Source organism: Pleurodeles waltl, chromosome 3_1 (assembly GCF_031143425.1).
Source record: "Pleurodeles waltl isolate 20211129_DDA chromosome 3_1, aPleWal1.hap1.20221129, whole genome shotgun sequence".
Lineage (NCBI taxonomy): Eukaryota > Metazoa > Chordata > Amphibia > Caudata > Salamandridae > Pleurodeles > Pleurodeles waltl.
In genome coordinates, this window is record NC_090440.1 from 295,943,368 (window position 1) to 296,087,546 (window position 144,179).

The window sequence follows — 144,179 nt, forward strand, 5'->3', positions numbered from 1 at the left end:
CTTCAATCAGATATTGAAGAAGGACTTAGAGTCATTGGAACTGCCTTTCAGTTCAACTCTAGTGCAGTACATTGATGATTTGTTGATTGCGTCGAGAACAAAAGACGACTGCAGGTATGACACAATTGCCTTACTGAACCATTTGGGAAAAAATGGACATAAAGTGTCCCCAAAGAAGCTTCAGTACTGTCAAAAAGAGGTGAAGTACTTAGGGCACTTGATTGAGAAAGGGTCCAGGAGAATATCAAAACAAAGGGTGACAGCCATACGGCAGATGAATCCACCGACAATAAAGAGAGATGTCAGAATGGTTTTGGGAATGGTGGACTACTGTCGCCAGTGGATCCCCAACTTCTCTATTATCTCCAAGCCATTGATAAAACTGACAGGCAAGGAAGTTAAGGATGACCCGAGCACCATAATTTTGTCCGAAGAAGATCTTGAGGCATTCATGGAATTGAGAGAGTGCATGTGCAGGGTGCCAGCTTTGGGGATGCCTGATTACACGAAGCCTTTTCTACTGTTTTGTCATGAACGTGATGCTTGTTCTTTGTCTGTCTTAACACAGGTCCATGGAGGTGCAAACTGCCCAGTAGCATATTTTTCAGCTACTTTGGACCCAGCCTTACCGGGTTGTTTGCGCGCAGTTGCAGCAGTTGGTCAGAGCCTCACACAGTGTGAAGGAAGAGTGATGAGACATCCTTTGACAGTAATGGTTCCACATTCAGTTGAAATTCTGTTGACGTGAACTGAGACTCAGCACATGACAAATGCTAGGCTAACGAGATATGAGACCATTATATTGGGGTCTCCAAATGTCTCTCTCAAGAGGTGTACAATATTGAACCCGGCAACTCTACTTCCTATTGAAAATGCTGGGATTAGTAATACAGAGGAAGTGGAGCATGATTGTCTTGAGGTAACTGAATTATGCACCAAACCCAGACCTGACATCAAGGATACACAGTTAGACGAAAATGATTGCATTATGTTTGTTGATGGATCATGTTTGAAAGACTCAGTCGGAATACTGAGGGCTGGCTATGCCGTGTGTACAATCACCGGCATCCTAGAAGTTTCCTTGCTCGAAAGAGTGTACTCTGCACAAGTGGCTGAATTGATTGCCCTTACTAAGGCATGCCACACAGCTGTAAACCTGAAAGTCACTATCTATACTGACAGCAGATACAGATTTGGAATTGCACATGATTTTGGCCAATTATGGTCACAGAGGGGTTTCATGACCTCTTCTGGATCACCATTGAAAAATGGCGAACAAATTAAGGATTTGTTGGATGCGATTCAGTTCCCTCTTGAAATTGCCATGGTGAAATGCAATGCTCATTTCATGTCACAAGACTTTGTGTCAATGGAAAACGGCTATGCAGATCAAGTTGCAAGGTTTTGTGCATTGAACTGTATATTGTTCAAGGAAAAGTGGGAACTATTACCTGAAACTGAAAATGAAACATGCCTGAACTTTGCATTAAGAGTGGTTGATACATTAGATGAGCTAAAATCACTGCAGTGCCGTGCTAGCAGAGAGGAAAAACGTTCCTGGCAGAGAATGCAATGTGTACAGAGGGCTGACGACTTGTGGGTTTCAGAGGAGGGGAAGTTGTTTTTGCCAAACAGTCTTTTGTCACAGTTTGTAAGGCTTTACCATGGTCAGGCTCACCTTGGAAGAGATGCAATGATCAGATTGTTCAAAATTGATTGGTTCAATCCAAAATTCAGACAAGCTGCAGAAGTTACCTGTCACAGGTGCATCCTCTGTCAACAGATGAATGCAGGGAAAGGGACCGTGGTGAATATGAGCCACGTTGGGAGAGCTGGTGGTCCATTTAGCAGGATGCAGATGGACTTCATTGAAACGCCTGTGTGTGGAGGACTGATGTTTGTATTGGTGATTGTGTGTGTTTTCAGTCATTAGATTGAAGCATACCCAACACGTAGAAATGACAGTATCACTGTTGCAAAATTGTTGCTTAGGGAATTAATACCACGGTTTGGATTTCCGGTCTCTTTAGAATCAGATAGGGGAAGACACTTCGACAATGAGGTGATTAAGCTCTTGTGTGCTGCTTTGGACATTGAGCAGAAGCTGCATTGTAGCTACTGTCCTGAAGCATCAGGATTAGTGGAACAGATGAATGGTACCTTGAAGTCGAGATTGGCAAAAATGTGTGCAGCTACCAATATGAAGTGGCCAGATGCATTGCCCTTAGTGCTGATGTCAATGAGAAACACTCCTGATAAGAAGACAGGACTATCTCCCCATGAGATATTGATGGGCAGAGCTATGAGGTTGCCCGCAGTACCTGCAAATGCTCTTGTGAATATCACAGATGATATTGTGTTGGACTACTGCAAGGGTCTGGCTGATGTGGTCCGCTCTTTTTCCCACCAGGTGGAGGCTAACACATTGCCACCAATCAGTGATCCAGGTCACACCCTGAGGAAGTCGTGTTTGGAGCCACGTTGGAAGGGGCTATATCAAGTAATACTGACAACAACCACTGCTGTGAAATGTGCAGGCGTTCCAAACTGGATACATGCCCGTCATACAAAGAAGGTAACATGTCCGACTGATAAAGAATTTGACGTTTCCGACTCAGTAATTCCAGGGAAGGAAGTCTCAGGGCCGGAGAATATTCAAAGGGGAACTGAGACTGAAGGAGAGCCCACTGAGGACGGCTTAGTCCCTCAAACAATAAACGAGTTCGAGAGAGGTGACAATGAGCCTATCTCAGTAGAGGCAGCAGGAGAACTATGTCAAGTAGAGGTTCTCCCAGAAGTAGACAGATTCGGGTTAGAACTTGAGCCCGTTACAGACCCTGAAGACGAGGGGGAAAGAGCAGAGGGAGGCCAGAACACATCAACTCCTCCTGAGCCACTTGCAGGTCCGTCATAGCACAAGAGGAGGGTGCTATTTAGCGTGCTGAAAAACCAAGCAGGAAGAAAACGCATAAAGGTGAGAACTGGCCAATGAAACAAGCTGCGAGAGAAAATTTTGTTCCAGGTGAAACGATAGAGGAAGAAATTGATACAACCAGAAGGGAGGATCTTAGTGAAGGGGAATTACAAAGCGAATGCAGACTGAAAATAAAAAGTGTCACGAACAGAAGGTACACAGGTCCTGAATGGGCATATGCAACGACATCTGAATGGCAACAAGAATTCTTAGCGTTCTGTTTTGATCGGGAGGTACCAGGCCAATATTACAGCACCTGAAATCAATCAGAGAAAGAGACTATGTTAAAATTGAAATTGAAAGCTGAAAAGCTGAGAAAAGAGACTGAAAAAGTTCTGGATGTGACATTGATAACCTGAAATTGACACTGAAAACCGATTATGACAAGCTGCTAACCTGATTTGACAAGAGGGTCCTGGGGTGAGTGGAATGCTGTAAATACTCGCAGAAAGAGAGAGAGACATTGAAAAAAAAAAGGAGCTTTAAAATCGTCCTCAAGTTGATGGTTTGTCTTATATCTTCTGTTATCTGATTCTTTACAGATCATGGCTTACACTAGAGGCAGTAGCAAGAAGTGTAAAGTGTGTGGTTGTTTGAGTATTATATAAGGTATTGTGTGCGCAATAATAATTATAGGTGTGATTGTGGGAATGCCTTGGTCAGAAAAAAAGGAGAGTAACAATACTTCAAAACCTGAGACTGGTAAACTAACACCGTGGGAAAAGTTTGAGCAGGATACAAAACACTTGCATGAGGGAACTAATTCAAAAGGGGAACTTTCCACTAATGTTTTCTATCGCTTGCTGAATGAGTATGTTGATACAATGGATGCAAGAAACTGTTACGTGTGCACCAAGATTCCTTCATCAGTACAAGAAGGGGTCACTTATCATAGTTTGCCTCTAACCTACGGGATAAGCTGTAGTTTGCTACTAACAATATTCTATGACCAGGAACATGTGCAATATTTTTATTCAAATCTAGACGTAGTGTTTTCTTTTGTGCCTGTGATTGAGATTCTGAACAAGTTAGCTAAAGAGCATAGCATAAAATTAGTTAGAGGTTTCTTTGAGCCGACACTGACCTTTGGCACAGCTTAAGCGCATCGCAATAATTTGACCTGTCTACTAACACCTGTGGAGAAAAGCTTCTTAGACCACACTGATGATAGACGCAAAGCACTGAAAGAAAGGCTAGAAAAGGGGTTAGAAAAATGCACATATGCAAATGATTATGCTTACACAGCAATAAAAATGCAGGGCAAATTAGCTATAGATGCATTACATGTAGGAAGGCTTTGTATATATAGGCCGAAATCTGATCATGACACTATATTTGTGGGAGCGAGTGAATGCAGGCATGTGTTTTTGTTTCAGAGTAAGTGGACATTCGTGTTAAATGGACAGGATCCAGCGATCCCTGGGATCTATTTTATATGTGGGCTTAATACTTATTATCGTCTCCTAAGGGATGGTATGGGACATGTTATCTGGGAATAGTTTTCCCAAAGATTTACCAGATTGATGACTTAAAACAAATACCTAAAATGTCTGAATTACAACATGCTAGACAAAAGAGAGAGACAGCAGCTGCTGTCGTTGGTGACATATTTGGAGCCATAATTCCTTCAGTAGGGGTTATCTTAAACTCCACAAAGATTCAAAAGTTGTCTACTATTGTGGATAACATGCTGACAAATTTCACAGGGGCTATACTCCTGATGGACACTGAACTTGCTGCGGAAAGAGCTATGACTCTTCAAAATCGGCTTGCTTTAGACATTCTTTTAGCAAAGAGCGGCGGGATCTGTAAGATACTTAACGAGCGTCATTGTTGCTCGTTCATTCCTGATAATAGTAAAAAGATTAGAGGTATGCTTACTAATCTAACTAGAGATAGTGCAGATTTGAAGGAGCAGAAGGAACCTGGAGTTTGGGAGAAAGTTGGAAAGGGAATTGCCAGAGTAGGGAGTTGTTTTAGCAATATTTGGAATGAGGTACTTGCAAAAATATTAGGGGGTCTATTAATTGTCCTGATTTGTTTATTGGGTTTATGGGGAGCATGCAAAATCAATGAAAGAATCAAAAGAAATTTGACAAAACAAAGCAAAAGAAATGAAGAGAATGAAAGAGGGAAAATGTTTAATGAAATTTGGGAAAGTTCACACAAAGGACAAGATGTTGAAATTCGCATTATGCGCAAAGTGAAAAATTGAAAGTGAAAGGTTGAAAGGGAAAGGTTTGTGTGATGACTAGGGTCATCAGAGGAGGTACTGAGAGAGCATAGCTTATATAATCAATATTAATATGGAAATGTTTATGAACTAATGTAAATGATGTTGCATAGAAACTGTATTATTCTGTGTTTTGCTGAAACGTGCACTTGAGATGTGACCGCGGGGAGTGGCCGCCAATGTATACGGGGACTAATAAAACTGACTAATAATGGTGAAATGTTTATTAAAATTTTGATTTTACATTAATGTTGAAAGGCTAAATGTATTAGATTCTTGCTAATAAAGCAGTAGGCCTTAGTTAGCATGAGTCCAGGCCTAGCTGCCTGACTCTCATATTAAATGTATTTTTCTATTGTGCAGTGTGCTGACTTGCTAAAGGACATGAACTCTTCTTTTTTCAAAAGCTAGAAGCTGAATGTAACTGTAGTAGATCCGTTCTCATGAAATTCACCCTGCCTATAGTAACTTTTTTTTCAGCTAAATGCAACAGTGTAGATTAACAAGGTCGCCTAAACCTGTACGGATAATGGAGCCACTGACCGAAGATGTTCAAATGACCCCAAGACGATGAAATCATACAGGACATACCACCCACTAAAGACGTCCATCATGAGCACCAATAAAATACGTGGGGAATGTTGAGGGGTGACAAATTTGATGACTTAATGTGATTTTAATTGGTTATAGATAGGGGGGGGTGCAACTCATTGACCAATTAGATTTTAGGGGAATGTGCAAAGAAAAAGGGATAAAACCCCTTGACACACGGAAATGAGGTAGTTAGTTAGGGAGATGCTGATGTGATTTGATATGATCCAGAGACTTTGTCACTTTGCCTAGTGACTTTGCTGATTTTACTTAGAACCTTCCTTGTCCTTAGTCTACCCCTTTACACCTTACCTCCTTTGAGGGAAGTGCTTCTTTACCAAGAGCTGAATTACTGATGGCGATTCAACTGATGTCCTGAAGACGAAGACAGAACCTGAGTGCTGACCCAAACTTGGAGGGTAACTATATGACAATGAAATTGTAATTGTCTGTTTGCTTTCCTTTCTAGGTACCAACTGCTTTTCTTTTGACAGGAGCCATAGTTAGATGTTTTCCAAATTGTTGTTAAGAAATTGTTTTGCATGAAGCCCAACATGTCAATGCTAATTAGAGGTTAAGTGAGGGGTTCACTAAAACTGACGTAAACGGACAAATGACTGAATCTATGCTTTGTTGAACAATGCGTTGATATACCCTGCTAATGATAGTTTATGTTCACGCTGTGCTATCTTCTAATGTTTGTGATTCTTGCCTTGATTAAATCTTATCAGAGTTGGCATATTGTGACTATGTTATTATGTTATTATGTTTCTTGGTTTTGAGATTAATAAATTTGCTAGTAATATTGTAACCAATAGGGAGTAAATATCACTAAATTCATACTAAACTGGTGTGGCTATTCATGACTGCAAGTTCATGGTGATGTCTTGAGTTTGATTAATGTCTATGACAAAAGTTAAATACATTATTGCAATAAACATTGATGACATTATTGACGTGTTAATTAACATTTTGATTAGCTATCGCGTCCTAAGGTGTCTCTCAACAGGGTCAAAAGATTCATTGGCCTAAAACGAGTCCCAATATGTAATAATTTGTCATAAAGGGATGCGTTAGCACCTCCATACCTGCTAACCTTGAGCACAGGCATTATTCACACCATCATTTCTCGAGGATGCACAGTCATGATGTGGCCAGTCGGAGTTCGACTGCCACACTAACTTTCTAATGAAATTACCTTGTATTGCGTGCTACTACCTAGACCCTTGGGGGCGCACCACAGGAGATACTGTTAGAGTCAGAGCTGAATGGTGGCAGAGCCACAGCTTGATTTGTGTTGGACAGTAATCACTATTTCCAGGTGAGAGAAATGCCTCTTACCTTGCTTCCTCATGTCTTGAGAGATCAATGGTATAAACTACTGCAGAAAGATCCAGCAACACCCCATCATTGGCTATCCTTCTGAGATCATTGAGAGGCGAGACATAAATGTGGCTTTTGGTACTCTGTTTTTTGATTTTGTGTTTTAAATTAACCTAACAAGAAGATGTACCGGAATTTGCTAGGATCCTCTGACTCAGCTACTATGTGGCAATCAGATGCATTTAGGTGGTCATTACAACCCTGGCGGTCGGTGTTAAAGCAGCGGTAAGACCGCCAACAGGCCGGCGGTAAAAAATGTGCAATTACGACCGTGGCGGAAACCGCCAACAAAGACAGCCACTTTAACACTCCGACCGCCACGGCGGTACAAACAAACAGCGCGGCAGTCACCACCAACAGACAGGCGGGAGACAATGTACCGCCCACACTATTATGACAGGCCAATCCGCCACCTTTTCTGGGGCGGATTCACCGCGGATAAAAACACAGCAAAAACAGGAATCCTGAAGGGAAAATGCTCACCTCTACACACCCCACGAGGAACGAGGACGCCATGGACCCGGAACTCCAAATTCTCCCTGCAATAGTCTTCCTGCTCCTCTACCAGGAGCACGAACGCCGGCGGCGAAGACCACGGTGAGTACTGCACCTACGACACAAGGGAGGGGGGAGGGAAAAAACAGTGACACGCACACGCAACACCCCCACCACAGGCACCACTGGTCCCAGAGATGTTGTGACTGAGATGCTAGTTCAGGACCTATGAGACGGACGGGGTAGGGGAGGTGTGGGAAAGAGGTCAAGGTTGGACAGGAAAGGTTTTTTGGACACACTGGGACGGGTAGCTGGAGGGGGTTTGGCAGTGGTCCAATTTTTTTACCGCCGGTCTGTTGGCGGTCTTACCACCGCTTTAACACCGACCGCCAGGGTTGTAATGACCACCTTAATCTCTATTTGCAAGTCACCTGCTACTTGTGTGCTTAGGATAATATTACATTTTGAATTAGTAGTAATAACACTAGTCTGTACTTTCTTACGTTACCTGCTGCCAGGTAACATGTATGCTTTGCCACAAAATACAACTAATTACCAGTCTATTTTGCAGAGCTTGTTTTATTTCACTTGATTGCCATAATAGGCTTGGTGGTACCTTTATATATGTTCACTGTTTTCTGTAACAATATCTATGTAGTTAACTAGAAATCATAATTTTCAGTGCCTGTTTGAAAGGTGTTAGTGGCATTCTAATATTTCACAAACCTGTTGGCACAATAAATGCATGCTCAGTCATCAGATACATAGAAGTTGATGCCTGCAATAAGTCTAACCACTGACAATCACTTAGGGTAGCATTCCAAACCTTCTTTTGCCACCTTGTCACCTCATATTAAACCCAGCCATTGACTAATCAGTCCAGGTCCTGCCTCAAAAGGAATTCTCCAGCCCAAATACCAACCCAGGAGGTCACTACAGTGGAATACAAGGTACCTAACAATTGTTTCCGTATGATTGGACCTCTTCAACCGGATGTAGTTTGGTTTGAGTATTTCACTTAGTGGAATGCATCCGGCTTAATGTTGTGCTGTCACTTCTTATGATGTCACCACAGGTCATATGATGTCACTTCCGCTTCCCCTAATATTTTGGTAAATCAAAATCCATGGAAGTGAGTGAATAGAGGCTGTCTGTTTCCTGTCTGCCTGATGAACCTCTAGTTAAGGAAAGAACCAGGGGCTTAATCAGTGCTAGTTGACCAGTGTTTTCTTCAAAAGGATGGGGAAACATAAGCAAGGGTAGACAGTATGCATGCATTTAGGTGGCACAGGAAAATCATGGGTCTGAGACAGATCAATGAAGGGGTGGATCTGCAGGTGACTGTGGAAGAAGAGCTTTAAACTGGTCGATATCTGGTTAAACTGGCCTTCATCCCCTATCTTGAGATAAAACAGAAAAGATAAGGAATTCTGTGCAAGCTTTTACTTTCATTTTGAAGGAAACTTTGAAGTGACCTATCCAAGAAAAATTGATTTGTTCATAATATGTGATTTTTATTGGTAGAGAGAAGGAGGTGTCCTGCCTATGGGTTGATTGGGTATTGACCTCAACAGTGCAAAATCAAAAAAAAAAAAAAAAATGATGAAACAAGCATCCTGAGACTGGTTTCAGGGTATCACACTTCATCAGCCAGGCTAGTTTAAATCCAATGGCGCAGCGAGCAAGGGACCCACGTCTGGGCATACCCTAGCCACTTTGGCCGCACTAAGCACCATCACTGTGCTCACTGTGCCACTTGATTCAAGCTAGCCCGGCTGATGAAGGGCGATACTCTGAAACCGGTCCCAGGATGCTTGTTTCTGGTTCAGGGAGGATCTGGCCTGGCAGTTCGGGCTGGAATGTTCACATGAAGAACAGGGGCAAGACTGATTTGCATATGGCTGGGTCCAAACTGGGGTGGCATGGTGAGCAAAGAACAATGGATTAAACCCAGATCTGTGACTGGGGTGAGTTTTTGCATTGTTCTGCACGCTGTCGATCATCCTTTTGTGTTGCTAAGATTGACCTCAAGAGTGCCAAGAGGGGCTGCACAAACAGTTAAAATTGATACAACACCAAGGTGGTCATTACAACCCTGGCGGCCTGTGTTAAAGCGGCGGTAAGACCGCCAACAGGCCGGCGGTAAAAAAAATTGAATTACAACCGTGGCGGAAACCACCAACATAGACAGCCACTTTAACACTCCGACTGCCACGGCGGTACAAACAAACAGCGCGGCGGTCACCGCCAACAGACAGGTGGGAGACAATGTACCACCCACAGTATCACAACCTACCAATCCGCCACCTTTTCCGGGGCGGATTCACCGCGAACAAAAACACGGCGGAAACAGGACTTTGAAGGGAAAACTCTCACCTCTACACACCCCACGAGGAACCAGGACACCATGGAACCAGTGCTTCACATTTTCCCAGCTTTCATCTTCTTGCTCCTCTACCAGGAGGACGAACGCCGGCGGCGAAGACCACGGTGAGTACTGCACCTACGACACGGGGGAGGGAAAAAGCAGGGACACACTCATGCAACACGCAACACCCACACCCCCACCCTCACCTACGACAACACACACACTAATACATATTGATACATCACAGTTACACCCTCCAACCCCCCCAGAAGAATGCAAAGACAAAAGGAAATGAGTGTAACCATTGTAATCTATTATAATCCAGTACGCAAAAATATTTATACACTATTACCAAATATATACACCAAGAATAGAAGTCCGGGTATTGCTCCATTTAAGTCCGTGGAACACTGGGCCCACACTGCATGGGCGAGGCCCACACAAGGTACCCGACCATGACGGAGAGAACACTGCAGGGACATCAGATAGAAATAAAACAGGCACCTCAGGGAGAAGGGAAAGGGGGGGGCACCTCAGCCGGATGAGTGCACAACGCCAAATCCACGAGGGGGCTCCATGCCCACTGTTCAATCCTGGGGAGTGCAAAGCCACAGTCTCTCAAGTCTCTACAGTGGATGGGTTGCCCACTGTTCAATCCTGGGGAGTGCAAAGCCACAGTCTCTCAAGTCTTTATAGTGGGTGGGTTGCCCACTGTTCAATCCTGGGGAGTGCAAAGCCACATTCTCTCAAGTGGATAACAGTCTCCACTGGTTCTGGAGGGGGCTTTGTGCCCAGAGTGCTTTATCCTGCCAAGAACAGAGGTAGTGGATGCCTGTCTCCACTGGTTCTGGAGGAGGCTTTGTTCCCAGAGTACTTCATCCTGCCAAGGACTGATGTAGTGGATGTAAATCTCCACTGGTTCTGGAGGGGGCTTTGTGCCCAGAGTGCTTCATACTGCCAAGGACTGAGGTAGTGGATGCCTGTCTCCACTAGTTCTGGAGGGGGCTTTGTGCCCAGAGTGCTTCATCCTGCTTGTGGCGGACTCAGTAGCGTCAGTGCTCTTGGCGCTCATGGGCCAGCGGTGCTTGTGGCGGCGGTTTCCATTGCAGCGGTGCTTGTGGCAGTGGTGTCCTTGGCAGCAGTGCTTGTGGCGGCGGTGGTGTCCATTGCAGCGGTGCTTGTGGCGGCTGTGTCCATTGCAGCGGTGCTTGTGTTGGCGGTGTCCATTGCAGCGGTGCTTGTGGGGGCGGTGTCCATTGCAGTGGTGCTTGTGGCGGCGGAGTCGTTGGCACCGACTCAGCTGCTGGCGGACCTGTCTGGGCATGCGGGGCTGGTGCTGGCAGTCCTGTCTGGGCCAGCGACTCAGCTGCTGGCGGTCCTGTCTGGGCCTGCGGGGCTGGTGCTAACGGTCCTGTTATGGCCAGCGGGGCTGCTGCTGGCGGTCGCCTCCTGGGCAGCAGGGCTGCTGGCAGTCGCATCCTGGGCAGCGGGCTGATGGCGGTCTTCTCCACCATGCCGATCTTCCCAGACTTGCTGGGTTTCTTGTGCCCCTTCACCACCTTGAAAGGTGTCGCAACTGACTCCACACTCCCACCTGTACCCCTGGGAGCAGCTTTGATGGCTGGTGTCTTCCCCCTCTCCCGCCGGGCACTGGCCAACTTTTGATGCTTGACAGGTGAGGGACTGTCCGTGCTGTGGCACCTTGCCACACTGCCTGCCCTGCTGCCTTGTGCACTCCAGAATCCGCTGACTACTGGCACCACTGATCCCACCGATGTCGTGGCTGAGGTGCTAGGTTGAGACCTGGAGAGTTGGGCTCTAGGAGACTGAAGGGGTGGGGGAGGTGAGGGAAAGAGGTCAAGGGTGGACAGGAAAAGTTTCTTGGGAACACCGGGACGGGTAGCTGGAGGGGGTTTGGGAGTGGAGGAAGAGGTCGTGGTTGTAGGAGGTGCACGTTTGGTGACTTTAGGTGAAGGTGCATGCGCTGGAGGCTGTCGTGAGGTGGATGGCTGTTGGGCGGGTGTGTGCCTGCGTTTGTGTACCTTGGGAGGTGGCGTCACAGACCCACTGGGATGTGTGAATGGTAGTGGGGGTGGTGACTGCACATGAGCGGGGTGTGGTGGTGTGTGTGCTGGTGATGGAAGTAGTGGCTGTAGATGTAGTGCATGCAGGTGTGAGTGTAGACATCACTGGGAGGGAGGAGGGAGACGAGGAGGAGGGGGACACAGTGGAGGCAGTGGATGTTGGTGTGCCTGCACATGTGTGATGCTTGCGTGAATGCCTGTGGGATGTGTGGTGCTTATGTTTGCCTGAGCTTCCTTTGTGTGTTGGGGTGTGTGCATGCTGGTCTGATGGTGTGCTTGGGGTAGGCTGAGGTACAGGGGTGTGGGTCTTGGTAGAGGAAGTTGGAGGGGGGAGGCTAGAAACAGGGACAATGGCTGCCATCAGTGCTGAGGCCAGAGTATGAAAAGCTTGCTGAAGGACTGCCTGACCAGAATGAATGCCCTCCAGGAATGCATTTGTCTGTTGCAACTGCCTCTCTACATCCTGGATGGCATTCAAAATGGTAGACTACCCAACGGTGGGGGACCTGAGGAGGTCACTGGCCTCCTTACTGAGGGCAGCAGGGGTGACTGGTGCAGGGCCGGAGGTGCCTGGGGCAAAGGTGATGCCCACCCTCCTGGGTGAGCGGGCACGGGCAAAGGCTGAGGGGCTGCTGGGAGGGCGGTGCAGGAAAGGGGGGTGGCGGCTCTACCTGTAGATGGAGGGGCACAGATGGGCCCGCCACCACAAGGGAGCTCCCATCAGAGGACGAGTCTGTGTCGCTGGTGTGACCTCCTGTCCCCGACGTGGAGCTCCCCTCGCCCTCCGTCCCACTGGTGAATTCAGACTCCGTAGTGTCGCCCTCCAGGGCAATGTGGGATGCCGCTTCCCCGTGCTCCGGTGCCACTGCTCCTCCGCCTGATGATGCTAATGCACACAAGAACAGGGAGACCACAAAAAGAGGGGGGGAGACAGAAGAAAGACATGTTGAGTGCATGCATTACAGCTACCATTGGCGGACACGACAGACACAGAAGCCCCCTGCACTATGCCGCGCTCTTGGGCTCCACTGTTCAATTCCTGGGAAATGGCCTACAAGGCTATGGACGACATCTGCACACATAGATGACATAGAGACATGACTAGGTGTACTTGGCACTCTACAGAGGTGGGTTGGGGTGCCACATGGCCTGCCTTACGGAGGGGCATTGCCTACGGAACTCGCCCTGGCCTAGGGAAACCCACAGCCCACCTCCCCCACCCAGACCCCTCCACTGCGCGCACAGTCAGCAGAATGAGAGTGTACTCACCCCCTTGTGGCTGCTGTGATGCCCTTAAGCACCCATCCAACTCCGGGTAGGCCACCGCCAGGATCCGGAACATCAGGGGGGTCATGGTGCGATGGGCACCCCTCCTATGTTGGGAGGCCATCCCCAGCTGAGCCTCCGCCGTGTTCTTGCTCCAGCGGCGAATGTCCTCCCATCTTTTAGGGCAGTGGGTGCTACGTCTGTGGTAGACCCCCAGGGTCCGGACATCCTTGGCGATGGCAACCCAAATATCTTTTTTCTGGTGGGCGCTGACCTACATAAAATGTACAGGGGAAAAAGAGAAGTTATTATCAACTGCACCGTCACAGTCATTGGCCCGCATCCCTACCCTTGCCATGTGGCACATTCACTCACCGTCGTTTCATGCATGCCTCATTCTCCACCTCTAAGACACTCCACACAGGGATAGCCCATACAGCATGCTCCCAGTGTACTTACCTGTTTGTCTGGAGGACCATAGAGTAGCGTGTACTGGGGGAGGACCCCATCCACAAGTTTCTCCAACTCCTCCGATGTGAAGGCAGGGGCCCTTTCCCCAGACGCACGAGCCATTGTCTCTTCCAGACTGAGGTCACAGCAGCACTTGCAGTGTAGGTCCTCTCCTGTCGAAGATCAGGTATCGAGTGATTGAACAGATAGAAAATGATCAGGTATCGAGTGATTGAACAGATAGAAAATGCTGGTCACGTCCGCGTCGGTACGTGCCGTCACCGCCGGTGTCGTCATTGGCTCCTGGGACCCATAGGGTCCAATGTTAACCAATGCAGAATTGCGCCGCAGTCTTCGACAGCCTACAACAACGGTGTACAACGCCAGCGCAGTTACCTCATATCCCATTGTCCCACTTTACAGGTCAGGCAGCCGCCATTCCTGGGGCCCACATGGCTCTATTTTTAACTGCGTCACACACTCATCCATGCTTATTTCAGATTATGAATCGTGTTCTGTGTAAGCTGTGTATACGTACCAAGTGGGTCATTTCAAACAACAGTGGCCATAGCATCAGGGATGTCCCAGCCTATATTTTCCAACGTATTGTCCATAGTGTTGTCTGCCCTGCTGAAACACATGCGGAGCTACATCGTTTTCCCTTAGGTGGAGGATTTGCCTACAGTGAAAGGTGACTTCTATGCCCTGGGACATATCCCCAACATCATAGGTGCCATTGATGGGACACATGTGGCCTTGGTCCCCCCCGCAGGAGTGAACAGGTGTACAGAAACCAGTAGAGTTATCATTCGATGAATGTGCAGATGGTGTGTTTGGCAGACAAGTACATCTCCCATGTGAATGCCAAATTCCCTGGCTCAGTGCATGACGCTTACATCCTGTGGAATAGCAGCATCCCTTATGTGATAGGGCAACTCCAGAGGCACTGGGTGTGGCTATTAGGTGAGGACATGGAACCAAATCAGTGGGAATAGTTGTCTGGGGATATCCCTACAGGTTAATGTTGTCTAACAGTTGTCCCTCGCCATTTACAGGTGACTCTGGTTACCCCAACCTGTCATGGCTACTGACCCCAGTGAGGAATCCCAGGACAAGGGCAGAGGAAGGCTGCAATGAGGCCCATGGGTGAACTAGGAGGATTATAGAGCGGACCTTCGGCCTCCTGAAGGCCAGGTTCAGGTGCCTCCATATGACAGGTGGTTCCCTATTCTACTCACCAAAGAAGGTGTGCCAGGTCATCGTGGCCTGCTGTATGCTTCACAACTTAGCTTTGCGATGACAGGTGCCTTTTCTGCAGGAGGATGGTCCAGCTGGAGGTGTTGTGGAAGCTGTGGAGCCTGTGGACAGTGAAGACGAGGAAGCAGAAGAAGAGGACATAGACAACAGGAACTTTGTTATCCTGCAATACTTCCAGTGAGACACAGGTAAGAAGACAAACCTGCCTACTACATGTAATGTAACACTACTACCTCTCTACTGTCTGTCCTTTTCACCCAGTGTATGGTCACTGAGTTGTCACTTTCCCTTACGATTTCACAGATGTGGGTCCCACTGTGTAACATCTGCTTTGTTTCCTCATGGACTAGAGCTGTTTGACATAGGTATGTTGACATTACAATTGTAAGAGCATTTTTTCACTGTAATTGCTAATGCACTATTTCGAAATCACAGACAGACTCCAGATTGTTTTGTGCCTTAAGGGTGTTTATTTAAGTGCTCAATATTGGAGGGTGCTGTATAATGGGGAGGGGTGTTGGTGGAGGAATGTCCATGGCAGAGTCCAGTCTATCAGTCTCACAGGTGCATTGTCCAAAGGGGCATAGGAAGTGGAGCTGGGGCAGTTTGAGGATGGACAGAGTGACAAGGTGGGACAAAAGGAGGACATTCAGAGTGGTCTCATTTCTTGGTTGGGGTATTGGCATCATTCTCTGTCTTTGTCCTGGATCTTAGGGACCGTTTGCAGGGTGGTTCTCCCTCTGCAGGGGGTGGGGTGATGGTGTGGTGGTCCTGTGGCGGTGCCTCCTTTCCACTAGCGCCGGAGGAGGTGGTGGGCAGTTCATCGCTCAGGCTAGTGTCAGGGGCCCCTTGTTGTGCCACAGTGTCCCTCCTGGTGTTGAGGAGTTCCTTCAGCACCCCTATGATGGTGCCCAGGATGGATCTGAGTTCCTCCCTGAAGCCCAAATACCGTTCCTCCTGCAGCCGCTGGGTCTCATGAAACTTGGCCAGTACCGTTGCCATCGTCTCCTGGGAATGATAGTACTCTCCCATGATGTTGGAGAGGGCCCCGTGGAGAGTGGGTTCCCTGGGCCTGTCCTCCCCCTGTCGCACAGCAGCCCTCCCAGTTCCCCTATTTCCCTGGGCCTCTGCACCCTGAACGGTGTGCCCACTGCCACTTCCCCCAGGTACCTGTCGTTGTTGGGTTGGTGGGTTAGCCTGGGTTCCCTGTATTGGTGGACACACTGCTGATTGATGTGTCCTGGGGACAGAGGTATGGGCCCGCTGGGTGGGTGCTGTGCTGGTGTTTCCAGAGGGGGGAAGCTCTGTGGTGGCTTGTGCCAGTGTGAGGGGAACCGACTGTCCCGAGGTCCCAGATGGGCCAGGCTGGTCGTCTAGATCCAGTTGGACAGAGCTGCTGTCATCACTGTGGGCCTCTTCTGTGGGTGGAGTGGACATGTCTGGACCTTACTGTGCGGTGACGTTGGGTTGGGGTCCTGCAGGGGTGTAAAAGCACGATTATTGCATCTGTGTGTACCATGGTGTGCAATGGGTGGGTGACCGTGTACCCCAGTGCTTGCCTTCCTGTGTGGGACCTTGTAAGATGATGGTTTAGGGGGGTGTATGGGTATGTGCAGTGGCCATGCATTGGTGATGGGTGTCCATGCTTTTGTGTTGCATGCAGGGCTTGGTGTTGGGATGTGTGGTTTGTGATAGTGGGACATGTGTGAGGAGTTGGAGTGATGGGGTGAGGGCGAGGGTGGGGGTATGTGATGGCATGCAGGTAGGGTGGGGGTTGTAATAGTTAAGGTCTGACTTACCAGAGTCCATTCCTCCAGCTACTCCTTCGAGGCCCTCAGGATGCAGAATCACCAAGACTTGCTCCTCCCATGTTGTTAGTTGTGGGGGAGGAGGTGGGGTCCGCCGCCAATCCTCTGTACCGCAAATTGGTGTCTGGATATCACGGAATGTGCCTTCACCCGTAGGTCGTTCCACCTCTTCCTGATGTCATCCCTATTTCTTGGGTGCTGTCCCACTGCGTTGACCCTGTCCACTATTCTTCGCCATAGCTCCATCTTCCTAGATATGGAGGTGTGCTGCACCTGTGATCCGAATAGCTGTGGCTCTACCCGGATGATTTCCTCCACCATGACACTGAGCTCCTCCTCAGAGAACCTGGGGTGTCTTTGCCATACCATAGGGTGGTGTGGGTGATGTGTGGGGTGGGTGTTTTATGATATGTGGGGTGATATTCAGTGGTGTGTTGTGTGGGATGCGTAGATGTTATGTGGGTGATGGTGTTGTGTGCCTGTGGATGCCTGGTTATAGATTGTGGTGTCTCTCTCTGGCCTTCTATCGCAAATCTGGTCGTAAGGGTTTGTGGGTGATGTGGGTGTGTGTTTTGTATTGTATTGGGTGTGTGGGAGTGGTGTGTGTATGTGTATCAGGTGTGTGTATTTTGAATTGTCCAATGTGGATGTGTTTTGTAAATGTGTGTGTATTTTGAGCGTGGCGGTGTGTACCGCCAATGGAATACCGCTGTTAAAAGACCGCTGCGTGGATTCGTGGGTCGTGATAGCGTGGGCGTATTTCTGTTGGCGTGACGGTGTCGGTTTTGTTATTGCCAGTTTATCACTGACCTTTGGTGTGGCGGACTTGTGTGGATGTCTGAATTTTGGCGGATTCCGAGCTGTGGGTCATAATAGCTGTGGCGGACTTCCGCGGCCGTAGCGGTGTTTTGGCGGTTTTCTGCACGGCGGTAAGCGGCTTTTACTGCCAATGTTGTAATGAGGGCCCAAGATCCTACTCACGATGACGGTCGGACCACCGCAGACAGGGTGGTCTGACTGCCCTAATATGACCGCAGCAGATGGGCCACGGTCCGACCGCCGGAACCACTAGATTGCCGCTTGTCGACAGCTTGGCATTCTCGGTGGTCGCAATCTGCCAGGGCAGCACTGCCCTGGGAATTAAAAGTCCCCTTTCCGCCAGCCTTCGCCTGGCAGTCTCACCACCATGCAAAGGCTGGTGGAAAGGGTGCATCGAGGACTTGGCATGGGCAGTGCAGGGGCCCCCATGGAAGCCCTGTCGTGCATTTCACTGCCTGAATTAACGACAGGGAAATGAGCAAAGAGTGCTGTCGCATCTGACGTACCACAACATTGCGGCTGGCTCGATTACGAGCCGGCGTCAAAGTTTTGGTGGGTTTTCCGCTGGCCTAGTGGAAAACTCCTAATAGGGCGGCCAGCATACCTCCAGCACTCGGGGTATGCTGGCTGCAGTAGCTTCAGTGGTCCTGAAAAAAGATCGCCAAAGCCGTAATGAGGGCTTGAGTCTGTAAGCCCTCTGGCTGTGCACAGAGATTGCAGTCCTGGCGGTCACTGCATACATAGGTAAAGGGGTGTGTGGTACATTGCTGGGATGATATGAGATTATCTTTAGAATAGTGGAGTAGTATGTGCCTTACAATGCCTTATTTTTCTTAAGATTAGAGCAATGTAAGTTAATGTAGCATTTTTGACATCGAGCAAATTATATGTTAATTCTCTTGCATTGTGGAAAGTGACAGTGCATGTTAGTTGTAGCAATTGTGGCCACTAGCAGTGTATGTTAAAGGCATTGTGCAAATTCAGCAGTATGTTTTTCAGTTTTCAGATATTATGTTGCATTAATACTGGTATGAGTTATGGTTTCACTTTGCCTTGGGCTAATATGCACTCAAAGTTATGGCAAGGTCTGCATTATACTTTGCAATGGCATCACAGCAAATATTTGCTGCCAGTAGGTTAATACTTGAGGATAGAAACAATGTGTAGGCATTCAATATTTGGTAATATGTTCTGTTGCAATATAAAGGTACTGTTCTGAGGCCACAGTAGGGTTGTCATGGATAAGAACATTTGGGTGGTGGTCAAGCTATAATATTAGCAGCTTACAATTTAAATTAGCATAGCGAATAGAGACGGCTATCATGTGTACCCATCAAAATCAATAGTTTGTTTTCAAACTCAAACCACCTGTGAAATGACCTTTAAAGAACATTATATTAGTGGCAATGAATTCAACTATTGGGACAAATTTAGATAATATCTAGTTTTTAGCAGCAGCCTCTGCTGCAAATCTGAACGGGAGGGGTGGGGGGTGGGTGGGGGGGCAGCAGTCCCTCGGACACCAGCACAGGTCCCAATGCAATCCTGGTTCTGTCATGATTGGTCTGAGCAGCTTGGTCTGCTGGTCAGACACTGCATGGAAGTCTGTGCAGTTTCTCCAACCCAGGCACCACCTACACACTCACACGCACACACGCCAACATACATGCCTACATACACACACACACAGGCAGACACGCACACTCACATTCAAACATTCATGCACACATCCATACTGACATACCCACAGACATACACGCACTCATTCCCATACACACATCACTCCCGCAAGCATACACGCACTCACACACCCCCTTCACATACACACACCCACACCCCCATGCACGCACACAACACCTAACACACCCCCACACCCCTCCCCTCACGGACGATTGACTTACCTGGTCCGACGATCCTCCAGGAGGGGACGGGAGCCATGGGGGCAGCTCCGCTGACACCACACCGCCAACAGAACACCGCCACGGCGAAACACAGGACGTGATTCGCTTGGCGGTGTTCTGTTGGCGTGGTGGTGGAGGTGGAGCAACCTCCACTTCCCCACCTCCCGCCAGTATGGCTGTTGGTGGCTCTCTGTCCGAAAAAGGACAGAGAGCTGCCAACGGTCATAATAGGCCGAGCGGAAAACCGCCACCACTGGCGGTCTTCCGCATGGCGGTCCCTTGGCGGTCTTTCAAAAAGACCGCCGAGGTCAAAATGACCCCCAAGGTTTGGAAGTGAAGGTTCATGTTTTAATACTGAGTTTTTAGATAATTGAACCTTGAGACTTAAGAATTTGTACAAATCAAGGTTATCTAATTTGAATCATACTGGTAGGTATGGAACAGTGAGTGGAACAGTACCATCAAATAAGTGTTTAACCAGATTGATTCCTTTCTCTGATCTTTAGAGACATATTAGCAAATGTCCATGAATTTTGATTTTAGGGTTAAAGAATATTGAAGATAGATTGGAGTTGTGGATCTTTATTTTAGAGTGGCAGTCTATTCTTAGGATAGCTTTTTGGTATTATTCATTATCTATTTAGAGTGGGGTAGATTGAAGTTGTCCATTATTAGATATGCATAAATGGGTCTGCCACCACATAACAATTTTTATACATTCATCCAGACTGGAAGGTAGTCCAGGCTGTTAAGAAATAATTAGCACCTTCTTTGAATAAATAAGCAATGTGGTACAAGGGACTTGTAAAGAAGGCCCTAGCAGGCTTATTTACAAGGAGTTTGTACTAAAACACCTTCATATTTACAAAGTGATGCACACGTGTGCAACTTGTTCCCCCGCTGCAACTGAACACTTGTACCAGAACAGGAAACATACCTACTCCATCAATGTTCAGGCTATCGTTGACCAAAGTGGGTTGATCCTAAATGGGGTAGCAAAATACCCGGGCAGTGTACATGATGCCTATATCTTCTGGAAGTCCATCATTAACTGGAGATTCCAGGGTAGACAATAGGGAAATGGCCTGCTTGTAGGTAAGCAAACAGGAAGAACCTGACTGACAAAATAACACATAGATATGGGGACAAAATACACAGCTCACTTTGTGCCTCCACTTATAGGGACTGCAGGATTAGGTCTCTGGTACATTACATATATGTATTCTCCAGTACACATTTCTAATGCTAAACATCCTGACACACAGGTGAAGACATCTCAAACCAGTTTTGCTCATGTTGCATGATGTAAAGGCACACAGCCATGCATGGCTGTTAGCAAATCTGCCCAACATCTCTGTGCGCAATGGAGGTGTACCATGTACATTGGGAGGTTGGCACATGCAACATACGTGGACCATCAGACGTGTCAGGGCTCACACATCAGGAACTAGGTGCCACATATATGAGGTCCTAGTTGGACATTGTGCCACCTGAGCAACGTTTATTTGATGCTCCAATGGCACAGTGTGTCTCTCTATATTTACCTTGTGTGGCTTCTAATGGTCTTGTAAATATGGACTCCTTTCACTGATAACGCTGCATGAAAGGGGCTTTACATGGGTGTTGCTTGGGGTGTACCCTTGCAACACCCATGAACGTTAAAGAAATCAGAGGCATTCCCAGATCTAAAAGGGTGGGAATGCATCAGATTCATACGCCACCTCAGGGGTGGTGTGAGAGAGGTCCATCGGGGAGAAATATCTTCATGTCTCCCCATTTTATACTTTTCCTATGTTATGCTGCATCATGCAGGGCACATAAAAAGAGGGAAACACCTCTTGTGATTGCTTTATATGCAGGAAGGTGTCCTGCACAAAATCAATCATCCCCACAATGCAAGAACCCTAACATCATGGTGCAAGGCTGCTAGTTAGCAATTTGTATGCCAGCGCATAGGGAAAGGACAAAAAGGTGCTGTCTCTTGTAGATATGGCACATTTCTTCCCTTTTCCGGTGGTGCACAGCAGTGCAACATGGCATTTAATGCGCCACTCTGTGCCATGGGCCCTATAGATGAGGCTCTAGGTGCAAGATGACAAGCCACAACCCTTGGGCAGGTGAGATATCACTGTACAAATGTATAAAGGTATGTAAAATAACTCCCATTGCACATGTGTAGTGTGTAATGCAATACACAGACATCGCTCATCATGCTTCTGAGACAGCAGCATTGGCTGGAAACTGCTCCTGCATACACAAATTCCATCCTGAAAGCATAGAAGAACACCTAGAACCCCTGATAAATGTGTGAATTTACACTTGATAGGCAACTTCTGTGTATGTTCAGTTGTATGGACACCGAAATTAAAGGAAGCATCACATATTGTGCATCAATTCCCTTTCTCAGAGATGTTGTATAGTGTAGTAAGTTGTGTTGCTGGACTGTGGATTACCACTCACAAATCTGAAGGATACATGTGTTGATTGCACAGATTTGGCACAATGCTGTCACACATGTACACAATGTCCCCACCGGACAAGAAACCATGTATTGGGAAATGTCAGTTAACACATCATGTCAGATGGCACAGAAGATGAATTTTGAATAAAGAGCTGACCGGTATCACCACATCTGCCAAGTGCAAATGGCATTGAAGAGGATGGGGAAGACTTATGACGGGAAAAGAGCATTGGGGTCCTGGAGTGCCTTTCCTTAAGAGGCTCTAGCCATGGAACCAGCCACCCCCACCCACCATGGAAAGGGCACGTCTCGGGCCACAGACAGGTGTGGTTCTGCAGGGGCAGGTCCATCCACCTCCACCGCCACCACAACTGCCCCATCCACACCACAGGCTCCACTACAAGTAATTTGGGATGAATTTAAGAGGGACATTAGGACTGAAATTGCAGACATGGAGCTATGCCTGACAAATCTGGAGCACAAGTATAACCAGGTGCTCATCATGCTCTGGGAAATCAAGGCCACTTGATTAAGAAAGAAATGAGGAGCAGGATGGCCTAAACAAACACTTACCTCCCTTCCCCTTGTATATTGTTTTTTATAGTTGAGGTTTTAGACAGTTAGTTTTAGGTAAGTTAGTGTAGTGTTGGGTAGTTTTAGTCTGTAGCAGTTTTTAGAAGGGGTGGGCACTTTATTTGGGGTTTCCTATTATTGTGGGGTGATGTTCTAGGTCTGTGTACTTAAAAAAAAATACAAACAAATATATCTTTGTTTAGGCCTAGATGTTCAGTTAGTTTATATATAGTTGTAGTTACTGTTGTCCTTGTCTACAGATGTGTTTTAAGAGGGGTGGGCGGTGGGTGTATAGCATGTGGCATTAAATGTATAGTATACGTTAGGTCAGTTGTAGTTATAATGTATTTTAAGGTAGTATATGATAGATAAGGACAGTTAGGTTAGGTAGTTTATGTAGTTTTTAGTGTAAGGTAAATAGTATTATGAAAAGAATACTCTTTCATACTTTAAGGGCTCCATCATGATTTACTGTCTATGATTTAGCATGTCTGCACAGATTATGTTTGATACATGCATTTGGCTTTGCAAAGAGTATTTGGAAACGTGGGACAAGGTGTATTCCTTATAGGCAAGTGCATGTCAGGTTGGCAATGGGATCCCACCAACTATCTACAAAGATCATTTAGCAATGTAAGTGACAATCTGACTGTGAATGGATACACATCTCATAACAGGCATTCATGTGTATTTGCTCTGTGTTGGTAAGTCATGGAGCATGCATTTATGGAATGTTGTTGTCATTGCACTCACCCTAATTCATGGATTTGTCACACACTCACTTATGCCTGCCCCTTACAGACTTAAACTAGCATCATTTGGTTGTCACATCAATGTGAGATTTGTTCTACTGTCCTTGTGGTGTGAGCTACATCAGCTGTCACATTGACTATATGATACATGTTACATTACATGCTGAGGAGCCTCAAAAATAGTTTTTTCATTAAAGTACATAATATATTCATAATGTAAGCTCACTCAGTCTGTGTGGTTTTGTCTCAGACTGCAACCCACATATATCCCTTTGGTAAACAGTCAGTGTATTAGTTTCACACAATGCAACATGTTCATATTGTTCCTGCTTCAGACACACATAAAACAACAAGGTTGTAGTAAGTAATTTTTTTTACATGTGTTAACTGATGTGCAGTACTGATGTGCATTCCATGCGACAACAACCACAATGGAAGAATTTAACCACTGAATATCCAGACAGACTCCATGGGGGTGAACATGTCATGGGACATGTGTAGGAGAGGAGTGTTCTAGTGAGGAGGAGGACCATATTGGCACTAGGTATGTTTGGCCACAATGAGAATCCACGTATGTAAGAGGTCAACAGTAGGAGAGTCGAATTGAGGACTGTGCCAGGTGTTTTGACACTGGCTTGATCTTTAGCACAGAGCAAAGGAGAAAGGGGTCATGTGCCACAGAGAAAAGCTACCAGGCAGTTTTCCTGGTGAAAGATATTCCTCCCACATCTTCATCCTTTGATGTATGTGGTGCCTCCCATGACAGGGGTGTTGTAGGTACTAAAGTAGAGGGAGGCACACACACATCACGGACAGAAGATGTAGATGCCATGTCCATGGGAGTTCTCATCTGTGGGAACACATGAGGCAGCATAGCATCAAAAAGTGCATACAGGGTTTGAAACACTGCAGCAACATCACAGTGAAGGGCACCAAAGGTGGCAATAAGGGAGTACTGCTTCCGCTTCATGGACTCCAAGACATTTTGTATTGCCCCCAGTCTGTTGGCAACCTCCCTGGTGGCACTTAGGTCAGGCATTTGCTTGTGCCTCAGCCCGGTGACACCAGCGATGTGAGCCAGGGACTGCTGGAGGCCAAGAAGCAGAGAGTAGGTACCTCATATGGAAGACTAATTCTCCTTATTTGGATTGAGGCCCCACAGGAATGCTTCTAGGGTACCCGCCACAGTCTCCAGCCCTACTTACACCATATCTACCTGATCCCGCTGGACTCCTAAAGAAGTTTGTTGGAATGCCAGTGCAGGGTCCTGGGAGTCCAGTGCTTTGGTTTAGATGGCAAGTGGTGCATGATGACCATTAAGTGGATCATCCAGAGGCCCTGCAAAGCTGTCTAGACTCTCTGCAACCAAAGATGGTGTCTGTATGGCACCCAGGATTTGATGGAAGGTATCCAGATTAAGGCTTTTCAGCTGGTCATCCGTATCATCGGAGGAGTCCAGGACAGGCAGCTGGCCAGTAGGCATGGTGTTATCCTCTACAATGAAATTGAGGTAAGTTAATGTTGAGCTCTGCTAAATGTTGACATGAGTGATCAGGTTTACAATCAAGGTTTCCAAAGGAGCACTTTGAAGGCCTAATTTCCAAGGTCCTAGCAGCACACTGCGGAACTGGTGTGTCATTGTATTTGATGCTTGTAGGAGGCGGGCATGTCTTATAGTAGGTACCAATGGTACTTACACCTTGTGCCAGGTCCAGTTATCCCTTATTTGTATGGTAGCTATAGCAGAGCAGCCAACGCTGAACTAGGAGAAATGCAAAGCTTATGCAATACCACTTATATCATATAGGCACTTTATCATAAGAAAGACACTACTCAGTGTTACTAAAAATAAAGGTACTTTATTTTAGTGACATTGTGCCAAAAATATCTCAGAGGATATGCTCCCTTAGGAGTTAAGTAAAAATACACAAAATATACACAACAAACCAAATCAGGTAAGTAAAACAGTCAGCAAGTAGTTCAAACACTGTAGAATACAATAGGATGCAAAAGGCCTAGGGGCACCACAAACCATATACTAAGAAAGTGGAAAGCGAACCACAAATGGAACCCGAGGCTAGTGTAGTGTGTAGAGGATTGCTGGGAGTGTAAGAAAACACTAAGGGTGTCCAAGATACCCCACCCCAGGGGCCTGGAAAGTAGGAGTAAAGTACTACTATTTCCCCAGAAACACACTAAAGTCATGATAAGGGATTTTGCAAAGAGCACAACAGACTGCAAAGCACTGAAGATGGATTCCTGGACCTGAGGACCTGCAAAGGAAGGGGACCAAGTCCAAGAGTTGCTAAAGTGTCCATGGGGGCAGGAGCCCACTAAACCCCAGATGAAGGTGCAAAATGGGTGCCTAGGGTTGGAAGAAGCTAAAGATTCTGCAACAACGAAAGGAGGTAGGAAGTTCTTCTTCATGCAGAAGATGTCCAACCGTGCTGGAGGATGCAGAAGTGTTTCCTTGGCAAAAAACCACAAACAAGCCTTGTTAGCTGAAGGAGGCGCAGTTAGAGAAAAAGGGTGCTGCCCGGGCCCAGGAAGGACCAGGATGTTGCCACTTGGGAGAGGAGACAGAGGGGGCCTTCAGCAATGTAGAGAGCCCACGCACAAGCAGGAAGCACCCGCAGAAGTATTTGAACATGGGTTCAAGAAGTCATCTCAACACTGCAAAAGGAGGTCCCACAACAATGGAGATCAACTCAGGGAGCTGAGCATCGCAGGACAGAGTGCTTTGGACCTAGGGTCGGCTGTGCATGCAGGATTTGGAAATGTGCACAGAAGCCCTTGTAGCTGCAGTTCTCATGGTGCACAGGATTATTGTCTGGAGAGGGGAGGCAAGGATTTACCTCCTCCAAATTTGGACAGTTGGACCACTGGACAGTCTGGGTCACTTGAGTCCTCTGTGTTCCAGGGGCCACGCTCGTTAGGATGAGAGGGGTCCCAGTGTACCAGTGAAGCTGAAGTTTGGTGCCTGCTGAAGCAGGTGGAAGATTCCATCGACCCACAGGAGATTTCTCCATGGCATCCAGTGCAGGGTGAAGGCAACAGCCCTCAGAGCATGCACCACCAGGAAACAGTCAGGAAAGCCGGCAGGATTAGGCGCTACAATGTCGCTGGTAGTCTTCTGACTACTTTGTTGCAGTTTTGCCGGCGACCTGGAGCAGCCAGCATTCGATCCTTGACAGAAGTTGAAGAGAGAAGTGCAGAGGAACCCTGGTGAATTCCTGCAAGTCGTTATCTGAGGAAAAGCCCCCTGGAGAGACCCTAAATAGCCCTCAGAGGGGGATCAGCCACCTAGTCAGGTAAGCACCTATCAGAAGGGGTCCCTTACATGATCGCAGAGGTCTGGGACACACTGAAGGAGCTCTGGCCACCTGGAGTGGTGATGGACAGGGGAGTGGTCACCCCCCTTTGCTTTGTCCAGTTTCGCGCCAGAGCAGGGACTGGGGGTTCCCTAAACCGGTGTAGACTGGCTTATGCAAGGAGGACACCATCTGTACCCTTCAAAGCATTTCCAGAGGCTGGGAGAGACTACCCCTCCCAGCACTTTAACACCTATTTCCAAAGGGAGAGGGTGTAACACCCTCTCTGAGAGGAAATTCTTTGTTCTGCCTTCCTGGGACTGGGCTGCCAGACCCCAGGAGGTCAGAACCCTGTCTGTGGAGTCCCGGGAATGCATGGAATTGGCTCCCCAATACCATATTTGGCATGGGGGACAAATACATGATACATGGCCATGTTCGGAGTTACCATTGTGACACTACATATATGTATTGACCTATATGTAGTGCACACGTGTAATGGTGTCCCCGCACTCACAAAGTCCAGGGAAATGGCCCTGAACTATGTGGGGTCACCTCTGCTAGTGCAAGGGTGCCCTCACACTTTGTAACTTTGCACCTAACCTTCAACAAGTGAGGTTAGACATATAGGTGACTTATAAGTTACTTAAGTGCAGTGAAAATGGCTGTGAAATAATGTTTGCGTTATTTCACTCAGGCTGCAGTGGCAGTCCTCTGTAAAGGTTTGTCTGAGCTCCCTATGGGTGGCAAAAGAAATGCTGTAGCCCATAGGGATCTCCTAGAACCCCAATACCCTGGGTACCTTGGTACCATATACTAGGGAATTTTATGGGTGTTCCAGTATGTCAATTGAAATTGGTAAAAGTGGTCACTAGCCTATAGTGACAAACTTAAAGGCAGAGAGAGCATAAACACTGAGGTTCTGATTAGCAGAGCCTCAGTGACACAGTTAGTCACTACACAGGTATACACATTCAGGCCACAAACTATGAACACTGTGTCCTGGCTAGCAGGATCCCAGTGAGATAGGCAAAAACAAACTGACATAATTTAAAAATGGGGGTAACATGCCAGGCAAGATGATACTTTCCTACAATGCTCCAGTGGCACAGTGTTCAGGTCCCTAATTAACAAGACCACACCACGCTAATTTGTGTAGCTTGCCATGGCCCTGTAATTGTGTACCCATTTCACTCATTATACTGCATACAAGGTGAGTTCCATGGGTTTTACTGTGGGTGGTCCCCGGCAACACCCATGGAATCCAAAGGAATGTGACACTTTCCCAGATTTAGATATCTGGAAATGCATCAGATTCCTACACAACTTCAGGAGTGGCACTGAAGTGCAACTGTGCAGCAGACATAGAAAGTGGAATATGACATTCATAATTGTTCAAGTTCAAGAAAGTGTCCCTTTCAACCTGTAAGCACTCATCCCTGCAACACAGGCACCCCTGCACTGTGGTGCAAGGGTGCCTCTGTTGGTGCTAGGAAGCAGAGAGTACACCATCATGGAGGAAAGTACAGGTATGGGTTCCATTTTAGTAAATACAATGCATTCCTGCACTTTCAAAACGATGCAGCATAGCACAGCAAGTTGGCTTGCAGCACTACATTGCATCATTTTCTCTTACATGGGTCCCTGAGTTGGACAGTGATGTGTCATACACCTGTTGGACATGGGTAATGATGCACAATTCCCAAGGTTTACATTCCAAATGCATTGTCCTCACAAGCACTGTGTGCTTGCTCTGAGAGGATGGGCTCTGTCCTACTGTGTAGTTTGCTCACTTACATTCCCCGATAACATCCTGATGTGAGTTGTTTATCTTCAGAGAGTCATACGTCATATGCCACAGGCCCACGCCATTGTATGTGTTTAGGTCTCCTCAGATTACACACTTTTTACACCTGGTACACAGGTGTCACACAGTAATCCTACACAACTCATACATTCATTCTCATATGCCTATGACAAGTCAGTCATGCATGTCCATATTCAGTGGTACTACATGTTCTTTTGTTATAGACAGCAATTGTTCGGGCCTCACCCCACATTGTAGTAGTGGTGTGATTGGTGGCAAGTCCCTACATATGGATCCCACATCAGTAGTCCCAACCACTTCAGCCTCAGTTGTTCCAGGGATCCCAAGATTTTTGGTGATTAGGTGTTCCTTGGCATTGCTTTGTCCATTCCCTGTTTGACATCCTCCAAATTCCACATGTGGCATCATGAGATATTGCTGCATCACTCCTTCCTGGCATGTGCCACATGTCCCCCTATACCCAGTCAACATGACATGAAGGTTGTGGTCCCTCAATGGGTTTTTCTCTGGCATCCCTTCCCAGGTGTGCCACAAGCGCTGCCCAGTCAGACCCAGTGGTGCATATTTATATGTGTAGATAAAATGCAGTACACATGTCCATTTTAGCCTCCCCAGTATGCACAAACTCCCCAAATATAGTTTTGCCATGAGGAGTCAGCACTTACCATGCACAGCAGTAGCGGTGCCCCACCATGCCCACACATAATCATTAGTTTGTACACACATGGTCCAGTGTTGAACATTTTTCACATCACCCACCCTCTAATTGCTAATTTGTGATGAGTTCCTGTGGTCTCCTTCATGTCAGCTGACACCCGTATGTACTCCCCTGCCTGCCATGTCATCTGGGTGAAATTCTTTTTCATGCAGGATACAAAATACATGTATCTTGCCATATCCATATGTGTGTTTGCTTCACCTCTCCCACATCTGACCCCTCTCAGATGAGTTGTTTGACCTGTGACACAACCATTCCAGTCAGAGGATTTACATCCTAGATTCATGTGCATAGTTCCAAATGAGACTGAGTAGCTACATGGTGCAAGCATGCCTGCATTATAGCTGGGCAGCAGCTTGTGCGCCAACGCTGAGGAAAGTACAAGGATGCCTTGAATTTCAATGCATACAATTCAAGTCCACACTGTCTACATGACACAGCGCAGCACAGCAAGCACATCATTTCTTTATACATGAGGCACAAAGGGCCTCATTTACCTTGCAGGTGGTGCAGGGCAAAAATGTGCTGTATCTAAAAGACAAGCCACATTTCTTTCCTCTCCACCTGCACCGGTGCACAAATTACTGCCTAGTGCCAATGCAGGCACCCTTGCACCATGCTGCAGGATGTCTGCATTGTGGGGGTGATTGTTTTTGTGCAGGAAGGGATACCTTCCTGCTCAAAAACAATCACAAGTGGTAAGAAGGGGAAAAAATTAAGATATTTCTCCCCAGTGCAGCATTCTTGTGCTACCCCTAGGGTGGTTTAGGAATGTGACTCATTCCCAGACTTGTAAATCTGGGAATACATCAGATTCCTTTGGGTTCAATGGGTGTTTCTTGGGAACACCCCAAGCAACACCCATGGAATGGCCCTCCCACACAATGTTATGCATGAAAGGTGTCCATATTTACAAGGCCATGAAAAGCAATGCAGGTGTCTTTACATGGTCTTGTAAATATGGGCTAGCACAATGTGCCACAGAGCATCAATAACAATTGACACTCTGGTGGTGCAGGATGCCACTAGAGCCTTGTAAATGAGGCACAAAGTGAGGTAAACATGGAATGATGCTGCACATCATACAATGAAGAAAGTGAGATGATGCTTCTGGCCTGGGGTGTGCTAATTGTGTAAGGTCAGTGTGTATTGCATCCTTTGGCGCTGCGGCAGCCTTGCATCATTTTTTTAAAATAAACCATTAAGGTTTTTAAGTGGAAATCTTGGCTTTTATCTTGACAAAGGAATTTGTTGAAGATATTGTCCATTCTAGCTAAGAAATTGTCTGATAAAATCGTGGGGAAGATACTGCTTAGATAAATTATTAAAGGTGTAGTGATTATTTTGAGGGTTTCAACTCTACTCCATCATGAAAGGAATTTGGGTGACCACTCATCCAGAAGTTTGGAGATCTTCTTAAGAATAGGCTCTTTGTTATTTTTCAATGCAGAGATGAGATCACTAGCGGACTCTATTCATGAGTATTTAATACATCCTGTTTGCCAGGCAAGGCCTGATATTAAGTGTACAGCCTGAAACTTCTGCATATTCTTGGATCTAAGTCATTATGGCAACAATGGAAGTGGGGGCATCTTCGTTGTGATTGATACATCATCTGCATATGCAGCTATATCTATCTTGGTGTTACCAAATGATATTACAGATATCCCTGCATTTACTCGAAAATGGTATAGAAATGGTTCTAATGTTAGAAGGAAGAGGGAAGGTGCAAGGGGATAGCCTTTTCTATATTCCTTGCTTCAAGGACAATACGTTAGATATACTCCCTCTAGCTTAAACTCTTGCTACTGGGTTGTGATAGACTACCATTATCATACGTATTGAAGATTTGCATAAGTCCCAAGCAACAACTTTAAATAGAGCCAATCCACTTAATCAAATGATTTTCCATGTTGAGTGTAATAGCTACTGTGGGGGTATTTGATAATTTAGGTTTCTCAATAATGTGGTAATCTTGTAGTGTCACTGGACAGTCTGTTTTTCGAGAATTTAATTTATGAGGGATGGATACGTTTGGAAATGTTCTTTTTGAAGTCTGGAGGAGATTAACATGGCATACATTTTGCATTTAGAAGTGAGACAGGTCCAATAATTTTTTGGGAGTGTTATGTCTTTCCCTTCTTTAGGAATTACAGTTATGTTGGCCTCCCCAGGGGTGCTGTAATTTTCCCATTGTGGGCAAAGTGTGTGTAAAGTTTTTAAAGAGGAAAGATGAGACCGGTGGAGAAGGATTACAAAAAATGTGCTGTACAACCATACAGGCAAGGACCTTTGCCTGTTTTACATTTTTTGATAGCACAGGCTATTTCATCTTTGTTATCAGACCATTAATCAATGTCATCTTCTCCTCTGTTAGCTTTGGTAAGTTAGCTTTGTCCAGATATGTCATATTTCTTGTGATCTTTTTTGGTGTTATTTGTGTATAAATCCTGGTAAAAGCCTTTGAAATATCAGCGATTTTATCCGGGTTAGTGTGAAAGAAACTGCTGGTGTCTTTAATTTCGTTTATGTTTACATTTGTAATTTGTGTTTTTGGTATGCTATTAGGGTTTTGCCCACTTTGTTTGCTTTGCATGGTCTAATGCTTTTTTGTCTGTTGATCTATATGCCTGTTCTAGTGTTTAAAGTTTTATTATATTCATATTTTTTCCTGACAATTTCATTAGATATGAGCTTGTCTTTTGAGATAAGATGTTGTTTCTCTAATTCATGTATTTGTTTTTCTACTTCTAGAAGCTTACTGTTCATAGTAGATCTGATTTTGATGATCAATACTCTTAGAGTGGCTTTGTGTGCTGGCTTTGAGTGCCTCCCATCTTGTGAGGTCAGATGAGTGATTGGCTTTATTTTCTTTAAGGAAGTTCTTTAGGGATTTTTCAATAATTTGCACATTGTGTTGGTTCTTGAGTATTTGGTCATTAACTCTCCAACATGTATGTTTCGTGTCTTGTTAAGTATCTGTGATAGTCAATGTTATGCATGAGTGGTAGGAAATCATGCTTGGTTCGATTGTTGTTTGGTCAACCTTTCTAATGGAGTGCCCAGATGTTAGTAAATAACCTATTCAGGAGTATGAGTTGTATGGGGCTGATTAGAAATTGTAGTCCCGCCCAGGATTTTGTGTTCTCCAAATGCCGATTAGGATGTGTCTAGAACAGAGGTTCATAAGGGCTTTATGATTTTGGTTAGGATGTTATGTGCAGTGTGAGTTCCTATCTAGCACGGGGTCCATAGGGAGATTCAACTCACCTGCAAATAAAATTGTGCCATATAATTGTGGAATATGTTTAAGGTGTGTCAAGAGATTATTCCAGAAGGCTGGATCTGCAGCCGTGGGTGTGTAGACATTGACCACAAAGGAAACATTGTTGTTTTTGCTCAGTTTTGAGATATTCCACCTCCCTTGATTATGTGAAAGGTAGAAGACCAAGGCAATATTTGATTTCTTGGATATCAGTGTTAGGAACCATTTTTCTTCCCAGCTGTGAGGGAGCATGCTACATCACTGAAGTGATTGTTTCTGAATGTTGACAAGTGAGAAGAGTCAACCTTGGTTTCTTGGAGAAGAATAATATCCCCTTTAAGTTTTTATAAGTAGTCAATGATTTTCTTTTTTTTTTAAGAGGGTGATTGATCCCTTTAACGTTTAATGATATTATTTTAACGTTCTGTTTAGAGTTTGCCAGAAGTGTGAGTCTAGGATTTCATAGATTCTTTGTGGGACATGATGGTTTAGGTAGAGCGTTAGTCTTTTGTTTGAAAGTAAAAGGGAGACAGGTGAAAGGTTTGAGTTACATAACAGTTTGTGGCAGTAAGAGGTTGTAGTGCAGTGGGTATGAGTGAAGGACCACATTGTGTAGATCGCTCTGCAAGGGTGAACAACTATTTGAGCACTAATATTGTTACTGTGATGTGGAATGCTCACTCACAGAAGATAAAAATTCTTATTGGAAATGTAGATGTAAAATATAAATAGCTGAAGAGGAAAATAATAGCAATGAAACAGAAGTAAATAAAACACAAATCTTAAACAAACCCATCTCCTCAACAATCTCACGCCCATGCCTTAAGGTAAACAGCAAGAATGGTGAGAGGAGAAATGCTATTAATCATTGATAGAAAAATAGAAAGTAAATACTGCTATTCTAAAACATTTTTTCTGAGCTCACATGAACCACTTGAAATTCAGAATAAAGTGAGTGGTAGTGTGAAGTTGTGATTCTAATAAGTAAACATATTGCAAAATTAACGTTTACATGCCTGGTGTGGAAAAAACATATAGCCAGATTTCTTAGTACTACAAAAGTGAATACGTAACAGACAAATTGATATAGAATAACCTGGATACCTTAATAAGTGACATTATATAATATAAGGCATTTGTTTAGCCATTACAGTACAATCATTATGAGCATAAATTAACATATTATATAATGCAGCCAGTAATCGGTATATGGAATTAGCATTTTTAGGCTGTAGTTTAGAAATAGTAACAACCAGAAAGAAGTTGTCAGAACAGAGTACTTGCAATATGAGTCCTATATTTATTGACATGTTTGTACTGCATTTGCGCAAAAGCAGTGCAAACCTACCGCCATATTCATATTTTGATGCTAGACCCATCTAGCTTCAAAATATCTGAGTTTGCATCATTTTTTTGGGAGTGCTAACCCACCTTGCATCATATTGTGACAATTATATGCAAGTGCCATATTTACCCCAATGCAAAAACAACGCACAGAAAGAAAGTGGACCCCAAAAATTACATAAAGGCCATTTTGAGTTGAATGTTAATTCCTGGTCAGACCAGGCGTTAAAAAGAAGCCTACACACAACCACTTAAGGAAAGCACACAGAAGGAGCATTGGCAACCTCCTAGACAACATGGGACAGTTTGGCACACACTGCAGATGTTAACAACGACAACAGATCCCTCCATCACCACCGCAGCAACCCCAAACACCACCACAGCAGCCACAAAGACGGCACAGAAGGCAGGAGAGGACAGTTTAACAGCATACAAACATCCTTGGGCTCAGAGAACAAGATGTTATCAGGAATTACTGTCTGAAACAGGAGTCAATAGTATGCCTGCTGCACCACATTGTGCCAGACATCACTGCAAGGGTGGCAACTCCAACAAACATATCACCCATGACCAAACTCCTTACTGTCCTCCATATGCTGGTGTCAGGATCTTTTCAGACAACGGGTGCTCAAGTGGCAGGTATCTTCTAGCCATCCTTCTCATTCATCCTCCCAAAGGTTCTGGACATAATCATGCCCCTCACACCCCACCACATCTGCTTCCCCAACACTTGGAAACTGCAGCAGCAGACCAAGCAAGGTTTCTATCTAATTGCTGGGTTCCCGCATGTGCTGGGTGCAATTGTCTGCACCCATTGTTGTAAATCAGTAGCGATTAGACTAAGCATTAGCAGAAGACATCTTGTATTTAGCAACTATTGTGAACATTTCGCGGAATCCATTTTGTATTCATGGCAGCCATTTTCTCTGCCACATGCTGCCATGTGCTCGCCATGTGCTCTGTCCTACCTTTCTGTTAACTACTCTTGAAAATCTGTCTAGTGACAAGTTATATTTAGCATCTCCCACTTTCGCACATGCCCAATAAGATCTGCAGCTGTTAGTAATCAGTAACAGACAGTAATGTGTCAACTAGTCCTGGAAAACTGTTAGCCCCTCCTACCTGTCGACTGTGCATTTCCATATGACCTTATGTGTATATAAGTCTTGCTTCTATAATTGTACCACCTTCTTTTAGCCCCTGCGTGGGTATAAAAGGACCATGCTCACTTAGTTCAGTGTGCTACTTCAAACATTACCGAAGGGTTCTGTTTGAACTGTAGTACCACCTCATGAGGTTTAATAAACTTTGGGGGTCATTTTGAGCCTGGCGGTACTGGACCGCCAGGGCTAAAACGACAGAAGCACCGCCAACAGGCTGGTGGTGCTTCCAGGCGTATTACGACAGCAGCGGAAGCGCCGCGGTCGCACGGTCAGGGCCGGCGGTATTCCGCCACTTTTGCCCCGGCGGTGATAATCCACCTGGGCAGCGCTGCTTGCAGCGCTGCCCAAGGAATTACGAGTCCCCTGGGGGCCCCTGCACTGCCCATGCCACTGGCATGGGCAGTGCAGGGGTCGCCTGACAGGGCCCCATGCAGCTTTTCACTGTCTGCTATGCAGACAGTGAAAAGCGCGATGGGTGCAACTGCACCCGTCGCATGGCTGCAACACCGCCGGCTCCTATGTTGCGGCTGTGATCCCCGCTGGGCCGGCAGGTGGAAACCAGCGAGGATCTCCAAATGGCCGCGGCAGGGGTGCGGCTGCATTGGCGGCCGCATGGCGGTCAGATCTTGGCGGGCAGCTGATGCCGCCCACAAAGGTCTTAATGACCCCCTTTGTGTTTTATTTCAGTTTCTGTGCCAACTTCTTCCTATATGGTCTGAGGACTTTGTGCAGAGAAGGGCGAACCCTTTGCACTAGTAGGCCTTGCTGAGGCTTTCTTCGACAAATTGGCCCCCGAACAGGGACTCATCGGCGACTCGGACGCCCAACGGATTGGTCGCGACGAAGGATTGGGATCTCGCTGCGGACGATCAATGCCTGAGGAGACCCGAGTCTTGGCAACCACAGCGTTTTTCCCTTCTTTCTGATTTGACCATCCAGGTGGCGCCGGTCCTCGACTGAGATCCTTTTTGTTCATTTGTCATGCAGTGACCATTTGGTCGATTTTAGAACTTGCCAGTTGGAACCTGGACGCCCTGTGATTGGTAAGAGCCGTTTTACGGCACTTGCTGTGGGTTTTGATGCCTTTGTTTGGTAATGAAGTTTAGCACAACTTATTGTGGCTCTCGTGTTTTGGGTGACTAGTCAATTTGTGTCCTTTGAATTGATATATAAATTGCAATTTATATAGGCAGGTAATGAGGAGAATTTTCTCCAATTTAATTTTGATTTGAACGGCACCTTAAGTGCTACTTTGATTATAATATTGCATATTCTGCACAATTTTTGGCATGCCTGTTTTTAGCGCACTTCGTAGGATGTGTTGCTTTTGTAATGGTACCAATTTTAGACTGGAAGAATCGCAACCTGCACCCCCAGAGGGGACGCCCAATAGAGATATGTATGTTAAAAATGGTCTTTCGTCTATAATGTACAGCACATTATGGAATAAAAACACTCGTGCGGATCCTGAGTTACGTTGGCCTATGCATGGGTCATTTGATTTGCGAAAGATTGAGTATGTGGAACAATGTATGTGCAAGCGAAGGTCTAGGCAAGATATGTTTGACTGTGTACGAATGTGGGAGAAAGAAGTGCATGGACGAGTGAAGCATGAGCAAGCCTTGCTTGAGAAAGAGCAGCGGAAGAATGTATATGTGAAAGCATTGGAAATGAGAAAGAAAGAAATAAATTACTTAAAGGAGGTAGAAGAGAAAGAACGTAAATTACAGGTAATTGGCCAATACACTGTTAGGCAACCTCACTATCCTATCCTTAATAAACCACACAATGATTTTTTGTTACTAGATCGCCCTCCACCTCCGTATGTCGTTCCTTCTGCCCCTCATGTGTAAGCTGAGGTCTCCGGTTCGGAGCAACAGAAGATACGAGACAGTTGCTCTATGTTGCCTGCTGACCGTGCGTCTGAGCTTAGATCTATTGCTCGTAAAACTTTGAGACAACATGAAAGGGTGGACGGAAAAGGAACAGCTATATTTTACTGAGGCATTTGGCACAGAAGTTATTGAACTATTTCGGAAATATTCTGATGAGGTAGAGCCCGATGATGTAGCAGCTGATCATAAGCAAATGCGTGATCGTCTTTTTGTTTTCTCCCAGGTGGCGTTTGGTGAAAGTATGTGTTGTGGCAGTCCATTTGCAAGAGGAGAAAAGGGCCGTGGACGTAGATGCACGGACATCTCAGACCGGCGGGGTGCAAGCTTCCATCTTCGGAACAGATAAGACTATGATAGTTCAAGCGAAACCAATGCGGGAGGCCGCACCTTTGTATGTTCCTCCTAAAGGATTGGGTACAAGTGATGATAAAACTTCTGTTGATGCTAAGGGTTATTTTATTTATAATTGGGTGTTTACAGCTTGGAATAGGGCAGATGTAATGGCACTTAAAACAGCATTACTTGACGCGCGGAAAAATCCAACCGCCTTTTACTAGGAAGTTGAGGGAGCAATTAGTTCTTATACTATGACTTTGGCTGACATTGATTTATTTTTCAGATTGATATTACCACCAGATATGTGGAGAACTGTTCGTAAAGTTGATGATCGTGTAGTTTTTGGGGCGTCATGGAAAGAATTAGAACAGATGAACGAGGATAGGGAACCTGCGAAAAAGCTGTATCAGTAGATTCTAGATCTTCCCGCAGCCATATTAGTTAAGTTAAAAATGATTATTCCCCCTAAAAAGATAGATTGCACTGTTTTAGCGTCTTGTAAGCAAAAGGCATATGAATCAGTCTCTGATTTCTTTACACGCTTTGAAGAAGCATTTCATGATTTTAGCGGCCAGTTATTGTCAGATGATACGGGCAGACGTTTGTTTGTCGATAAATATGTTGCAAATCTGTTACCAGGAATACCTAGTCGTCTAAAAGCTAGTGAAAGTTCATGGACTACCTCTACTCTGGTTTCTCTTTTGACTAATGCTCAGTATTATGAACGTCAGGAATCAGAAGCAAAAGGTAGTAAGGATAAAAAGATTAAAGAATTAAAGATGAAGGTTTTGTTGGCTCAAGCTTATGGTCCGCCTTTTAGTGGTAGTGATAGAGGTGGACGTGGATCTTACGGTTCTTCTTACAGTCAATCGAATTTGTCTGTTGATCAATGTGCGTATTGTAAGAAATTTGGGCATTGGGCTGCCGATTGTCCAGCACTACGTGTTCAGCAGTGTTCACGTGGTCGGGGACAAATGAGAAATCGCTCAGGATATTCAGGGCCTAGAAGAAGCACGAATGATCATGCTAGGGTTGATGCTAATGTATGAGGGCAGGATGGGTTTAACACTTTTGATAGATGGAACCAATACCAGATGTCTAACTATGTGCAGCCTGATTTCCAAGATTCTGCTCATGCATAGGATTACCTAGGATGGGGTAAGGAATCAGTTGAAGTTCCAGTAGATCAGAGGGGTCCCTATGTTACAGCACATGTTTTGGGTTCTATTGATCAGTTTCTGGTTGATACAGGAGCTACTCATAGCGCCTGGTCTAAACAATTGATTCCAAAGGCTCCCCTGTCTGGCTTAACCATTACATCGATAGGTTTCGATGGTACACCTTCCCCTAGCCCATTGTCACAACCACTTGCATTCCATGTTGATGAATTTACTGCTCCATGTCCATTTTTGCTTTCTCCAAATACACCAGACAATATTGCGGGTCTTGATATGCTCAAGTATTTCAGGGCTACAATACGATGCTCTCCTGAAGGGGTGCGTGTTATTTTGAATGATAATCATCCTGTGATGGAAAGAGTTTGTCTTGTTAAAGAGGATATTGCATTAGCTTCACTCCCTAGTACTTTGTGGGCTACTTCAGATACTGATGTGGGACAAATGATTATTCCACTGGTACATATTAGTGTCAAGGAGGGAGCTGTATTGCCACGTTTACCTTAATACAAAATTTCACAGGAGGGTGAAGAAGCACTCACATGAATTGTGCATGATCTTAGTGCAGTTGGAGTTGTTGAGGAAGTTCCGTATAATGCTTGTAGCAGCCCGATTCTTCCTATTCTGAAAAAGGATACTGATACTAGGATTTACTGATTCATTATTGATTTACGAGAAGTCAATAAGATTGTGGTACCACAATATCCTGTGGTATCTGACATCACGACACTTCTTACTTTGGTTCCCCCGACAGCAACTACGTTCTCTGTGATAGACTTAAAGAATGCTTTCTTTTCAATCCCTATTCATTCTGACAGCCAATATTTGTTTGGTTTTACTTTGAATAAACGATCATATAGATTTTGCAGAGTTCCTCAAGGCTATACGGAGAGTCCTAGTATTTATAGTCAAGTGTTAAAACGACAACTTGATTCTTTTGTTTTGCCTGAAGGTGTGGCTCTCATACAATATGTTGATGATATTTTGTTGGCAGCTGATACCCCAGAGCAATGTGAAAAGTGCACTTTGTCCTTACTTTCTTTTCTTGCTTCACACTATCATAAAGTGTCACGAAAGAAATTGCAATATTGTAGACCAAAGGTAACCTATTTAGGTCACCTTTTGTCTTAGGAGCGCCGTGCACTTACATCAGATCGTATTCAAGCAATTTTAGACACACCAGTACCCTCTACTCAGAAAGATGTTTGTGCATTCCTTGGTCTTACTTCTGTTTGTAGGCAATGGATATTAGGGTTTCCACACATTGTCAAACCTTTGCTAGCACTTTTGACTAAAGATACTCCAATGCCCCTCCCATGGACAGATAAATGTGAGACTGCTTTCCGGCAGCTACGACAAGCCCTTTGTTCAGCACCAGTGTTAGGTACTCCAGATTACACAAAGCCTTTTGCACTTTACGTACATGAGAAAGATGGATGTGCATTGTCAGTTTTAGTACAGACACATGGCGATAAGCAGCGTCCCTGTGCACATTTTTCAGCAGTACTTGATCTTGTCACTCGAGCATTGCCTGGGTGTTTTCGTTCAGTTGCCGCAACAGCTGTGTCAATACATCAGAGTGAAGGGATATTTTTGTCACATAAGCTGTTGGTGTTAGTACCCCATGCGGTTGATGCTCTTTTAAATCAAACAAAGACGCAACATTTAACTAGCGCTCACCTGACAGGATGTGAATTGACATTGCTGGCTCCTCACATTACACTGAAGAGATGTGCAACACTAAATACAGCCACTTTGTTGCCCTATCCAGTGACTCAGCCTCAGTCACAAGAAACGCATGATTGTATATTCCTTACCGAAGAACAGACAAAGGGTCGTATTGATTTACAAGATACGCCCCTTTCAGATGTAGACGGGGAATTGTGGGATGATGGGTCTTGTTTGAAGTTGCCAGACGGTACGACCTCAGCTGCATATGCAATCACCACAATACACACGGTAGTGGAGACAGCTCGTATACCACAGAAGTCAGCTCAAGCAGCTGAACTAATAGCTTTGACACTAGCTTGTGAGCTTAGTACTGACTTATGTGTGAACATTTATACAGACAGTATTATGCTTTTGGAGTAGCTCATGATTTTGGTTTGCTTTGGAAGGAGAGAGGCTTTCTCACATCCCACGGGATGCAGATAATGCATGGAGAATTACTGCATAACCTCTTGACCTCATTGTCATATCCAAAGAAACTAGCTATTGTGAAATGTAGTGCACACAAGAAAGTGACCGATAAGATAGGGCAAGGTAATGCCCTTGCGGACCGCGTTGCACATGAGACTGCTATGCAGCGCAGTACTACTTCTAAGTATGTAGTGAAGTCACAAGCTGAACGTTGGCATAATGCTAGACAAGACGTATTAGATATACAACAATCTGCTTCTGTGAAAGAACGTGAGCACTGGACTGAAGAAAGAGAATTGGATGATGAAGGCTGTTGGCGGAATAAGCAGATGGATAAATGGAAATTGCCTATAGCTTTTGTACAACCTATGGTTCAGATGGCACATGGGCTGGCACATTTTGGAGCTTCAACAATAACGAAGTTGCTTACGCAAGTTTGGGAGCATCCAGAAATTTCCAGTACAGCTAAGAGAGTAGTACAGTCTTGTTTGATCTGTTTACAATACAATCCTGGAAAAGGGACACAAACTCCTGCAGGAGGGTTTGCTACACAAACTGTACCTTTCGAAGTTCTACAGATGGATTATATTCAGCTTGAACGCTGCAACAATTTAAAGTATGTCTTGGTGGTGATATGTGCCTTCAGTAAATGGAAAGAGGCATACCCCACAAAGGATAATACTGCCATTACCACAGCAAAGGTGCTTTTGAAAGAATTTTTCCCTAGGTTTGGTGTTTGCAGACTTTTATGGAATGATAACCGACCTCATTTTGTTGGGGAAGTTATTAAGTATGTCCTGAAAGGATTAGGGTTCAAACACAAGTTCAATGCGGTTTTCCACCAACAATCAGCAGGGTTGGTGGAAAGGTATAATGCTACTTTGAAGCTGAAGTTAGCGAAGATACAGGCTTCCACATCTTTAACTTGGGCGGATGCATTACCATTGGCATTATTGTCTATTAGGTCAGTGCCACACTGTCGAACAGGCCTTACCCCCTATGAAATAGTATGTGGAAGGCCAATGAACATTTGGGGAGTTCCTAAGCCAAATTCGGTATATGCTGTACCTTGTGTCCTGATGAATGATTATTTAGCACAGTTAACCGACAATTTGGTTTCTATTCATCAACAGGTTCGAGAAGCACTTCCTGACAGATCTACAGGTGAAGGACATGAACTCCGACCTGGTGACCAGGTGATGATTCAGTCCTTTGAAAGATCAAGCAGCTTGGAACCAAGGTGGCGAGGCCCAGATCAGGTGCTCCTTGCGAAAAGAATAGCAGTTCGAGTGACGAAACGAAAGAATTGGGTCCATAGTACTTACTGCAAGAGAGGGCTACCTACCTTGGTGGAACCTGCTGTGCTGACCGATCATCAAGAGATTTTGACTACGGAGAAAGGCCGTGCTATATCACCTGACGAATCTGCAGATTTCTTCCCGGACCATACGATTTCTGGAGTGTCACAATAAAATTTGAGACCGAGGAAAGACCCCGTAGTGCTGGGGAAAACTGGTTGAGCTATCGCCCTAGGTTAGTGAAACGGAGAGCCAATGTGGCAAGGGGGGGATCAGCCATGCATTAGAGTAGTGACACCTGTCTTCGTCCGTGGTGAAGAAATCAGCGGCTGCCCAGGGATAAGAGCTCCAACGATTGTTTTTAATTAATTTCTGAAAGGGTCGATTATCACTGTTGCTAAAATGAATTACAAACTGAACATTAGTACTATGGAGTTTGTTGTTGTTTTGGTGGTTATAGCAATAATCAGGTGGTTTGTTGAAAAGAAGGCTCCGTCTCGTGAGTTTTTTGTTGCCACTACTCCTGTACCAGAGGATCACTATTACGTTACGCTTCCCTATCAGGAGCAGAAGCACCGTCAATCATACTTCAATAATACTTTCATTCAGATGTTGCATCATACTCATAATGCTACAAATACTACTAACTGTTGGGTATGTGGAATAATACCTGCGCATCAAAAGAAAAGAGGAACACCTTTCATTCCTCTTCCTTTTTCACACAATAGTTCTTGTCAAGCTTGGTATATGCTTTTGTTTGCATCTGGAAAATGTACAGAGGGCGGACTTCTTTTTCGCCTTAATAAAGTATGCTACCAAGACAAAGATGGGTATCCCCAAGCCAAAGGAACTAAATGGAAAGAGTATCAACAGGACAATGCTTCAATACCATATGTCTTCACAAATATAAGAGACTCTGACAAGAAAGAACAATTTGTGATTTCTGTTACAAAAACTAAATCAGATTTATGTATACGTAGCATTGGGCAAATTCCAGTGGGGATAAGCGATTGTACCTTGATTTTAACTATTGAGGGTGTAAATAATAGTAGTTTTACAGCTTCACATAATACATATTTTGTTTGTGGTAACTATGGATATTACCAACTACCTGATGGGTGGTCAGGTGTGTGTTATGTATCTTTTCTATTAACCCCTGTGTTTTTGGCCCCTGCATCATATCACCGAGATTTTAAACTGTTCAATGACATCATAAAAAATAGATACAAAAGGACAGTACGTACAAATGAGCTAGATCAAATGGACACTAGCCTGCAACAATATGTTGATTTTAATTTAGGGTTGTTCTCCTTTGTGGGTGCTGCGTTAAACAGTAGGAAGGTGAGACGATTGACTAGGGTTGTGGAAGCTGTTACCAATCAGGCATCTCTGGCATTTGGGACTATTACAGAGGAGCTCCAAATTGCGAGGCTTGTAGCGCTCCAAAATTATATGGTACTAGATGCGATATTAGCTGATCGAGGTGGTGCATGACGCATCATCGGTAGTAATTGCTGCGTTTTCATTCCAGATCACTCACCTTCAGTATATGATGCAATATCTAAATTGCATAAAATTGCTGCAGAAATCCATACAGAGACTGGTACTTGGACTTTTTCTGGATGGTTTTGGGCTCTTGTTTCCACTTGGGACTGGAAACTACTGACTATCCTGTGTGTAATGATTGCAATATTTTTCACATGCTGTATCTGTATTCAGTGTGGTCCAATGTTCTGCTCCATGTGTATTGTATGCCTACCAAAAGAAATATTACAGAAATGAAAGCACAACACATGTTAGATAAGGAAATAGCTGAAATGATGAGCATAAATATACAAGATTAATGTTTAGATTATCCCAGAAAGACGAATGTCTTCAGCTACTGCTGAAAGGGTCGTCTGTTGTAAATCAGTAGCGATTAGATTAAGCATTAGCAGAGACATCTTGTATTTAGCAACTGTTAGAAATTGGGTATTTGGTTGGCAGTCAGGTTACCCTCTGTCCAAACGAGAAGCCTCACTCTAGTCAGGGTAAGTCACACACAATCCAAATTATCCTGTGCCCACCCTCTGGTAGCTTGGCACGAGCAGTCAGGCTTAACTTAGAAGGCAATGTGTAAAGTATTTGTACAATAAATCATACAATAACACCATATACCACCACAGAAATACACCACACAGTGTTTAGAAAAATATAGAATATTTATCTGGATATTTGTAGATCAACACAATAAAAGATGCAGTAAAAATGTGTAGAAGTATCACTGAAAAGTGATATAAAGGCCCTCATTCCAAGTTTGGCGGGCGCCATTCTGACTTTCCTGCTGGGCCGCCGGGCGCCCGCCAAGGGAACGCCCGCCGGCCCAGCGGGAAAGGGCCTGCAACACAGAAGCCGGCTCCCATTGGCATGGGCACTGCAGGGGCCCCCAGGGGCCCCATGACACCCGTTACCGCCATCCCGTTCCTGGCGGGGAAATCCGCCAGGAACAGGATGGCGGTAAGGGGGTCGGAATCCCCATGGCGGCGCTGCTAGCAGCGCCGCCGTGGAGGATTCCCTAGGGCAGCGGGAAACCGGCGGGACACCGCCGGTTTCCCGTTTCTGACCACGGCTGTACTGCCGCGGTCAGAATGCCCATGGATGCACCGCCAGCCTGTTGGCGGTGCATCCGCGGTCCCCGGCCCTGGCGGTAGACAACCGCCAGGGCCAACGTCTCTTTCAAGCACAAAGTACCTGGTTTGGAGTGGAAAGTTTCCGCAGAGGGCCGCAGAGGAGGAGATGCGTGGAAAAATGGTGTGTGTGTCGGTTTCGCCCCTTCACACATGGACTTGCGTCGTTATTTTTCACTCTGGGAAGACGTGTGTCATTTTCCGGCACGCGGGCCGACTCCTTCTATGGTACGCAGGATTACCAGATGTCCCAGGGTCTGTGCGTGGATTCCTCGGCTTGTTATCAGGCTGCGCGTCGTTCCGGGAGGCTGTGTGGAATTTCCTTTCTCACGGCAGGCGTCGATTTCCTCTCTGGAAGTCGGGCGGCATTGTCCATGCGAGGTCGTGCGTCGAAGTTCCGGTGGCCCCTTAGGCATCGCGTCAAGCAGCGTCGGCTTGCAGCGATTTTCTCACCACGGAGCAAGCTGTGCGTCAAATTTTTCAGCGAACGAGGAGTCCAAATGAAAAAGAGAAGTCTATTTGGTCCTGAGACTTCAGGGAACAGGAGGCAATCTCTATCCAAGCCCTTGGAGAGCACTTTTGCAGCCAGACAAGAGTTCAGCAAGGCAGCAGGCCAACAGCAAGGCAGCAGTCCTTTGTAGAAAGCAGACAGGTGAGTCCTTTGAGCAGCCAGGCAGTTCTTCTTGGCAGGATGCAGGTTCTGGTTCAGGTTTCTTCTACAGCAAGTGTCTGAGGTGGTAGGGCAGAGGCCCTGTTTTATACCCAAATGTGCCTTTGAAGTGGGGGAGACTTCAAAGAGTGGCTAAGAAGTGCACCAGGTCCCCTTTCAGTTCAATCCTGTCTGCTAGGGTCCCAGTAGGGGGTGTGGCAGTCCTTTGTGTGAGGGCAGGCCCTCCACCCTCGCAGCCCAAGAAGACCCATTCAAAATGCAGATGTATGCAAGTGAGGCTGAGTACCCTGTGTTTGGGGTGAGTCTGAGTGAATGCACAAGGAGCTGTCAACTAAACCTAGCCAGACTTGGATTGTAAGGCATAGAAAGACTTAAGTGCAAAGAAATGCTCACTTTCTAAAAGTGTCATTTCTAGAATAGTCATGTTAAATCCGACTTCACCAGTCAGCTGGATTTTGTATTACCATTCTGGCCATACTAAATATGACCTTCCTGCTCCTTTCAGATCAGCAGCTGCCACCTCAACAATGTATGAGGGCTGCCCCAATGTTAGCCTATGAAGGGAACAGGCCTCACAGTAGTGTAAAAACAAATTTAGGAGTTTTACACTACCAGGACATATAAACTACACAGTTACATGTCCTGACTTTTACCCACACAACACACTGCTCTAGGGGCTACCTAGGGCACACATTAGGGGTGACTTATATGTAGAAAAAGGGGGGTTTTAGGCTTGGCAAGTACTATTAAATGCCAAGTCGAAGTGGCAGTGAAACTGCACACACAGGCCTTGCAATGGCAGGCCTGAGACAAGGGGAAGTGGCTACTTAAGTGGGTGGCACAACCAGTGCTGCAGGCCCACTAGTAGCATTTAATCTGCAGGCCCTAGGCACATACAGTGCACATTACTAGGGATTTATAGGTAAATTAAATAGTCCAATTGGGTATGATCCAATGTTTCCATGTTTAAAGGGAGAGAGCATATGCACTTTAGCACTGGTTAGCAGTGGTAAAATGTGCAGAGTCTAGAAACCAGCAAAAATGAAGTCAGAAAAAGAGAAGGAGGAAGGCAAAAAGTCTGGAGATAACCCTGCAGAAGGGCCATTTCCAACATATCCCCCTTCCAGCCTAAAGCCAGTGTAGACTAATCAACACTCTGATGGACTTCCCTGCCTAAGGCGATAGAACATGGACAATGGCCCACTACTGCAGGGGCACTTGCCAGTTCTATGCCTTTCTGAACTAAGTGAGGCTTCTTTGTCTATACTCTCTAGGGCCACTGATCTGGCCCATGGGGAACCCTTCTCATCACCTGAGGACCCCATCTGTAAAGCTCCTAACTTTAATTTGTTTACAGATGCATCCCTGTATGCAGACAGTACCACCATGGCCAACTAAGTGATGTGGCCCATTCCATTCCATTCCTTGGGTCTGACTTCTGTGCCCTGCCCAGGGAACACTCTGCCCACAAGGACAGAAACCAACAGATGCCACTGACAGCTGTCAGTGTCATGAGCCAGGCCCCAGGCCATCCACTGCTAAGTGGAGACCCTGAGGGGGGGCGTTGGAGGAGCTTCTCCTCCAGCTGTGGGGCTGGTAGGGAGCTCCCAAGGGGCTCTTGAAGCACCCCAGAATGGGTGGCAGTAGCCCCAGGGTTCTTGCACCCCTTCTCCATTCTCACCAGTTTAGGGGTGGATCCCTGATACCGGTCACTCAGCACAGGGTCGGTATCCTGAGGCTGAACAGAGGACACGGGTGAGTCCTTCCTCACCGTGCCTCCACATCTGGGCTCACATACCCTCCTCTGGGGAGTGGTACTGCCAGACATCGGAACTGCCAGGGCACCCTTAGGGGTCAACCCTCTCAGCTCTCTTGACACTAGGGGAACCTCATTCCCCAGAATGCAGTCAATGGGCAGCTGGGGACTAACTATGACCCGCCTCTGGGTCACCTCCCCACCCCATTCTAGGGATACCCGGGCCATGGGGTGGAAGAAATCTTCCCCAATGGCTGGAGTCACTCTACACACCGGTCCGGTGTACTGCTCTGGTGACACCAGTCTCCCCACAATCATGGTAAAACTAGCCCCTGTGTCTCTCAGAGCGGTGACTGGGACCCCATTCACTCCCACCTTGTGGAAGTGACGACTCCCACCCTCAGGGATCACCAGTTTACCCTCTGAGTCCACCTCCCAACTAAAGGAGACCCTGGGGACTACTTTCCCCTACGGCCACATGGGCCACCCCTGTAGAGGTCCCAATTCTTGGTAAGTTCTTTGGACAGACAGAGTCCCCTTTCCTGTGTCCTATCTGGGAACACTCAAAGCAGTGGGGTTGGGAATGGGATGCTTTGGGCCACTGCCCATCAGAAGCACCACCCTGTTTTTCAAATGGGGCATGGGAACCCAAGGTAACAGACAATACCATCAAACAGCAACTCACCAAATTGCTGCGGAGTGCCCCAAGGATCCTCACTCTATCAGATGGTTTCAATGTCCTCATGGCCCACTCACTAAGATCACCAAACAACATGAGCCAAGCATAGTCTTCCACGCCGATGACACCCAACTGATCCTTTCCCTGTCCAAAGACTCTGCTTGAGCCAAGAGGAATTTCCACAACGAGATGAGAGCAGTTGTTGCCTGGATGGAGGCCAGCTGCCTCAAGCTCAACCCGGACATGATAGAGATCCTCGTGATCAGCTCCACCCTTTCTGCCTGGATTGACTCCTGTTGGCCCATTGCTCTGGGTAACACCCCCACACCCACTAAAAATGCGCACATCCTGGGGATCGTCCTGAATTCCTCTCCATCGATAACCTGCCAAGTTAACGCCATCTCTTCATCAAGCTTCCACACCCTCATTCTCCTGTGGAAAATTTTCAAATAGATTCCCCCCAGCACGAGGAAGACAGTCACCCACGCACTCATCACCAGCAAACTGGACTATGGCAACGCACTCTATGCCAGCATCACCAAGAAACTTTAATCAAGACTACAAAGAGTTCAGAATGCAGCAGCCAGACTCATCCTGGACATCCCCTGACACAGCCAAATCTTCTCCCACCTCAGAGTCCCACGCTTGCTCACAGTCAACAAGCACATCACATAAACACTTCTGATCCACACCTCCAAGGCACTGCACAACATAAGACCGGTATACCTCAACCACCGCCTCACCTTCTATGTACCCGACAGACATCTCCGTTCCTCCCAGCTCGCTACTGCAGTTGTCCCCAAGATGCAGAAAAGTACAGCAGGAGGAAAATCCTTCTCTTACCTAGCAGCCTGGACATGGGAAACACTACCCCTCAAGCTCAGGCAGACCGCATCACTGAATTTATGAGATTCCACTCCGCCATTTCTAGTGTCATTTTTAATGCTTGCCTAAGGCAGACGTTAAAATGAGGCTCCCATTGTTTTCAATGGGCCTTCTTTCTCTCTTCAGGATTAGCGTCAAGTTTTTTGGTGCTAATCATGCAATGCGCCAAACTAGCATCAAAAGTTTTTACGCCAGTTCCCTAACGTGCACCATGGTGCGCCATATCATAAATATGGTGCCCACATGTCTGCATTAGGGGGGTCGCAATGGGGTGCAAGAAAAGTGGCGCATCATGGCATGATGTGCCATGTTTTATAAATGTGCCCCCATATCTCTTACAGGTATTGTTTTTTTTGGGGCATGGGAGGAATGTGATCAGCAAAGTGCCAATCTTTCAATCTCGCCGCATCCTCCAATTCTAGGAACACTTGCCTGTTCCACTACAAAAAGGCTGCTTATCACAGATCCATAAAATTTGAACAAAAGTAATCTTTGACTCTGGAGAACAATCCTTGAACACAACAAAATCATTAAAGGTTGCTAAATGGAAGAGATGGATAGCCAACTTCATACACCAAACGTGAGCCTTACAAACAGCAGTGTAAGGTGCCAACCTCTGATCTACTCTGTCTACACTACCCCTGTGCTTATGGTAGTCTAAAATGCACACAGGTTTGAGTACCTCAGCAGCCTGACCCCAAACATGGATGGTAGTCAGCATATAGACATCCATCCAGTCTGCAAATTTCGCAGCTAGCAGTTCTTCACTATGCAAAGCACTGCACCGTCGCCTCTTTGGATAACCTTTATGGTTTGAGCGGACTGTGTCACAAGCAACAGTGTCCACTTTTAACAATTCCCTGAACAATTGCACACCAGTGTAGACGTTATCTAGGTAAAATGGTAAACTTTGTTAAAAGGCCCTTTATCAAGTTCCCACACAATTTCCTCATAAACTCCAAAACTGAACGGACAACCAAAGGGGTCAATAGTGGAATCCCTACCAGTGTATACCTGGAATTTATAGACATATCCTATACTACTCTCAGACAGCATATACATCTTAATTCAGTATCATGCCCTCTTGCTAGGAATGTACTGCCTAAAGACCAAAGAGTCCTTGAACAGGACCAAAGACTTGTTCACAGCTATTTCATTCTCTAGAACATAGATCACTGAAAATCGATCTACAAATGATTAAGGACTGTTTGAATTTTAAAAAGACGGTTACAATCAGGATGCTTCTGTGGCAACGCTAAAGCACTATCAACAAACTGCAGCATCTGAAGCAAAAGTAAATACTGATCATGATTCATGATTGCAGGAAATATGGCCATTACCATCAACGGACTGGTAGACCAATATGAAGACAGCAATGGCGTCCTTATCATGCCCATCAAAAAAGGCAAACTTAAGAACTTCTTCAACTTTTCAAGATTTGTGACATTCCACCAAGTAGCTCTGGAGCAGGGCTAAGTCTGGCACTGTTTCAGGGCCGGCCTTAACACTGGTGGCGCCGTATGCATCAATGTTTGTTGGCGCCCCCAAATGACCACCTCTGCTATGGATTGCCTTACTAACACCCTTTAACAGTGCCTCTCAATTCTCCATAACCACTGTCTCTCAGATGCTTTAAATTAGTTTTATAGCACCACTCATAACCATGTAGGGTGTCAGGGTACTTTACAATGCACACTGGTTACACAGAGTCAATCAATCATATGTGTGTAAATCAGTGTATAAGAATTGTTACATAAGACATAGGACTAAAAGGTGTAGGAGCCACATGTCATCCATACTGGTAGGCTGTATACTTTTTAGAGTGCTTGGTCTGGAGAAGCACAAACTCAGAATTTAAAATGTAACACCATGGTTGGTGGTTCTCTTTAATAATAACAATTGATTCCTACCCAAATGAACCCTTTGTGCAACATTAGGATAATGAAAGACTGGGGAAATAAATCACAATGCTCTAATCTATACCTTGCTGTATGCATGCAATTTTGATGGCAGTTAATACTTTACTGTTGTATGTTAGGATTTTAACTTATAAAATGCAAGTAACAAAATTACCTCTCTGACTAAAGTAGTAACCCACTAACCGATTTGCCTTACATGCACTTTGTGATCTGCATGGTACTTGTTCTTTGCAGCAGGCATATTAACCCTCTGTGCTACTTTAAAACTTCCTCTAAAGAAAAGTACGATCTCTCTCCAGGCACAGCATTAATCACCAGTGTCATCTTGACACATGTATTGTTGCAGGAAAATTGCTGAGGCAAGGAATGTCACAGCAGATGTTTTTAAAACCATATCATACCTGTAAACATGGCACTACCACCCGGAGTCAGCAACCAGTGTGGTGGCACTGGTTGCACCACTCATGAGCCGGCCCTGTACATTTGTCCCTCAAACAATGTTCAGCATACGCATTAGTCTGCTCAGCAACCTCACCAAAACATACATCATCCTTAAACAACTCAAAGAAATTTGTAGTCAAAACTTTTCTATATTCACTCTACACCCTGCAAGATCGGTAAAGGCAGGCAACGCCGGCTGCACCATGTTTGGGGCACCCCAGTGTTCAGATCTTCCAATGGGAAGCCTTTCAGCCCCAGGTTGCTGTACTATCGGCACATCAGTGTCCTCCTCCAAAACAAGCACTTAATCCATACTGAGAGTTGCATCATCATCAGATCGTTCTTCTCAGACAGAAAATTCACTGCAAGAATCTTGCACTACCTTCTGTGCCTCGGCTGCAGTCTCATAATCATGGACAAAGGTAGATTTAAAAAGCATACCAACAACCTGTTGATCAACGATTATTCTGAGGCTAGCCATAATCCTTCCTAAGAAAAATAACTTGACAAATATGTCAACAACCAATACTGTGTCTGTACCTGTCATCGTCAAGGAGTTCTCCAACCCCAGCGCCAACGCCGTCACGCCCTCACAGGATTTGTGCGAATCCCTCGCCACTTTCTTCCATCGCAAGATCAGCGACCTCCACGACAGCTTCGGACACCAGACCCAACCAAACACCACCGAACCCACATCACCGGCCATCACCCTCAACAACTGGACCCACATCAACACGGAAGAAACCAAATCCATCATGAACTCTATCCACTCCGGCGCCCCTTCGGACCCCTGCCCGCACTTCATCTTTAACAAAGCCGACAACATCATCGCCCCGCACCTCCAGACCGTCATCAACTCTTCTTTTTCTTCTGCTACCTTCCCCGAATGCTGGAAACACGCCGAATCAACGACCTACTAAAGAAACCTACGGCTGACCCGAGCGACCTGAAAAACTTCCGCCCCATCACTCTTCTGCCTTTCCCAGCCAAAGTAATAGAGAAGACCAAACAGCTGACCACCTTCCTGGAAGACAACAACCTGCTCGACCCCTCACAAACCGGATTCCGAACCAACCACAGCACTGAAACCGCCCTCATCTCAGTCACAGATGACATCAGAACCCTGATGGACAACGGTGAAACAGTCGCCCTCATTCTTCTCGATCTCTCGGCTGCCTTTGACACCGTCTGTCACCGCACCCTAATCACCCGCCTCCCCTCCACCGGGATCCAAGGCCAGGCCCTGGACTGGATTGCCTCCTTCCTCGCAAACCGCTCCCAAAGAGTTTACCTCCCTCCGTTTCGCTCAGAACCCACCGAGATCATCTGCGGCGTACCTCAAGGCTCATCACTCAGCCCGACACTCTTCAATGTCTACATGAGCCCCCTCGCCAACATCGTACGCAAGCACGACATCATCATCACCTCCTACGCCGACGACACCCAACTTATACTCTCCCTCACCAAGGACACCGCCAGCGCCAAGACCAACCTACAAGAGGGTATGAAGGACATCGCAGATTGGATGAGGCTCAGCCGCCTAAAGCTGAACTCTGAAAAAACGGAAGTCCTCATCCTCGGTAACACCCCGTCCGCCTGGGACGACTCCTGGTGGCCCACGGCCCTCGGCACCGCACCGACCCCCACAGACCACGCCCGCAACCTCGGCTTCATCTTGGACCCTCTTCTCCCCATGACCAAGCAAGTCAACGCCGTGTCCTCTGCCTGCTTCCTCACCCTCCGCATGCTCCGCAAGATCTTCCGCTGGATCCCCGTCGACAGCAGAAAAACCGTGACCCACGCCCTCGTCACGAGCCACCTGGACTACGGCAACACCCTCTATGCCGGGACCACAGCCAAACTCCAAAATCGCCTGCAACACATTCAGAACGCCTCAGCCCTCCTCATCCTCGACGTACCCCGCAGCAGCCACATCTCCGCACACCTGAGACACCTGCATTGGCTCCCAGTCAGCAAAAGGATCACCTTCCGACTTCTCACCCACGCACACAAAGCCCTCCACGACAAGGGACCGGAATACCTCAACAGACGCCTCAACTTCTACGTCCCCACCCGCTTCCTCCGCTCCTCTGGCCTCGCACTCGCTGCTGTCCCTCGCATCCGCCGCTCCACGGTGGGTGGGAGATCTTTCTCCTTTCTGGCGCCCAAGATCTGGAACTCCCTCCCCACCAGCCTCAGGACCACCCAAGACCACTCCGCTTTCCGGAGACTCCTAAAGACCTGGCTGTTCGAGCAGCGATAAACCCCCTTTTCCCCTAGCGCCTTGAGACCTGCACGGGTGAGTAGCGCGCTTTATAAATGTTAATGATTTGATTTGATTTGATTTGATTTTGATTTGTGTAAAATAAGTAATAATCAAAGTGTGGCTTTATCACAAAGACCTACATACTCAAAAACGATACCACTCACATGCCAGAGACAGCTAGACTCACCAGCACCAACTCTGCACAAACATAGCAAGCACCATCGATATCCTACTAAAAAGGAAAAACAAAATAAAATTACACACAAGACAACACAATACACAATAAAAAATAAACTAAATACGCTGCTATTATTACACCATTTACAAAAAAAAACATTATGCATGGCAGTGATACTCATTGAAGTAAACAGTACCAAAAATGTTTTTTTACCAAACCAAGCAACTACGCAAACTGCAGCTCTATCACTGCTGAAACTGTAAGCAGGAGTCACAGCAAAGGAATCAAAAGCTTTCCATTAGAATAAAAAGGAGAAAAAAACATCATGATCACAAATGCAAATAATGCACCTGTCCACAAACACCAAACTGGGTAGGGCAGATGGGCCTAGAAATATAGCCAAAACACCCCCTAAAAGGGAGATACCCTTGCCAAAGGGGCCCACTCCCACAACAACAGCAGCAACATAGTGAATCAAGCATCCCTAAAGGAAGCAACACTTACCCAACGGGCCGCTCCCCAAATTGCCAAAATTGATACAGAGGGAAAGAAAAAACGTTTTCCTTTCCCAAAGGTGCCTCTTTAACCCCCCCACCCCTCCTAGGAGGAAAAACCCACCTCCTTTCTCCTCCGGTGCTGGAAACAAATGGCTTCCAGTGCTGCCGGCCTGCTCTGTTGATGCCTTCACAGGCGGTGCGAACTGATGCCATCAGATTACCGGGATGGATTGACAGTAGAAGTGCTTCTGCTGTCATCCCTGGTGGGGGCATAGCCCACAGTAGGAGCACCAGCACTTCCCCCAGGGGTGGGTTCTAGGACGTCAAGGGCCGTCCGACCTACATGCCCACCCATAGCATCGGATGGCCCCGCACATCCAACACAGGAAAGGGGTTAACAGCCCAGCAGTGGCTCTCTGAGTTCTCAGTCTGGACTGTCTTTTTGGATAAGAATACATTGTCTCATTGCTCCATTGTTTTCCTAGCAGAGCTCTGACTTGTGGAGGTGCTCCACTGTGGAGAAAGGTCACCAAGTTTAAACGTGTTTGCAGCCTTTGCCTTCTTTTAAGTGTTACAGGTTCTCATGTTAGTTTTGAACTCTATTTTACTTTCCCAGAATTTCACATTCAAAGAAGGCCCTCTTAGTGATTTGGGAGTGACTGGTTTCAGTTAGGGTTTAATTCCCCCTTCACCTTTTAAACTTTCTGTGTGGAGTTTATTAACAGACCAGCAGCATGTCCGTGCAGCAGATATGCGCAGCCTTGGTGGAAAAGCACAGCAATGGCAAGCCCGCCTGTGTCCGGAGTGCGCCAGGTACTAGGAAACTACCTCTACCTGCCAGATTCTTCCAACTACAACAGATACCCTGCTGAGTTTCTGCATAACCTGCAACCATCAGGTCAGTCTTTTCTATATTGCAAAAATTTTGACTTACGCTTCAGCACTCTGAAATCTGTAAAAGCTTTAGCCTTCAGTTTCTTAGCCCAGCTCAGAACATGCCATTTTCTTTAGGCATGCCACTATCCCTATCAGGGACTCATCCGTTAACATGCCACCTTCGATATCTACCTACCTTATCAATCATTACCAAACATAAAAATGAACTCTGGATTTTTAATAATAACTAAACCCAATATCCTACTTCTCACAGAGACATGCCTTCACAATAGCATTTCTTTTACAATCAGTGATGTCACCATTAAACTTCCTGATACTTCTCTACATCTACTATCATATTGATCTTCCCCATGCCTGCCTCTCCCATTACACCAAAACATAATATGCATGTGATCTCTCAGTGTTGGAACACAATAAAACAAGACATCCTCAACACTCTCTACCGATATTGACTCTTGTGTTACCAATTTCAACTTCCGGATTATCTCAGCTATTGACACCACTGCCCTTCTCAGAAGAAAATTATCTCTTAAGACTAAACCCTCTGCTACTGACAAACTTAGGGCTCTAAAACATGACTGCAAATGTTTCAGAAGTTGCATATAGACAGTCCTACAGCACCTTGCTAAAATCCGAATACAGTAGGGCCATCAGACAGGTTTTCTAGGACTGAATGCAATCCTATGCAAAATCAAATTAGCAGGCAAACCAATATATGAGTATTGGAAGTTACCATTTTTTGCACGGAAATTCACTGATTATTGCTTCGACTACCCTTTTTTCTACTGAACACATTTTGTTGGCTTTAAAGACACTGCACACTATGCTCCTGCTAACCAGTGGTAAAGAGCTTCTGCTCACCCTTCCAAACATGATCAAATTGGTAAACACCTAATTGGCACATATCATTTACTTGGAGGCATCTATTAAATAGTACTACCTGTATACCCAGGGCCTATAAATTAAATGCTACAAGTCGGCTGCAGCACTCATTGTGTCACCCACTAATGTAGCACAGTAAAGCATGTCTCAGGTCTTTCACTTCAGCCTGTAATGCAATTTTAAAACTGCCATTTTGATGTGGTAAAATAAAACTTTTTCTAGACCTAAACCTTCTTTTTTGGTTTAACTGTTTTCAGTAAGTAATGGTGATGACACATACTATCGCCTACAACCCATCGGGTGGCGAGATTAAGCACTTCATCAGTAGTCATTTGAGTGACCAAGTTATGAAAAATTAACCCTGAAACACCTCTACTCCCCCTTCCCTGCCACAGCCAGTGCTGTACACGGGAGTATTAGTGTTACTATGTTGGAAATGGCATGGCGTAGTAATCTTGGTATTAAATTGGTTGGGATGCACTGCTTATGTGGAGAGAGGCTATGCGTCCATCCACTTGTGATAAGACGCAGTACCTTTAGGTATTTGGGGCATGTTAGTTCTCAGAAGTCCAGAAAGAGGATACGTATGATGGGGTACCAGGTAACTCTATAGGCAGCAATGGAATATTGGCCAGCCATTGTTAACTTTTCCATTGCCAGGGTGTCTAACAGGTGGCTCATCCAATCGTTAAATGTGGGTACAATGTACATTCCCCATAGTTTCAGTATGCTCTACATGGCCGCAACTAAATTAATGACTATCTGTTCCACCTTATTGGTTCTGGGAAACATTGCAGCAGGTATGGTTTGCCTAATAGAATAAGTGCTGCATCTCATTTGTATTTCAAAGTTAGCCTCAGTCTCTTGAAGCATTCCTTCCCAATAGGTCTGGCGCTTGGGGCAGTGCCAAAGTAAGTGTAACAACCTTCCTGAGGCTCCACATCCCCTCCAGCAGTGGGCAGGTCCTGCCGGGTGCTACTGTACATCTTTTTTGGAGGGTTTATACCATTATGTTAACATTTTGTACTGAGTTTCCCACTGGCGGATATCGGGGCAAGGCATTGACAACCATCAAAGATTTTGTCCCTATCTTTCTGCATCAGTTCACATTCCAATTCCACCCCCCAGTTTGAAGACCCCTGCTTTAGAGGATGGTATGGGATTAGCAAAGGGCTCTAGTGTCAGGGCAATTATAAGTGGTGAAAGCTGGCAGCCGTGCCATGTCCCTCGTTCAGTATGGATGTGTTGAGATAGTGTGCAATTTACTTGGATATTGCCGGTCGGTGTTTGGTAATTAGCAGTGACCCAATAAAGGAAATGTGGTCCCGTTCCTAATTTTTCCATGATCCCTCTCATATATGTCCAGTTGACCCTATTGAATATCTTGTCCAGGCACAGGAGGATGATCTTAGTTTTCCGTTGTGCATTCTCAAAGATATAGATGATCTTCTTGATGTTATCGCTACATTGCCTGACCAGGATTAAGCCTGATTATCCTAAGTGGTTGACAGTGGGTAGCATGGGCCCCAATCTTGGCACTAGAATAGCGGTCAATAAATTCACATCTATGTTAAGTAGTGATACAGGTCTACATGAGCTTCATAAGGTAGGGTTCTTCCCAGGTTTTGGTTGCCTCTCTCATTGACGGTGGAGGGAGCCCTTCTCACCTACCCCATTTAATAGACGTGTGAGACGTGGGGCAACTTGTGGAGGGCATGGATAAAAACTCCCTAAGTAGCCATCTGGGCCTGCGACCTTTCCTGGATTGAGCATGGAGGTTGCTACTATCATCTCCTCTAGGAGGACTGTCTTTTCTAGGGTTCGTTGTCCTACTTGTGGTTTAGAATACTGTGAATTAGTGTCTAAATAGTGGGTCACCTCCTCTGAGGTTGAGGATTCTTTAGTGTATAGGTTTGGTACATTTCTTTGAAAGTGTCTGCGATGGATGGGTCATTGCAGGCTATTGCAGAGGGCGAGTGCAGTATCGCTTTCACTCTGCCTTTACTAGTCTGGACTCAGAGCTTTGGCAGTAAAATACTTGCTGCTTTTTTGGCCTGGGAGTAGTAAGTTTCTTTGGTGTGAATCAAAGCCTATTTATCTGTGTCAGAGGATAGAGCTTTTAATTGCATCCAAAAGGCAGCAATAATGCACTACTTGTTAGTGGAAGGGGTGATCTCCTAGAGCCCCCTCTAGTTCTCGGCATTTGTCAGTGCACAACTTTTTGTGTCAGGCAGCTAGAGAAATGAAGATCCCTCTTAGGTATGCTTTAAGAGTATCACAATTGGTGTCCATTGAGACAGGTGGTGTGTTATTACTATGTAAGAAGTTTTTTATGTCTTCTATGATTTCTTGTTTTGTGACTGGATTCTGTAGGAGAAAGTCATTGGGGGCCAGATGTACAAGTCATTTTATTTTGCCATGTGCAAAAGGCAAAATGTGATTAGGTAACATTTTATCGAATCTCATTTTGCTTTTGTGATTCGGTATTGGGAAGGGGCGTGTTTAGGGCATCCCTTCCTAAAACCGAATAGCACTTGCATGTATGAATGTTTTGCGACCATCAATGGGGTCGCAAAACATGCAAAGTTACCACCAACTTCAAATTGGAGGTAGCCATTCACAAATGGGAATGGGTCCTTAATGGACTCCTTCCCCTTTGTGAAAAGGGCACAAGGCCTTTTTCAGAGCAGGCCGTGGTCCCATGAAAACTTATAATTTTTTTTTGTAATCCTATTTTCCTTTAAGGAACATGGGCTGCATTTGAAAAAATAGTCACAGACATGGTGGTCTGCTTTCCCCAGAAGTCCACCATCCTTGTGAGTGTGGCCATTCCCAATGGGATTGCAAATTGTGACCTACCTCATGAATATTGACGAGGTAGGTCTTTGCAACCTCATTGGGAATCGCAACTGTGCTTTAAATTGTTGTACATTTTGCTTCGCAACTCGCAATTCCCAAATGGATCACAAAATGTGAGTTGCAAAACAAAATGTCATACATCTGGCCCTTAGTCTCCAAGAGGAGTGGCTGTGGGGCCCCTGTGGAATGGAAATGTCAAGAGCTACAGGGGCCTGATCGGAGAGTATTATGCTGCCTATGGTCATGGAAGTAATTGTGCTGACCAATCTGTCTCCTAGGAGGAAGTGGTCTAGATGTTTACAGGTCATATGTGTCATAAAGTAGAAAGTGCAATCCTTCACCCTGTCATACACAGGGGGTCATTACAACCCTGGCGGACGGTGTTAAAGCGGCGGTAAGACATAATTTTTTTGTATTATGACCATGGCGGTTACCGCCATGGTCATCCGACGCTTCCCCGTTCCGCCCGCCAGGGCGGAGATGACCGCAGGGCTGGAGACCTGGGTCTCCAGCCCGGTGGCCGTTACAATACCGCCGCCGGTATTGTGATCCGGCTTACCGCCGTGGATTTCCAGCGGTAGGAACTGCCATGAAATCCATGGCAGTAAGCACTATCAGTGCCAGGGAATTCCTTCCCTAGCACTGATAGGGGTCTCCCCCACCCCCCATCCCCACCCCGACTCCCTCCCCTACACCCTCCACTTCCCCGCAGCCCGCAAGTATGGCTGTTGGCGGCTCTCCGTCAGAAAAACGACGGAGAGCAGCCAACGGTCATAATACGCGAGCGGCAAACCGCCACTACTGGCGGTCTTCCGCACGGCGGTCCCTCGGTGGTCTTCTTAAAAGACCGCCGAGGTTGTAATGACCACCACAGTCCTCTATCAATCTTGTAAGCCCATGTCCTTTAACCAGCCAGTGAGCCTAGGGGTTGCGGAGCCTATTCCGTCATGGTGGAATGGAGCTCTATCACATGTGTTGTTTATTACTAGGTTGAAATCCCCTCCACTATTAAATCTCCTTTTGTGTATTGGAATGCCTGGGATATGGCCTTCTTTATGAATAGCTCTTAGTGAGTGTTAGGGCTATTTATGTGCAGGATAGTTAGGGTGTGTGAGCCCAGTCATATCACCATTCCCAGAGATCTGCCTGACTTTTCTGGATTTACCTCCAGGATGTCACTCAATAATGATTTATTGCCTAGTATGGCCACTGCAGCCTTTTTTTGTGTTTGTCATGGTGAAGTGTTGGTGGGGGAAAAACCTAATGCTCATACGGGCAGTGTCTGTTGCTAAGGGGTACATTTTATGAAGGAGGGGAAGGTTGGCTTCCCTATGCCTCAAGAGGTTAATTATGATCAATCTCTTAGGAGGGTAATTTAGGCCTTTTATATTGAGGATCACCAATTTAATCATGGGTGCGAGGGGCTATGTGTCATCCCTGGGTGTAGTGACATGCACTATGTAAAGCTCTCCCATAGGACTTTGAATTTTACCATGAGCTCTGCCATAGTTTGTGCATGAGTCTTGGAAGTTTTTCCCCTGCCTCCCATACCACCCGATGAAAAGAAACCCAACAAACAAATTTGCCATCTTCCAAAAAGGAAAAAGTAGTCTAGAGGGATACCACCCTTCGTGACCACTGAATTTTGGGTGAGTAGGTCAGGGGTCCCTCCTCTGTCCCCCATTTATAATCTCAGGCCCCGGATTTAGATCTCTTGGCTCCAGTCCTCCCTCACCATCCATCCATAGCCCACGTTTCACAGCCTCATTTGTCCCATGTACTTGGTTCTCATTTTCTCTGTCTCTCAAAGGGCTGCCTTTTTAGCTAATTCTATCTCCCTCGGTGGTGGTAATGTAAAGCTCTTATTTCATTTCACATTATTCCATTTAGCATGGGTGGATCAGACTGTAGTGTTTGGGGATGGCGCCACACCAGGAGAGCTTTCAATAGGGAGGCCCAGTACATAGGGGGTGTCTGACTTTGTGCATATGATATGTTTTTGACTGTCCTATGTAAAGATGAGTCAGAAAGGATGACCCCATTTGTAGGGGACATTGTGCGAGTGGATGTGGTCAGTGATCCATTTCGAAGATCACCACCATTGTAGAGTTGTTGCTGCTATATCATTGTAATTGGTTACATTCTGACCGTTGAAGAAAACCAAGGGTGAGGAGAATAAGATTTACATAATTTTCCCTTCTCATCATGAAAGTGCACCCTCATGAGAATGTCCGTAGGGTCACCTTATTTCTGCCCATTGGGTTTTAAGGATTCTGTCTAAGCAATGGAAGGGGCATTTGGCTGGGTGGGTATGTGTTGTATTAAGCATTGGACCTAAGTGTGGATATGGGGACCTCCACTCCTCACTGAAGATCCTGAATTCTAATATTGTTTTGGCTGGATCAATTTTCTAAGTCTTCCTGTTTTAACTCAAAGTCCATATCACATTCTTCCAGTGCCATCAGGCCCTGCCTATGTCATACACCTCTGCCACTCAGTCATCCATCATTTGCTTGAGATACCCCCCACCTGGTCCCCTCAGACGGGATTTGATGTTGTCCTCAGCATTTCACCATTCACGGTTCTCATAGCTGCAAGTGGTGGGGTGAGGTGAGGCAGCTATCGCTTGGAAAGTACAACTAGGGGCACAAGTTTGTAATTTAGGTGGGCCCAGAACCAGTTTCCTGCTGTCTGTGAGGTCGACCCCAGGGACCATATCTCTTTCATGTGCACAGTGTGAGTTTTGAGTGTGGGCCCAGAGGCACACAGGTCCCGACCGCTCCCACTGGGGCCAGTCCTTAACAGGGGGATTAACAAGGAGATTGTGGGAAAGGCACTTGGGCATCATCTCCTGGGGATGTCTCAGGCCAAGTAAGGTTCCGCCGGGGCCACCAGGCATCCAAGTCCTACCCATTGGGGCTCTGCACTTCCCACTGGCTGTGCCCCTGCTTAATTCCTAATGGCCAGGCACCTCCAAGCATATTGGTAATGGCCCTGAGAGCTGAGGAGGAGGGAGGGTGCTAAAGGGGTGCCCAGGATCACACAGGTTACAAGAATCCACAGGGAGCTGACAACAGTAGGACTGGGTTCAAGTAGGGCTGCGGGGGCCCGCCAGGTGGCTCAGAGAGGGTCGGGTCCCCCTGCCATAGCTCACACTGACCTTCTAAGCTCCACCTCCTCTGCCCCACATGGGCATGTTGTGTAGCCATTTTAGCTATAGCTCCATTCACGTTAGTTTAATACACTAGGCCGCTGTGCACTTTGACCTAGATATATTTTATTCGGCTTCGCATTGTTATTTTTACAATAACCAGTTTTACGGTCTTGTTTTAATTTCTTCTATCTAACTGTTTTGCTTAGCCCAGCACTGTGTTCTCAAACAAGACATTCTTGATCACTTTGTGCTTCAGTCAAGGCTACAGTTTGGTACATTGCTGGTGAACGTGGTAGAAGTTTAGTCTCCAACATTCGTAGAAAATACACATCCTTACGTAGTGACATTTTCCTAGAACATTAGCTGTGTTATTATAAAAACACTTCCTAGTCCCATTACACGTTAAGAGGGATATTCCAGCCAGGGAACCACGACTGTATGTCGATTGCTCAATGCTTCGCTGCAAATGCTAATGCAGACTACAGGCCTTTGCTCAGGTATGAGGGTCGATATCCTCCCGGGGGAACCTGAAAGGCAGAATTAGAGCTTAACATGCTGTGCTCAAATTATGACTCAGATGGAAAATAGTCCATTGATTCTAGTGGCAATATGATAGCGTTATTCTTATGCTTCACTCTCATCGTCACCATTTTAATATTGTCATGTTGTGTCGTTCTGGTTATTGCAGCTCACGCTTTGCTATCTAAAATGCTGTTGTTTTATTAAACCAGTCTTTGAAACTTATACTGCTTTCATTGTCATTTATATATGAGACTGAATTGTGAATGAGAGAATGGATGCGACCTGAGTGACCACGACTTCCCTGAGAAGTATGATTTGTCATGCGCTCGGCTGCCCAATCATCTCTACCTTTTGGAGGATGCACTGATAGTTAGCCGGAGCAAAACCCGGATTTGGAGCAATAGGTGTCACCCACTGTGGATCAGACTCAGTCTCCCACACTGTGGACGATCTTGCTGCTCAAAATCCAGTAGTCTCATTAGAATAATGAGAGCCTACGCGACAGGCAGGGCATGCCTGATGGCTTCCGCTAAGGTCCCTGGTGTTTGGGTGAGCCAGGTGAGCTTCTGCAGTCATGGCAGAGGGTGTGGGAGGAGGTCCCGCCTGGGGCAACAGGGGCCAGTTGGCTGAGGTAGCAAGTCAGTGCTCTAGTCAGCTAAAATAGAAGAGTCTGCAACGCTATTCAAAGATGTCATCTCTGCAACCCATCTCCCTCTTGGCCCTGCTCTTGTGCCCAAAGTTGAGCACTGGGGTTCCAGGTTTGGGCCCTCAGGTCTTGCTTCTGGGTGCCACTAGCTTGTTAAGGATGCCTTAGCCACCAATGGGTGTGATGAACAGGTCATTTGCACCCGGGTAGAGTGGAGTGACAGGGAGACACATCCAAAAGATTCCTTTTTAATAATTATGGCACCCCTATGGAAGGTTCTAACAGCTCATAGGACAGGTTGCATGGCATTTAAAAGGTGGAACATGTATATTTTCTAACTGTGAAAACCCTCCAAAGTTGTTTTGCACTGTGGCGAGGCTAGCTCTCCCATAGACGAACACTGGTTTATGTTATTAGATTTATTAAGTGGTCATTTCAGTTTCGAATCAGCTGATATTCAAAATCCTCTTTAATGGTATAGTTGGATTTTAAGTTACTATTTTGATAATGCCACTTTTATAATGTTGCCATTTTGTGCCTAAACCGAATGTGCCATTCTACCAGTGTCCATAGTCATATGACTATTAAAGGATCTTCTGTAGTGTAATGTGTATTCCTTCCAGAGAGGGGACAAAAAGGCTTTGGATGTGGGTAAGGGTGTTCTTCTCCTGAGATGGATGGCCTGGAGGTTGTATCCAGCTCATTCCTGAACTTCAAAGGGTAGTCTGAGAGCTGTACCCAGACCCTACCTTACTTCAGAATACACCTTCCCTGGCACTGCCAATGCAGCCTACACCTTGGCCTGCCTCCTGTTTATTTCACTAGACAGATGGGGTCCAAACCCACAGGAAAGGCATGAAATGACCAGGACCAGTTTTAGGATTATACAAAGGGATGCCCCCCAACTACAGGCTGGCACTGGGTATAAAAGTGGCACATTTAGAACCTGAAATTATAGCACTTCTGGGCCAGTGGCGACTCAGAAGAATGACTACCCTGCTGTCTGAGGCCAGAAGGAAATCTGTATTTGCTTACTTTGAACCTAGGACCCCAAAGGTGGCACCAAAGTTTAGCTGGATAACCCCTTGTGTTAGCTACAGGGACACAACAAGCTTCCAGAGGTCCTCTTCTGCAACGTTTCTGTCTTTCCTGCTGACCAGTTCCAACTGGAACTGCCCCAGACCCTGCTACTGGTCTCTGCTGGATAGAATCCAAACTTCCTCAACTCTTGACTGTTGTTAGAGTATACTCAGCCCATAAACTACAAAGCTGGATACTTTGACACTTTTGCTGAACTTTTCCTCAAAATAAATCCAGTGGCTCATAGAAGAATGCCACTGAAACCACAGCTGCCATCGACAAATCACCAATCTGATTCACCTGGTTGAACCTCTGGATCTTCATTTGCCCAAAAACTCAGGTGCTCATTCCGACTTTGGCGGTAACCGAACCGCAACGCCGGCGGCAGTCTTTGACCGCCACCAGTGTGGTGGTGGAGACCGCCAAATAACGAGTGTGGCGGTTTGGCCTGTGCCAAACTGCCATTTCCCCGTTGCTACCGCCAGGGTTTTGGACCCACTGGGCCAGAGACGAGCATCTCCGACCCAGCGGGCCACCCAATACCGCTGGCGGTATTCCGAATCCTTGCTCCGCAAGGGATTCCGTGGCAGGAGCACCACCGTGAAATCCCTGGCGGAAAGGCTACCAGCACCAGGAATTTCCATTGCTGTTGCCGGAAGATGACTCCCCCTCCCCACTCCCAGTAGTGACCTCCTGACCACCCAGCAGAGACCCACCCACCCCCTACTCCCCAGTAGAGACCCCCGACTCCATCCCTATCCCCCTACTGAATCCAGCCCCCCAAATACACACACACACCCTGACACACACATCCACTCACACACACCCATTCACCCTCACGCGCACAGACACACATCATTACAATTACACACAGATACGCACACACAAACACTCTCCTCCCACCCCCCCATGCAATATATGCATACACACACTCACACACACCCATTCACCCTCCCACCCCCCTCCCCTTGCGGAGGACACTTACCTCATCTGATGAGGTGCTCCTCCCTGAGGGGACGAGACCTGGCTCTCCCACTGCCGGCCCGCACCAGCAGCAATACACCGTCAGGGCATATTACAGGTCATAACACGGTGGGCAGAGTCCTTTTGGCAGAGTGGGGCAGGCAGTGGGACCGTGCCTCTCCACCGTCAACCGCCAGCACGAATACTGTAGGATTTCAACCCAAATTGAGGCAGAAGCCCTTCAGTACTTGGAATATAGGGGTCGGAGGACCACCAGAACTGGCGGTCCTCTAACATACGCGACTTTGGCAGTCTCACCAGAAGACCACTGGAGTCTGAATGAGCACCTCAGTCTTGTTCTGGAATCAAGATTCAATACCACAAACTACACTGTACTTGGTGATTTTAATTTCCACCTAGAGAAACGTTCAGACAAAGACTCGGATTGTTACTAGACACCATGATCAGTCAAGGTTTAATTCAGATAGTTGGTGACCCCACTCATGTGGCGGGACACACCTTTGGTGGGATTTCTGCGGACAACCTCTGTTAAAAATGTCAAAAGTTCCTACCACTCTTATGGTCCGATCACTTAGTGCTAATGTTTGATATCACACTTACAAAAAAAAAAGTCTCTCTCTCTTTAAATGCTATCACCAAAGCTCCCAGCCATGGCATACATTAGACTTCACAAGTCTAAGATCTGCCCTAACCAAGAACAAACCAATCTATGATGATAATTGAGACTTAACAGTCCCCAACTACCATCCTTGGCTTGGCAGTGCTGTTGATGAACTAGTTACCAGGGCTTTGCTAAGAAGGTCAATACCCTGAGAACCTTGGTATTTGGAGAGGCTTAAAACTCAAAATAAATTGTGCCATAGATTAGAACAATGATGGAGACAGCACTACAAAAATAAAGATAGACATCAGTATAGCAAAGGATTATAAAATTGTGTTTTTCAAAGAAAAATCTCCCTTTTATACCCAAAAAATCTAACTGCCAAAGACTTCACAAAAGAACTCTTAAAAACTGTGAAATTGCTCTCCAATACTTCGGAGGGTAGAAATTCTCATGCAAGCCAGACATTTTGTAACTCACTCGCCTCTTTTTTTCAAACTAAAGTAGAGAATGTTTTCTCAGCCTTCACAGAGAAACATATAGCAACAGAAGTTCCTTGGTAGATATGTCCTGCCATACCAACTCAGGATTTTTCACTACCTTTTCCTTGCTTACAAGGGAGCAGGTAATGAAAGTTGCGAAATCTATGAAATCTAGTTCTCTTGATGACCCATGTCCTCCAAAATGTCTTCAGCAAGTCCCTGATACATTTTCAGAATACTTAACCAACATCTTTAATGATATGTTTCAGACATGGTAGTTCCCAAACGTTTGGAAGAGAGCCACTATTGTACGTCTGATTAAAAAAAACTAATCTCCCACCATCTGACCCGAGTAACTATCGGTGCATTTCCCGGCTACCATTTCCAGCTACAATTATATACAAAACTATGAACCAACAGTTAACAGCTTTTATTGAGGAAAATGGTCTTCTAGATGCTACACAATCTGCCTTAAGAAGCCAACACAGTACAGAGAAATTAATTAATTGTTGCATCAAAAAATATAAGAGCGCACATTGAGAGAGGAGAAACTTATGCCCTAAGTTTGTTAGACCTCTCAGCAGCATTTGACAAGGTCAATCACAACATATTAGTTGACCGTCTTCACTCATTGGGAATTAAAGGTTCAGCTCTTGCCCTCCTAGCATCATTTCTGTTGGAACGAGAGCAGTGCATAGCATTAGAAAATTTTGTATCACATTTTTAACCCTTCCATTTGGGGTTCCACAGTGTGTTTCCTTCAGCCCCACTCTTTCTAACTTATATATCTTGCCATTGTATAAACTCATAAAATTATTTGGGTTCTCAGTTATATCTTACATTGATCATACACAAATTGTGGTCTTGGTTTCAGACAACCCAGACCATACAGCTGCCAACTTCCATAATTGAATGAAAAAACATTGGAGACTGGATGAATAGCAATTGTTTGAAACTTAACTCAGGAAAGACTGAAATTCTCCAGTTTGGAAATGATACTATCTTCCGGTCTCCAAGTTGATGGCCCCTTCACATGGGCACTTTGCCAAAACCAGCCCAAAAGGTAAGAAACATGGGTGTCATTTTTAACAGTAAATTAACCTTTAACTGTCAGGTCAATCAAGTTGCTTCATCTGTTTTTTTAAAACAATAAGGCAAATTATTTTTAACCTACTAATCCTCAAACAACAATTGTTACCGTATTAGTCATGTCTAAATTAGAATATTGCAAAGCACTCTATATAAATATGCAACAAAAGCTGCTGTCCAAACCACAAACATGTCTGGTTTTTGGACTTCCTATATGTCATTCAGTAACCTCTCCACTGAGAAAACTTCACTTGTTACAAATGAAAATAAGAATTGCATTCAAGGTGCTGCGCATTACATTCATGGCACTACTGGACCAGATTATTTAATTAATTAATTATCTTTGTACATTCCCATTAGACATGGATGCTCCTTGGACGTGAAAAATATTGTAGTTCACAAGCATAGGACATCTTATTGGGGAGGCAGACGCTTATTTGTTGGAACTTCTAAGCTGTGGAACTCTCTTCCTCTCAAGCTGAAAGAATCGACTAACCTTCTACATTTTAGGAAAGCCATCAAAACATGGCTCTTTAATAATCAACCTACTTCCTTCTAACCAACCCAGAGTTATCTGGAAACTGTGAGCATAGCCCAAACTGACTACCTCCAATAAGGCAACACCAAGACACCCTTGGGTATATGAGCACTTTATAAAACCTAATAACATAGCAGAACATAACACAGCCCACACAGAGTTCCTCTCGTTGACCAAAATCATCCCAAGTCTCCTCACAAATGTGAGTGAACTTCACCTGAGCCATCTACGAAACTGCATCTGACTTCTGATGAGACCTTCCTAGCCACAGACCCTGGACTCCACATGCACAGAGCTCTATGCATCAACAATGACTGCCCTGCAGTCCCTACCAATGCAAAGTTCAGATGGGAACTAGCACTTCAGTAACTTCCCACTGACAAACCCCTCTCTGGATCTAGCCTGCCGCCTGACTTGCCGACACTCCCGTCAATGAAGACTTCTCTCCACAAAAAGTGTCTTAGTGTGAATGTAAAACTTTTCACCAAAGATAAACCAGGTCCCTATATTCAACCCGTACACCAGTGTGCTCAGTTTACATTTTTGACTAAGAGTTCAGTTCAGTGCAATGTGAGGCATGTGGATGACACTTTGTGCTTTTTTACACTGTTTTTCATTCTACCTAGATAAATTCATATCACCAGTTTAACTTATTGGATTTCTGTCATTTTTATTGTCATTTCATTAATTTGATTTAAATTGGTTTGGGATTTTTCTTGTGTTGTGTTTTCACTTTATTACTGTTTGAGTGCTACATAAATACTTTACACATTGCCAGAGTGTTAAGTCTACCTGCTTCAATGTCAAGCTAACACAGAGATAAGCGCAGGTTTATTTAGTGACTTTTGAGGTTCACTCTGACAAGGACTGTAATTGTTGGTTAAGTGGGGCTCTCACCTCTCTCACAATTTTTTAAGTTGTCCAACATCTCTATTCTACCTTCCCATATTCTTTGCAATAATCTTGTTTCATTCTTTAAAGACAAAGGGGGTCATTCCGACCCTGGCGGTCCATGACCGCCAGGGCCGGGGACCGCGGAAGCACCGCCAACAGGCTGGCGGTGCTTCCTGGGCCATTCTGACCGCGGCAGTAAAGCCGCGGTCAGAAAAGGGCAACCGGCGGTTTCCCGCCGGTTTACCCCTGGCCCAAGGAATCCGCCATGGCGGTGCTGCTTGCAGCACCGCCATGGGGATTCTGACCCCCTTCCCGCCATCCTGGTCCTGGCGGTAAATACCACCAGGAACAGGATGGCGGGAACGGGTGTTGTAGGGCTCCTGGGGGCCCCTGCACTGCCCATGCCACTGGCATGGGCAGTGCAGGGGCCCCCTCACAGGGCCCCATAATGATTTTCAGTGTCTGCAAAGCAGACACTGAAAATCGTGACGGGTGCCACTGCACCCGTTGCACACCAGCAACTCCGCCGGCTCCATTCGGAGCCGGCTTCATCGTTGCTGGGCCTTTCCCGCTGGGCCGGCGGGCGGCCTTTTGGCGGTCGCCCGCCGGCCCAGCGGGAAAGCCAAAATGGCCGCTGCGGTCTTTTGACCACGGTGCGGTCATTCGGCGGTAACCGCATGCCGCGGTTGGAATGACCGCCAAAATCCTAAATTTATATTGTTGGCACTTTTCTACTGAAAGTGATTCAGTTTTCATTTCCTTTGAAATATGAGGTTCATCTCTCTATGTTGTCTCTCCTCTAACAGAGAATGACACCTTATAGCTGCTCGTCAGTACTAAATTTGGATCTCATTTAGGCCTTCCCCCTGAATATTCTTCAGCTTGCAGCATTACATATATACTCCAGTCTCACTGGTATTTGTAATATGTCTTTAATGACTGCCACTGTTACCAGTCTTTGGTAAAAAATAAACCATAGTGGTTCTCTATTTAAAGCGCCCACTGCCAATCCCATGATACCATCTAATTATAGACAAATCTCCCTACTCCTTCTGCTGGCCATAATCATTGAAACTCCCAGCTACCTGGCTATGTTAAAAAACAATAACCTTCTAGACAGATCCCAGTCTAGTTTTTGACCAGTTCACATTACATTTATGGCACTACTGGACCAGATTATTTAATTCATTAATTATCTTTGTACATTTCCATTAGACCTCTACACTCCTTGGATGTGAAACATATTGTAGTTCACAAGCATAGGAAATCGTATTGCTCTGCTAAATGTTATTTGTGATGACAGGGGATGGATTTATCAGCCCTAATCCTGTTGGACCTCTCCACAGTCATTGACACCCTTTTCACCATATACTGCTTACCAGGCTTATGGAATACAGCAATCTAAGTGCTGTCCTTTAAGTGTCTCTGCTTCTTTTTTAGTAACAGAAGCCAAGTAGTTACCTGTACTCAAGTGTACATTTTTTTAATTTTCTACTCAGTACAGGGTGCCACATAGCTCCTATCTAAGCCCAACCGTATTCTACATCTCTCTGGCTTCTCTGGTAGAATTAGTAAAATCTCATGGTGTCTGTATGACATACTATGCTGATGACACCCAGATGGTCATTTGCATCGACATTGCTAGTACACAGTCCATGTTCAACAATTGTATGATGTCAGTAGCTATGTGGACGCATCCTAACCATCTCAAACTAAATGGTGATAAAAATGAGGTTCTCAATTTTGGAGATGTCTCTAACTTTTGGTCCCCAGCCAGCTGGCCAATGTGGTCATTTTCAACTACAAACTGAGCTTTTCTACACACATCATGGAAATGGCCACAACCTGCCTATATGTGCTGCATCTGCTACACAAACGTCATACTCTGCTCCCTATTTCATTGAATAAAACTATGGTTCAGGCTATGGTCTGTCTTGATTTTGCCACATTGCTGTACTTTGGTCTGCTGGGCTACTTGACTATTGAGTTCTAGCTATTGCAGGACGCTGCCGCCAGATTCCTACTCAAACTACTGGCTTGTGAACTATCAAACAACATCTCCCAGTACTGCACTGGCTCTCCATTCAGAAACTCTACATTTGTAAGACCCTCTTTAAGAGTACTTTGTGGGCCAGGTTCTGCCTACACCTTCCTGAAACTGTATTGGTACAGTCCTCGTTATATTTGCTCTGCACACAGTTTTGGGCAGCTGTACCTAAAATGTGCTGTAGCAGAAAAGGGTAGATCTTTCTCCTCCTTTGCTACCAAAACTTCGAAACTTGTTTCTGTCTTATCAGTTCCACACTTGGTCTCTTGTTATTTAGGAAAAAGATTAAGTTAAGACCCAGCTATTCAATCTGTAACTCCCTCACCTTCTGCTCTAATTTATCAATTTTCCTTTATTATCTTCTCAAGCAGATCTCATAGTAATGCCAGGATGCCTTTGGCTATTTGCGCACGCTACACAACCACAAAAGAAAAAAAACATAAATATGCTGAAAGTAATCAAGGGAAAAATGCAGAAAAATTATGACATGTGTGGAATTCCCCTTGCAGGCTCCCACGCATGTGCTAAATAAGGGTATTGAGATTGTCAATCCAATTATGAATGCCTTTTTTATTCATTCCTTCCTATCAGCTCTGGTGCCAGATAATTGGAAGTTAGCCTTTGTAAAGCCTTTGCTTAAGAAACCCACTCCTGACCTAAAGGTCCTATCTAACTACTAGCCCCTTTATTTCCTTTGCCAGTAAAGATATTGGAAAAAGTAGTTGATGCACAATTGCTCAATTTCTAAGAATCGCAGAAACTTCTTGACTGTTTTCAAGCTGCTTTCAGAACTTGACACTCCACTGAGTCTGCACTCCTCAAATTAACTGAATCCTTTAAGCAGGTGTTAAATAGTGGAAAAAATGCTGTGCTGGTTCAGTGGTGTCAGCTGCGTTTGACATGATACATCATGGTATTTTCCTTCAACATCTGGCAGAGATAGGGATTTGTGGCTGTGCTTAGGCCTGGCCTCAATCTTTTTTAGTAAACAGAAAGCGAGTTATTATGTTGGGGCCTTTTCGATCAAAGGAGAAATTGCTCAAATATGGTGCCCGCAGAGCTCCTCACTTAGCCCAACTTTATTCAATGTGTAAATGTCCCTTATGTCCCCCTAACATTATTATATGTATCTCCATCATGCCCTATGTCGATGATATACAAATGATTCTTACCCTTGACTAGAATTCCACCAGCTCTGAACAAAACTTTAAAAACTACCTTTCGGAAGGTATTACATGGATGAATGAAAATTTCCGAAAGTGCAACTCTGATGAAACAGAAATTTTAACTTTTGGGAAGAACCACCAGTTCCCTATCTTGGATTGGTATCCAGACAATCATGACAGCCCCCCTGTCTACTAAGGGGGTGAAGAACTTGTAGGCCAAGTTCAACAATGATTTGTCTTTTTATAACCACATGTATACCTTGTCACAGGTATGTTTTTCTGTGATTAAGGCCCTAATTAGGACTTCGGCGGATGGAAAAGGCCATCTGCCAAAGTCCTCTGGCAAAGCAGACAGTGAAAAGCGTGACAGGGCCTGCCATGGGGTCCCCTGCAGCATGTCTCTGCCAGCCTTTACATGGTGGTGCTACCTCCATGTAAAGGCTGGCGGAGAGAGGAGTCGTAATCTCCATCTCGCACCACTGCTCTGGTGGATTAGGACCACCAGCACCGCCAGGCCCGCCAGTGGAGAAGTGGCGGCTGTGGCAGTCTGACAGTGGCACAACGGCCACCGCAGCCCTGGCAGTCTTAAGATTGCCAGGATCATAATGAGAGACTAAGGTGGTCATTATGAACATGGTGGTAAACGCCACCCCGCTGGCTGTGGCAACAGGCTGGCGGTCCAGCCCGCCAAAAAATGAAGCACAATAAGAAACAAGTAGTGGTCCATCCACACATCGCCATCTTTGTAGTCCTGATGAGGACGGAGGATGCCGCCCAAAGGCCGGTTTAAAGGAACTACCCGCCCACTAAATAATGAAGCACAAGACCGCCAGCAGTTCCGGGGCGGGAACCACCGCCACGCAAAGCGTGGCAGAAAGAAACAAAATAAAAGGAAACACTCACCGGAGGCACACACAACGTGCCGATGCAGACATGGAGAGAGAGTTAGAAATAACGCCAGTGCTGCTCCTTGCCATATACCTCCACGACCGTGACCGCTGACGAAGATGACAATGGTAAGTACCGCAACCTAGTACACATGGGAAGAAAGGGCACAATTACACATGCAGGCCACCCACCCTGCAACGCACTCCCAACCCCTCACACCATCCCACACTATACACACCAGAACAAGATGCACTTACTAGACACAAGGCAAGAAAGACCTGCACCAAAGTACACACATATTCACACCACACCCCCACAGTGAAACACTGAACAACTCACTATAAGGTGCCAACAGCACTACTGGGCACTCAAAGTTTACTAGCAATCAAGAACAATACTGTCTGAATAAGGTTATTCGCCAGTCCATGTGAAAATGCTGAAGTCCCAATATAGGCCTGAACTTGACTCCCACATGTGGACAGGGTAATCCACTGTAAAGGGGCAGCAATGCGGCAGCCAGGCACCTCAGGGAAGAGTGGCAGGGTCCGGCTGTGTTGGGGACTTACGTCTGGAAGGGGGGGGCTTAGGCTTAGGTTTGGGAGGTGGAGGGGGTTTAGGCTTGCCCTTGGAAGGTGGGGGAGTGGGCTTGGACCGGGTGTGGCAGAGAGACTTGGGGCCACACGGGGCTTCTTTCTCCCTGGGAAAGGGGCAAAGAAATCGGAAGGGTGGACTGGGGTGGACATGGATGTGGAAGGAGTGGACTGGACAAGGAGATGGGTACTTTTAGGGACGAGACAGGGTGGGCCAGTGGGTTCGAACAGGTCAATACGGGAGAGGAAAAGCTTCTTAGGGGCAGTTGGGGGGGATTTGGAGGCAGGTCTGGGAGTGGAGGTTGAGGTAGTGCTTGTACCAGGTGTAGGTGTGCCGGACGTGGACGCAGGTGCCTGTAAAGTATGCTGATGTGTGGTGGATGTGTGTTGTGTGGATGGGAAGAGGGGGGTGGACACAGTAGGACAAGACAGGCTGCCAGTGTACATGGATGTTGCCTGGGTGTCTGCAGGTCTGGTGAGTGTACTGCAAGTGTCTTTCAATGTAGTTGTGGTGAGTGCAGGTGTGGTGTCTGGGGTGCATGTCTGGATGTCAGATGTTGTGGTGACTGAAGGAATGGGGACAGCAGCAGCGACTGAGGGTGCAGTGCATGTGGGTGTGCATGGTGAGGTTACAGACACTGAGGTGGGGGAGGTTGACACAGTTGGGGAGATGGATGTTGTGTGTGCTTTTGTATGTTGGGTATGTGCCTGCCTGTGGTGGGACTTGTGGTGCTTGTGGTTCTCTGTGTGCTTCTTGTGTGTTTATCTGTAAGCATGGCTGTCTGAATGTGTACTTGGGATGGGTGAAGGGAGTGGGGTGCTGGAAGGGGTAGAGGTGGTGGGAGGGGAGACAGAAAGACCAGGGATACTAGCTGCTGTCAAAGAGGAAGCCAGAGCCTGAAAAGACCTCTGTAGGCCAGACATGGCATTGTGAATGCCTTCCAGGTATGCATTGCATTGCTGCATCTGGGATTCTAGCCCCTGGGTGGCATTCACAATGGTTGTCTGCCCTACAGAGATGGTTTTCAGGAGGTCAATAGCCTCCTCCGTGAGGGCAGCAGGGCTGACTGGGGCAGGGGATGAGGTGCCTGGGGCGAAGGAGATGCCCACCGTCCTGGGTGAGCGGGCACGGGCAACTGGGTGGGGAGCAACTGGGAGGGCAGAGATGGCATGGGGGTGGCGGAAGATGACATAGAATGGGTGTGCCCAGTAGGGTCCGCCACCACCAGGGAGCTGCCATCGGAAGAGGTATTGAAGTCACTACCGCCAGTGGTAGTTGTCTCCCCGTGGTATTCCCCTCGCCCTCCAACCCACTGGCCTCCTTGGCATCCGCCGACTCTGCCTCCTTGGAACTGTGGGCTGCTGCATCCCCACTTGCTGGTGCCACTGCTCCCTCACCAGATGATGCTGATGTACACAAAGGACACAAGAGCACAGGGGTGGAGAGACAAAACATGGGAGAACTTTGTAAATACCTGAATATATGGACATCCCTGGCTCACACACACACTCCCATCAAGGTCACACACCTACATGCAGCACCTACAACCTTAGTCATGACTGTGCCCCTGACTAGTGACCATTACCCCAGAATACACCACATTACCCACAGGAAACACAGACCTGATAAACTGTGTGGAGTACACCCATGGGAGACCATGCCTAGCCAATGCACTTACTAGTCAATGAACCCACAAAGCATACCAGATTACATAAAGGGGACCCCCCATGGGCCTATTGCGACCAGCCAAACATGTCCTCACACCATCCCCAGGTCTTTGAGGGGGCAAGACTGCAGGGAAAAACCTGTCCAAGTGCCTGGCACTAGACAGCATATATACCACAACACCAAAACAGATCCATCAAAGTGGTATCACAACAGTGTTGCTACTCACCCCCTTGTGGCTGCTGTGCTGCCTTCAAGTGCCGATTCAAATCCTGATAGGCCACCGCCAGAATGCAGGCCATTAGGGGGGGTCAGGGTCCGACGGGAACCCCTTCCTCGTTGGGAGGCCTTCCCCAGCTGGGCCTCTCCAGTCTTCCTGGCCCAGCGCCTCAGGTCCTCCCACCGCTTCCTGCAGTGGGTGCTCCACCGGTTGTAGACCCCCAGGGTCCGCACTTCCTTGGTGATGGGCGCTGACCCTCATGGGACACACAGAGCAAAGATTCAGACGTTAGTATGTGTGCACCAAATACAGATGACATGTTGTTCCCTATGGAACGGCCATTGTTGAAAGCCATGTTATCAAATCACATACAGTACATGCCAGACAGTCTACAGCTGGGCTGTCACAAATCAAACCCACATGCATACAGGCATCCACCACATTCACACACATCCAAGGATGATAGACGCCAACTCACCTGCTCCTCTGGTCACCCATACAATTTGGCATACAGGGGTACGACCCCCATCCACCAGCTTCTCCAGCTCCTCTGTGGTGAAGGCCAGAGCCCGTTCCCCTGTGACCAGTGCCATCTCAGGAACCAGAGTCAGGATACAGCAGAACACACAGTGGAGTACTGCACTGCATGGAAATCAGAAGTCAAGGGTCTGACAACATGGCGAACATTATGAGGCGGTGTGCTCCGTCACTTCTGGCGCCGTTCATGATGGTCCCAAGTTACCCATTGACATCCATGTAATCCTGTGATTGGGTGCATGACGGGGAACACTGCTTTCTGCCATGACGACTACCGCCAGCAGAATTAAGTCACTTCCACTCCCTCATACCTGGATGGCAGGAGGCTGCTACCTTGCTACCATCATGTCACCGTAGCCTGGCCAGGGGCCTCATCCAGGCCCTCCTAATCTCTGACCTTAGTTGCTTGCTGACATGAGTTTCTGATCCTCACATGCACCCATCTGTGGAAATGTGTCAAGCTGGGATGCCATTACAATAGTGTTGACTCTGCACACATCTGCCTGACTGTGTACTTAATACCTAGCGTCTGTGAGTGTAACCTACGTGTCGCACATTAATTGATACAGTACCATAATGTGTTGCAGGTGTATGTATGCCCTTAATATCTGTTCTTTTCTCCCCCATAGGTACAGACCCATGTGACGAGGGAGGGCCCCATCTGTGTAAAAGACCTCTGGTTGATTTGGAAACTATGGAGGAAAGTCACATCAATGTCACCTACAGACTCAATCGTGCTAAAATCCATGACCTCTGTGCTTTACTGGATCCTGTACTGAAACCGGCTAATCGGAATCAGCATGCCACCCCTACTGAAGTGCAAGTGGTATCTGTACTCCATTTTTTAACTACGGGCTCATTTCAGGTGTCAGAGGGCATGGGTGCAGGCGTCTCACAGCCAATGTTTAACCTCATCCTGTCAAAATTCCTGGCTGAATTTGTCCACCACCTGCAGACATATGTCCAGTTCCCTTCCAAGGGCTGAACTTCCTGCCATCAAATCTGGATTTTATGCATTTGCCAACATCCCCCATGTGATAGGTGCCATTGATGGAACCCACATAGCTCTCATACCACCAAGAGTGAATGAACAGTTATACAGGAATCGTCAGACCTTCCACTCCATTAATATACAATTGGTGTTTACTGCTGACCTGTACATATCACATGTAAATGCCAGGTTCCCAGGCTCAGTCCATGATTCATTTGTCCAGAGAAACAGCAGTGTGCCACACTTGATGGGACAACTATAAGGGGACAGAGGATGTCTCATAGGTGAGTGTGTATGACAATGGTTCTGTACATAGGTGACAGCCAGCCAATATGCATGTGAGGTCAGTTTCTTAAGGTCCTGTTTCACCCACTTTTGCTGGTGATTCTGGCTACCCCAACTTGCAATGGCTCATGACACCAGTGAGGAATCCCAGGACAGATGCAGAGAGAAATTATAATGAGGCCCATGGACGTACAATGACGGTGATTGAGCGCACAATAGGTCTCCTGAAGGCTAGATTCCATTGCCTCCATCTCTCTGGGGGATCCCTGTGCTATGTCCCTGACAAGGTGTGTAAGATAGTGGTGGCCTGATGCATGCTGCACAACCTGACCTTGAGGAGAACTATCCCCCTTCTAGAAGAGGAGGGTGCTGTCCAATAAGGCCAGCAACCTCAGAGAGGGGATGAGAGTGATGGTGAGGAAGCAGAGGGGGGAGATCTTCACTCCAGGACCCAGCAGATCCACATATACTTCCAGTGACCCTAAGGTACTGTTCAATGATGCGGTTGTCCTCACTGCATAGTTTCAGTCTGACTCATGTAATTGGTAATGTGGTGTCTATAGTCAGTGACACTGTTAACTGGAGACTGAAGTGGCATGTGCCAGAGAACCCAATATTGTGTACAGTGTGACTTATTTCAGACAGTACAGTGCGTGGGATCCCCTCCTGCAATAAAGGTCTGAATATGAAATTGACTGCCTAATGCATACACACTCACAATTGGTATCTCATTATGATGAGGGACATATGATGTGAGTGCATAGGTTTTTTTATTAAGTGATACAAATTACATATTTCGTTGGACAGTGATAGGGAGTGGGCCCATGGTTAATATCCATACTCAGGTGCATGTGCTCAGCTGTTTGTGGCACTGGGTTTTGTTTCAAGTGTTCATTGGTAGATGGAGCGTTGGCAGTGGCAAGTCAACAAGGGTGCACAGTGGCACACGAAGGAGACAGTTCAGGGCAGAGTCACTTCTTCGCAGTGGCCTTGGTCTTGGCTGGTGTTCCAGTGGCATTTCTGGGTCTGAGGACACGTTTGTGTGACTGGAGCTGGGCTGCAGGGATAGGGGTGCTGGTTTCCTGTGTGTCCTCTGGCAGTGCCACCAGTCGAGTAGCTGCTGCAGATGTAGATGGCAGGGCAGTGTCCTGTCTAGTGGTAGGGCCTTGCAGGTGGATGGAGGTCTCAGGCTGGCTAGGGTAGTGGTGCTGCAGCACCCTTGCAATGGTGGCCATGGTGGTATTGAGCTGTTTCCATTGCTCCATGGCCTCTTGGTGGTGTGTTACGTGCAGCTTCTGATTTTGCTCCAAGGTGGGCAGGATCTGGCCCAACTTATCCTGGGTATGGTGCTATGCTCCCAGGACCTCAGAAATCACCTCCTGGGCTGCAGCATCCATCCTTTGGCTTCCCCCCTGGGCCACTGATGCCTTCCCACTGGCCTTTGCCCTCTGTGCCTGTGTCCCCTGCACAGGTCTGGCAGTCCACTTGCACTGGGGCCTTCATCATCCTGCCTGTTGGTGGGTGGAGACTCTGGCCTCTGTACATGTGGTCCACCAGTCTGTGACCGTGAGACACTGGTGTGGGGTCGTTTAGCCTGAGCTGATGTTGGTGGCTGGGTGGTAGGGCTGCCAGTGGTATCCCGGGTGGGGCTGCTGGAGGGTGACAGTCCAGGACTGTGAGACGGGTCAGGGCATTTCTCACTTTACATGCATCCCTCTCCAGTCTCCTGAGTGGGGCCTCTGTCTCTGTGTGTTGCGCTGGCACTCCTTGGCCTGTCAGTCCGAGTGGCATGGATGGTGGTGCCTGTGGGCGGGAAATGGACATGTATGTGTCATGTACTATTTTGGAAATTGATGCACAGCTCTGCCCTATTTTGTGCTTTTATTCCCCTGTTGTGGCATGCAGGGTCCTTTCGTGTACTTATATTTGCATTTTCTGTGGGGGGTGGAGGTGCATTGTGGGTGCTGTAGTGCCACTGGGAATCCATGCAGGAGTAGGTGACTGTGCACAGGGGGCAGGATGGTCGCCTGCTTGTAGGATTGTGGGCATGCAGGGTAATTAGATGTGGGTGTTGTGGACTGGGTGGGTATGGGGTCCTGGTGGCAGTGAGGGGATGGGGTGGTACATGCATTACAGGTGTGGTGGATGTGAAGAAATTGTAGTTGACTTACCCGAGTCCAGTCCTCCAGTGAGTCCAGTGAGGCCCTCCGGGTGCAGGATAGCCAGTACCTTCTCCTCCCAGTCGGTGTAGTCGGGGTGTAGGTGGGAGTCCTCTACCAGTCGTTTGTAGGGCGATGTTGTGCCTGGATGCCATAGAACTCCCCTTCCCCAGCAGGTCGTTCCATCTCTTCTGGATGTCCTCCCTTGTGCGTGGATGGTTTCCCACTGTGTTGACCTTGTTGACAAACATCTGCCATAGCTCCATCTTCCTGACGACCAGTGTCTGCTGCACCTGTGCCCCGAAGAGTTGTGGCTTGACCCTGAGTATTTCATCCACCATGGTCCTTAGGTCCCTATCTGTGAAGCGGAGGTGCCGTGGTGTGTGTTGTTGGTGGTGTGTTGTGGGTGTATTGGTGAGGGTGCTGTTGTGTGTTTATGTGTGTGGCTTATGAGGGTGTTTTGGGTTTGTGTGTGTTTTGGTGGTGTATTTGTGTGTGTGACCTTTGTTATGTTGTGTTCTATGTATGCGTATTGTGTTGTCAATACCTGTTGTGCTATTGGCGATGCAGACGATTGTGGGGTATGTATGTGTGTGTTTTATAGTGTTGTGGATGTGTGTCAGGTGTGTAGGTTTCAAAGTTGCCAATGTGTGCATTTGTTGTTGTTGGGTCCTATTGGTGGGCATGGCGGTCCGTACCGCCAATGGTCGTTCGGCATCCACTATCTGCCACGCTGATTTGTGCATCATTATTTGGTGGACAGAGGATTTGTTTGCATGACAGTGGCAGGGTGGGGAGTACTGCCTTTCCGCCGTCGTATGCCCTGGTGGTGGGTGGAGGTTGCAGGATTTTTTGAGGTTTTACTTTTTGGCATCATAATTTGGCGGTGTCCAGTCTTCTGCCAATACCGGTCATCTGTTCACCGTCGCCACATCGGTCGGCGGTGATTGCCGCCATGTTTATAATGAGGGCCTAAGTCTCTAAAAAAGATTGTTGAGTTTCTACCCTTTTCAACAAGGAAGGCATGTTGTTATGCCCTGATCACCTCAAGGCTTGACTATTGCAGCTACATTGGTTACCAGTTGGTAAATTGGTTATTTTTTAAGTTTTAACTATTGTGTATAGGGCATATTATCAAACTGGTCCTAAATTCCTCTCTGATTATTTTGTTCCCTAAGTCCACCAAGAACAATAAGATCTGCCTATAATATTCTTCTAGCTATCCCTACAAAATTGTAATAATGTTAAAGTGCCAAACAATAAACTCTCAAACTGAATTCAAAAATGGAGCAAAATTTAATTAAATTAATTAAAAATGACACCAAATTGTCAAGAATCTTATAAGGTTAACAAGAGATTAGAAATAGCACCAAAACAAAGTAAAGCACCAATTTTAGTCAATGGTCAAGGGAGATTGGGAACATTGTTCAATTTCAGGCCCACTGTGATGGAGCCTGTGCCACATACAACAAGTGGATTGGTTGCAATGAAAATCTGGAAGTCAGAAAGTTTGAAAGGGTTTCTAAGTCCCACTTGTCTGAAGGAGATGTTTTCAAAAGGTTTTTTTTTTTTTTTGTGGTGCCCAAACAATCACAGGAGTATACTTCTGAGGTGCCTCAGGACCTTAGGACAGGCACTTAAGGCCAGATGTAGGTAACAGTTTGCACGTCGCAAACAGCGTTTTCGCTGTTTGCGACGTGCAAACTGCACTATGCAATGTACAAAACCCGTTTTGTGATTCGGTAACCTGGTTACCGAATCGCAAAACGGGTTTGCGAGTCGCAATTAGGAAGGGCAGTACCCTTCCTAATTGCGAGTCGCAGTGCAATGCCAGATTGCTTTGTGACCATGAATGCGATCGCAAACTAATTGTAGTTTGCACCCATTTGAACCTGAGCCTCGTAGTCCTTATTATCGCCACACCCACTGCCACAGAGCACTTGCTCTTTAGCACTGGTTAGCAGTGGTAAAGTGCCCAGAGTAACAAAAACAGCAAAAGCAGAGTCCAGCACACATCGACAACCTGGGAAACAGAAGCAAAAAGTTAAGGGAGACCACACCAAGGATGAAAAGTCTAACAGCCACTCTAAAACTGATCGGATGGGTGTGTCTGCATGTGGGATTGTCGAAGGCAAATCACCAGCGTCCTTCCACATCTAACACTTAAATCCAGTTTGAAGCAGGCACTAAGCCCACAAGAAACTCAGAGACAAATGTCTGGTAGGACAAAAGCAGGATCCTTCAGCAAAAAGACAGGGGATTCATAAAAATTGTCTTGGAATCCTATTCCCTCCGTTTGAAGTGTGCCCCCGGTATTGCTGGTGGCTCAACTAACCTGTCAAGCAGAATTTGACAGTACGGTATCAGGGATGCCCACAGCCACCATTCTGAATGTTCTTGTGGCTTCTCAAAAATTACTTTTCCTTAATTTTAATACAAAAATCTAACTTCACTAAACACAAGATTCTTCATCTCCGCTCTGAGAAGCCTTCCTGGAGGAATTGTCAAATCAGCACATGCAGACAGGACTCCGTTTCTAGTCATTTTCTAGTTGCCTTTTCCAAATCATTGCATTAAAAGACTGATAGCCTCATATACTAAGCCAGAGCTGCAAATAGAGGTAGTATTGACAGCAAATTATTAAGGTGGGCCGAACCAGAGCCCAGATAATTGTGTGGCTTGGCTCCAAAAGTCTGTGCATGAGTCAAGCCATGAAAACATTAGGTATGTATTTAGTGGAACAAACATAATGTAAAAATAAGATACAGTATCTTTAAAATTCAAAACATGTATTTCTTTAACGTGCAGACATTTATTAAAACTTCAATCAGACTATAGAAACTTTAATGGCTACCTCTGAATGACAACGCCATTAGTGAACTAAGAAGCAATTCAGTATTCATGTAAACCCTAAATCTGGCCTAGATTCTTACTATAGATGGAACAGCATATAGGCCCTCATTACAACCCTGGCGGTCAGTGTTAAAGCGGTGGTAAGACCGCCGACAGGCTGGCAGTAAAACAAATTGAATCACGACCATGGAGAGTACTGCACCAAGCACACAGGGGAGGGGGGGAGGAAAGAGAGAGTGACACACACATGCAACATGCAACACCTCCACCCCCACCCTCACCCCCAACACCAGACACACAAATACATGCATCAACATTACATATACACCCCGTAACCCCCTAGAAGAACGCAAGGACAAAAGGAAATGATTGTAACAAGTGTAATCATAGAAAATTCAGATATGGAAACAGGTCTCTCACAGATCATTATATGCAAATATGTACAGCAACTACACAAGTCCAGATAGTGTTCCAATCATTGTCCGTGGATCAGTGGTCCCAAAATGCATGGGCGAAGCCCACATATAATACTTGACTCTAAACAGAGAGAACACTGGTGGGGCATCAGGTCGAAAATAAACAGGCACCTCAGGGTACAGGGCGGGGGGCACCTCAGCCGGATGAAGGGATGACACCACTGCTCCACGAGGGGGCTCCATGCCCACTGTTAGGTCCTGGGGAGTGCAAAGCCACAGTCTCTCAAGTCTCTCAAGTGAGTGGGTTGCCCACTGCTTTATCCTGGGGAGTGCAAAGCCACAGTCTCTCAAGTCTTTCAAGTGGGTGGGTTGCCCACTGATTTATCCTGGGGAGTGCAAAGCCACAGTCTCTCAAGTGGGTGGGTTGCCCACTGCTTTATCCTGGGGAGTGCAAAACCAGTCTCTCAAGTCTCTCAAGTGGGTGGGTTGCCCACTGCTTTATCCTGGGGAGTGCAAAGCCACAGTCTCTCAAGTGGGTGGGTTGCCCACTGCTTTATCCTGGGGAGTGCAAAGCCACAGTCTCTCAAGTCTCTCAAGTGGGTGGGTTGCCCACTGCTTTGTCCTGGGAGTGCAAAGCCACAGTCTCTCAAGTGGGTGGGTTGCCCACTGCTTTATCCTGGTGAGTACAAAGCCACAGTCTCTCAAGTCTCTCAAGTTGGTGGGTTGCCCACTGCTTTATCCTGGGGAGTGCAAAGCCACAATCTCTCAAGTCTCTCAAGTAGGTGGGTTGCCCACTGCTTTATCTTGGGGAGTGCAAAGCCACAGTCTCTCAAGTGGGTGGGTTGTCCACTGCTTTAATCTGGGGAGTGCAAAACCACAGTCTCTCAAGTCTCTCAAGTGTGTGGGTTGCCCACTGCTTTATCCCGGGAAGTGCAAAGCCACAGTCTCTCAAGTTCCTCAAGTGGGTGGGTTTCCCACTGCTTTATCCTGGGGAGTGCAAAGCCACAGTCTCTCAAGTGGGTGGATTGCCCACTGCTTTATCCTGGGAAGTGCAAAGCCACGGATTCTCAAGTCTCTCAAGTGGGTGGGTTTCCCACTGCTTTATCCTGGGGAGTGCAAAGCCACAGTCTCTCAAGTGTGTGACATGTTCCACTGGTTCTGGAGGGGGCTTAGTGCCCAGAGTGCTTCATCCTGCCAATGAATGGGGTAGTGGATGCAGTTCTCCACTGGTTCTGGAGGGGGCTTAGTGCCCAGAGTGTTTCATCCTGCCAGGGACTGAGGTAGTGGATGCAGTTCTCCACTGGTTCTGGAGAGGGGTTAGTGCCCAGAGTGCTTCATCCTGTCAAGGACTGGGGTAGTGGATGCAGTTCTCCACTGGTTCTGGAGGGGACTTGGTGCCCAAAGTGCTGCACATGCTGTGTGGCAGGTCCCACTACCTCACCTGGGTGTGTATGCCACAAGATTGCCTGGGAACAGGTAGCATGATACTCCATGGAGTCAGAGACACACTCCACCCTGCTGCGACTTTGCCTGCCAACTGCTGGTACTGCCAGTGCTGGTTGTGGTGCTTCATGTACGCTGTGCAGGGTCCAGGACATCGCCTGCAGCCTCGGATGGCTGTCCACTGAGAATGTTGTCCATGTCGGCTGTGGTGGCACTGTCTGTGCACGTCGCGGGGCTGGTGGAGGTGGTTGCGGCAGTGTCTGTGACGGAGATGCTGGTGGTGGTGCATGTGTCAGCACCTGTGGAGGGAGACAGCAGGACGTCTCCTGCAGCCTCAGATGGCTGCCCACTGGGGATGATGCTGGGGACTGTAGCTGAGGCAGCAGACGTGCAGGTGGCGGTGCAGGTGGCGGTGTCCACCACCGTACAGGTTGCTGTTCTGTTTGCCAGAAGGGGTGACACCACTCCCTCAGCCGGAGGCTCCGTGCCCTGTGCTGACTTCCCTTTAGCCTTGTGTCCCTTCCCCACCTAGGAAGTCACTGTTGGAACCTTGGCACTGTCCCCTTTTGGCTTGGAGGAGGCCTTGCTGGGTGGGTGGTGCGGCTTTTCCCTACGGCATGTGGGCACCTTCTTCACCTTGGCAGGTGGCGGAATGGGCTTATCCTTGGCCTCGCTAGTTGGCACACTGACAGCCCTGATGGGTGCTGCCCGCGATGATACAGGACTTTGAGGGACCACAGTGCTGGAGGATTTGGTGGCTGAGGTGTTGGGCTGGGTTCTAGAAATCCTGGCCCTAGGGGAAGGGTGGGCAGGTGTAGGAAAAAGGTCAATGTTAGGCAGGAAAAGTTTTTTAGACACACTGGGACGGGAAGATGGAGGGGGTTTGGGAGTGGAGGAAGAGGTAGTGGTTGTAGGAGGTGTATGTCTGCTGAATTTGGGTGAAGGTGCATGTGCATGTGAAGGTGCATGTGCTGTTGTGAGGTGGATGGCTGTTGAGTGGGTGTGTGACGGCATTTGTGTACTTTGGGAGCAGGGCTCAAAGACACATTGGGAGAGGACACAGGGGACATGTGCATGGTAGTGGGGGTGGTGATTGCACGTGAGCGGTGTGTGGTGATGGGTGTGCTGGTGATGGAGGTAGTCGCTGAAGATGTAGTGCATGCAGGCGTGAGTGGAGACGAGACTGGGAGGGAGGAGAACGTGGAGAAGGGGGACACAGCGGAGGCAGTGGATGTTGGTGTGTCTGCATTGGAATGGTGTTTGTGTGAGTGCTTGTGGGATGTGTGGTTCTTATGTTTGCCATATCCACTCATGTGTGTTGATGAGTGTTCATGCTGGTCTGAGAGTTTGCTTGGGATAGGTTGAGGTAGAGTGGATTGGGTCTGGGTAGTGGAAGTTGGAGGGGGGAGGCTGGATACAGGGACAATGGCTGCCATCAGTGCTGAGGCCAGAGCCTGAAATGCTCTCTGTTGGGCTGCCAAGCCAGAATGAATGCCCTCCAGGTATGCATTTGTTTGCTGCAAATGCTTCTCGACACCCTGGATGGCATTCAAAATGGTTGATTGCCCAACAGTGAGGGATCTCAGGAGGTCAATAGCCTCCTCACTGAGGCCAGCAGGATTGAATGGGGCCGGGGCTAAGGTGCCTGGGGCGAAGGAGATGCCCACCCTCCTGGGTGAGCGGCCACAGGAAACACGCTGAGGGGCTGCTAGGAGAGCGTGCTGGTAGGGGGGTTGCGGCTGTAACTGTTGATGCAGTGGGCAAAGAGGTGCCCACCACCGCAAGCGAGCTCCCATCAGAGGAGGAGTCGCTGTCTCTGGTGTCTCCTCCTGTCCTCGTCGTGGAGCTCCCCTCACCCTCCGTCCCACTTGTGCCTTCAAAATCCATAAATTCACCCTCCAGGGCCATGTGGGTTGCAGCTCACTCCGTCTCCGGTGCCAATGCTCCTCCGCCAGATGATGCTAATGCACAAAAGGACAGGGTGACAAAAAAAAAGGGGGGAGACAGAAGGGACACATGGTCAATGCCTGCAACACCACTACCGTTGGCAGACACAACACACAGGGAGCAGCCCTATGCACTAGCCCATGCACTAACAGTTCAGGTAAAAAGCACATGCCCATGGAGGACTCTGCCTAGACCCATTTGATGCACAGCTGGAACCCACAGGAGCATGACTAGGTGTAGAGGGCCACTACCACTTTTGCGGTTGGAGTGCCACTGAGCCTGCAAAACAATGGATCTACCTTGGCGCGTGTGCCCTTGCCTAGGGGAACCCACAGCCCACTTCCCCACCCAGAAACCTCATAAAGCACGCAGAGTCAGCTGAATGAGACTGTACTCAGCCCCTTGTGGCTGCTGTGATGCCCTCAAGCCCCCATCCAACTCAGGATATCCGGTACATCAGGTACATGGTGCGACAGGAACCCCTTCCATGTTGGGAGGCCATCCCCAGCTGGGCCTCAGCCATCTTCTTGGTCCAGCGGCGCAGGTCCTCCCATATTTTACGCAGTGGGTGCTCCATCTACGGTAGACATCCAGGGTCCTCACTTCCTTGGCGATGGCATGCCAAATACCCTTCTTCTGGTGGGTGCTGACCTAGAGGAATAGTGAAGTAAGAATGGAGGTTACTCCCCCGTCCGGTTCTTCTTACTCATTTTCCACAAACCTCCCACCCTGGCCCAGAAAAACATACACTCACCATCCTCGCATGCTGGCCTCTGCCCCCGTTTCTTCCATCCACAACACTCCATACATTCTGGTGCCATGCATCATGCTCACAGTGTACTCACCTGTTTGTGTGAAGGACCGTAGAGTAGCGTGTACAGGGGGAGGACCCATCCACTAGTTTCTCCAACTCCTCTGCAGTGAAGGCAGGGGCCCTTTCCCCAGCCACTGTAGCCACTGTTGCTTCCAGACTCAGGTCACAGCAGCACTTGCAGTGTAGGTCCTCTCCTGTTGAAGGTCAGGTATCAAGTGAGTGAACAGATAGAAAATGGCAGTCACGTCCACGGCGGTGCGTACCATCACCTCCGGCGTACATCGTCATTGGCTCCTGGAACCCACAGGGCCCAATGATAACCAATGCTGAATTGTGTTGCGGTCTTTGACTGCCTACCACGATGCTGCACAACGCCAGCGCAGTTACCTCATTTCCCCTTGTCCTTACAGGTCAGGCAGCCGCCATTTCAGGGGGCACACGGCAGGGCAACTAACTGCCTCACAGCACTTTTGGCCAGGAATACGGACAGACAGCGCCACACACTGATTACATCACAATTGTTCTAAATAGCCTTGTGAAAGCTATGTGGTGTATGACCCTCAGCTCACCCTTCTCCTCCATAGGGCACTTCCGCTGGGGCAGGTGATGAGATGGCATCATCCTCCGGTATACAGACCCCTGGTTGACCTGTCGACAATGGAAGACAGACATATCATTATCACCTACAGACGTGATTGTGCCACAATCCATGAAATGTGTGCCCAGTTAGAGCCAGACCTGTTGTCAGCTATCCGCCATCCCACAGGAATCCCCCCTCTAGTGCAGGTCCTGTCAGTACTCCATTTCCTGGCCAGTGGTTCCTTTCAAACAACAGTGGCCATGGCATCAGGGATGTCACAGCCAATCTTCTCTAACGTGTTGTCCAGAGTGTTGTCTGTCCAGCTGAAACACATGCGCAGCTACATCGTTTTCCCTCAGGTGGTAACAAGTTACCGAATCGCAGTTTGGGCATTGTATAACCCAAAAAGCTTTTTTCAAGTCGCAAACGGGCCGATTCGAATGCTTCGTACATCTGGCCCACAGTTCTTTGTCATGCAGACCCTGATATCTCTGAGGTTAACATTGAAATAAGCTTATGTAAATTACCTAGATGGATATTAACAGTATTTAAATGTTTGTGGGAGATGAAATAGAGATTTTAATTGGAATGGAGAGATACGATTGTGAGCCTGGTGAAAAATGACACAACACAATAAAAGGCCTGTCATTTCTTTCAATTCAGTAGTCGGAATTATGTGCGACTGAATCCACATTGTTTCTGTGCTTATATGAACTGGACATCGCAGTTTGGGCGTTGTACATCCCAAATATCATTTTTCAAGTCGCAAAAGGCCAGATTCACCGTTTGCGACTTGAAAGATGCGTTGTACATCTGGCCCCTAGTCTTACTAACACCGCAATATTAGTATTTTCGGGTTTAAGTGCTACCCATGAATTACATGTTAAACCATTTAGGGTCATACGTAATGGAAAACATTAGAGCTATTGTACCATTGTCCAGTAATACCATGCATGGTAGTAATGTACAATAGGCATGGATGTAACTTGTGTAATTCCACATAGCATAATCACGGAATTGCCCAGAAATTCTGCAGAATTACGCAGAATCACTTGAGATATTTCTTGCGCATGCTGTATCAGAAAAATGAAGCCAGTGACGCCAATCACACTAAAAAAAACTGAATAGCATGTCACAGTGCAGAAGTGCACTGTCATTTTGTTTTCTAAGGCCTGCCCTACCTAGCCATCTCCTCATGTATACTGCTCCCTAGGCCCCATCCAACGCAATCCACCCCATTCTGCTCCACACATCACCCTTTTCTCACACATATCTTCATTTCTTTTATTAGTTTCCTATTGCCTTGTGAGTTTGTTCTACATTTTCTTTCCACAACTAGTTTGTTTTTGTGTTTTATACCCATTCCACCCAACCCCACCCCAGATATGGAAAAGGCAGGAATGAGGTGGTGATGTCCTGCACCATTATTAGTAAAGTGGACTTGGCACGCTAGTTTTTTTTTATGTGCAACACCACCTCCCCTCTTGTTGTAATTCTGTCAGTGGTTTGGGCTGTATTTGTGTTTAAATGTCCTAAGGGAATTAAAATGGGAAACACAACTTGTTCAACCCCACCTTTTTCTCTGCCCCTGCTTGATGGATGTTGGAAAGTGTATTATTGGTAAGGGCAGGTAAGTACCTACACCTAGCAATGGGCCACTAACCCCCACTTAAGTCCAGTTAGGCCTCAATAAATTAAACCCAGCTCAACCCTTGGTAGCTTGGCAACGAACAACAAGGCTTGACTTAAGAGACAAGTGTGTAAAGCATTTAAAAATCACAAAACAGTAAATAAGTAAAACACAAAACATGTGATCAAAACTTTGTTAGTCAAAACGCGTAGGTAATGGTGATGGTTTGCTCTGGTGACCATTAAAACATGAATATCAAGTATTTTAAAGTGCTGTGTTTTCATTTGGTGGCTAATATTTATAAAACCTAATAGCTTAGTGATTCTTATTATGATGAGAAGGTTTTGGGGTGATCTGTCGAACTGTGGCCAAGAAAAAAGGGGCTAAAAAATGTTTGCATTTCCCATGTTAATTCCCATTGGACCTGTCGACACGTCTATAGACCAAACCACTGGAGGGAATTACACCAAATTTGGCAGAGTGCTAGCTGCCGGTAAACAGACTGTGCTTCTTGTTATTTGGTGGAAATCCATTCAGTAGTTTAGGGGATATTTTTAAGGGCAAATAAATTAGTATCTCTCTGGCCACGATTAATCATGAAATTCACAAATTTTGGATAACACGCGTGCAAAAAGAAGTGTTGCATTGGCTGACCTCAACCTGACTAGAAAGTTGGGACTGCCATTTTATTTCACGGAACACGTTCCCCGGGGGTGAAAATTTAAATGGAAAGTTGCATAAGGGGTCAGGGTGAAGGTACCTTGACTCCCAGGGTGTGATATAGGTGCGTTTTAGGGGCAAATTTAGGTTTAATATAATTTTGTGTCAAGGCACACCGTATTTGTGAAAATTCATGATTTTTCACAAATTTCCACACTTTTTTGCAAAATATTTGGCATTATGAAAAAATGTGAATGAAAACCAAAGACCCATTCATAAACTAATTTATCCACTCATACATGCACTCAGAGGCACATGCACCCACTCACACACCCACTCATGCACCCACTTAGACCCACTCATAGACTCACATTCCCACTTTCAGACCCATTCAGTCACTCATGCACCCACTCACACATCCACTGACAGAGGCATCTCCTGTGGCCAACCTGCACTGCGCATGGCTGAAGGCCATGCATGACGCAGGGTTGGGTGGTTATAAGGGCATGGCTGCAAGGCCTGGCTGCAAGGGGATGGAAGAATGTATAGTAATTAAAATTACTTCACGCTAAAAAAACACAGAAATTCACTGAAAAAAACAAAGGTTACAGGGACTCGTACCCTAAGATAGCATCTTTGACACCTCTGGAACGTTTGCAATAAAATTATTGATAACAAAACTCTGCATGGCAAGGGCGCGAGTTATAGTTACCTTGGGGCGTTAGTTATAGTTACTTGAAAGAACTCTAACTATAACTGCCATTTCTTCAGCAAGCAATGAGCAGCTTTGACAGCACCTCTGTGCATGCTGAAACATTTCATCTCTGTCCCCTGCATGCGTGCAGGAGAAAGAGATGATAGGTCTGCTGTTTGACAACGGGACCTGCTTTAAAAGTCCCGCTGTCAAACAGCAGAGTGTTTGCTGTGGTTTGGATGCAGCTGCAGCACTGCAGCCAAGCCACAGCAAACAGCTATGCCCCAGGGGTGGACATCCCTGGGACAGAGCAGCAGCGGCCCTGGGTGGTGGTATATCACCAGGGCCATCAGAGGTTGCAAGAGGGGGGTCATACAGCTCTCTTCCAATGTGAAAATATCCCCAGGGATGGTGATCCCCAACAGACCCCGTTTCCCTTGTTTTCTATTAGCCCCAGGGGGTGGTCGGCCCCCGGGCACAGGGGGCCACGGGCCACCCGCACATATTTATACAGAAGCCCCGGCTTTCTTTTCAAATTTTGTGCCGGATGCTAGTGGTGCCCGGGGCGCAGGTGCATACAGCCCCCTGGTAAAAATTCTGTGAGCAGGGGGCTGTATGCACCTGCACCCCGGATTTGGGAACCCCCTTTTCCTTTTTTTAGATATTTGCCCTTTGGAGTGGTGGTCCCCCAAGTCTGGGGGGCCACAGGCCCCCACATATCATTTCTAAAGTGACCTGGGGAGGTGTTGGGCCCGGGGCAGCAGGAGGTGTCAGGTGCCCCCCTGGGAATCATAACAGTGCTGGGGAGGTGGTGTTCCCCAGGGCAGCAGGAGGGTGTCACACAGATCTCCTGCATAAACAATATAAGCCCTGGGGAGGGGTTGGTCTCCAAGACTGCGGGACGGGGCCAGGAGCCCCCCCCCCCACATTTCTAAAAAATGCCCCCGGGACTTGGCCCATCTGGGGGCTTTATAATAAGGAAGCACGGGAGACCACAGATCCGACCGTAAAATAAATTAAAAAATCCTTTTTAGGACTTTGGGACCCGGCCACCAGAGATAATGGGTCAGGGTGTTCGTTCCCCTGCCCCTTTTGTTTTTTTAATATTTTTTTCTGAGACTCGGCTTAAGTGGCTTAAGCCGAGTCCCAAGATGGCTGACAACATTTCTGTTGCTGAAGTGTTATCAGCCAATCAGATCTCTGCACATTATCAGGAAGGGTCACAATCCTTTGCGTCCCTATATATACAATTTTGGATATACTTAAATTTCTCAAAAACTATTGAACAGATTTGCACCAAGTAGAAAAAAGGACTCTTTTTTAAAAAAGGGCTACCTTTCTGCAAAATATGGTTTAATTCCGTCCAGTGGTTTTTGTGCTATTGCTGTTCAATTGGTACATTGGAAAAGCCCTAGATGTCACCCCTCCTTTACCTCGGGCTCCGATTGACTGATCACCCTGAAATGTTCCATAGAACAGCTCACTTGAATGTCAAATTGTTGGGGGAAATTTCATGAAGATTCGTCAAGTGACGCCAAAGATATAGGTGAGCAAGAAACAGATTTTTCTATAGAAACTAGGTCCTAACTATAACTACTTAGTGGCAACCCACACTAGGGCCCTAATTTATACTTTTTGGTGTAAAACTGCACTAGCGCAGTTTTGAACAAAAAAAGTTTAGCACCGGCTAGCACCATTTTTGTGCACCATCTGGGTACGCTAGCATAAAAAAAATACGTTAGTCAGGTGGGGCTGGAGGTATGGAAGAAGGGGGTTTTGTACCAAAAAATGACATTAGGCAGGTTAAAGTAAAAATAGAATGACTCTAACCTGCCTAGAGTCATTTTCTGATGCAAACCCATCCATACCCCATGACTGCTGTCTGAGAAAAGACAGGAGGCATGCCTACGAAACCAATGGCCAGCACAGGGGACCAGGGTCCCCTGGACATGGCCATTGCACCCAGTGCCATGTAGGGGGGCCATTTCAGGGTCCCCAATGACACTTAAAAAAAAATATATATATCTATATATCTATATATATATGTATATATTATAATTATATATATATATATATATATATATATGTATATATATATATGTGTATATGTGTATATATATATATATATATATATATATATATATATATATATATATATATATATATATATATATTTATATATATATAGAGAGAGAGATAGATAGATAGATATATACACTTAACTGTACTTACCTATAATTACCTGGGATGGGGTCCCCCATCCTCTGCTGTCCCTCTGGTGTGGGTTGGGGTGTCCGTGGGGCCTGAGGAGGGCACCTGTGGGCTTATTCCATGGTGTTCCACCATGGAAATAGGCCCACAGGTCCCCTAACGCCTGCCTTGACACAGGCATTAAAAAATGGTGCAAAGCAAGTTTGCACCATTTTCTGACCCCTCCTGCCTCCCGTGCGTGATTTTAGCACAGGGGATAAATATGGCGCTAAGGCCATAGAGTCATGTTTTGCACGGGAACGCCTAATTTGCATCTTATTGACGCAAAGTAAGTTTCTAAATAGGTGCTAGACAGGTCTAGCACCAAAGTATAAATATGGAGTTAGTTTTGCATCAAATTTGCGTAAAAATAATTACGCACATTTGGGACAAAACAAGTGTAAATATGCCCCTAGGTTTTTTTTTTTACATATATATGCTGAGATTCCGCAATTTTTTATGTGTAACAATAATTTATTTGACCACTCCTTTTAGCAATGTAGGTGGCCTCACTTGCAAAAGGGCCTTCATGTATGTTCATAGTGGTGCCATGTTCTCTGCGGATATTGCAAATAAATGCACTTTTTGCATCCAAGCATTCTTGTGCTACTGTCTTTATGTCAAAAGAGTAGGCGTGGTTTCTCTGTACACTTCAGGGTTTGAACTATGAAATGGCCATGTGAGTAGTGGGCCATGTTACCACTGGGAGCCTGACAGGGACAGGGCCCCACTTGCTGCCATCGTAGGAAGCCACGGTATGAACATCATGTCATATGCCAATGACACACAACTCATCATTTCCCACACTGAAGACCCGGACACGGCCAAATGGAACTTTCACGCAGGATGGAAGCCGTTGTCACCTGGATGGAAGAAAGCTATCTCAAGCTCAATTCCGACAAGACCGAGCTCATCATCTTTTGAAACGCAACCTCAACTTTGATGACTCATCATGGCACACATCCCTCAGTGCTCCCCCCCGGGCCGCCTGAGCATGCCTACAATTTAGGAATCATCCTCGACTCCTCCCTATCCATGACCGGCCAGATAAACTCTGCCACCTCCTCCTGCTGGCACACACTCTGAAAACTCCGGAAGCTCTTCAGATGGATCCCAGCAGACTGTTGCAGGACAGTCATCCACGCCTTAGTCACAAGCAAGCTCGACTATGGCAACGCCATCTACGCAGGCACCTCAACTAGGAACATCAAAAAACTTCAACTCATCCAGAATGCGGCTGCCAGACTCATTCTGGACCTCCCTCATCGAGAACACATCTCCCAACACCTGAGGACCCTCCACTGGCTGGAGGACAATCTTTTACCTACACTGCAGCGAAGAGATGGAACAACCTCCCCCTGCACCTCAGACAAAGCCTGCCGCTCACCATCTTCAGGAAGAACCTCAAGACGTGGCTCTTCGGATGAGTCTCCTCCCCCCCAGTGCCTTGAGACCCTCACAGTTGAGTAGCCACACTTTACAAATACTGATTGATTGATTGATTGGTTGATTGACAGGGAGAGTTTTAGACTGAGGGGTTTGGAGAGATGTGGAGTGGACATCAAGTCAATCATACAACTTGGATTGTGTTCCATGGTGAGTCAGGTGCAGTCTTGGGCTGATTTAATGGTTGTTACTAGGATAGTCTGATATCAGGGGTGTTACTGTTAGCAATCTCTGTGACTATGTTGCTAATACATCCATGAAGTACAGCATCCATCCATTGAAATTTGTGAATTGACTCAAATAGCAATATCATTAAAAGAAACAAACAATGTGTAGGAAAAAAATATTTTAGCAAGTAGTTTGAAGGAAGAAATAGGACTGTTTAGTCAGACAGTACAATGCTTGAATGGCCCTTTGTAGTAAGTACTACTTATCAATGTCCTCTATTTCAACTCCTTTCAGAAGAAACAAAGGGAGCCAAATCGGACAAGAGGGGGGAGGCCACTAGCAGCAACACAACCGGGGAACAAGCAGGTTATGGGGCTGGTGATGTCCTGGCCTCTGAGGCATTCCTGCTAGTGCTGGTAAGTAATGTGTATTTCTTACTTTACCTTAGTGTCTGTTATAAAATTCTGTAGGTTTCATTCTCTCATCATTCCTTGGTCTCTGTTAAGTTTAATGTTTGCTATCACCACATATGTCCTTGTGTTTTCCATATTCCTTTTTCACAGCTGACTTCCTCCTATCTGTAATTTTTTTCTCCCAACTTACTTTTATGGTGAAAGAAACCTTTAACTTACCACTCTTGTACGTCTATATGCTCCATTTTTGTGCAGTGCAGTACACAAAGGGAGACTGACTTTGCCCATAACTTTCAGAGTATCAAATAAATCTCAAAACTGTGTGAAGCAAGGGGGAGCAGCAGTTTACTATTTTATTTTTAGGATTAAACTGAAGGGAAGTAAAGGACTGATTACTTAGGCATTATACTTGTTTTGCTCTCAAAAGCCCTTTTTTAAAGAGTACGCATTAATAGGTACTTTTTGATCTCCTCTTTACTTTGCGTCATTTCAGTCCGTCATCACTGGCCCATACTTGCCATTCCTGCTGATTCTGTTGGAAAGTCATGTTAAATATTTTGGGGCTCATTCCGAGTCCGGCGGGCGGCGGGTGCCGCCCGCCGGGTGGAAACCGCCCAAAGACCGCACCGTGGTCAAATGACCGCGGGGGTCATTTTGACTTTCCCGCTGGGCCGGCGGGCGATCTCCAGAAGATCGCCCGCCGGCCCAGTGGGAAAGCCCCTGCAACGAGGAAGCCGGCTCCATATGGAGCCGGCGGAGTTGCAGGGGTGTGACGGGTGCAGTAGCACCCGTCGCGATTTTCACTGTCTGCATAGCAGACAGTGAAAATCATGGTGGGGCCCTGTTAGGGGGCCCCTGCACTGCCCATGCCAGTGGCATGGGCAGTGCAGGGGCCCCCAGGGGCCCCACGACACCCGTTCCCGCCATCCTGTTCCTGGTGGGTTTTACCGCCAGGAACAGGCTGGCGGGAAGGGGGTCGGAATCCCCATGACGGCGCTGCACGCAGCGCCGCCATGGAGGATTCCCTGGGCCAGGGAAAAACCGGCGGGAAACCGCTGGTTCCCCTTTTCTGACCGCGGCTTTACCGCCGCGGTCAGAATAGCCCTGGAAGCACCGACAGTCTGTTGGCGGTGCTTCCGTTGCCCTCCACCCTGGCGGTTTCAAACCGCCAGGGTCGGAATGAGGGCCTTTGTGTCTTTAAACTGGTAGGGTATTCTGTATATACTTTATCTTCTCCATATCCATTCTACTATAGTGTCTGCTGTCACCACGTAAACCTCCCTCCTTGTCTTTTTTTTAATATTCCCTGAGTTTCTGCAGTGGGCTTCCACCTGTCTGATCCTTTCTTCCACTTCCCTTTTTTTAGTAACTTTTATCTCTCCCCTCTTTTACATGTCTTATTTTAAAAGATGATTGTTGGTAACATAAAAAGGAGCACAGGCCTAAGTATTCATGCCATGTAGGTTGACAGACAGCTTTATAGAGCAAACAGTGCATAGTATAAGTACAGCAGAGATGGTTATCATGGGCCCCAACATGATGTCATGTCATACTAGGCTACATGATGTCAAGACGAGGCAGCATGGGAAGATACCATACCACCATACGTACTTTCCATTCCCTTTCACCCCTTCATTGTCTGTTTTTCTCATCCTTTTGGAGTCATGTTACTACATTTTGTAAAAAAAAAAAATGTACATACTGTTGAAATGTTGACAACTTACAGGGTCCACTAAACCTTTCAAAGTGATACTCTGGATAGTAGATCAGAATGGAGAACCAAACATTAGTAATGCATTGGTTTTTCAACTTGTGCAAAATAATGGTTACTTACATTATGTATCTAAATATGGGTGATATATTGTTTTTGGACCAGAAATACTGCAAGCTCATCTGGAGAAGGAGAGAGACCATTATTCAGTGGAGGGGGAAGCAGTGGCTGCTGGGGCAAGTGGTAAGTCACTTTCCTTTCTCAATGACATCAACTGCATTTGTTAAGGTATTCCTTCCTATCTTAGCAATCCTTTTATAAATTATCTAGCCTCCTATGTTTCTGTCTCATCTTCCCTACAATTCAATTGTTCATAAAGGTACAGTAACCCAGTGGCCACTCACCTATGGGTTAACCCATTCTTCCTGTCCCACCCACCCCATGAATTGCAATCCTATCCAAGTATGTGCCACACTTCTCCCACAGTCTCTGCCTAAGTTACTTATTCCATGGCTTCATTTCTATCCTATCTTCTACCTCAGATTAACTAAGTGACTAAGCCTACTGGCATGTGACAACTGTTGGAAATTGGGTTACTCGTTAAGAGGGGTGAAATCCTACTACCATTCTAGGCCAACTAAACAAAGTACCCTAAATCTTGTTTTGCAGAGCATTTATAAGGTCCTGTGTTGAGGTTGTGTTGCACAGTGATGGTTCCAGGGACACTGCAGTGCTGCAATGAGGAGTCTTGCGTCATCACCAAGGATGCTGCTGACAAGTATGATCCAAAATAATGTATCTGGGATGCGTCATGCATTGGCAGTTCCAAAGAAGCTGGGGCATTGTTGTCAATGATGCTAACTACGCGGGGGCTGGTGATGCTAAAGCCTGCGATGAGGATGTGGGACATAGCAGTATTTCTGAGGAGGCTGTGGTGTTGCCATGTGATGTCCTCTGTCAGGAGTACATCTTTCAATAGCAGTCCAAACTGCTGCAAGAAGATTTTTTAGGCTCAATTGGTTCTGCTCACAGGATATCTGGGCTGGCAGAACACTTTCAGGCCCACTTCCAAGGTTCATGATAGTGGCACCACTTGAGTGACAAGTCTCTCAGCAGACAGAGTCCATGTGCTGGGTTCAAAATGTTTGGAGCCTTTTCTGTCCTTAAGACTCTGATCAGGAAACCCGCCAATTCACTCTTGGAATTACTCTAGTCATCCTGGATTCAAGATGTGGTCCAGCCTTTCTGACTCATACAACAGAGCAGCAAGGCAACAAAATAACACTGCTTCTTGCAGAGAAGCCCAAGACCTCCTAAATCTTCCACAGGTCCAGAGGTATACTCAAATGTTGGGTCTGAGGGTCCATTATTTATACCTGGTGCCAGTTTGAAGTAGCAGAAGGTTCTAAAAGTTTACACCCACAGAGGTGTTTGGGGCTTTCTGCCTCCCTGCCCTGGCCCAGTTTGTCTGGGGGCACAACACACTAGTGTCAAACCCTTTATGAGTGTTCTCCTGCAGAGCCTTTGTGCTGTGCATGAGTGGTAAGTGACAGCTCCTGTCCCTCATCAAGTCAGAGATGACTCATCCTGCCAACACCTATTCCCCCTTTGCCTCACTGACTGGGAGCAATACACCAAGAGCAACCACCAGGTACACCTAGCCATGTGAGCCAAGATACAGGCCACTGGCATTAAATGGTTAGGGCAGGAAAATGCAAATTGTCTAAAAGTGCCATTTTCAGAATTGTCACTTACATTCTGGCTTCATTATTAAAGAACTCAACATTCCTACCTGCACCCCATTGAAAGTTATCACTTCTTAAATGTAATAAGTTAATCCAAAGTTATCCTATGAAGAAGGTTGGCAGTAGTAAAACATACATTTAAGAGTTTTTCTCTACCAGAATGTTCAAAAGTTAAAAGTACATAACCAACTTTTTAAATAAACTCCACAGTGCCACATTGGCTTTTTAGGGCCTATCCTAGGGGTGGCTTTTATGTATAAAAAAGAAGGTCTACACCTGCCAAAAAGTTTATTTTGACAGGTCGATATGACAGTTTAAAACTGCACACAGACTGCAATGGAAGGGCCTGAGATATGTTTAAGAGGCTACTTACGTAGGTGGCACAACCAGTGTTGCAGACCCACTTGTTGCTTTTAATTTAATGGCACATGTAGTACCACTTTACTAGGAACTTACAAGTACAATAAAGGTATCAATTGGGTATAAGCCAACATTACCATGTTTAAAGGATTGAGCACAGGCAGTTCAGCACTGGTTATCAATGTTAAAGTGTGGAGATTCACAAAAGCCAACCACAACAGCCCTAGAAAACAGGCAGGTGTTGGCAAAATGTTTGGAGATGCCCCTGCAGACGCCCAACACTACTCATCCAATCCATACAGTGGCTGTGTCTGAGGGATTTGGAGAGTTATCTGGGGTATGGAGTGAGTGGTGACTATGTCTGTGGGTGTTGAGTGTTGGGGTGGTATCTGGGGGTATAGGGTGTGTGGCTGTGGGTGTGAGTGGGGTGAGTGTCTGTTCGATAATTGCATACTTGTGTGTCTTGCAGTATTTGTGGTTGTGTTTGCTGCTTGTGGCAGTTGAGGTGTGTGTCTGCATATATGTGAGTTTGCTTGGAACAGGTATGGAAATATATAAAAAGAATGGGGAAGAGAAAGAGGGGGAGGATTGTGGGGGGTAGAAGGCTTCTGTTAAGATAGATGCCAGAGCCTGAAAAGATCTCTGTAGGCCAGACATAGCACTGTGAATGCCTTCCAGGTAAGCAACCATCTGATGGAGCTGGGTGCCCTGTACCTGGATGGAATTCAGAATGGCAGTCTGACCCACAGAGATGCTCCCTGGGAAATCAATGGCCTTGTCACTCAGGGCAGCAGGGTTAAGAGGGGAGGAGGAGCCTAGGTCGATCGAGACGGCTACCCTCTTGGGGGAGCAGGCCCGACCAACTGGGTGGGGAGCAACGGGGAGTGTGGAGATGGAACTGGGGGTGGCAGACAAGGATGGAACAGGTGTAGGTCCTGAGAGTTCCACCACAACAAATCTTATGGCAATGCCAAGTTCAGCTTCACAGATATCACACAAAGTCCTGCAATCAGCAAATGTTCAATATTCACAATACCACAATTGTGAGAAATGATGGGCAAATAATCCAGCCATTAACCAGTAAGAAGTACAGTAGCCGGAAGAAGATGGCATGGAAACATGCATTTCACCCTGTAAACACTCACTAATGGTCACTTCACAATATGTCCATTGTCTAAGTAGTCTCACGAAAGTTGCACTAATGTTGCTTTGCAAGATAACACACCTTGTACATGAAAGTACACAGGAGACAATCTGGTCAAAATTTGTGGGAGAATTGTCTACAAATATCCAAGGCACCATGAATCAGCTAGGCCTAGGTAAATCATCTGTCTCGATAGGTACTGCTGAGAACACCCTTCTAACATTGCATAACTAAAAGGCAACAGTCCATTGAATGTTGTGGCCCAGGGAATCTCCATTATTTGAAAAGGGCCTTTAACATGTTTCCTAATGGGAAGGTACAAAATGCTTCAACATCAATGGCATGTACATGAACACTGTGAGTAAGGTCTACTTGTCATGCCCTTCATTGCTTCTGCAATTGTTCATGATAAATGAAATGGAGTACTGAGTTAGGTTATGTGTGACCCAACAAACAATGTTGACACACTCTTGTCTGTGGCACACCATGAACTGTATACCCATCATACAAAACTATTTTTCAAGAGATTTTAGCATGCACACGTATATGATGGAATCAAGCATCATTCCATGATAGGTAGATCATGTATGAAACAGTAGTGTAAATGATACAACAAAAGAGCAAGGTACACATGCTAACATGTAGGCACAAATACTGATGCCAACGGTGATGTTACCCAAATCTTGTAACTGTACATTCCCTACTTACCAAGGACAAGTATTGCTCAGTGACTGCACACAAAGAACAATGCTGCTATGTCACATATATGATGGCCACCATGACATGAAAGACAGTAGTGACACATCAGTGCTTTTGACACACCTAAGACAAATTACCTGTTGGGTACAGATGACAATATACTCTCTTGAGCAGACAACTGGCTCAGTGCAATGGTCTCGTAACTCATGTTGTTTGATGTTGGGGCTGACACACTGAAGACAAGTGACTGTTGAGTACAAATGACATCCACAGCATGAAAAAAGCATGAGAACATTGACCATTCTACTCAGCCATGTGTCTGCCCAATAGAGTATATTGGTAGCGGACCGTACTCTGTTGTGTCCCAGGTCACTAGGACAATAGGCAAGGGCACATCAGCATGCACCAACTACCACACCTTCACAAACAATAATGCAGCTTGTCTATCACACATGAGCCATCTCCAATATTCATGGGGAGATGGCTACCCCTAACACATCAACCTGGCAATGTAACAGGTAAGAATCTGCCCAGGACTCAACCCCTTGTAGCTGCAGTGCTTCCCTCAAACACTGATCAAGCTCAGGGTAGGCCACCACCAGTATGCCGGCCATCAGGGAGGTCAGGGTCCAGTGCATACCCCACATTGAAAGGACAGCCCCATCTATACCTCTACAATTTTCCAGGCCCAGTGTGTCAGGTCTCCCCAACTTTTGTGACAGTGGACAACCGCCAGCGATAGACTGCCAGGGTCCCTACCTTCCAGGCAATGGCTCTCCATTCCCTTGCCTCTGATAGGGGTTGACCTGTATGGATGTAATTGACACATGAATAGGTCACAATGACACTTTTCTAGGGTAACTGGTTGTTTAAGGCACATTTTCGAAACACCTAGCACAAGCATTTTGTAATTGTCAACACACTACATGTGTAAAGCACACATGGTGATAAGTACAGGAACATAAATATATACTTTTGGAGTCATCTGCTCCCTATGAACAGCTCTGGTCATGGCCTACCCTCACTAAACAAGATCACTGATCTTGTAGCCCAGGAACAAGCAACATGCACTATGATGTGTCACTGTGAACCACAGCACACCATTGTGACCTTCTGAAGGGTAAATACCAAGGTGTGTTTGGTCTGTTGATTGCATGTAACAAAGCTAGTGAATCACATGTCATGATCTCTCCTGAATTAAATAACTATCTGTACTGTGCGTTTTTCCCTTGTGCAATAGGCCTGTCCTGTATAAACAAGACTTATGGAAAGGTCGCAGCAGACCTGTGGGAGTAAGGGGCCTGTCATATGTTAAAGACATACATTGACAATGAGGGTCCATGTGAGTATGTACCAGGCCAAGTGGTACCTCAGTTCCATTCCTACCATTTCTAATGTTGTCAATGTAAAAGCATTCAGGTTAAATCTTGCTTCTGAATACTTATTTTGGCTGCGTCCAAGGATCTGCGTACCACAGGGAGTGGGCCCGGTGCCTCAGTTGCCTAGCCACAGTTACTGTGCACCAGTCTGGGCTATGTCCCTTACTGTGAAAAGGCTTTGACAGGCCTTGCCCTCCGCAGGCTGAGCATACTGAACCTATATGAACATCTCACTTCCATCACTTCCATGCATAACAGTACATCCTGTTTCCATCTTATGTGTGAGCTCAGCATTGTGTGGCACCCTGAAGGGCTCCGTGAGTTTAACATTGCTCTCCTCTAACAGTTGCCAAGGTCTGATCTGGGGTGAGTGATCTGTGGACTTTATACACACATTGCTAACAACATCTTCAACTGACTCAAAAACTTTACATACGCAGCTCATGCTGTAATGCAAATGCATTTACTGTGTCATTTACCATAATCAGATCATCAGATATATCATTGTTTGACTGTAAAGTTTGCTTGCATGGATAAATGATTGCAACTGAAGAAGGAGTTAGGGTTTATCACACAACACAACGGTCATTTGAAATATACAGAGCACAGGGCTTCACAATCCACCACCTTTACATCCTATGTATGGACCACAGATTGTGACAACAGGCACCCAATAACTCACTGGGTCTCAGAGGCACATTGTGGCCTGTGAGGAAGGGAAGGGTGGTGTTGAACAAAGTCATATATGCCAATTCGGTAGTTATCTGCTCCTCTGGTAATTCATAGAGCTGCTCATACAGGGGTAGGAACTCTTTTACAAGCCTCTCCAGTTTATTTGAAGAGAAGGTAGGGGCCTTTTTACTTGCTTGACCTGGCATGATTGCTCCTAGAGGTGGTACACAGCAGCTAAAGTGGTAGAGGTGTTGATGGTAGCAGTGTCAGGAGGCAAGTGATTTATTTTCTAAACTGCTGTGTACATGTATGTCACATACACAGTCATCACCATCGACGGGCACAGCCATTGAACCATGACCATCACAGTCAACAACGTTAGCTTATGGTTGTGTCTGCCGAGGTTGAAACTGCCCACAGCGTTGTTGACTTCCACCCAGCGGCAGGAGGTTCCTAAAGTCCAATGAACGAGCTCAGGCATCTGCAATTTTGGCAGTTGATACTACAGTTTTGGTGACTGTTAAATGCGCCACAACATCTATGAATATGTAGTAACGTATCAACAATTGTAAAGCTCCCTTATTATGTAGAGTCTCCCACGCAATCGTCAGTGTATTGCATTGCTGGTCATAGATGCCAGATAACTGGGGTGCACTGTACCCACTTGTGATGGTATTTTTGGCGGTCAGAACAGACTTTACAATATCCAGGGGCACAAGAGGTCCTGATATGTGTGTTATGTGAGGATATATTTTGTAGACACATGTCTAGACAATCATGGGGTTCATAGATGGACCTTGACAATTTTGATCTTTAATGAGTGTAATGTATTTCCAGTCAGTAATGTTTTGTCACATTACTTTGGTGTGACTCATCAGATATGTTGGTCTGAACACAGTGACTGATGTTCATTTTATACCACAAATAGGTACCCTGGGAGAGGGAGGATAAGACAACCTCCAGTCTACTATCCATTTCCAGACCTCCAGACCATCAAAGAATGTGATGTAATAAAGCAGTTCCTTCTGAATAGACAAAAAATCCAAGATCTATGTCATGAGTTGGAGCCAGATCTCATGCCTCAAAACAATAATGTGACATGCTACCCATTGTCAGACTAATGGCAGTATTACACTTACAGGCCACAGGGTAATTTCAATATACAGTGGCTATGGCTGGTAGTATGTCACAACCTATGTTCAGTGGTGTTTTAAAAGATGTGCTATCAGCAATGATGAACCACAGTGACAGCTATATCATGTTCCCCAGATGCGAGAATTTAGTGAATGCGAAGGCGACTGCTATGGATTTGGTGGTCTCCCACATGTTGTGGGAGCCATTGATGGCATCCATATTGCATTGATGCCACCGTATGCTAGTGAATAAGTCTATCGCAACAGGAAGCACTTCCATTCTAACAATGTGAAAGTTGTCTGCTTGTCAAATCTGTACATTTCAAATGTCTGTGTTTGGTTCCTAGGTTCAGCCCATGATTCCTTTGTTACATGGAACAGCACCATACCCCAGCTGATGTCACAACTGCAACTAGAGAGGGCCAAGCTTATTGGTAAATTATATCTGTTGTTATCTTGTGTGTGCAATGTCAGGTGCTACAACCAGGAAATGTGTGACTCATTGTGGCACATATGTCTTATTGTCATCATAAACACATGCTTTATTCGATCAGTCAATCATCAAAGCGAATATACAATAATAATAAGAATATAGATAACCAATAATGATAATAATAGTATAAAACATAGGTAGAAATTGTTATGGAACATGAATTCCTAAAAGCATAGTCCAATTAAAAATTCTCAGTACACATAATACACATAATACACATAATACGGTTTCAACCCCCTTCCTACAGTTCTTGTAAGAGTAAGAGAATAAAAGTAAGGCTCTAGATTAAAACAATCGCCATGCTACTAATAAATATTTACTGACAGCAAGTATTAAAACCGTAGAATGGTGACTTTTTAGAATCCTCAAAGCAGAGGCACAGTCTCTTATCCCCATTTCGCGGCAAATATGACAGATCCACTTGGACCTGGGAAGGGAGTAAGCAGGGCAGAAAAACATAAAGGGGGTCATTCCAAGCTTGGCGGGCGGCGGGAGCCGCCAGCCAAGCGGGAACTGCCAGAACACCGTACCGTGGTCAAAAGACCGCGGCGGTCATTCTGGGTTTCCCACTGGGCTGGCGGGCGACCGCCAAAAGGCGGCCTGCCAGCCCAGTGGGAAACACCCTTCTACGAGGAAGCCGGCTCCGAATGGAGCCGGCGGAGTGGAAGGTGTGCGACGGGTGCAGTAGCACCCGTCGCGAATTTCAGTGTCTGCTAAGCAGACACTGAAATTCAAAGTGGGGCCCTCTTACGGGGGCCCCTGCAGTGCCCATGCCATTGGCATGGGCACTGTAGGGGCCCCCAGGGGCCCCACGACACCCCTCACCGCCATCCTGTTCCTGGCGGTCGAAACCGCCAGGAACAGGATGGCGGTGAGGGGGTCGGAATCCCCCATGGCGGCGCAGCAAGCTGCGCCGCCATGGGGGATTCCTCAGGGCAGCGGAAAAACGGCGGGACACCGCCGGTTTTCCGTTTCTGACCGCGGCCATACCGCCGCGGTCAGAATGCTCCCGCCGACCCCGGCCCTGGCGGTCAAGGACCGCCGGGGTCGGAATCACCCCCAAAATGTTCAACCGTTTCCGATTTTGCACCACAGACTGGGCATGCACTTGTATCTGTTTTTGTACCCCATCTGCACATCAGTGACTTCAACGGCAGCGACCCGAAACGGAATCTAGCATATAAGCTTTTGCCGAGGATGTCAGGAATATTGTCTAAGTATGGTTCAAATAGTGGATACCACTTAAAATCTATGAAGCGATTTGTTAAAGTGCCATAAGTTCTGTGGGTAATATAATCATTGCATACATAGGACCAATATATGCGTTTCAGCGCAATGGAGTGAGCCTTTTCTAGTTTATGGGGTTCCTCCCAAAAGTGGCTAAGGCCGAGTTTGTTAAACCAACTGGATACATGTTTGACCCAGGGAATGGAGGTTGAGTTAGGACACATTAGCAGGCCGTGGAGTGAGGTCTTATAGACGTCTAATTCGGGGTTGGTCCATAGTCGTATCCAATATAATAATGGTCTTAAGGTAATTAGATCGGCTATGCGTCTCAGGCCCAAGTCTAAGTACAGTGGTATCAATGGAGTACTAGGAGGACAAGCACACAAGGACCTCGCAAAACTGTTCTCACTAATAGTGAGCCTGTTACAGTCAGAAAAACCCCAGACCTCTGCTCCATATGCGGCGGCACGTTGTGCTCTGGCGATGTAGATCTTAATTGCCAGGGAGACAGTTTTTACTGTCGTACCCCTATAGAAGCGCAGGATTGATGCCGCACCAAGCTGCAGACGGCCCACGCTTTTATTGATCTGTTCTCCCCAGTTCAAATTATCAGCAATCCTTACGCCCAAATAATCAATGGAAGAAACCTTATCCAGGAGGTCCCCTTCTAGATGGATAGTGCATTTCTTCCACACTCCTGAGCGGAACGCCATTAGCTTGGTCTTTTTATGGTTCAGCTCTAGGCCGTAATCTCGACAAAAGGAGTTAAATCTATTGATAAGAGTTTGGAGGCCCATGGGAGAATTAGAAATAAGAAGAGAATCATCAGCAAAAAGAAGGATTGGAATTTTTTGAGCGCATAGGGTGGAGGCATCATTCTGACACGTCATTAAGATCTGTACAATCTCGTTAATAAAGATAGAGAATAAAAATGGTGCCAACACACAACCCTGGCGAACACCCCTATTTATGGGGATTTTGTCCGTTAGTTCGCCTAGGTTCCCCCATCTCACCTGCGCATATTTGTCCTCGTGCAACCGCTTTAAGAGTTGGATTATGTCTTATTACAAAACAGGAGACTCAGCATATACCAAACGTACTTGGTTGTTAACACCACTGAGGAATCCAACAACGCCAGGGAAGTCCACTTCAATGAGGCCCATGAAAGAACACGGAGCCAGTTGAGCAGGCTTTTTGGCTCCTGAAAGCCAGATTTTGCTGTATGGACAAAACTGGAGGAGCCCTCATCTACTCACCTGGGAAGGTGTTTCAAATCACTGTGATGTGCTGCATGCTCCATAACATTGCCCTGCAAAGGGACATCCCTTACATTCCAGAGGATGGGGAGCCTGCAGTGCCACTAGGTAAGAATCTGGAAGTGCCAAATGAAGATGATAGTGGTAAAGAGGAAGGAGCTGACGTGATAAGATCATCAACAGCTTCTTCTCCTGAGTGTATGTCATGAGATGTCATGATTTGACTGCAGTATGAACTCTTGCTGTGATGATGTGAAGAGAATATTTGTTGGAAAAGTTTGGACGCTGAAGCTCTGGCAAACACTGGCAAAGTGTGTCTAATGAGGAAGCTTTTGACACAATCACATTTTGGAGATGTTGCTTTGTTTGTTTAAGATTTATAACATGAACTGTGTTATTCAGACTTTGTTATATGTATGGTTTCATAACTATACTCCTTGTTTTTACTTTTGTTCAAGTACCTTCACCATGACTTCTTCATTAGGACATTTACTAGTTGTGACATTGCAGGTTGTTGGGACATAGGAAGTAGACATTGATTGTTCCTGGGAATGTAGGTCACAGACTTTGGATATCGAAGACCAGTTCCAAGACAGCTCGCCCAGTGATAGGATGTAAGTTTTGAAGACTTCATTGGATGTGTTCCTTGTCAGATGGTGGCCCTGATGCATCATGTGTGTCATCCTGTGGTCAGAAAATATGTAGTCTTAAGCCAAATTCATAATATTTTCCCCTCACATTGGTTAAACACTCTTTTTGAATTAACTATATGTAGCTGTTGATATGTATCATCATTGTAAGCCAAAGTGCCTGTGGCAGCCACTGATATTTGTTTGTGTCATGCCACCAGATGCAGAAACATTGGATTGTGATGACATCACCCACCTTCATGTTTGCCTATTCTACCGGACAACGTCTGCTCTATCCCTTTTTTCCAAGGTCTGGAGGTCTGAACCTATCCATTTGATCATTTACCCAGTGTGATTCAATAATGTATGATTTGCTATGTTTCAGACATATTGACAGCCTATGAGCTGAACAATGTAATAGTATTTCTTCTTTGACAAGACACTTGTATGTATGTGTTTGTGTGGAATGGGTGTAATCCTGAGCTGGACTTTGTGTACATGTAACATAACCCTGCTTCCACAAGTAGCTTGTTTTTTCATTGTTTAGTTTGCATGTTCTTACATATCTACATTGCTAGTTGTGAAATTTAAGACAGCAGACAATAAGGTTGTGATTGTTTGTGATTGGTGAATTTGTTACAGCGCTATGGGTAGAAACAAACTTGTGTCAAAAATAAATGAGAAGTGAAGGGGTCAGTCATGTTGAATGAAATCATAGTAGTAGATGCCACACCATCGACAGTCCAATGTCCAGAATACTTCTCCCATCAGAAATGGAATGGAGTTCAGGATCAGTCCACAGAGTGAATGTGTGACACACAAAGGAGGACATTAAGGATGAGGTTTCTGGCTGGCAGTGGTGGGTGTATTGTCATCTGCACCTCCCGGATCTTTACATGGTTATCCCCACTTGCGAGGGCCGGGGGGGTTCAGCTGCTGCTGAGGCAGGAGTGTCTGACAGTCTTTCTTCCTCTGGCAGGGCCTCCCGTCCTGTGTTTGCCACAGATGTGGATGGCCTTAATGTACTTGCACCACAGGAAAAGGTAGATGGTGGTAGAAAAGCCCTGATCAAGGTTGTATGGATGTCCTTCAGCACCCCTGTTAGGGAGCCCATGTTGGAGTTAAGGGCCTCCGTCTGTTGGTGCAAGTCTCTCTGAAGCTGCTTGATATCCTAGAGTTCAGTAACTACATAGGCCATCATGCTTTGGGACTCTTGACAGACCCTCAAAACTTGGTTGAGACCCCACTGGCCTCCCTCTGCTGGCCCACAGCATCCCTCCCACGGACCTTACCCACACAGGTCTGTGCCCTTGGCACAGGGTGCACTCTCAATCTGGGTCCTGGACCCTCAGTGTCAGGATTGTTGATTTCCACCTCAGGATCCAGAACTAGGGAGCACAAGATGGTAGCAACTGTGTTAGTTATACAGGTCGGCTGGCACTTACTTGTCTGTGATGTAGAAGCAACTGGAGTGAGAGGTGTTGTTGTGAGCACAGTGAGACTCACTGTTGCTGTCTGACAAAACTGCCAGGATTGGCCAGGATTGGCACCCACGTCCACATGTCCAGAAGTCTTGTCAACACTGAGGGCCGAATCCAGTTGTGGGTTTGGAGTGTGGTTGGTGCACAATGTCTAGCAAGGTGCTGTCCCGGCTCAATCAGTTTAGAAATAGAGTACATTGTTATTGGTTGGAGTATGGAGTCTATATCCAAAGGTTTTGTGTCACTGTAAGTAGAGAACTTAGACAATCTTAAGAGGTAGGTTTGCTGATTGTGCTTTGTTACCATGGTATTGAAGTTGTTGACATGATATGTGTGAAGCTTCCAGTAACTTATAGACTCCAGCAGCTCATTAGATGTGGTGATCAGTTGCAGTTTAGATGAGGGAATGAATCTAACACCTTACAAACAGGTAGGCCAACACCGTGGCGATGAAACATGTGTATTTGACCATTCAAACGTCTAGTTGTGTGAGATACAGGAAAACACACAACATTGTGTTATATATAACTGTAGTCATCATACGAGCAGTGCTGAGTCAATGTGTTAGCTGCCACTACTAATCTGATGAAGCAGCTCAATGCATTAGAAATACTTGATGTACCCACTTGGTAAGGTGTCAATTGACAATGTGTCATTCCTATCCTCAATAGTTTCATTTTGGGATACCAGGAATAGAACAAGCTAGGTAACAGACACGACTCTGAGTTGAGCATGATATGTAGATTGCTCACTTCCATGTGAGTGAATATCAGTTGTGAGATGGCAAACAGGTGTATTTGGGCAAGTGCAGAATGACCTGTTGTTTTGAGTCATAGAAACAGGGTCTTTTGATAGTTGTAGACATGTCACTTGCTGACTTCTCACACTGGACAAACGCTTAACTCCAGGGTAGGGTACATCATTTGAGAGCTGGCACACATGTGTATTTGGGCAAGTGCAGCATGGGTTGACTCACAAAAACAGTGCCTCATGGCAGCTGTAGTAATTTCATTCTCTTTACTTCCTAACACTTGACACATTTTCAGTCTTACATATCTGTTGCCACACTGAGGTTAGGTTGGCCCACATGTTGACACAAACCATGGGTCACGGGATGATCTTTTGAAATTGAAACTTACAGACTCCATTCCAAAATATGACAAGTACTGGGGATTGATACATGTGAAGTTATGTACGACAATACATATTGACAAACTTACATCTCTGCTAGTCTGAGTACTGCCTGTTGGGAATGTAGATGAACATCACAATGGCAAAAGGTGGGATGTGAGAAAGCAGGACACTGAAGATTTGTGACAGTTTTTGTGTTGTGACTTACCATTTTCCTCTTCCCCAGGTATTCCTGTCAAGCCCTCAGGATGCAGAATGGCCGAGACCTTCTCCTACTAGGGAAACAGTTGTAATGGGCACTGGGGGGACCACCACCAGTCTTTAGGGACTCCTTATGTTCCTTGGAGGCCAGGGAAAGCACCTCCCCCTTAGGTCATTCCACCTCTTCTTAATGTCCTCCTTTCTGCTCAGGGGGTGCTGCAGCATTCACTCCATCATCTATCCTTTGCCACATTTCCATTGTCCTCCTAAGGAAAATATGATGGAGTTGGGCTCCAAACAATTGTGGCTCTACTCTTATGATTTCATCCACAATGACTCTCAACTCATCTTCAGAAAAAAGAGGATTTTTGGGATGTGACATGGATGTTATATTAAAGTGGGTGTCAGGGACTTCGCAGGAAAAGTAATATAGAGGGTAAATTGACAAAAGTGTGCAAAAAGGTGGTAAATGGGATGGTGACAAAAAGGAGAGTCTTATCTATTGATGAAAAAACAGTGGCCTGTGGTCTTTTCCTTGCAGTGCTGTTGTAGAGAGGCAAAGGATCGTGGTCTGGTAAGTGGTGTGTTTTATAGTGTGATTTGCAGGTGTGTCCACTGGATCAATGGGTATAAGCTGTGTTGTTTTTCAATCCATCCAATGAGCACTTTTCTGCTACTTTGTTGAATGTGTACTTGGCTTCTGACCGTCATCAGATTACTGCTGCAAGGAGACCACCACATCAACTGTGTATTTGTAATAAGCTCAGCGGTTCCCCACACCCATGACAGCAATGGAGAGCGCACAAACAAGATTGTAGGCCACCGTGCAGCTGGTGAGCCACCATTTGTCTTGATAGGTGGCGTTTCAGTCTGCATAGATTGTAATACGACAGTCTGGAGACTGCATCCACAATGGTCTTTCTAGGACCGCCACTGAGGCTGTCTAGTGGTCTGACCACCAAACTCGTAATCAGGCCCAAAATTACCTAACCTTACCCTGCACTGTCACTTACTTGCACCATAGCCAAGGGAAAGGGTATCTGTAGATGTGTATTTTGGGTGCAGGGTGTAGTGGGGGTTTGGAACTCAGTCTGGAGTCATACTCAGGGTGAGGCTCAAGAGGTAAGAGGAAGAATAAGAATGGGGCCATTGGCATTTATGGATCAATGACAGAATATCATAACCATAAATACCATGTGGAAAGAATACTGTGTAAAAAATATCAAGCACCAAAATATCAAGACGGTAATTGAAAATAGGTATATATAGAATTACTATTCTTAACTCCACATCTGAGTACCTTGAAGATATATCTATATTGTCTAGTGCATATAGTTATATATAGTAAATCTTTACTTACCCATAAAAGAACTAGAATTTATGATGACACACCATTAGCTTTCCCAAAATAAATATGCAAGCCCTTCAGGATATTTGCATTAATGTTGCAAGTTATTTTGCAGCACTGTTTAATCATCAATCATCATTCATCAATGGCAATATGTATTTATATTTGACAGGCCATTCATTAATTAACACACATTAAGTGCATGTTGTAGGTGTCACCCTCAGCAGACAAAGGTGTTTTCATTCATTTAAGTTAAAAAATATATATTTTTGATTATGGTGATAATCATGAACTAATTCATACCACACACTGATACCTCATTGTGAGAAATATTCATGGGAAAAATCCGCCCTCTGACAAAGAACCACATAAAAAAAAAGTCCAATGGCCTGATGATAACAGCAATGTTCTGAATATTGTACATTGAACTGAGTACTGTAATTCATTTTCTAATCTTTGGATCATCTAGCTACTCCCGACGAATGACCTGCCTCGGAGGCCCACTCTCTGTGTCTCCTGAAGATGGAGGCAATTGCGGTGGAATGTTGTCGGCTGGAAGTAGTTGAGCTTGAGAGGAAAAAAGAAGAGGCAGCTGCTGCTGCCTCAGGCCATCAGCCGGAGGGACACCAGCAACAACATCGCAGGCAGGCAAGGTCACCAGCCACCTCTTCAACCCCCACAGCCACCAATGTGGACTCACCCATCCACCAAAAATGTGTGCAGGGCCTGGAAGAGATTAAAAGTGTCCAGTAGAAAATGTTGGGCCGGATGGGGGCTGTATAGGCTGTATGATAGGTGGGACCTATTGTGAAAGGAGAGGGTGGGGATGGGGTATTTTTAGAGTATGTGGGAGTTGGGAGAGGTGGGGGGTGGACCTATTGATGGAGGATAGAGTGTGAAAGACAGCTGGGGACAAGGTATTTTTGGGGTATATTGGGTTTGGGTGAGGGGGTGGGCCTTTTGTGTGGGAGAGGGTGGGGCTTTTATACATTTTTGTTCAAATAAACCAGTGAGTTTTTATTACCATGAATATCTATCTTTGCTCTATTAGAGTAGCCTCACACACAGTTAAAGAAAAAGCACAGTTAAAAAGAAAGCACTACTGATGCAGTGGCCACAGAAGCTGGCTGTCCCGTTGCAAACTAGTTGTCCCATTGTGTCCATTACTATTGTCATTTCATATTTCCCTACTTGATCTTTCTTTCCATGTGTTGCTAACTACTCTCCTTACTTTACCTCATTCATTCCACAACCCCGCTGCAAACACTGTTGTGAAACAGAATATGGGTGACGGGACCAGACACAAAACTCTTACCCCTGCTTGATGAAGCTAGGCAATAAATAAAATACAAATCTTAAAGGATCCCAAAAGGGAGAAGGATATGCCTAAACCTCTACTGCAATAGATGTTCAAAGACTCACAGAAATTAGGCTCGGATTACAAAAGTTTATTAACATAAAGTGCCCTAGGTTAGGTTATTACTCCATTTAAAATTTCTCAAATCGGATAGTATTAAACGAACAGGTGTTCCTAAAAGTGAAACGGCACAGTGCAACTGAATTGGTGAAATATAAGTTTGCAAGTGCTGTACAACATATACAATTGTGACTGGCAAACAAGATACAAAACGGAACAAATGAACCAATGGGTGTTATCATCCCTAGTCACAATTATTTAACAAAAAGCCAGTCCACATTGAACAAATGTTGACGTTTTGACCCATAGGATTATTCAAAAAGGGTCATCTTTGGGCAACAGGATGTGCAGGATGAACTTGAAAACGAAATAACCATTAATCGTTTAATGAAATACATACACTTCAACTTGCCTTTAACGAGGGGTAAACTCAACTAACTTACGCACCAAAATGCAAAACACACTGTCAATAGACTAGAGTGGCAAACGTAGGGAACAATCCATTACGTTGTGAGGTCAGAGTTCGTATCATGCAGCAAGGGGGCTGCTTACCAGGATGTGGACAAAAGGCGACGTGATTCAGTGAAAACCCCTTTAGTCAAGCATTACAAAAGAAAGTATACGAAAAGAGCCTATATGGTGAGTAAAACCTTGGGACTCTAAGGCCAACCAAAGCAGACTGCACCTCTTCAATTCCCCAGTACCTCTTATATCGGATTGGCGTGCGCTCGCATCACAGAACCACGGGTTAATGGCTTGAGAGTACAGAAATCTCAAAAGGGCACAATCGCATCCGCTACCGCCAGTGCCTTCCCAGGGTACTGATCACAGATGGTTTGGCACACTCAAATTAAGTGGAAACAAGACCTGCCAACCGAAAGCAGTGGTATGAAAAACGTCTAGAATTAATAAGTCTGTCAGACCAGTACAAACACAGTAATAAAATGACAAAGTAATGGACATTTTCAATTTTATGTCAAGACTGGAGGCTCCTATTATGCTTATCTTTTCTTGCTTTAATTCAACAGCAGCAGTCAACAATAAAACTATAAATTTAATATGGCAAAAGAAATAAGCCAATGGGAAGAGAAACGTTCATCAAATACAACCAATCAGCAATGTATACACATATTATGACCTCACATAACTGTGAACAGCCCTCTTTTCTTGCTGCTCGCAGTCATGTTAAGTACTTCTCCGCATATTTATTTATATAGTTTGCTATTCTATGTTTGTATGTATTTATTACACTTTTATTTTAGTTTGCAGGCTTTGCGCTGCGCTTTTAATCGTTTGAGGCTCCGTTTAGATGGCATGTTGCCGCGCTGCCTCTAGCTCACTTTCCCTCGCGCTCCCTGCCAGGGTTTTGGCGGTTAGAAACCTTTCCTCAGATAGTGGCCGCCATTTCTTGCCGCTTCTGAGGAACGTATACACGCTACTTTCTGCGCTACGTGGGACATTGTTGGGCCAGGTTTTTCCTTCATGTTACTCTGTTTCCATTGTTGGCTCCTCGCTGAGTCTCCTGCTTTCCTTCATGCAGTGAGGGCTCGTTTGTCACGCCCTCGTTACCTCCTCTTTCCTCCTCAGTACACGCCCATAGGCGGGACCTTTTCATTCAGGAGCACTCCCTGTGGTTTTTAACCCTTTTTTGTCTCAATTGTTAGCTACTTTCAACCTCTTTTATTTCAAAATGGAAATTGATAGCTCTCCTTGAATTCACGAGGCTCCAGAGGAGGAAACCAACAGTAAAGAGGAATTGAATAGTTTTGTTCAAACCTCTGTACAACAGGCAGTGTCTGCCTCATTTAAAAGAAATTACAAAACATTTAGAAACTTCTGTTATTAACATCGGTAGGCAGAAAGCGCCCTTCAGTGAATTCACACCCTAAAAAACATACCTTGGTGCTATTGGTTGGTGAGGATTCCTTTTCCAAGGCAGAGGACGCAGCTCCTCACAGGCCTCCTTCTAAGGAGGGTGATACTCATGAAAAACAGAAGATTTCAGCCACATGCACATCTAAAGCCAAGCATATTCTTCCCACATTTTGGTCTCCTCCATCCCAGATACAGACGATGATTTGGCTAATGTGGACTCAGATGATGATTTATCGAATAATGATAATAGAGGAATTCTATTTCCTCCTCCAGCAAAGAAATAAAAAATTGCACATCAGGATGATCCCAAACCTAAAGTGGTAATGGACTCGGATGGGGTCCCTATGTTCGTTCCCACTCATATTCATCATCCCAATTCTACAGAGTAGCTTCCTGCGGATCATGTTGGTGAATATGTATCCTCCAGATTACGTTTTCAGTTGGACAAACAAACTAGATCAAAATTAAGATCTGAGGGGGTTATTACAACTTTGGAGGAGGTGTTAATCCTATCCAAAAGTGACGGTAAAGTGACGGATATACCACCAGCATTATTACAAGTCCATTATATCCTATGGAACTCGTAATACGGCTGGTGGTATATCCGTAGCTTTTGGAACGGATTAACACCTCCTCCAAAGTTGTAATAACACGCTTAATGTCCCCGTCCTTCTCTCTCTCAAAAAATTACAATCACTCCCTCTATCGACCCAGCACCTCTTATATTCTTTTCTAAACTTGGCAAGGACCCTCGCAAGGGTATAGACCAAGCTTGATCCTCTTGTCAGGACAAACCTTTGGATGTGGTTGGTCCACTGACTCATATTTTTTATTAGGCTGAGTAACTTTACCATAGAGCCTGAAGAACTGTCACTCTGGGTCCAACGTGCATTTTGTCTGCTGGGCAATGCTAATTCTGCCATCTTGCATGAACGCAGGAAGGGACTCCTTCTCAAATTGGATCCGAAATTGGTTAACCTTGCTACTGTGGATCCCTGTATCAAAGCCGAAGGTTTGCTTTTTGGTGAATCTTTTGTCAAAGAACTGAGTAAATATGTCTCTCCTTTTGCCTCACTGGACAAGGCTCAGCAATCCCTAAAGAAAACACTTTCCCAACAGGTTTCCCAAAGGGTCAATCACAGCAGACTCTTGGGTTTTACACACAGTTCAAGGTTATGTTATTGAACTCTACTCAGAACCTTTTCAGTCCTCCCGCCTCTTTCACCAAAGTTCTCAAAAGAAATGTTCGATCTCATTTCTTCAGAAGTGCAGTCCCTTTTTGTAAAACAAGTGATCGCTCGTTGTTTCCCCGACTCATCAGGTTTTACTAGCTCCATCTTTTTAGTAAACAAAAAAATAAAGATGCAACCAGTAATCATTCTCAGGTTATTCAATCGATTTGTAGTGTATCACCATTTCGAAATGGAAACGATTCTGCACCTCAGGGATACCCTTATTCAAAAGGACTGGATGGTACGTTTGGATTTGCAAGATGCCTATCTTACCGCCCGTATTCATCCAAGTTACAAAACATTTCTTCAGTTTCAATGGCTATATCAATTCTTCCATTTCACAGCCCTTCCATTTGGTCTCTCTTCAGGTCCTTGTTGTTTTAGCAAGTTAATGAAGCCGGTAATAGCTCTTCTGAGAGCTCAGGTTGTAAGACTCACTATTTACCTGACCGATATACTCTTAATGAATCATAGTATTCAATCCCTTCAATCCCACATTCCCTTACCTGCTCCCTTTTAAAGGATCTAGGTTTCGTTCTCAACAAAGAAAAATCTTTCCTTTCTCCAACCCAACACATAGAAATCCTTGGTTTCGTAATAAATTAGGTTTCTACCACTTTTCACCGCCCTTCAGCAAAAGTAAAATCTATAAAATCAGAAATTCTTCATGTTCCTTGCAAGTCTTCCCTTTCCTTCAGATCACTCGCTCACATAGTAGGTCTTCTTTCATCTTCTGTCCAAGCCATCTTTCCACGTCCTCTCCAAGTCCTCTCCGTTATCGGGCTCTCCAGAGGTAGAAAATTCGACATTTAAGAAATGGGCTTGCATACTCAGACTCCATTTTGTTAGATCAGGATTCTCGCGTGGAACTTCAGTGGTGGGTCCTCCATTTAGATGCCTGGAATGGCAGGACAATATTTGCATCAGCCCCATATCTTGTGTTAGAATAAGATGCAAGCCTCTCGGGTTGGGGAGCCCGCTGTGGTCCAATATCGACTGGAGAATCCTGGTCTTTAGAGGAGTCCAGATTGCATATAAATTGTTTAGAGATGCTTACAGGCTCCTTTGCAATCAGAAGCCTTGCAAAGAACAGAGTTTGGTGCGCTATCCTTCTCAGAATGGACAACATTTTGGCAGTACGATATATAAACCATTTAGGGGGTACAAAATCCAAACCTCTCGTGGAACTGGCCAAAGCCTTCTGGGAATATTGCCAACTTTCGGTTTGTGCAAATTATCTACCTCAATTCTGATGCGGATTGGCACTCTCAACACTTCCCGGATTCAAGCGACTGGAAACTCCATCCCTTGATCTTTCATTACATCCAGAAGAAATAGGGTCTTCTGTCAATAGATCTTTTTGCCTCCCGTCTAAACTTCCATCTTCCTCAATTTCACAGTTGGCACCCGGATCCATTAGCACTGGCCTCAGATGCTTTTTCTCAGGACTGATCTGTTTCCCTAAATTACATCTTTCCCCCCTTTCTCATGATCAGAAGGTTACTTGCACAGGTAAGGGATCAAAAGGCAACTCTAGTTCTCATAGCTCCCTTCTGGCAATCTCAGGTTTGGTTCCCAACTCTTCTAGAATTATCCATAGATTTTCCCTTTCTCCTTCCTTCCTTCCCCCATCTCCTTTTGGACCCCCTGAATCGTCCTCACAACCTAGTTCTAAACAATCTTCTCACTCTTTCTGCGTGGAAGATTTCCGGAATTCCCAATGTCTCCCTAGCATTTCGGCAGAAGCTTCTAAATATATCACCCAGTCCGGGGCTCCAGGAACTGCAAAAACCTATAAGTCAGCTTGGTCTTTATGGCATGGCTGATGTTTGGGAACAGATATCAATCCCATTTCAGAGGATGTAATTGTTATTATCAATTTTCTTGCATCGGAAGCTAGCAAAGGGAAATCCTTTTGTGTTATAAATCTTTACAGGTCAGCAATTTCTTTGAATCATTTGTATATCAACGGAAAACCAGTAAGAGAACATCCTCTTGTTTGTCAACTTTTGAAGGGAGTAAAATTCTCAAATCCTCCTCTCCCCAAATACAGTAAGTTATGGGATGTTAATGTTGTTTTGCATCTGTTTCTGTCATGGCCTGATAATGCTCTACTTCCTCTGAAAATGCTTTCCACAAAATTAACAACGTTACTTTGTCTTATTTAAATCAAAAGATTGTCTGATGTTAGAGCCTTAGACATTTACTTTCATCAGTTTACTCCTTTAGGTGTGTTATTCACTGTCTCTCAACGTACCAAAACAAATCTCACTTCAGTGTTCTATCCCTATTTTTCTGACCATCCTAAGTTGTGTGTTGCAAATATCTTACAATTTATGAGCAGAGAACTGTAGATCTAAGAACATCCTCTGGTTCTCAACTTCTCATATCCTTTAGAAAACCTTACAAACCAGTGCCTTCTCCTACTCTGGCTCGTTGGGTCAAATGGATCATATTCCTCGCTGGTATTGACACCTCCACTTTTGGGGCCCATTCCACCAGAGAAGCCATGGCTTCCAAGGCCTTCTGGGCTGGTTACCGTCTAGAGGACATTCTTGGATCGGCTGATTGGTACTAGGATCATGTGTTTAGAGATTTTTATTGTAAACCTATTGATGATCCTTCTTCAAGTGTGATTAATGCACTTTAAAAAAGCATAACATGTAGACCTTCCTGGTAATTTATGAAAGAAAGTCTTAATTTTATTAAAGACACGGAGGTGAGTATTATCCCTCCACAATGTTCTAACTTTGGCCCATATTTCTACTTTTTGATGCAAACCAGCGCCAGCCAGTTAGGCCCCCCTATGCCACTTAAAAATAAAAATAAATATTTACTTCTACTTACCTCTACTTACCTGGGATGGGTCCCCCCATCCATGGGTGCCCTCCAGGGGTGGGCGAGGGTGGCAGGGGGTGTCCCTGGGAACAGGGAAGGGCACCTGTGGACTTCTTCCATGGTCAGAGACCATGGAAATGAGCCCACTGGTCCCTTAACACCTGCCCTCACCCAGGCGTTAAAAAACAGCGCAAATCAGGCTAGGTGCCATTTTTTAAGGCCTGCCCCCTACTGTGCATCAAAATGACGCAGGAGTATAAATAAGACGCACATGCCTTAAAGTCATTTTTTGGACGGTAACTCCTACCTTGCATATTAGTAACGCAAGTTGGTTTCACGCTTCCAGAAAATGATGCACACTGCTGAATTTTGACAGTTGCGGGATCGGGCGTCAAAGTATAATGATGGTGTTAGGTTTGCGCCGAATTTTTAAATTTTGATGCACATTCAGCGCAAACAGAGTATAAATATGCCCCCTTGTCTTTTCCCACCCTCACAGCTGATTCCACTCATTGCAACCGACCACATAATAAGGACGGCTCTCTGCTGGGTTCTTCTTGTGGAGCTTCTTCCACTTCAAGCATCATCGTGAATCCTGCTGGTTTCGTCCGTCTTTAAATTTTTTCATTTCCAGGATTCATGAACTTTTGTCAAGAACTGTTTTCCCTTATCATGGCTCTTTTAATTGTGTTATCAATGTTACCTTTATTTCATTCTTATTAACTTCTCAAGCAAGAAAAGAGGGCTGTCAAGTGAGGTCATAATATATGTATATGTTGCTAATTGGTTGTATTTGATTAACTATGTTTCTCTTCCCATTGGCTTATTTCATTTGCCGTATGGGATTTGTAGTTTTATTCTTGACTGCTGCTGTTGAATTAAAGTAAGTAAAGATAAGCATAATACTCTTTAATAAAATGAAGACTTCCCTTCATAATTTACTAGGAAAATCTACATTAAAATAGGCAGGTTAGGAATTAATTGCATTAAGCCATAGAACAGCGACATGGAAAGTTACCATTGGTAACACTGTAATCAGGTGAGGTGATATTTGGAAACAAGAGAAAAGAAATACCCTCTGCTCCTGACTAAGCAGCACTCAAGTAAATGCTAGGACATTACATATATAGAAGGGTTTCCGGTCTCTCAATAATTGTATTGCAGAAACAGTAAACATAAAATAGCAACATTGTAACCATGCAATTACCTCCAAGTGAAAATGACTTGAGAGAGGATTGTTTGCAGAGTCAATCATGCAAAACAAACCGGTGCCGGGCTCGTCTCTTAAGACCACGAAGGTTTTATGAATGCTACTTTGTACAGTGCGTAAGGACCTCCCCCAACTAATCACACATAGAACAAATGGAAATTCCTTTTGGTGAGGCCCCCCCTTTCTACAATTTGCAAGGTTATCAAGCGGTTTTGACTTTTTTGAAGGGGGACACACTCCCCTCTTATTTTATGTCCCTGAAATGTGGGGCTTGTTAAGAGTTTACAGAGGGAATATATCTAGGTTCATCCCTTTGGACGCATATGGAATTAGATCTTTGCCCTAGTCACTATGTGCGTCATCACGCACACGGAGACATTTAAATTCAGAGACTTCATGGATGCATACCATTAGCTCTGTTCGCATTCCTACAAACTTGCGTGCTTAGGTTTTTAAGGGATAAGGGTGAGGAGATTTTTAAAAAGTGTACATTTCAACATTTAAATGTTTACAATATTTTTTGATGCTATTATATATATTATTGGTATTACATTTAATTTTGTAAATTAAAAAATATTAAACAATATTAAAGCAATTTACAAATTAAAAATATTCAAAAACGATTTTAATTATGTAAAATAATTAGAATGTATTTTTATATAGAAGTGTAAGTATCAAATTATAATTGTTTTAAGTGTAAACAATGTAAGATATTAAAGAAAATTGTAAATGATAAATAGCTATAAATATATTTTTAAAGAGTTACATATTTAGAGAATATTTCAGTATAATCTTTCAAACATTATTTTTGGGAAACTTCTTTAAGTTTAATAATACCAATATATATAATATTTATTTTGTTTTAAAATTATAATTTTACATTAAATGTATATATTTAAGTTTTTTTTTTTTCCATTTCACGATTGTTATTTTGGATTATGATTTTTTTATGTTTATGGTGATAATTTGTTATATTTATATTAATTATTATTTGTATGTTTTAATATTTTTGAGTTTAAATGTAGGTTTGTGGTTTTGTATAGTTTATTTATAGAATACATTTTATTGTATTTTATAGATAGGAAATTCTGTGTGAGTATGGAGTATTGATTGTGTATAATTTATTTAAAATGTTTGAGATTGAAGTGTATATATTACATTTTATCTCTTTGTTGGATAAGGGGAACCGGAGATATGAATAATTAAAGAATTATTGTTTTCAAGCGCCTAGAAACAAAAAGCGCCAATCTGGTCATCTGGTCGCACCTTGACTGGGGCAAAGTCAAAGTTTAAGGCCGACCGCGATGGAGCCCGGCTAGGCTACAGCCCGTGGGAGGCCCCGGTCAAAAGTTTACCTTCTGACTTAGTCGTTTTTCTGAAGATTTTCTTCAGCTGGACGAACCTGCTAGTCCAATCCAACCTCCTTGAACTCTTCTCTGAATACACGTCGCGGGAGCCCTTGGTGCAGATTTTTACCTTCGGACTTAGTCATTTTTTCGAGGTGAAAATCCTTTTGACCGGGGCAAACCTGGATCTTGATCCGACGTTCTTGGAGACCTCCTCGGATACGCTGGCTGGGAGGTCCCGGTCAACTTCCTACGTTCGTACTTAGTCTCTTTTTTGGAGATTTTCTTCACCGTGACGAACCTTCAAGTCAGGCCGGGTCGCGGTTGAGGCAAGCCGGATAGAGATGCCGCAGCGGGTCGGTCCCTCTATGGAGCTTTTTTCAAAAGTTCTCCAAACTTCTCCAAACTTCTGGATCTTCTTCCAGATGTTCCTTTAAAGGTCCTTTGGGGTCCACAGCTCACCCCAAGATTCCAGAGGCTCTGAGATGACCCGTGGGGGTGTGGACTACAACTCCCAGAATGCAACTGGCGCAAACTCCTTTTTGGCCACTGGACAGTGGTCAGCTGGTTGGTTTCTTCAGGAGTTGGTGCACGGGACTCTGGTTAGCAATTTTTCACCTGTAGCAAACAGAGAGTCCGTCCTTGAACCAGTTGAAGCCAGCCAAAGTCCTTCTTGTGGTGAAGCCCAAGTGTTCAGCTGGTGCAGTCCTTCAGAGTGCAGGGTCCAGGTGCAGGCCAGGGGTCCAGCAGGGCAGTCCTTCTCCTGTAGTTCTTCCTTGTTGGAATCTGATGGGGATCTGAGGTGTGCGTGCAGGTCTGCCAGTATTATCCCTGCTCCTGGGTGAAAAACGGGGGGGGGGTCCTAGTTCTCCAATCAGGTGTAGGGTCCTTCCCCCTGTGATGACCACTTCCTGGGAAGTGTGGCAAAAATCAATCCCAGGGAGCAACATTCCTCAAAAATCCATCATGGCTGAAAGTGATTTTTGGAGGTTACATCTGCCTGAGCCCACCCACTGGTGTGGCTAAAAATCCTAAACACACCCCTCTCCTGCCCTCTCATAATCTAATCAAGGGGGGACCTGATTGTCTGGGTTTGCAGGATGTGGGGTGTTGCTGGTTGCTCCAATGTCCTTCTCTGCCTTTGAAGACCAGTTTGGCAGCCCTCCCCCTTCCTGCCTCACCATCTGCTGAGGTGAGATCTCCTCCCAAAGGCACATCACTTTGTGTGGAGCCAGGCCACTTCACACCTCATCAAGGCAGCCTGGCCAGGCTGCCAGAGGCTGGCCAATCAGGGCACAGCAGCAAAAACAATGCAGGGCTGAAGTTGGCAACTTTTCAGGTAAAGTTTTAAACTCTTTACCTGAACAAGTTATATTAAATCCAACAACTGGAAGTTGTGGGATTTATTATAAGAATTAATTTGATATCAAACACATGGTATGTGTTACTTAAGGGGACTTTTAAAATTAAAATAAAGTCTCCCCATTGTAGCCTATGAAGGCCATTCACTACAATGAGGGCAAAACAAATGTGGCTGTTTTATCTCACCAGGGCTTATAAAACTATTTTTATAGGGTCCCTGCTTATAGTTACATGACACCCAGCCCTAGGGGCATATAGGGCACACCTTTGGGGTGACTTATTTGTAAAAATAAGGTAGTTTAAGACTTTGGAACTACTTTTAATTCCAAAGTCGAATTTGCATGTAACTTTAATTTAAAAGCAGCCAGCAAGGCAGGCCTGCCTTTAAAATGACACTGTGCACCTCAGTAGTGCACCTATGGGGACACTACCTATGCTGAGGTCCCTAAACCTCCATGCCCTACCATACAGTAGGGACTTATAGGTAGGTTAACTTTGCCAACTCTAATTAGCCTAATTTGCATATCCGCTTTACACAGAGCACTGGGACTGGTAAGCAGTACCCAGGGCACAGCCAAGAGTCAGTAACCACTAGTACCTGTCCAAAACGTTTGGGGGTGACCAGGGCAAAAAGGAGAACTTTCCTCCACCCATAATCATGCCTTTCAAGGTGCGGTTGAATCTTTCAACCAGATCATTGCTTTGAGGGTGGTAAGTAGTGGTGAATGTATACATTACCACCACAGAGACTTCATATAAGTCGATGAAGTTGGTACCCCTATGAGATACCATTTCCTTAGGGAACCCCATGTGGGTATAAAGTCCCATCAATGCATGCCCCACCACAGGGGAAGTGATTGATGGACTCTGGGTACCGGGTGGCATGGTCCACCAAGAACCAGGATAAACCTGATGTCCATTGCTGTCTTGGGATCCAGAGGCCCCACAATGTCAATACCAACACTTTCAAAGGGGGTACAAACCACTGGAAAAAGTTAGAGGGGAGCCTTGTATTTCCCCCCACTCTTGCCACTTGCCTGACAAGTTTGGCAAGACCTAAAATATGAATCAGAGTGACTGCACTTCTGGGGCCAATGGAAGTGGGTGAAAAGCCTGTCAAAGGTCTTGTCCCTCCCCAAATGTCCAAATAAAGGCACATCATGAGCCATACCCAGTGGGAAGGCTCTGAAGCACTGGGGTACCACCAGCTCATAGGCTGACCCAGGTTCAGCAACTTTAGGCCCACTATGCAGGAGGCTGTACTCCCAATAGATCAGGTGAGATCCTGGCTCCTTGCCAGCTGCCTGGTCTGCAGCCTTCTGCTGCAAACCTTCCAGAGTAGGGCATACTCTCTGTGCTTCACAGAATGCCTCCTGGTAGGCCCCCTCTTCCTGCTGCCACTGTGACAGCCCAGGGACCCCCCCAGCTCACCCACCCGTCCCCTGTAGGCTCTAGGGCGTCACCGACAGGTTCAGCCTTGTCCCAGACTGTGGGAACTTCTGGGGCTGGTTTCCCATGCCCCTTTCCCTTCCTCCTTATGGCAGACCCCTGGGCCACTGTTCCAGGCTCCAGGGGCTTGTGATCACCCTGTTGGGCTGCCAGATATGCACACTCACCCAGGCAGGCCCAACATCTCCGAGTGTGACCTGTTTTTCACCTCCTTCCAAGGGGAATCCTCCAGGTCATTGCCAACTAAACAATCCACAGCCATGGTTGGACTCACAGCTACTTTAAAGGAACTTGAGACCTCCCATTCAAAGGGAACCTGTGTCACTCTGCACAGGAGCTCTGAGTTGTCCACTGCACAACTACTTGGTGAAGTACACGTGGATCTATCTGCTCTTCAGACTCCAGGTGACTATTCACTGTAGTCACACTGGCTCCTGTGTCTCTCAGAACCGCCACCTTCTGCCATTGATGGTCATCCATTGCCTATACCTCTTAATGTTCTGAGGCACTTGGGTTCTCTGGACCATCTCACTGTCCCCTAGTGAGACAAGGATCATCTCAACTAGCTCCCACCCACCTGTGACCAACTCTTCCCCAAGCACTACACTGGCCAAACCCTGTGACTGAGCACTAGTCAGTGCCAGTGTACCCTGGGGACATTTGGGGTCCCCCCTCAGATGGCCCACCTAGTCACATGTGAAGCACTTGCAGGGACCCCCATCCCCAGGTTTCCCTTTGGAGAACTATGGTTTCTTCTCTCTGGGGGGCTGGGAAACCTTACCCTGGGAACTAGGTTGGGGCCTTTTAGATAACTCCCCATGTTTACGCCTACGCACCCTTTTTCTTCTGTGAAGGACCCTGTCCACCCTTGGCATGGTCTCCCCCATACCTGTTCTGGACCCTGGTGCTCTCCCATTGGCCAGCTTCCTGCACAAGCTTCATGGGATCAGTCAGCTTGCTGTCAATCTTACCTTTATTTCATTCTTACTGTCAATCAGGTGCTGGCACAGCTCTGGAAAACAAAACTATACAAATGTTCCTAAGCAATCAAATTGTACAGGCCCTCAAAAGTTGTTACCTTACTGCCCTTCACCCAACCATCCAGTGACCTGTAAAAATAGTCAACACATTCCAACCATGTTTGCTATTCCTTCTTTTTGTAGGACTTAAACTTGTCCTTGTACTACTCAGGTGTCAGGTCAGAATAAACCTTGTGAGTAGGGCATCCTTCATGATTGAGTAAATGAGCCCCGAGGATTCCCTAAGGATGTCAGAGTGTTCCTCCCCCTTCTCAAAGTGCTTCCACAGATCTGCTCCCAAATGTGCTTCAGGGACCAGATTCATGTGGAGAGCAGACTCATATCCCTTAAACCACAAGTATATGTGATCTTCCCTCACTAGGTCTTTAGGTATATGCACCCTCCTCTCAGGCTGCACTGTGCTACTGCTGCCACCATCTCAACTAGTCTAACTCATCTTATCTACTTCCCTCAAACTAAGCTCATGAGCCAGTAGAATCTTCTTCTCTTCTATGGCCATCCTCAACTTCTCTAACTCCAACTGGTGACCCCTCTCTGCCTGTCTGCCCTGCAACTCTTCAGGAGTCGATGACACACTGCTAGCTGCCCTAGAGACCCTCCCCCCAGGCATAATAGGTCCACCCACTACACCATACTCTGCACCTCCTTATCCTCATCCTCTGTGTGCCCCACAGCCTTCTTGGCTGTCACCCAGGCCCTCAGTGCCTTTTGCAGCTCCTCCTTCCTGATGGAGCTCCTAATGGGATAGGCAAGATCCTTACAGAACTGTTTCAACTGAGCAACTGTGTAACTTTCCAGTTTCCCTAATTTAAAAACAGCTCCAGCTAGTGCATCTCCCGACTGCGACATGAGGGAAATCCGAAAGTGCAACATTTTAAGGCAGAAAAAGAGTTTGCAATATTAAATTCCAGATCAATCAAGAAAAATCACCAAAAATATGAAAGCAGGAAAAAGTCCGAAAAAGAGAAAGAGTAAAAACAGGTTATATGTATGTCAAGTACAAATTCAAGTCCAATTCACACCGCTGATCTCCAATGTTAGAAATGGGGTCTTTGGTTGGCAGCCAGGTTACCCCCTGCCCAAGCAAGGACCCTCCGTCTAGTCAGGGCAAAGGAGAAACACACCTGGTTAACCCCCTTGGTAGCTTGGCATGAGCAGATAGGCTTAACACAGAAGCAATGTGAAAAGTATTTGCACCAACACAAACAGTAACACAGGGAAAACACAACAAAATGGGCACCACGCCAGTTTAGAAAAACAGGCAATATTTATCTAAATCAAACAAGAGCAAAACAACAAAAATCCAACATACTCAAGTTAAAATATGAATAAAAAAAAAATAGAGTCTTACTCCATAGAAAACAATGGAAATGTTGATTGTGCACAAAGTAACTGGTTAGCATCAAAAATACAGCTGCTCAGGCAATTGTGCATCGGAAAAGGCAGCGATGCGTCAATTCCTTCCTCGCAAAGGAGGCTGTGTGTCGTTTCTTCTCTGGTCTGGTTGGTGATGCGTTGTTTTTCTCCCTCGCAAGAGGACGATGCATCAATTTCCGGACAGGACACCTCGAATCCATGCAAAGTCGGGTCGACTTTGATGCCCAGGGATGATGCATGGAAAATCCTGTCGCACAGTGTTAGAAAACTGTGCTACATACAGTGTGTGTCCTTATAAGCAGCCGCAAGCAGGTGTTGTTTGTCATTTCTCCAGCTGCGAGATCAATGCTCCAAGCTGCCATGCAGGCGGAGCATCAATTTTAGCCACGAGGCCGGCGGCCATGTTTCAGATGGTGCATCGAAAATTTCACAACACGGCGTTCTGTGTGTGGATTTTCAGCTCTTGTCTGCCAACTTCAACTTCACCTTTCGAAGGCCCTGGGACTGGAAAGGGCCCCAATCGGCAGGACAGAGAGTCCAGGTGCTGGCAGAGAAAGTCATTGATGGCCCTGAGACTTCAAAACAGGAGGCAAGCTCAATGCAAGCCCTTGGAGATTCTTCACAAGCAGGAATATACCACAAAGTCCAGTCTTTGTACCCTTTCAGAGGCAGAAACAGGAACTGCAGGATAGCCCAACAAAGCACGGGCAGGGGCAACACTTCCCCTCAGCTCTTCTCCTTGGCAGCGGTTCCTCTTGGTTCCAGAAGAGATCTAGGCCCATATTCATATATGGGCTAACGCAGTTTTGCGTCCAAAAAATTAGCGCCGGCTAACGCCATTCTGAAGCGCCATGCGGGCGCCGTATTTATTGAATGACGTTAGCCGGCGTTAGCCGCCGGCGCCGTCTGGTGTGCGTTAAAAAAACTACGTACACCAGGCAGCGCCGGCGTAGGGGGATATGGGGCTTGGGCGTCAAGAAATGGGGCAAGTCAGGTTGAGGCAATTTTTTCGCCTCAACCCGCTTTGCGCCATTTTTTTTTACTCCCAACCCCCATAGAAATGACTCCTGTCTTAGCAAAGACAGGAGTCATGCCCCCTTGCCCAATGGCCATGCCCAGGGGACTTCTGTCCCCTGGGCATGGTCATTGGGCATAGTGGCATGTAGGGGGGCACAAATCAGGCCCCCCTATGTCACAAAAAAAAAAAAAACACTTACCTGAACTTACCTTAATGTCCCTGGGATGGGTCCCTCCAGCCTTGGGTGTCCTCCTGGGGTGGGCAAGGGTGACAGGGGGTGTCCCTGGGGGCATGGGAGGGCACCTCTGGGCTCCTTCAGAGCCCACAGGTCCCTTAACGCCTGCCTTTTGCAGGCGCTAAAAAACGTTGCAAAAGCGGCCGTACGTCATTTTTTTTGACCCGCCCACTCCCGGGCGTGAATTTTGCCCGGGAGTTTAAATCCGACGCACATGCCTCCGAGTCGATTTTTTAGACGGGAACGCCTACCTTGCATATAATTAACGCAAAGTAGGTGTCCACTCTAAAAAAGGACGCGTCTAACGCCAAAGTATAAATATGGAGTCAGTTTTGCGTCGGAATTGCGTAAAAAAAAACGACGCAATTCCGGCACAAACGGAGTATAAATATGCCCCCTAATTTTCAGGGGTTTAGGATCCAATACTTATACCCCTTTTAGCCTTTGAAGTCACCATACTTCAAAGGAAAGTCTCTGTTGTTCACAAGATCTTGCATTGCCCAGGCCAGGCTCAGACACATACCAGGGGGTTGGAGACTGCATTTAGAGAGGGCAGGCACAGCCCAATCAGGTGTAAGTGACCACTCCTCCCTGAACTCTAGCACAGATGGCTCATCAGGATATGCAGGCTACACCCCAGCTCCCTTTGTCTCACTGTCTAGAGGGCATTTACAAGCAGCCCAACTGTCAAACTGACCCAGATAGGGAACCCACAAGAAGGCAGTGTCACAGAATTATAAAATCAAGAAAATGCCTACCTTCTAAAGGTGGCATTTTGAAACTAACAATCTAAAAACCAACTTCATTAAAAGATGTATTTTTAAATTGTGAGTTCAGAGACTGCCACAATCCATATTTTGTTCTGGTCCCAAAAGGAATCTGTACTTTAATAATATTTAAAGGCAGCCCCCTTGTTAACCGATGAGAGAGATAAGCTTTTCAACTGTGAAAACTGAAATTAGCAGTATTTCACTGTTAGGACATGTAACACACATCAGTACATGTCCAACCTTTAACATACACTGCACCCTGCCCATGGGACTACCTAGGGCTTACCTTAGGGGTGCCTTACATGTATGAAAAGGTAAGGTTGAGCCCTGGCAAGTGGGTACACTTGCCAAGTCAAATTGGCAGTTTAAAACTGCACACTCAGACACTACAGTGGCAGGTCTTAGCCATGTTTACAGGGCTTTTAATATGGGTGGCACAACCAGTGCTGCAGGCCCACTAGTAGCATTTAATTTACAGGCCCTGGGCACCTCTAGTGCACTTTACTAGGGACTTTTTAGTAAATCAAATATGCCAATCATGGATAGGCCAATTACACAAACATTTTACATAGGGGCACATGCACTTTAGCACTGGTTAGCAGTGGTAAAGTGTCTGGAGTATCAAAAACAGAGACCAACACACATCACCAACCTGGGAACAGAGGCTGAAAGCTAAAGGAGACCACACCAAGGATGCCAAGTTTAACACATGAACCAAAACCAGAACATTGTACTGCACTCAAAATTACCTTGTCCATCAATTCCCTTGTGGACGGTACTCACCTGAAAGAGGGACAACTGTACAGTGGGACAGAATAGGTCAGGCACTGACAGGAATGCCAAGGCCAGGATGCAATATTAGTGCCACCCCCCTAGCCAACACAGTGTACCCTGATACAAAACACCTTCTCCACCTGCTCACCCATTGAACTGTACTCACCTGAGAGCAGGACAACGCTACAGTGTGTGTGACACAGGGAGTGAAAAGGCTAGAACTCATAGGAGGATCCCTTACTCTCACTTCACGCAACAGTCCATTGTACACCCGCCAAAATACCTTTTCTGGGAATACACACATGAGGTGCTCACACCTGGATGAGTCACAGTGAATGACTGCATGTGGTAGTCACATGACGTCTAAAGCCAGGAAGCTCTAGATTAAAGTTAAATGCAAATTCGACTTTGGAGAAAAAGTACTTCCAAAGCCTTAAACTACTTTATTTTTTCATATAACTAATCTTTAAAGTGTGCCCTTGGTGCCCCCAGGGTTGGGTGCAGTGTAACTATAAGCAGGGGACTTATAAAATATGTTTTTATAAGCTCTTGTGTGGAAAAATAGCCAAGTTTGTTTTTCCCTCACTGTAGTGAATGGGCTGCATAGGCTAAAATGAATAGGGAGACTTTATTTAATTAATAGAGTCTCCATAGGAGCCAGATATTTCGAGTTTGGTATCAAACTAATTGTTATAATAAATCCTACAAATTGCCATTTTCGGATTTAATATAACTAGTTGAGGGGAAGTTTTAAAACTCTACCTGAAAATTGCCAACTTCAGCTCTGCTGTGCCCTTCTCTGATTGCCAGCCTCTGGCAGCCTAACCAGGCTGCCTTGATGAGATGTGAAGTGGCCTAGGCTGAACACAAAGGAAGCGCCTAGAGGAGATCTGCCTCAGCAGATGATGAAACAAGACAGGGGAAGAGCAGCCAAACTGGTCCCCAAAGGAGGGAAGGCCATTTGGCAAAACTCAGGACCTCCCTCATTTCCTGCAACCTTGCACAGCCAGGTGCCCCCCTGATTAGATTAGGAGAGGGCAGGAGACAGATGTGTGAAGGAATTTTAGCCACACCAGTGGGTGGGCACAGCCAGACCTGACCTCCAAAATTCAGTTTCAGTCATGTTGGATTTTTAAAGAATGCTGCTCCCTGGCATTTATTGTTGCCACACTTCCCAGGAGGTTGTCGTCCTAGAGGGTAGTGGCCTGCCTGTGATTGGACAGTCACCCCCACTCCCTACTTTTCACCCCTGGAGCAAGGATGAATGTGGCAGAGCTGCACCTACACCTCAGATCCCTACAAGGAACATCAGAAGAAGGACTGCCCTGCTGGACCTCTGACCTGCACCTGGACAGTGCACTCTGAAGAACTGCACCAGCTGCACACTTGGGCTTCACCACTAAAAGGACATCAACTGGTTCAAGAAGGGACTCCCTGCTTGCTACAGGTAAAACATAGCTACCTAGAGTCCCCTTCATCAAAACCTGAAGAAACCTGAAGAAACTGACCAGCTGATCAGTGGCTAGTAGCCATTTTTGGATTTGACCCTGGTGCATTCTGGAAGTTGGAGTCCTAACCCTCAAGGAGCAACTCAGATCTTCTGGAACCTAAAGTCCCTTCAAAGATACTTCATCAGGGATTGAAAACAACATCCTACTGCTTCCTTTGGTGCATCTACCCCAGGCCCTTCATCGGTGCCAGCCGCTGGAAGGGAGGCCCTGCCAGGGAAAGTACCCACCTCAGACACCCCTGCCTCTGTAGTTACTGAACCCCCCGCAAATGGGTTGTCCAGCCAAGCATCCAGGAGGTGGGGATGGTAAGACACCAGCCACTGCCAGCAAGTGATCACTTCCTGGTGTCACTCCTTTGTGTACCACAGATTCACTCTGTTGACTGTTCCTTAACCACTTTCCATTTTTCATACAATTAGGACACTGGACTTTGGACTTCAAATGTTATGGCCTCTACTCTATTGAAATCCACCATGACTGATCTCTTCACCTTACTTCTCTTGGTTTTATTCCAGTATCTCTATTGATTTCTGTAGTAATGTTACTAAACACACCCATCACTAAAACACTGCCTACTACCTCTTTTTTAACTTTCTAAAATGTTGAATGCTAATCACATACGAAGCACCTGAGTAAGACGTAAGAAAGTAATGGATAAAGGGAGATGTCTCAGGTACTGTCATGCTGAGGATGACTAGCAACACAATAACACAAGTTTATGGTCACACCAAACGTTTTATTGTACTGTATTGCACATAGGCTGTTAAACAATTTCTGGACAGTCATAGTCAAGAATGTTTTAACCATTTAGAGTCAGGCCAGACATCCCAAATATACTGTACCCCAGACCACACAAGTAAGGGCTTTGTCAGACCTTGTCCTGTAGATTAGACTAACGGAGTGTTAGATTTTGTCAGCAGTTTACCCCTTATCACATACCAAAACCAGGTCTACCAACTTAAAATATGCCATGGCGCAGAGAGAGGGCAGCATAACGTACTCTGAGCCCTGGTCCTTCCTATTACGATGAGCAAGCATCTGGTGTTATGTCACAAACCTGTGTCAGTGGTGTGGCACAGGCAGATTGGCCTGTAAAGAGGAAACACATTGTCAGCCACTAACATATCTTTCAGGATCAATGTCAACACAATGTGAGGGTAGAATACATGGATTGCACAGGATGATGTGTTATAAGGCTACATGATCACACACATGAGACCATTGTACCAATTCACCACAGCTAACTACTCTATTGTGTATCTCAGATTCCTTCCCACCCACTGTCCAGGCAGCTTGGGCATAGGACTCATACACCCAAAATCTGTGACCAACATTACCTGGCTCAATCCATGTCCACTTCACATGTCAGACCAGCAACAGCTACCTGTTAATGACACAACTGCAAAATGCCATCATGAGGATGGTATGGTGAAGGCAGCTGGAGGAAAGAATGCTATACAAGGAGTTTAGACAGGTAAAGGTATACATAAGACCCAAACCTAATTTAAAACATCTGTCGATCCACCAACAGAAATGTGGCTGACCCAATCAAAGAAGATCAAGAGAGTCAAATTTTCAAGTCTGACTTAGCTAGAAAACCATGGTCGCATGATGCATAGCATGAGAAGGCCTTTCTCCTGAAAACAGAGGTATCTTTCTCAACACATCCTGATCCCTACAATTCCCCATACAGTCACAGTAATCACATAGCTTCACATACTTACACTCAAGTGAAGTAGTGATTGATGATATCTGCCCACAAATATCCACCTTCATCCTCATCATTGTCATCCTTACCTTGTACTTCAGGAGGCTCACCCAGTGACACAACTAGCTCCCCCTCATCTGGAGTATATGGGATATTTTGCATCAGGGCAATTTTGTAGGGAGTGCAGCAGGCCACAATGATCCTACACACTTTTTCAGGTGAGTAGAAGATGGCTCTCCCTCTTCTTGTCAATGCTTTGAAATCTGTCATTCAGGAGCGCAAAACCCTGCTCCATGACATGCGATTTCCTTCCATGAGCCTATTTGAAGCAGACTTCCCCTGACGTTGTTGGGTTCCTCACCGGTGTCAACAACCATGGAGTGTTTGGGTATGTGGAGTCCCCTGTAAGGGAATGTGACATATGTGCAATCCTTAAGTCCCAAGCAGCGTCTCACTAGCAGCAGACATAGCATACAAACACACATGACATATGTGACATACCAAGCAGCCAGACCCTCGCTGGGTACAGTCGTGCCATCAGCTATGGAATAGCACTATTCCACATGATTAAGGCATCATGGACTAAACCTGGATAATGGGCACAGACCTGGGAAATGTAAAGGGTCCACCAAACAAACAACTTGGACATTGATGGAATGGTAGTTCTTCCTGTTCCGATAGACTTGTTAATTGCCATGCAGTGGAACCACGTCTACATGCTAACAGTGGCTCCCACCACACGTGGGATGTGTGCCAAACCACAGACGTCAGCCTTCACATGGGAAAAATCCTCTCATTGAGGAAACCGGATGTAGCTGTCCAGGTGTTTCAACACTGCTGAGAGTACATCCTTCAAGACCAGACTGAACGTGGGCTGGGACATATATTTTGGAAGGATCCTGTGGCTAGGAAGTGTAATACTGTCATGGCTTGAGTGATGGGTGCTATGCTATTTGGATAACTGATGAATGGCTTTAGATTTGACTCCAATTGACGACAAAGATCCACGATTGTCTGCCTATCCAGGTGATAGATCCGGATGATATGTCTGTCCTCCATGGACTGAAGATCTGCCAGTGGATGGTACACATGAGGTTGTCTGATCCGTCCCCTGCCAGGGTAACTATGTGGGACAAAAATAGAGTATGGCTGTCATTCAATGTGCCCCTTGCCAGATACATCATACATGTCATTACACATAAGTGACACTTTTGCCCCATGATTTTTCTCATATGTTTAAACATCATCCATCTGGACAGCAGCAATGTGCGCATGTAACTTGCTACTCGGACTGTGATTCAATGCTCCAATTCCTAAGTTGCTAGTGGGGGAGGGGGTGGGGACTGTGCCTCTCATTATGCTGTCATATGTGTTTGACTTAAACCAACATGATTACAAAATTAAATGACTTACATGACAAGACAATGCCAGCACTCAAGAATCACCTGAACAATATGTTCAGAATTTTGATGCATCAAAACTAGCCATTAATAGCATTGTATGACTCTAAAATGGTGGGTGCGTGACCTACTCTACTGGACATTAGGAACTGCCGCCTGGCGGAAGTCGTCCTTGCAGTAGGTGGATGCTACTGTGGTGGACACAGCCATAGGTCAAAATTTTTGCCTATTACGGTATTAAGCCAATGGCTGTGTCCACCGGTGATGACCATCGCATACATGGCAATGTGACTGCCATCTTCTTCTGAATCCCTCACGTGACTCCTGACATGGCTGCCAGCAAGACCTCCACTACCTGAGCTGCTGTGTACCGCCTCTGGGGCAATCATACCACATCCATCCAACTGGTGATAGGGCTCATTACGTTTTTCTGGAGGAGTTTGAAAAGCTTTTGGTGGAGGTCCTACTCCTGTATGGAGAGCTCTATGGTGCACCAGAGGAGCAGGTAAGTGCCCCATGTGCACATTGTTCTTAGTACTTTGACATATCTTACATTTAGATTGCCTAGAGTTTGACCCAGTTTGTCAGATTGTGGAGTCAAAGCTCGTAGGAGCTGTCACTGTGCATCAATGGGTGAGTCAAAGGGGATGTTTCTGTGTCAAGTGACAGGTAGTGTGTTCTAAGACAATGTCATGTGTGTGTATTGAGTGTTCCCTCACCCTACATGTGTTGGATGCTCATGACTAGGTGAGGTGTCATTACAGTCATCCCCAGGCAACTCTTGCCAGGAGATGTTATCAATAAGTGATCACATTTGATTGCTTGACAGCAAGAGGAGTGAATGCATGTTGTATGTGCGTGTTGTTTGTAAGTCGAGCTCTGTCTATGTTGGTATAGTATTCTCGGGCCATATCTTGCCTTGTTGGACTGTTGTTTGAAAGCCAGGTAGTGACTCACTATCCCCCTCAGGTCTGCACATAGATACCACATGTCAATTGTCTGTAGATACATGATGTACTGTTATGCATGTAAGTGTTGGATATGTTGTTTAATGTAGGTCTGTCTGCTCAGCCTGCAGAGACCGGGCCTGTCTGCTGTTTCTCACAGTAGCAGTTAAAATCTGGGCTGGTATAGATTCCATTTTGCTATGCAAGTGTGACACTGTGCCCACACTCAGTATCCCTGCACAACATGTTATGAGGCCAATTCATGCCTGAGAGCCAATGTGCAGCTTCTTGAGCCTCTGTCCACTGATTAGAATACAAATGGTATCAGGGGCAGGCTGGTAATCTGTGACTGAAGTGCACTTATGATCTTTGCCAATGTGTTTTGCATAGCCTTGACAGCTCCCTTGATCTCACAGCCCTGTTTTCTCTTTCATTCAGCTCAAATGTGTCCTGTGCAGGGTCCTTGCATTTTGGTCATTGCATTAGTGCATAAAGTGTGCTGTTCACTGATGAGCCATGATATCTGACTCTGTTGTTTGGGCATAGAGCGGGTCATGGACAATGAATGCCCATGTTTTCCAGAAGGTACTCTAGGTTTAGGGGACACACATGTGTGGATCTGTGTATTGTGATGTGGATGAGGCACACATACCCGCACCCCCTGAAGTGGCATGTGCCTGCATCTCTCTGCACAAGTCCACACATGGCCAGGCTTAACTCCTTGTATGCCCAACATGTCACTCCCTTCACTTTGAACCAAATGCAATGGAGACGTTTGTAGGCTGGCTGTGGCCTGTAGGACTGTATGCAGCAGGTGATATTCAAAGGTAGTGGAGGTTTGTGTGCATTTTTTGTGTGCATTCTTGGCTGAGGGATTAACTTGTCAGTCGCCACTTTGTGTGATGTGTTCCATAGTGTTTCTGACAATGCCAGATTGCTAACTCATGTCCCACAAAAAGTCACAGTTGACCTAGCTAGTCACTGCAGGGCCAGAGCTGGGTAGTGTGGAGAAGCCTATCCTATTGGGGAGTGTATGTAGTCATGTCCTTGTGTCCAATGTCTGCTGTGTGCCACAGGAGGGCAGAATGGTCAAGACAGAATGTTCTTAGCTTGGCACACTGACTTGTTGGTGACATCAGCCAGTTTGTACGGGACATGTGGACACAATTTCCGGTCTTGTCTTTTGCATCCATGTAGGTCAACGCCTGCCAGAAGAAGGGAATATGTAGAGCCATCACCAAGAAGGTGTGGACTCTGGGGGTCCACAGCTGGCAGAGCGCCCACAGTCAGAAGAGGTGGGAGGACCTGAGACACTGAGCCCAGAAGATCACAGAGGTCCGGCTGGGCTGTCCTCCCAACCTGGACGGGGTGCCCATCGGACCATGACCCATCCAATGGTCCGCATTTTGGCAGAGGCAACCCAGAGTTGGATGGACGTTTGAGGGTAGCACAGCAGCCACAAGGGGGTGAGTACAAGGCAAATTCCTGCTTGACCCTTTGCTAGGTGATTGAGTGAGTGAAAGTTCCCCCTGACAATGAGGGATGTGTCATGTATCACAAATCATTTGGGATCTAATTTGTGTAGATGGGCCATGAGTTTCCAACTGGTTTGCTCTGACTTTTGGACCTAGGACAAAACCGTGGGGAATCCTCCGTCCATTTGCTCAGCAGGGAGCATATATGGCTGTGATTACTGTACAGATAGTCTGTATTAACTCCTCTGGTGGGTGTCAGTTTTCACCAACAGAGCACTCCTCCCAAATTTTACAGTCCAAAGGTAAGTAGGATATGGGTCACTGTGCTCTGCCATGTGTCTGGGGATATGTGGAAGTTCACATCTACCACCCAGGAGCAAGTTTGTTCATGTGTATGATGGGTGCTGGTGCCTCGCTGCAAACTGCGATATGCAGGTATCCATCCAACATGTGACATGATTTACAAGGCTAATTGCTGGGAGATGTAGAAAATTACTTTCCCTTGGAAAGTGAGGGAATGTGCATTGTCATGAGTGATGTGTGATCACTATAGCCATCATTCCTTTCTTGTGCCTACATGTCTGCATGTGCTGCATTGCCTTAGAAAACATATAAATGCACTTGTTTTAAGCATGTGCTAGCCAAGTGGATAGGATTATATATGGAGTTTCTCACATATATATGCTTGGAGTACTGCTGTTGTAATGGTAGATCTACAATGGTCATCTATTTCTTGTTGTGCCACAGACAGGAGTGTGTCGCTGTCATATGTTGTCTGACAGAAAAATTCATGCCTCATAGTATGTCATTAGTAATGTAGAACTGCAGCTGCTATGAGGGACATTACAGCTAGGGCCAAAGTGTGGATCCACTTCATGTTCATATGTACCCTTGATATGGAATTTTGTTTGGAGGTGCACTGCACCTGTGTAAAGATTGGGCATCGTGCCCTGACTGATGAGGTGCATCATGGATTGACTTGCAGTGATATTTGTATCACATGAGTTTGGAGTCAGGGATTCATCCGCAGACAGATACCATGCTTGCCATGTCTGAGATGTGGTAGCGATGTTGCTTCTCATTTGACAACAAGTTGTGCTCCTTCTGCTAGTGTTTGTAAGGTCTGTGTCTCTCCTTTCCGCCATTGCACACTTGTCTACTACTAACACTCTCAGATGACATCATTGTGATGGGTGTCAGACATTGGTGGTAGCTATCCTGGGCCTTCCAGATTCATTGTTGTGTGCAATCTGAAGATATCTCCCCATGAGATATAGGACCTGACTTCATTGCTGTTCCTTGCAACACCACATGTGGGGCACGTCAGAGTGACCTTGCTACTACCTTATTGATTCATTTGGGCAGGTATAACTTGGGGAGCTGTACATTGTTTTGATGTCCAGCTACTTCAGGTATAGCACATTTGTGCCAGTGCTGTCTGCATTTCATTAGCAACATCTGTTATTGTCTGTACATTACATCAGTGCAAATTAGATGTGTGCATAGGCTTGTGTCTGTGTAATTGGAAGGGTACCTTACAATGGTATCCAGTTGTTGGCTACTGGTTCACTGTGGCCTGCTGCATGTGGCACAGGTTTGAGGGTGGAGTGGTCACCTGGTTGTGGTATGGTTAGTGTGGTTGCTAGACTTCATCCATGCATTATTATAGTTGTCTGAGAGACAAGACAGAATTTCTCATGTGTTACTTATGTATTTCCATATGACATGCATGGTTTCATTTTGGCACATGATTGTGCCATTTAGCTAGCACTTTGTTCAGGGGAGTTCTTGACATTATGGTATGGTTTATCTCTCAAAGTTGTGATTCAAATGTTTTATGTCCATGTTGTGATCCTATTCCTCTTTCTTTTGGCAACATCAGTACAGGCAGGTAAAAGAGATGAGACAAGTGGGGAAGCATCTGGCCAGGAGACTTCAGTTCAAGACACCACAGGCATAGAGGGACCCAGTGGCCCTGAGGCAAAGGGGAGTACCATGTGGGAGACCAGATCTGCATCAACAACCTCGGATTCCTTCTTCAGTAGTCACTCCCTAGTGCTGACGAACCCATCGAGGACCATACCAGCACCATCCTTGTCTACCACCCCTGTTCTATCACCGCCCTCCCTGTTGCTTCCCACCCAATTGGCCATGCCTGCTCAACCAAGGTGGTGGGTATCTCCTTTGCCACAGGTGCCTCTTTCCCAGCACCTGTTATCCCTGCTGCCCTCAGTGAGGAGGCGATTGACTTCCTGAGGTTAATGTCTGTGGTCAGTCTGCCATTGTGAATGCTTCCCAGGGACCAACACATTCCTGGAGGGCATTGATGGTGCAATGGCTGGCCTACAGAGGTCTTTTCAGGCTCTGGCCTCCAAACTGATGGTAGCCAGTCACCCCTTGTCTTCTGTCCCCCTCCACCTTCCTCTTCCCAGTCCAAATTCCCCCTTACCCGACCTAGCCAAAGCACACAGACAGACTCACATGCATCCACCAGACAAAGGTAGGGCATACAACACAAGTACCAGAAGACACACCAGCACACATGCAAACAACATCCACCCGCAGACACAGCAGCAGTCACAACTTGCCCTGATGCCACCCTCCCAGCCTCACACATGACATCTGGCATGCCTACAGTCACCACATCAACATTCTCTGACACCCCCACCACACCCATTCTACCCCCGGACACCACCCCAGCAGACCCTCATACTACCACCCTGGTCACCACACCCACAGACACCACAACTACAGATACACCTACATGCACCACATCCACCATACCTGCAGTCAGCACTCCAACAGACAACCACGGCATCCCCCAGCACCTCCACCCCCTCAGCCCAAGACACATAAACAGCCTCACTCACCAACCCAACATACACCCACCACACATAAGCATACCTCCCACAAGCACACACCCAAGACATCCACGACTTCACATCAGACAAGCGCTACCTCAACCTCCAAATCCCAACCCCCTTCTGATAACTACCCCATGTGTCAAAGAAACTTCAAAGTGAGACTTAAGCATTACCCCTGTTTGCCCTAGCTCCACACCCAAAAGGACCAAAGCCCTCTCCAAGGCCCCCTTTCCACCTCCTATGCCTCCCATGCCCCCTGCAATCACACCCATGCCCCTCCTCCATAAAGAAGAAGGCTCCTCCTCCCAAGCCCAAACCCAAACACTCCCCCGGATAATCCCTGAGGTGCCTGCCTGTCCCCTTGATGCCTCTTCCTGTGGAAGTCACATGGCAGTCAGGTGTCAAGTAGGGGCCAAACACTGTGCCATTTGGGTACCCAGAATAGACTTTCCTATGGCTGTGGACTTATGGACTGGTCAAATTATAAACACAACCAGTCGTTGGTTTGTTGGGTACACCTTTGTCCTGCAATTCCTAGATTTCTGTTGTTCCTTAGTGACTTTGGTTGTGTGCCAGTAGTTGTGTGTATTTGTGCCTGCTTACTGTTCCATGTGGTGTTGTGTCCAATATGTGAGTTTGTGTGCAGTGCTGTTGTCTCCAAGAGATATTATGTGATGGGTATGTGTGTGTAGAAGCAATGTTGGTGTCATGCTATTGTGTTGTTTTTGTCATGGTAAGTATTTCTTTTTGTGTTCTGCCACATGGACATGTATGGTGTTGGACTTGTCTCCCTGAAATGGCTATTGTATAGATGTGATGAGTATCATCTTGCATTTTGTTATTGCAGACTTGGACGCCCATATTTATACTTTTTTAGTGCCGCATTTGCGCAGCTTTTTAACGCAAAAGCGGCACAAACTTACAAAATACAATTGTATTTTTTGAGATTGCGCCACTTTTGCGTAACAAAATGACCCAAATGTGGTGCTAAAAAAGTATAAATATGGGCTGGAGTGGGTTGCTTTACATTTGGGTCTGCGTGTGTCTATTTAAGGGTGAGTCCCTTGCTGCTGGTTTGTGTAGGGGAATGTCCCATGGAGTGGGAATTGTGTATGCTTTGTTCACTTGCCCTTCCCAATTTGGTATTGCTTGTCCCTGAGATCCATGTATGGCCATTTCCTGTGTGCATGTGGTTTGAGGGCACTATTCATCATGATATGTGTCACAGTGCACCCTCCTTCCATGTATGGTCCTGATGCTTCCATCCCAGCCTTGCAGGTTTTGTTGTTGTGGTGAGCTATTTTGTCCATTTGTGTTGTGAGTGCCAATGTGCTTCCAGTGTGATGTCTGAGTCCACTTCAGGGTTGTGTCATGGTGGTGTTGTATGTGTTCCATGGCACGTCAATGGATATGTGTGTTATATGTGTGGACAGTCCCTGGTCAGTGTTGTGTGTGAATGTGTGTGTGTTATTTGTATATGTGCAGTGGCTGTGTTGTTGCTGTGTGTGAGAATGTTGTGTGGCCTTCAGTGTCACTGTACCATGCTGTGTGGCCACGTGCAATTGTGTAGTGTTCTCATGCAGTGTTTGTGTGCTGGCTGAAGTGTGCGTATTGTGTGCGTATATGTCCATGTTGATGTATGTCAGTGAGTTTTTGTTGTATGAAAATTGTAGCTGCTGCCAGTGGCGTACTCCCCCTATGATGAGATTGCTAGTTCAGCGTGCTGTTTTTTAAGGCTTAATGTCACAGGTAAATGTGTGTAATTACGGTTGGTGTCATCCACGGCGACCCAGGTTTTTTTGTCTTTCGGCAAGCAGGAGCAGTGGCAGGAAATTTTCAAAGGGCTCCATGGAGTCTCTGGATGTATGTAGCTGTCTGCAGGTCAGTGTCTCCCTTTATTATGTCCACTCCCACCAGCTTCTATGTGGTGGTTGGACCGCTATGTTCACATTGGCGGTGTAAAAACTTGCAATGGGTCCGGCTGGTACATGGGCTCCACCTGCCTGTTTGTGTTTCCGGGTGACTGTGGCGGTCTGTGCTGACTTGTGGTGGTTGCAGACTGTTGGCTGTCTTCTGGTTGTATGACTGCCAAACTCGAAATACAGTGACCAGGCTGCTGGAAGTCAGACTTTCGCCACCAACATGGCAGTCCTCGGACCACCAAATTCATAATTAGTCCCATAGGCAAGTCGAAAAACACTTTTTCTATGGAAACTATAACTACCTAGTGGCAACCAGCACTACATAATTTATAATATATATATATATATATATATGTATATATATATATATATATATATATTACACACATATATAATTGATTAATTAATTACCATATCATGTTGTATATTTTAAATTTTTAGGTTTTGCTTGAAATATATATATTATCAGCATTATTTTAACATTTTTTCAGTATACATTGAATAATTGTATATATTTATTGTTTTTATTTAATTTTTACTTTACCATTTAGTAACGTTTAAACAACATTTTGTGACATCTTTGACATGCTTCATAATTGATAACTTTTTTCATGCAGTTATTAAACATTTTTACATTAGTTCCCATTAATTTCTACAGGGTGATATTTTTATTTTTAGTTTGACTTAGTGGACCTGTATTTACTTACAGCTTTTCTGGATAATATATTTGATTTGTTTTTAGTCAATTTTCTTGGATCCACCTCGTGATAAGGTGCTGCTCTTCATCAAAACTGATATGTCTTTTCTTAAGGGATTTTTTTAGCATTATGAGGGTAAGAGAGTTTAGAGGGGGAGTTATAGAACTTAGGGCCCGATTACGAGTTTGGTGGTTGGTCTGCCAGACTGCTATGTTGGCGGTCCCAAGAAGACCACTACGCTGGCAGTCTCAATACCACTGTATCACAACGTATGCAACCTGAACTGCTGACCTCCAGGACAAATGGTGCCCACCAGCTATGCGGCCGTCAGCAACCTTACTGCTGTGCACTCCATTGCCATCATGGCCATGTGGAACTGCTAAGACCATCACAAAAGCACAGTTGAAATGGTGGTCCCCTTGCACCGGTCAGCTGACAGTGGTCAATGGTCGACCGCCAAAATACGCATTCAGCAAAGCAATAGACAAGTGCCCATTGGATGGATTCAAAAAGAAATTAGCTGGACTTCATTGGCCCAGTGGACACACCAGCAAATCACACTATAAAACACACCCCTTCCCAGACTATGATCCTTTTCCTCTCCACTTCAGTACAGCAAGGACAGACACTAGAGACCACTACTGGATACCACTGATAGATTAGTCACCCCTTTTTTTTGACAATCCGATTTCACACCTTGCTTTTTTTAAATTTACTCCCTATTTCACTTTCCCTGTGACCCACTTGATTTACATCCATGTCATGTCTTAAAAATCCCCATTTTTTCAGAAGATGAGTTAAGAGTCAGAGTTGTTGGGAGACCAGGTCCAGCACACTCCTCTCAGTAGGAAAATGGAAATATGACAAAGGATTGTCGACAAAGTGAATCCTATAGGCACCACCCTGCACACAAAGGAGGACATAACGAAAAGGTGAAAAGACGTGAGGGGGAAGGTGTGTTCTTTGGCCTCCAGGCAAAACCTGGAGTCCCTGAAGACTCGTACCGGTTCTCCCAGTGCACCCTTACAACTCTTTCCCTGGGAGGAGAAGGTCTTGGCTATCCTGCATTCTGAGGGCGTGACAGGAATACCTGGGGAGAGGAGTCTGGTAAGTCACACCACAAAAACTGTCACAAATCCTCACTGTCCTGCATGTTCACATCCCACCTTTTGCCACTGCGTTGTTAAACTACTTACTGAAAATAACAGCAACCAGAGTAGCCGAGATGTAAGCTTGTCAATGTGTATTGTCATACAGAACATTACATGCATCAATCCCCATTACATGCCATCTATTGGAATGGGGCTTGCAACTGTGACAACATCAAAAGATCCTCCCAGGAGCCATGGAATGTGTCAACATGTAAATATATAGCCTCACTTAACTGCAGTGTGCCAACAGATATGTAAGAAAAACCTTTGTCAGGTGTTGGGAAGTTGATAGACTAACATTCATACAACTACCAGGAGGCCCTGTTTTGCTAACACAAACCAGCAGGCCATATCGCACTTGGCCAAATATACCTGTGTGTCATCTTTTAATTTCATGTACCCTCTCCTGAGATTTTAGCATGTGTGTAGTGTTGGGAGCCAGCAAGTAGCATGCCTACAACTACCAGAAGGTCCTGTTTCTGTTATACAAACCAACAGGCCATACTGCACTTGACCAAATACACCTATGTACCATCTTTTCAAATCATGTACCCTCCCTTGGGAGTTTAGCTATTGTGTAGTGTTGGGAGTCAGCAAGTGACATGCCTTCAACTACTAGGAGGCCCTGTTTCTGCAGCACAACCCAACAGCCCATACTGCACTTGACCAAATACACTGGTGGGCCATCATTCAAATGATGCACCCTGCCCTAGGATTTTAGCTTTTGTGTAGTGTTGGGAGCCAGCAAGTGACATCCCTACAACTACGAGGAGGATCTGTTTCTGTAACTCAAACCAACAGGCCATACTGCACTTGACCAAATACAGCAGTGAGCCATCTCTCAAATAATGCTCATTCATATGGGAGTGAGTGATCTACATATCATACTCAACTCAGAGACGTGCCTGTCTACCTAGCGTGCTCTTATGTTGGTATCCCAAAATGAAACTATTGGGGACAGGAATGACACCTTACCAAGTCAGTACATCAATGTACATCAAGGCATTAGGCTGCTTCATCAGATTGGTAATGCCAGCTAACACATTGACTCAGGCCTGCTCATATGATGGCTACAGCTACATATACAACAAAATTGTGCGTATGCCAGTATCTCACTCATCTAGGTCTTGAAATGGTCAAATACACATCATCTTTCCACTGTGTTGCCTTAAATGTATGTAAAATGTCTTGTTCATCCCCTCATCTAAAGTGCAACTGATCAGCACATTTAATGAGCTGCTTGAGTCGCTTAGTTTATGCAAGCGTCACACATGTCAGGTCAACAACCTAAATACCATGGTAACATACCACAATCTGCTAATCTAGCACTTAAGATTGTCCTAACTCTTTACTGACACAAAACATTTGGATTTAGATTACACATTTCAACCAAAAACAATGTACCATATTTCTCAACAGGTTGAGCTGGCACAGCACCTGCCCACACATTGTCCACTGACCATACTCCCAACCTACCTCTGGATGAAACCCTCAGTGATGACGACACCCTTGGACATGTGGATGTGTATGAAATTCCTGGCTCATCTGGGCAGCATGGTCAGATGGGTACAGAGAGTCTCATTATGTCTACAACAGCACCTCCCACCCCAGTTACA